Here is a 144179-nt window from a genome sequence, read left to right as displayed (position 1 = left end):
ACGTATAACTATACATATTCAAAGGTTATCACATAACCTCACCTGGTTATCACATAACCTCACCTGCACAAGGACTATCATATAATCACACCTGCCAAAGGCTATCACATAACCACACCTGCACAAGGACTATCATATAATCACACCTACCAAGGGCTATCACATAACCACACCTGTCAAGGGCTATCACATAACCACACCTGCCTAATGGCTATCACATAACCACACCTGTCCAAGGGCTATCTTTCTCACCTGTAGGTTGTAATACTTGTTCAAAGTTACTGTATGATAATAACGATGATAAAATTTATTAATAACAATAAGAATATATGATAAAATCAATAGTAAGAAATCAGATCACAAATAGACAAGGTAGCATAAGATAAAATATTATCTTAAAATCCATAACACATAATAAAATATGCACAATCGTAACGGAGATATATACCATACCATCTAATACACTGTGCGATCCATGATTCTAGCTGTCGCCGATACTCTGCTACTCATACAGTCTGGGGTGGTTGCCTAAATTGGCCGTCCAATCCCCTAGATTTGTAGGCAACATATATACGAGGCTAGCTCTACATGGACCACATTGGATACTCGCCCCGTACGGTATGGTATATAAAACATAATATAATCTGACATAAATATGTGTGTGTATATATATATATATATATATATATATACTTAAAAAATACTTGATGCACATACTGTATACCAGTAGTGCCCGAAGATGCCCAGCGTCCCAAGGCATTGACTGACGGGGAGGTTATAGAGAGAAAACCGACATCTAAGCCGCCCTGGCATCCTAGGAGCACTAATGCTATAAACTCAATCCCGGCCACGGAGGGGGGCGGCTATGGCCAATCTCAAACTTGCCTGCTCTCGGTCCGATGGCAACCACGGGAGAGTATAAACCTGTGTGCTCATCGTACTACACCCGCATACTAATCACATCCACAACTACAAAACACTGGTACGTGTATGGTGCATCGAAAATCGATAAAAAAATTTATAATATCATATTTTTATAGTAATATAATATAATATTATAAAATTTGAATTTATAACAATATACATTTAAATTTATGCATTTTTATCAAATATATAAAACTCCATGCATAAATAAATTATTAAACTCATGAATATAGTTTTGATCACAATAATTCAATATAATCAATTCCTCAAACCTTCAAGTTAATTCATACCAAAAATCAATAGAACCACATATAATTAAGTATATATATATATAAAAAAAAAAAAAAAAAAAAAAAAAAAAAAAAAACATACATTCTATTAGATACCATAACCTCACAGTAACTTCACAGTAAAACTAACAATAATTTAATAACACTTTCAAAATTAACAGCTTCCTAATTTCAAAAATATTAATTCAACCCATATTTATGAAATTCAACACAATTTAACATCTTCTATATAAATAACAATTATTTAAATATTAAACAGGACATCTTTCAGACTACCATATTAAAATAATAATATTTTATCCAAAAAAGGTATTTTTCAAAATACTCAATCATAATTCACAAATAAGGTATCAAATCGAAGCTTATGATGATGACGTCAAGAATATACCTTCAATTTGCCCCACCGCTGTCGAAGATGGCTGGAATCCCATCAGGGAGTCACGATATGACGATGACGTCAAGAATATACCTTCAATTTGCCCCACCGCTGCCGAAGATGGCTGGAATCCCATCGGGGAGTCACGACCGGTTTTGAACTCCACAATATCCCACAAACAAGCGAGATTTGAGCCAATTTGAGCTTGGAAATGGACTTAAGGGATTCAAATTGGTGGGAAGGGATTGGTTACACAGCCGATAGCAGCCGAAAAACCAGCCAACGGGGAGGAAGCCGACCGCCTACGTTATGCGCCGATCCTCGCACCTTAGCCACTCCACCGGCCAGAGATTGAGTGGCTAAGGTCGTGCCATTGTGGGTCGCCGGTCTGTCCAGTGCGTGTGGTCTGCTGCTGTCTGTACAATGGTCAATTGGCAGGAGATGAGGGAGGAGAAAGGTGGACCCCGTCGGGGGGGAAAGGAAGGAAGAGAAGGAAGAAGAAGAAAACAGGAAAAAAGGAGAGGTGTTTTTCCACGTGGGGAAAGAAAGAAAAGAAGGAAAATAAAGGAAAAAGGAAGAAAATTAATAAAATAATATAAAATAGAATAACAATAAAATAATGATGTATTAGAAAATTTTGCTGGTCCATAACTTTTTAACTAAATGTCCAAATTGGACGTACTGTCAATCTATGAACTCGTATTGATAAGTACTTCACAACCATACATGAGTCAAAGTTAAATTTTGAAAGAATAAAAGTCAACTCTGACACCCTTGGACAGTTCGGACCTCAATTTTTTTTTGCTCATAACTTTCAAATCATAGCTCTGTTTTCTATGTGCTACTAGTCTACGAACTCAAGTTGACATGTACTTTGAAATGATGCCCCGATCAATGCAAAATTCCATCCGATACAAAAAGTCAAAATTTACCCCTCCTCGGTCAATGACGGTCAATCTTAGTTAACATGCAAACATTCAGATGCGTTTCGGGATGGGGTGTTACATTTTACATGTCAGTGTTGTTTAGTTGAAGCATTCTCAACATTTAAACAACATTTTTTTATAGATTTTACTACTAGGTTTTGAACGTCAAATATGGAGGTATCACTAATTATTTATAATATAAAACTAAATATTTTGTAATTGACTAAGGGTATATTTTTGGAAATTTACATTAAAAGTTGTTGGAAACGAAAAGAACAAATTGTAATGCCAAATGAATCGCTCTATTTTTATTTTTGTTAATTCACTCTTTAAAATATTTGCGATTTGTCTCGGGGTTCAATTCCCCAATCATGGTGAAAAAGTTAAAAGAAATTAGTACTTTAAGCGACCTAGTACTTTAAGCAACTAATGTTTGTGCTTTTCAACTTTAAGCAAGTCAACAGCCTCCAGAAAGCTATCATTCAAGTTAGTGCTACAACATAATTGCTAGATTTCTTGATGTTATATACAAATATAAGTCACTTTTTTATGTGAGCATATGTATTTTTTTAAAATGAAATAAGGCTATAGATGATAGATTTTAAAAAAATTATCGTCCATAATAATATTTTATATATATATATATATAAACTTCGTTCACATCTTCACCCTTCTCTTTATCTCTTTATGTAATTTGCATCTTTTAGCTACATGAAATCTGTATACAATGCCATTGATCTTCCATTAAAAGAAGAGTATGACGATATAATAGTGGGAGGAGGCACAGCAAGCTATCCTTTGGCTGCAACATTATCAGTGAACTACTCGGTTCTTGTCCATGAAAGGGGTAGTGCTCCTCCTTCATACCCCCGGCTGGTCTTGACCACAGATGGGATAGTAGACATTCTCTTGCAGGAAGACGATGGTAAAACACCTGCTCAAAGGTTCACTTCAGAAGATGGTGTAGCGAATGTTAGAGGAAGAGTCCTTGGTGGGAGCAGCATGATCAATGGGGGATTCTACTCCAGACCTGATGACCAATTCTATAACGAATCTGGCATTCACTGGAACATGGATGCGGTCAATGAGGCATATTAATGGGTTGAAGACACTATTGTTTTCCAATCAAATCTTTTGGTTTGCCAATCCATTGTTAGAGAAGCTTTATTGGAAGCAGGAGTTGATCCTGACAATGGATTCAGTCTACAACACTTGGTGGGAACCAAAACTTCTAGTTCAACCTTCGATAATGAGGGAAAGAGACATGGAGTTGTGGAACTTCTTAACAGAGGTGAACTAAAGAACTTGAAAGTTGCAATTGAGGCCCATGCGGAAAGAATCATCTTCTCTTCCAAAGCATCAGGTGACCAGAGCAAGCATATGATCTGTTTAACGTTTCTATATATAATATTGTTCTACTATCCACCAGGTGTTAACATCTAGTAGAAAGAGACTATATATATTGATTTTTTTTTTTTTAATATTAATTCTCTATACTGCAGGTGTATCAGCAAATGGAGTTGTATATAGTGATTCGAAGGGGAGGACTCATGAGGCATTGATAAGAAACGAAGGAGGGGTGATATTAAGTGCAGGGGCTATTGGGAGCCCTCAGCTTCTTCTTCTCAGTGAAGTTGGTCCATTTCCTCATGTTTCGTTACATAAAGTTCCGGTAGTCAGCCAAAACCCCGATGTGGGAAATTTTATGGCAGATAATCCTCGTAATGTGATCAACATTGTTGTCCCATTTGCATTGGACCCTTCAGTTGGATAGGTTGTAGGAATTACTAGCGATTTCAATTACATAGAGGCTGTCTCTTCCATTACTTCGTTTTCTTTTCCTCAACCTTTTAGCTTTCAACCAAATGGAACCGCTCCCTTAGAATTGAGCGTGGCAACCATAATGAGAAGTTCTCCGGACCACTTTCAAGTGGTTCCCTCCGGCTGGTTTTGTTTACCGATGTCAAAGTTAGCCCAACCGTCCGATTCAACTACTTCGAAGATCTGAAGGACCTTGCTCGTTGTGTAAGAGAAATGAGGTTGGATGGTTATATGCTCAAGACTGACGCCAGGGAAAGGTTCAAGCTTGAGGATTTAAAGGGTGCTGAAGGTTTTAAGTTTTTAGGACCTTCTTTGCCAAGAAACCTCTCCGATGATGCATCAATGGAGGTGTTTTGTCGAAGCACAGTGACAACCTTCTGGCATTACCATGGTGGATGCTTGGTGGGAAAGGTTGTCGATGGCGATTTGCGAGTGGTGGGTACAAATTCACTTCGAGTGGTAGATGGATCCATATTCAACACATCACTCGGAACTAACTCTCAGGCCACCCTCATGATGATAGGCCAGTATGTATATTAATCTTACTCACCAATATGCTTTTTTTCTTTTTTTATTTTTAAACTTCCCTTTTTTGTTTTTTTTTTTGGATGAAATATTTTATTTTTAACTTGGTTTTGTCATTTTGTGAACTTCGGGCAGGTCAATTGGGCTTAGGATGTTGCAGGAGAGAGCAATGAAATAGATTGAGCATCGTTTATCATATATATAATATAAAATAAAGAAAATAGTAAAATAGGGAAATAAATTGTCTAAAAGACCATTTTGTAGGACGAGAATGCTCAACATCATTGTGGTCCGTATGCAATCATATGTAATATTCTGTACGTGTAGCAACCTGATTTTTGTTTTTATTTCATATCTGAGAAGGGGATTCATACTTTTATTTATTCTATGGAAATATCAGACAATCTCTATAATACAATAAATTTTTAAAGCATTTTTTTTTTAGCTGCACTTACTCGAAGACCAGACTTTTGACCAGTTAGTTATGTCATAAATAGATTAATCGAATAGAATGTCTATCATAGCCTTTTTTTTCTTTTTTCTTTTTTTTCTTTTTTTTTGGGGCCCCTTTTGGGTTAGTGAACTTTTATCATAATCGCTTTTTTGGCCCCGGGGCTTTAAAGGTAAATCCATCATGGTTGACGTACAGTCAACGTCTAGCAGCACATGCTCCCGTAGAATATTTTTTATTTTTTTATTTGAATAAACAAATATTTTTAAATTTATATATATTTCAGTTATTAATATTTTTACTCTAGCAATTTAAGTGTGTACATTTCAAAATACAAATTTCTTTTTCCATTTGTTCAATTTTGATTTTTTTATTTTCTTTTCATGCTTGACTGTAGTGTTTATTCAATACAATAGCTTGCACTATATTTAGTGAAAGTTATGCGGTAAATATTTTAGAGTTAATTATAGCATTAATGTTAATATTGATAAAATCAACATAACTTCTTTATAGATTATTTATTTTATAAAATTTTATTATTGTAGTTTGTAACTATTATATACCTTATTTTTAAGTTTTAGTTTTTACTATATATATTTTTTATTGTAAAGATTTTTTAAAAAATTTAAGATATTTATAAAAAGATATGTAAAAATAAAATCGATATAAAAACTAATCCAGACATGAAAAAAAAGTCAACGACTTCGAATTTCGATGAACATCAACCCCGATAGAGGGAGGACGAAATGTCACTGATTACCGTCTCTCTTTCCGTCTTGCTTTTTAAAGAACACAATTAAGAGAGAAAGCAAAAACAAAAATAGAGAATTAATAAACCAAAAAATGTTTTCTTTGTTGGAGGAATACAGACGCTGAAATATGGCGCCAAAAGATGTATTGCTTGCCAGTTGCTGGTAGATCTATTTGAATACAAGAAGGCTCTGAAGGTGTTCTTGTCTCGTGTCTCTCTCTCTCTCTCTCTCTATATATATATATATATACACAAACAGGATAATACTAAATTCAATTGGCAAAAGGACGAATAGCTACCTAATTAAAAATAAATTTAAGCTTTAAAAAAATCTTTCACCGTCACAAGTCCACTCTCTCTTCAACACGACACACAGTATCTACGCTAGCACGTAACAACCAAAATATATATTTATTTGTAAAAAGGGCAACATCCACTTAAAATGAAACGTGTATGAGTTGTGGTATCTCCAAGTGGCAATCCATTTGAAACGTGTGTGTTTGTAATATAATTTTATTTTTATATTATTTGTTAAATTTTCTAAACTAATAAATAATTTTTTATTTATAATAATTTTTAATATTTTAAATTATTTTATTATTATTATATTTTAATTACAGTATATTTTTATATTATTTTATTATAATAATTATTTTATATATAAAAATTTATATTTTAAATTAAATGTTTTTATAATTTTATCGATATTTTTATTGATATTAGTATTTACATTGATATTATTATAAAATTATATTTATAATATTTCTATCATAAAATTATATTTATAATATTTCTATCAATATTAATATTTTTATCTTTTGATATAATTTTATATGGTTAATAAAAAAAATTAATTACTCTCTCATACATGATAAGGTTAAAGTTCTGTAGACAACTTGTCTAGTATCACATAATGTCTCGTATTAGTGTACAATATATAACGTATTGCCTTGAAGAATATTCCAGTGGAATATCCAAAGATGGGTCTGGAATAGTTGCTAGAGTGTCATGGTTTGCCCTTGAGTTCGCACTGTGGAAGTGGAACCCTTTTTAACGTTTTTTTGCTGATGTTTATACTTTATATGATATGAATTACATTCGGTGGCAGCTGACACTACTTAAAGAGCCTATTACTACTTTTTATCTGAGGGAAAAAAAAAAAAAAAAAAAAAAGCCTATTACTAATAAACATTATCTATCTAGAGAATTCTTAACAATTTACTTACGATTTTTCGCCATAAAAATATGGTTTAATAGTGCCCTTCCGAAGTATTTTTTGGGGTCCGCTATTGGTTGTTACACCTACTTTTTTATTTTTATTTTTTTTGGCTAAAATATTTTTCGTTTTCTATAGTTCATATATTACATACACTTACTATTTTTTTTTTTTTGAAAATTATAATGTACACTAACTAAAAGAACTCTGCCTTGTATGGGCTTGAGCTATGAAAGCTTTTAATGGGTTTTTTTAAAGTGTGGGGCCTTTGATTTATACCACCATTTTTTTTTCAATTTTTATCTGCCACATCTTTTTAGATAAATTTTCAAGAATATTCTTATTCATTAAATGTTAAACTCCTCTAAACAATATTAAGTTGTTTGTTAAACTTCGGCTAAATAATTTTAAGTTACTCGGTATATAACAACCAAACAATATGAGTATGTTTAAATAACTAAAATTAAATGTAAAAGGACGGGAAAAAAAACAAAAACTAGAACTAAACATAATTTTTATATTAAAAACTAAATTAATTTTTTATAGAGTAAATAAAAATTTTTAATCGATCCAAGAAGAGTAATTTATTCATAAATTTGGTTAAATTGTTTTAAATATAATTATATTTGATGGAAAACATTTAATTAACAAAATATTCAAACCTTAAAAGTATTTATTAAAATAAAACTTTATAGGAAAATACGAGTAACGTTGCTTTGAGGATATTTAAATATCCTTTGTCAAATAAAATTATATTTAAAATAATTAAATATGCATAACTATAAATTATATCACATAAATGACATAAAATTATATGTTTCTACTATATATACATATAAGTTTTATTCTTGTTAGTTAAACATATCTATATTGTTTGGTTGATAGGTAATGAATAACCTAATATTGTTTAACTGGAGTAGCAGACAGCTTAATATTGTTTGGCTGTAGTTTCACGAAAATCTAATGAAGCAAGGTAATTTTGAAAATTTGTTTGCAAGGCAATGATCAAAAGAGGGGAAAAAGAACAAGTCGGGTAAAAAGAACGACCTCTGCAAATAGTTTTAGGACACATAAATGGAACGATTTAGTTGGCCTAAAAATCAAACTCCATACACAACACCCCTTAAAGCTGAACTTTCAAAAAATCATTAGCAAAATTCCTCTGCTTTGAATTTGAAATTTCTTTAATGCAAAAAGAACTTAAATGTAATCGTATCTGATCCATTACTTGGTTAAAAAACAAGATTCTAATGGATGATTTTATACAATCGGAGTAAAAGAAAATTATTATAGAGGGGAATTTGAAACCAAAAAAAAAAAAGAAACAAATTTCAAACAGAGATATAGGATTTGGAACAAAACAAAGATAAAAATTCAAAGGGAGTAAACAATAGAATAAAATATGAATTTCAAAATTCTCAACTCAAAAACAAATTTGACATTTATATGGCGATAAAATAATGTCCTAGAATAAATAAGATCTAAATCTCCAAATTTAGATATTTTTAGAACTTTTTCTAGAAGTAAACAATTGTTTTTCTTCATCGGAAGATATCTTTTCCTCATAAGGTAGCCGAATTCATATTTCATTTTTAAAACTGATCAACATGAAAGAGGAGGAACATTTTGGAGAATAGATATAGAAGAATGAAAAAGGTCAACGTCTTTGTTTTAGCCAGGAACATTTTTTTGAAAGTCCTTGGAACTTGATCAATTGATCCTACAAACAAGATAATACAGATAAGATCGAAACATAGCGGCCAACTTCTTCCTCATCTTTTTTTAAATAATTTGTTGTTAGCGTTGTTAGCATTGTTAGCCTTTAAATTATACATATATTTACAGTTCGATCCTCGAACTTTTTTGGCACTTTGATTTTTAAATTTTAGTTTTTGTTATATTTTGGTTCTTAAAACTATTTTTTAGTATAATTTTTATCAATTCAAAAATATGCAATTCATTGGAAGTAATATACAATGACTTTATAGCGATGTGAAATTATACAATTTTGTCGTATTCATGCTGCAATAAGTGCACTATATATTTTCAAATCGCTAAAAATTATATTAAAAATAATTTCAAAGACAAGAATGTAACAAAAACTGAAATCAAAACCAAAATGCCAAATAGAAAGTTTAAGAATTGAAGTAGAAATGTAAACATAGTTCAGGAATTAATCATGCTAATTATTATTATTATTTTTTTTGGGGGGATAATTGCAATATGCTCAGCAGATTTATTTCTAAATGATCTCCAGCTTACGTAGATCAATTTTTGTTCAGCATATTTTACACTGTAATAATGGCAAAATGGTTTAAAGACTTGAGATATTTGATAGCAACATCAATGCAAATGATGTGAAATTTTGCTGGTTAGCAAAAGAAGTTGTGAAATTTCATTCTTAAAAATTGCACTACAAATGTTAGGCCAAGCTCAAAATGCATTATCAGTGCCAACATTACTGCCATTTTAATCCCATAAATAAAAATCTAAGTTACCACGTGATCCTTAAACATGCACACATAACTATAATTTATATATAGGATGTAAATGTGCCTAGTCAAGCCAAATATTAGCATTTTGAAATTCGGCTTACAATATTTAAAAGTGTTTAAGTTCGACTCAAGTTGATAAAACGTTGAAATTATTTGTTCAATCTGAATTTGATTCATTTATGAAAAATTCGAATTTAGTTAGGCTCGGCTCATTATGTTATAAAAGTTTTATAACTCGAATATTTATGTTGTTAAAATAAAAACTTTAAAATTAATAGTTAACAAATTTCAGTTATTTTATTAATTTTATGAAAAAAAAAATTAACTTTAAAAAGTTTATAAATTTAAGATATAAGGTATTGCTCAATATGTTTAAATTATAATATAATTTTATATAAACACATATGAATGATAAAATTCAAGCTATTTATTAACTACTCATGAGTTTAATTTATTTTTTAAAATTGGTTTGTGATTAATTTTTTTGTTCAAATTCTGTTCGTTTTCTTTATAAGTAGAGTTTAAAAGAACTAAAATCGAACCAAATTCGAACTGATCACAAGCTCATTTAGTTTTAGTTTTGTTTAGTTTTGTGATTACAACCCTACTTGTTAACAGTTTTAGTTTTTTTTTTTAAATGATTTTTTTAAAAATAAATTAGGAGGGATATATGGCTGACCAATTAGCATCTGGGTATCATCAAAATTCAAACGTCATTGGCAACTAGAATATCTGCTCTCATAAATACTTAGAGAGATTTTCTTATGCCCCTTTCCTTTTTTCTTTTTTTGGGGTTTAATTTTATCATATTCCCATGGTGGGATGTTATATGGTAACTATTTTAGTAAAAAAATATAAATTTTGATAAAGTTTATTATTACTATGATAGAAAAAAATTATGTAAGTCTCTTAAAGAAATTTAATGGTAAATGTCACTGTTTTGTCATATAATAATCTAAATTGGAATTCGAAGGTAGAATCCATTTTTCCTTTCAGTTTTTCACATTATGAGATTTATTTTTCATTGGGATCCATCAATTTTTTCTTTTAAAAATTATCCAAATAAGAGAAAAATTTTATTTTCCTGGAAAATTTTAGATTTCCACTAACTTTACCACTATCCAAATACCCCATGAATCCTAAATCCTAAACCCTATTTAAAAGAAAAATAAAAAAATAACGAATTTATAAAGCCTTCAAATGGATATTTTTATTTAAAACAAAGGGATATTTTATTGGCTTTTTGAGATGAACTTTTCATACTGGGGGAAAATTATTCAGCCCACACTTTTTTTAGAAAATTAAAATAAAAACATAAAGGGATTGTAATTCTCAATCTTGACCATAAGAAATGGGTTGATATAAATTTCCACCATGCAAAAAATTTTACATTTTAAATCCCTCCCTTTGGTTGATGGTTAATGATGGCGATCAAATATTAGGGGATGATAATTTAACAGAATAAAATCATTCAGTCTTCACATATATGGGTTTGAAGTTCAAACTCAAGCTTTAACAAGCTTCTCGTTATTATCTCCAATGGTCATACAATAGTGCTGTATGAGACACGGCTTGATACCTATTCAACGACCCTAGACATCTTTTTTATTCCAGCAAAAAAAAAAAAAAAAAAAAAAAAAGAAAAAGAATGGGAGTGTCTCAATTCGATGTCAAATATGTTTTCTTTATAATTTTACTTTCGCATTCCAGAAAAAAATTTAAAAAAATTGTTTATAACACATCAGAACCAGGTAAAGGTTTTACGGAGAGGTTTAATTTAAAATAAAATAAAAATACGAGGTCCTGAATAGTTTCCTTTCCTTCCTCCTAAGCCTCCGAGGCTTCACTCCCTAAGTCCCAGGCGGCCAAGCCTAGTTTGCAATCACCGGCGGTCGATCTCCGACAATGTTAAATCACCGGCAGGTAATATACTATCTCTTTCTCGAATTTATATTCGTTTTGGCTCTGCATTCGCTTTCGCATGAGAATCGATTTTGATGAGACATCTCACATCCTCCCCTGTTTTTTACCGGAAAAATTGATTACTCACCCATAGTTTTTTCATGGGGCATTTGCTATAGTTGTTTGCTTTGGATACGCCATATTAGCTTTTTTTTTTCTTTTTTTTAATGATAATTCTTCCTCTTGAGAGTTTATGTGTTTGATATTTGTAGATTTATAGGATTCTAGCTATAGTTTTACAGGCTAAAGTTCTTAATCCAAACTGCCAAAATGCAAATATGGTGCTTGTTGTTGACCGAGATAAGTTTTTATTTATTTATATTTTTTTTGAGAGTTTTTTAATAGGTCATTTTTCTTATTCATCGAGAATTTGCCTCTAAATGCTCCATGAGTTATGCAAGAGAATTGCGACTCCAATTTGTGTAAACGGGTACTAACACTTTCCATACGCAGATTGTTATTGTCGCAATACGTGAATGGTTGGACAATTAATGTTTTTTAAAAAAAAAAAAAAAGAAAAAGAAAAAAGTGAACCGTAAACAAGTCAATAAAATAGAATAATAGCTTGCAATTTTGGTTCCCAAGTCTTTCTCAAATAACATGGCAAGTCTGGTTTCGACCTCATGTCAGAGATGACAGACCATGATTCATTTGGGAAAAGATTCGGGAGGCCCAAAATTTGGGATCCCTAGCATCTTGCATATATATTTATTGTATATTAATTATACTTCGCCGCTTGATTAGATCTTGTTTAACTTTCGTAATATATTTTGTTGCTAAGCACTACCGTGTTTGTGTGTTTGTGAATCATAGATGTATTGCTTTGGGTTGTATTAGGCTAAGTTGGTGCAACATATGGCTACTGGCTGCTTAATTTTACTTTTCTATTCTAACTTTAAATGATAGATGAAGTTGAGGCATCCTGTAAAGCGTCAGTAAACAGATGGATCTTGAATCCAAAATGTTTGAAAACGGATAAGATGCTTAGATATCTGAGGCCTTGGTATTTTCTGATTGACTCTTTTACTTTTTAGTTTAACAGCTTTTACATATTCAAATAATCAATGGCTGGTATCTATCTTTTGTTCAAAGAAGGATTTGTTAACTTTCTTGCAAATCTGAGTTGGTTTCCATTGCGTGGTTATTTTTTATTTACTGTCATGTGGTATTGTTTTCGTGGAAAGAGCAAGTATAGTTGCCTTTGGCATTTTGTTATATAGATTGTTTTCATTTTTCACATCGTTTTGGCATTGTTAAATCTATTTCTTCATAATCATACCTGAACTGTGGTTAAACTGTAGTTTTTTTGGTAGTTGATTCTACAAATGCAAATATCAGTTTGCTCTGTAAGATCTTTACGTCTTGGACTTGCTTTGAGATTTTGAGTGTCAAGGGAGTCCAGTAAAGAGAAACTTCAGTGTTGTGGTGTATAATCAATAATTTGAAAAATTTATTACACATGGTGGAAATATAATGATAGTAGTATCAATCAAGATCTGTCACCTTCTCTACATGCTATTTTTGTAATTTGTTTTCTGTATTTTGAGTCCATGACTTAAATAATTTGTCTTTTTGCATCTTGGTTCACTGTTCATTAGAGCCTCATATTGGGAGAGTATCTTGTGAGGTTTAAACACAGTGATATAGCAATCAGAGCTTCATTAAATCCTTCTGATCATGATATGGTCACCTTGAAGATTCCTAGAAGGAATTGACTCAAACATGTACAATTGTATGTTTACGAAGTGTCATTTATAGGACATGCTTACAAAATGTGATTTGTAGGATATTTCTATGTCAAGAGTGGTCCTTTGGATATTTAAGAAGACGAGTTTTCGGCTGCATACAATTTGAACTATTATGTATTATCGTAATGAACATTAACGTAGAATTTCGAGATCTGGTTGGATTTGGATTTCAAATCTGAGGAGCTTTCTTAGATCCATTTTTTGGATAAGGAGATTGCAAAGTAAGAACTAAGAATTAGAATTAAAGATTAAAAATTCGGAATTATTCTTTTGACATTTTTGAAAAAACAAGTAACTATGGTTATGTTCTACTCAGTCATATTAACTGTTATCAAGTGTGCTCTGATTCTCAATCCATGTACACTTTTTTTTTTTTTTTTCCCTTTTTTATCATATCATATTTGACTTTGCATCACAAGCAAAACTGTGAAGAATGCCACATATTTGTTACTTGTAACATGACCTTGTTTGCATGCTTAAAAAGTTGATAGATATGGATTTGATCTTTGGCATTAGTCCTAGTGCTGAATCTAATTGGATTGTTCCTTAGCAAATGAAATGTCTAAATATCTTGAAAATATGTGACATTTGGAATGACATTTAACTGTAGAAGAAAGAGCGAAGCTAGAATTATATTTTCCCCCCGTAGTCAAATTGTTGTTGCTTTTTGTTATTTTATTTGATTTAAATTTATTTATTTTTATTTTTTATTATTATCATTATTTATTAATTTTTTATAAATATGAAAATGACTTGAGCTCAATGAAACTTTTCTTAGACTGTCAATCAAGTTTTTTTTTTTTGGTTTAAATTTTTAATGAGTATCAGGGCCAAGAGAACCTGGTGGTGCTGTTGATCTCATAACTTATTACAAGCTTTGGTCTCATTTTCCCTTTTTTTTGCAAGAGGTCACTCCCTCTCACTGTATCTGACAGTGACATCCAAAAGGGAAGGCATGGAGTTGGATCAGCTTCTTCAAAATGCCTCCCATTTGAGAGAAAGAAATGCATGTATATACCATTTTGATTTGGATCTACCAAGGGATGCTTTTCATATGAGGGAGACAACTCCTGTTAACCAGCCTTTTGTAAGACCTTTTGGTTTTATGGCTATCTATTTTTTGTTCCTCCTCTCTCTCTCTCTCTCTCTCTCTTTGTTTTTGTGTTTTTGTGTTTTTTTTTTTTTTTTTTTCCTCTTCTTCTTCTGGGTGCCTTTGGGGATGAGGGCTTGCTTAATGTGAAATTTAAGGAACGCCTATATGGAAGTTTTCCTTTTCCTTTGCAACTGATATGTTCTGATATTGCCAAGTTTCCTAATTAGGTAGTTTTATGTGCAATTTACAGAGGATCTTGCTGATACTGTGTATTTGTCTTACCAGAAACGATATTGTAATTTCTGTATGCATTGACAGACAGAGAAGGGCATCTCCACTGCAACAGCAAAGTTAAAAAGTGACTTTAAAGACAGAGAGAAGGGGCATAGAAAACACAAAGACCAGCACAGTTAGAAGGATCGTAAGAAGAAGACACTGTTACAAGGGCAAGAGCAGTGTTAAGGGTAAGAATATAAATGATGCTCATGGATTTAGCCTCGAGGACTTGGAGAAACAGCAGGAGATGGTTTGCACACCATCTTTTCTTGTTGCCCTCTGTTGATTGTACGTCCTAAATTTTGTTGCCATATGTTGGTTGCATGATTACGGTTTTTCTTTTTTCTTTTTTCCTTTTTTTATGAAAGCATTGTTAATATGCTAAGAACTTGCCGGATGACTATTAACTTGGATGTCCATTTGAGTGTTGTATTCTTTCTTCCATGAGTTATTTTTGTCTTTCTGAGGGAGGTGAGGGGCGGGATACCCACTACAGAATTAGGTCAAAGTAAATTCTGCTCGTTTTCTGTGGCATTTGTGTTGATATCAAGTCCTGTGGCCATTTGTCCAAGTTTTTCACCACCTGACGTCCTGAACTCTGTGAGGGCGCCCGCATTCTTAATGTAAATTCATGTTCGCTAAGACCGCTCAAGTCTTGGTATTACATTTTGAGGTACAAGATCTGCTGGTTGATTTACATGTGAGTCAGGGAATAGTGCAAAATTGACTCTGTTTGACTCTCTTCTCTTAGTGCAAAGTAGCTGGCAAAAGAGGGGGAGGGTGGGGGTGTGCAGGTGTAGGTGAAATCCTGGTCAGTTTATAAATATTGAGATATTCGTAAATCCTGTATGTAACAGGATTTCTTTGTTGCACACTAATCTTTCTGCCAGAAGGGTTCTGTTTACAGTTGATATGGATCTGTAAGATTTATGTTTCAATTTTTGTTTTCTATAGAGTACTCAGATTTTTTTGGATCATGGGTGACTGCTCAAATTTCGAGTGCTACTTTATGAATTCTCTCTTGTTACCAGAACTATTTTTTAAAGGGAAGTGAGTTTCTCATATTTTTGTGGTTTTATAATTTAACTTGAGTATATATGCTTTTGTTAAATAAAAGATTTTTTTTTCTTCTTAATTTTGAATTTTATCATTCCAAGTTTCTCTGCATTGCTAATTCATCGAGTAGCCCAAATGCAGACAGCAACTTTCTTTCTCTGCAAAAATGAACTTATTTATCTATTTTTTTTTCTTTTTTTTTTTCTCTTCTGGGAAGCCAATTCAACCAACCCCTTTTCTACCAATCCAAACGAAGCCATATATGGCCACATCATCTAGCATCGCAGCCATACAAAGGGCAACAAGCAAGCTCATTCGAAGTTGCAAAATGTGGAATGACCTCCTATGCAGAAAGAATCGAACCAAATAAATCACCTTTTCGGCACAGGAAATGGATCCAGCATAATCCTGCAACTTGCCATGTTCAGATATATATACCCTCATTAGGAAATTTTTCCATGCAATAACGACTTCCAATTCCCAAAACATTAATTCTCCTTCCCAAAAAAAAGAAAATAAAAAACAAAAAAAAATATTAAATTAATAACTAAAATAATTTTGATTAAATTATTAAATATTCAAAACTCAAAGTTATCTTTAATATACTTGTCATTAAGCAATACTTTGAATAGCTGGTGGTAATATTCTCATGTTTAAACATATTATCACGCTTCATATGTTAAGCATAAACATAAAAATGGTAATTTATTCATATGTTAAGCATAAACAATAAAAATGGTAATTTATTCTTATTAAAACCTGTTTGGCAATCTAATTGATATAACACTTAATTTGAAACGTGTTAGTTCACTCATTTCATTTTTGTTTAATTTTGTTAAACTCCTCAGTTTATTACTTTGAAAAAAAAAAAATCTCAAGCTAGGGATGATATTTTTTTGAGTTGTAAAATGATGTATAATTTTTATTTTTCATTATTTTGGAGACGTAAAATTGTTGTGAATATTAAGAAGGTTGGGCAATGTTTACTTGTGCATACAAGTCTATAAGCAAAGTAAGCTTCACTTGTGCATATCATAATCATATTAGCCTATAAAAAATGTAAACAAGTAGAAGTGTAAATAAGCTGGGTTGAACCAGGTATTGACAGTCCTAAATTCGGCTCATATGATTTTATAAGCATTTAAGATCGACTCAAGTTCATAAAATTTTGAAATAACTTGTTTAAGTTCGGCTCGACTTATTCATTAAATGTTTGATTTTAGCTTAGCTCGATATGTTACAATATAAAAACTTCAAAACTTAAAAAAAAAAAAATTAATATAAAAATTTTAACATTAGTTATTAGTAAAGTTGATATATTGTATTAATTTTATTCTACAATTAATTTATTTCAAGTGCATAAATATATATTTTGAGAGCACCATAACTTAAACCAATATTTTTCTTGAAATCTTTAAAATCAAATCATGCCAAAAATATTATTAAAACCACATGAAACTTATATATTCTTAAAATAATGTAAACGCATTTGTTATGCATTATAAAATCAACATCAAACTCAACAATAATTAATTAAAAATCTTAAACCATAATTTCTTTAAAATCCCAAATATATTTTTCGCAACAACACATATATTAAAATCATTATAAATCAGCATTGTAAAATTAAATGGAAATTCCTTCAAATATTAAACATATATTAAAATTCACATGAAAACTTTCTAATTACACAATAATCCAACAATAAAATTTAACAATTATTAATGAAATCCCGTATCTATAAAATTCTTGAAATCAAAATATTTTTTGATGCACAAATAATTATAATTCATTCAATTTTGGCATCAAGATTCCAAATATAAATTTACTAAATATTCAACAGATAATATTCTTCAAATAACCAATTAGCACAAAATATATATATTTTAACATTCCAAAATAATTTTAAAGGTGGGTCACTCACCTCCAGCAGCAAATTCAGCCAAGATCCTCCATAGGATCAATTCTATGACTCACACGTGCTCCTAGAATAACAATATTATATAGGATTAAATAAATTAATATTTTATTCTGATAAATAATACCCGGTATCTGGGGGAGCGAATACAAACGATAACCAAAATTCACAAATAATATATCAAAACGAAGCTTACAACACGAGGATTAAGGATTGACCCTTACCTTTCGGAGATTGGACCCGAGGTGGCTGGAATCTCGCCGGGAAGATTTCAGTCTTTCGATTCTCGGCACTCACAAACCGCTGTGAATTGGAGGAAACCGACCTCAGATCTGGGTTCAGGGGTCAGAATTAGTGGGAAAAGGTAGGCGGTGCAATTGGGAACTTGCCGGAAAATTGATTTCCTGACGAGCCGCCTTGGTCACCGGAACCCGTCACTGCCGACGGCACGTCCGGTGGCCACTGGTCGTAATTTTTGGTGGGAAGGTAGATCGAGGAATGGGTGACTCAACGGGATTGGTAGTGAGGCAAACGAAGGTCTGGGTTGGGAGAAATCGGTCGGAGAAGGAAATAGGCTGCTCGCCGCAAAACATCCCGATCCGGGCACATCGCAGGCGATCTGGCTGTGATTTTTGGCTGGCCGGCCGGTTTTGATGGGTGGGTCATGGTGGTTAGGTGCGTGTACTATTCTGGTGGACGGAAATGGGTGAATGGTGGTTGGCCGATCCTTCCCCTTTTTCTTTCTCTCTCTCTATCTTCTTTCTCTCTCCTCCTTCTCCTTCTCTCTCCTCCCTCCCCTTCTCAACCAGTCGAAACGCCCGTGGGTGCCACTGTGCACTCATTGGTGGGTCCACTTTTTGTGACACGTGGCATCATTGGTCACACACATACAGATCCATGAATAGTAAATGCTGTCTCGGAAAAATTTTACAATTCCGTAACTTTCAAACCACATGTCCAAATCGAGCATGCCCCTAGTCTATGAACTCATATCGATGAGTACTTCACAACCATGCATGAGTCAAAGCTCAAATTTGCACGAACAAAAAGTCAACTCGGGCACCCCTTGGACAATTTGCACCTCAACTTGTTTTGCTCATAACTTTCAAACGGTAGCTCCGATTTTAACGTGCTACTAGTCTACGAACTCGAGATGACACATACTTTGCAATGGTGCCTCGATCAATGCTAAATTCCATCCCGAACAAAAAGTTTAATTTTGACCCTTTCGGTCAACGGTCAACCTTAATCAACGTGCAAAAAATTTCGACGTACTTTGGGACGGGGTGTTATAATCTGTGCCCCTTACAAAAATTTTATCCTCGAAATTTCATACATCATTGGAACAGATAGGGGTACTGGTCGCGCATCTGCGCCTCCGGCTCCCATGTTGCTTCCTCGACCAAGTAATTTCTTCACAAGACTTTGCCTAAAGGAATGGTCTTGTTATGCAGCACTCGCTCCTCGCGATCCAAAATCTACACTGGCTGCTCCACGTATGATAGATCTTCCCTCAACTCGATGTTAGGAGTCTCGAGTACGTGTGATGGGTATGCGATATATTTCCGTAGAATCGAAACATGAAATACGTTGTGCACTCAGGCTAGCTCTTCCGGTAATGCTAATCTATATGCCACGGAGCCAATCCTCTCCGTAATCTCATAAGGCCCAATATAACGAGGACTCAACTTACCTCGTCGACCAAAGCGTACTACTTCCTTCCATGGAGATAACTTTAAGAATACCCAATCTCCTACTTCAAATTCCAAATCCTTCCTACGCACATTGGCGTAACTCTTCTGTCGATCTTGGGCAGCCTTCAACCGATCCCGGATGATCCTCACCTTATCCAAGGTCATCCGTAAATACTCAGATCCAACTGCATTATTCGCCGCAAGGAGTCTCTCTTCTCCTACTTCACTTCAGCACAATGGTGTCCAACATTGCCTCCCACATAAGGCCTCGTATGGGGACATCTCGATACTCGCTTGGTAGCTATTATTAAAAACAAATTCTATCAACGGCAGTCGTTCGTCCCAGCTTCCGTGAAATTGCATAACACAAGATCTTAGTATATCTTTTAATGTCTGAATTGTGCGCTCAGCTTATCCATCAGATTGCGGATGAAAGTCGGTAATGTAGTTGAGTTTTGCTCCTAACGCATCAGCTAACTTCCACCATAATCGTGAAGTAAAACGTGGATCTCGATCGGATACGATGACGATCGGTACTCGTTCTCACCATCGGTAAGAAGTGTGCTGACTTCATAAGACAATCAATGATCACCCAATTACCATCGTATCTCCTAGGTGTAGGGGGAAGCTTGAACATAAAATCCTTATTGAGTTCTTCCCACTTCCATACAAGAATAGATAAGGATTAGAGTAGCCCTGAAGGCTTTTGTCCTTCTGCCTTTACTTGTTAGCAAATTAGGCATTTTGAGACAAAATCTGCCACTTCCCTCTTCTTGCCAATCCACCAATAATACTTGACAAGCGTTTGGTACATTTTGGTACTTCCAGGGTGCATCGCATACATCGAGTTATGCACTTCCTCTAAGATCTCCTTCTTGAGTTCTAGAATATCAGGAACGCAAAGTCTTCCTTTATACACAAGGGCTCCATTTTTCCTTATGGAAAACTCCGAGTCAAGACCTTCTTGTACCTTGCTTTTAATTGTTCTCAATTTAGAATCTTCCATTTGAGTCTCCAATATACTATCCACTAACACCGGTCGCACCTGAAAACTAGCCATAAGGACTCCGGAAGGATGCATATATATTAACACTCCCATTTTCTTCAACTCCACCATAAGAGGTAGGTGGATGGCTTGACTATGGGCAAGAGATCCGGTAGCCTTCCTACTTAAAGCATCTGCTACTACATTCACCTTGCCCGGGTGATAATCTATCACACAGTCATAATCCTTCAACTTCTCCATCAATCTCCATTGCCTCATATTTAATTCCTTCTGAGTGAAAATGTATTTAAGGCTTTTGTGGTCGGTATAAATTTGGCATGTGGCCCCATACAACTAGTGTCTCCACTTCTTTAGAGCAAAGACTATCGCTGTCAATTCTAAGTCATGTGTAGGGTAGTTTTGCTCGTGCTGCTTCAATTGCCATGAGGCATATGCTACCACCCTTTGATTCTGCATTAGCACACAACCCAAACCTTGATGGGATGCATCACAATAGACTTCAAAACCCTTATTCCCATTAGGTAAAGTTAAGACAGGTGCAGATGTCAACCTTTGCTTCAATTTCTAAAAACTCTGCTCACACCTGTTCGTCCAGCTAAATTCAACATTCTTTCGGGTTAAGTTGTGAAGTGGTCCGGCAATTTCTTGAAAACCCTTCTATAAAATGATGGTAGTATCCTGCTAATCCAAGAAAACTTCGTACTTTCCTCATAGTAGTAGGGTGCTCCCAATTCAACATTGCCTTCACCTTATCAGGGTCCACATAGATACCTTCGGCCGACACAATGTGTCTGAGAAAACCCACTTGATTTAACCACAACTCGCACTTGCCGAATTTAGCAAAAATCTGATGCTGTCTTAGAGTTTGGAGCACTCTCCTCAAACTCTCGCCTTCTGCCCTCACGATAGGTAGGAGGGCAGTACTTTATGGTGAAGGCAATCTTAAACCGATCCCATGTGTGCCTCCTACGAGTCTTTTCCACCTTCCACCACTTCCTGGCGTCACCTCCTAACATAAAGCCAGAGATCGTAACCATATCTTCGTCAGGGCACTGCATCCCTTCCTCTAGGATCTTCTCCATATTAGATAACCAATTCATAGCTACAACTGGACCTTGGGTCCCATCAAAACTCATGGCTCCCAACCGTTGAGCCTGGTCCACGGAATGATTACTAGAGCTTGAACTCCCCAAGGCTCGAGTTAGTTGAGAGACAAGATTTCTAAGGCTCAATCTGCTTCCAGAACTCTCAGCTGAGTTTTCTTGAGTACTACGTGCGCCCCCGCCTACGCATCGTAGCAAATTCTGAAGAAACAAACAAGAATTTAGAGATAAAAACACTTAAGCACGATTACAAAAAGGAGAAATTTACGGATGGGATATACAGCAATGCACAGTCCCTTAGGAATACAGGAACCTATGCTCTGATACCAATCTGTCAGGACCCGTCCAAGATCCCTCACCGGAACCCTAGACAAGCCCTGATTCTAGGAAAATCCTACCGGATCTTCCAATAGAAAATCCGGCAGAACCTTCCCTAAGGGTTGGACTTACCACAAATTCCTTGTACTGAAAACACACCTCTATATATATACCTCCTTATTCCTCCACTTTACTACAATTTAATTCCATAATAATCAGCACTTCCATAAATTAAACAGGCAACTAATGCAGTATTTAATAAAATGTGTCCAATACAGTATACAGAGCATCATAGAGTACAATTAAGTATGAAAGTTATACAACAAAGGATGGAAAGAAATATTACTATAGAAATAAATGAAAAGAAAGAGAACTCCTCGAAATACGACAGCAACGAAGATCAAGCTCGCTCCAGACGAACGTCTACTAATCTTTGTACCTAGGGGAACAGATTTAAAAATATGAGATGCTAATCATCTCAGTAAGTGACCCTATCTAATATACAATTATAATAGTAATAATAATTATAGTACACTTGATTAATTAAGAATAAATAAATAATAATTAATTGGAAATAATATTTTCTCTCAAAACCCTCACCATTCACTCCGTTGGAAAGGTTCCCCTTTTAAAACATTTTTACAAAACCCAATCTTTTATGCCCCAAAAATCAAGAAATAATTAATTTAATAAATCATTAAATAATCCAAATACGAATAAAATATAATAAAATAAATTCAGAATACTTGCATTAGAGAAATATAACATAAAAGTGAAATTCAATATATAATTCATAAAATTTGATTTAATAAATCAAAATAAACAGTGTCAAAAATATAATTTAAATAATTAGAAACAATCATGTAAAATAAGTGCTAAACAAATACTATAATATTCATTTTGAAATATTCAACCAATCTATATAATATTTTTATGGCAAGATGCATTTTAAAAACATTAATTTTAAATAAGTGACATAAAATATGAATAATTATATTTTAGAAAATACTAATTGAAAATAGGTGATAAAACAAATTAAATACATTTAATTTAAAGGCTGCTTTAAAACTTTAGAATTTGAAATTTATATCAGAAAAATAATACTTGCTGCATCACACTATATACCAGTGATGCCCTACGATACTCAGCGTCCCGAGCACCGTCCAGGGGAAGGTTAAAAAGAGAAACTTGCATACGGTCCCTTCGGCTTCCCGACAGCGCTGCTGCTTGAACCGTCAATCCGATCATGGAGGGGGACAGCTTATGGCCAATATCAAACATGCCTGCCTTTGGTCCGACTCACGGGAGACATTATAACTTGCGCGCTCATCCACATACACAGTACAGAATACTAGTACTGTATGAGTGCGTCTAAAACAAATAACCATATTATTTTAAAAATAACAATTTTTCCAAAACTCACCTTGGGAATTATATTGCTTTTCAAATTCACATTCCCAGATTTTTCTTTAATATCACCAGCATAAATCCATCGATAATATATAATTTTTCCCATATCATAAAATCAACTAAATAATATTTCAAGTGCATAAATATATATTTTGAGGGCACTATAACTTAAACCAATATTTTTCTTGAAATCTTTAAAATCAAATCATGACAAAAATATTATTAAAACCACATGAAACTCATATATTCTTAAAATAATGTAAACGCATTTGTTATGCATTATAAAATCAATATCAAACTCAACAATAATTAATTAAAAATCTTAAACCATAATTCCTTTAAAATCCCAAATACATTTTTCACAACAACACATATATTAAAATCATTATAAATCGGCATTGTAAAATTAAATGGAAATTTCTTCAAATATTAAACATATATCAAAATTCACATGAAAACTTTCTAATTACACAATAATCCAACAATAAAATTTAACAATTATTAATAAAATCCCATATCCATAAAATTCTTGAAATCAAAATATTTGTTGATGCACAAATAATTATAATTCATTCAATTTTGGCATCAAGATTCCAAATATAAATTTACTAAATATTCAATACATAAAACATATTCTTCAAATAACCAATTAACACAAAATATATATATATTAACATCCCAAAATAATTTTGAAGGTGGGTCACTCACCTTGAGCATGCAATCCAGCCAAGATATTCCATAGGATCAATTCTACGACTCATATGTGCTCCTAGAATAACAATATTACACAGGATTAAATAAATTAATATTTTATTCGGATAAATAATACCCGGTATCTGGGAGAGCGAACACAAACGAAAACCAAAATTCGCAAATAATATGTCGAAATGAAGCTTACAACACGAGGATTAAGGATTGACCCTTATCTTTCAGAGATTGGACCCGAGGTGGCCAGAATCTTGCCGGGAAAGTTTCGATTTTTAGGTTCTCGGCTCTCATAGACCGTCGTGAATTGGAGGAAATCGACCTCAGATCTAGGTTCAGGGGGTTGGAATTAGTGGGAAATGGTGGGCGGTGCAACTGGAAACTCGTCGGAAAATCGATTTCCCGATGAGCTGCCATGGTCACCGGAACCCGTCACTGCCGGCGGCACGTCCGGTGTCCACTGGTCATGATGTTTAGTGGAAAGGGAGATCGGAGAATGGGTAACTCAACGGGACTGGCAATGAGGCAAACAGAGGTCTGGTTTGGGAGAAATCGGCCGGAGAAGGAAACAAGCCGCTCGCTAGAAAACACCCCTATCCGGGTGCGTCACAAGAGATCTGGCCGTGATTTTTGGCTGACCGGCCGGTTTTGATGGATGGGTCATGGTGGTTAGGTGCGTGTACTATTATGGTGGGCAGAAATGGGTGAATGGCAGTTGGCCGGTCCTTCCCCTTTTTCTTTCTCTCTCCTCCTTCTCCTTCTCTCTCCTCCCTCCCCTTCTCAACCAGTCAAAATGCTCGTGGGTGCCACTGTTCACTCACGGGTGGGTCCACTTTTTGTGACACATGGCATCACTGGTCACACACATACAGATCCATGAATAGTAAATGTTGTCTCGAAAAAACTTCACAATTTCGTAACTTTCAAACCACATGTCCAAATCAGATGTGCCGCTAGTCTATGAACTCTTATCGATGAGTACGTCACAACCATGTGTGAGTCAAAGCTCAACTTTATACGAACAAAAAGTCAACTTCGGCACCCCTTGAACAGTTTGCATCTCAACTTGTTTTGCTCATAACTTTCAAACGGTAGCTCCGATTTCGACATGCTACTAGTCTACGAACTCGGGATGACACATACTTTGCAATGGTGCCTCGATCAACATGCAAAAAATTCCGACGTACTTTGGGACGGGGTGTTACAGACGACCTTCTAGCATTACCATGGTGGATGCTTGGTGGGAAAGGTTCTTGATGGTGATTTGCGAGTAGTGGGTACAAATTCACTTCGAGTGGTAGATGGATCCATATCCAATACATCACCCAGAACCAACCCTCAGGCCACCCTTCTGATGATAGGCCTGTAAGTATATTACTCTTACTCACCAATATGCCTTTGTCTTTTTTTAATTGAAATATTTTACTTCTAACATGGTTTTGTTATTTTGTGAACTTTGGGCAGGTACATTGGGCTTAGAATGTTGCAGGAAAAAGAGGCAGCGAGATAGATTGAGCATCGTTGATCATATACATAATATAAAATAATGAAAATAGTAAATTACGGAAATAAATTTGCGAAACGACCATTTTGTAGAATGAGTATGCTCAATATCATTATGTTCTATGCAATTATATGTAATGTTTTGTGAGTCTAGCAATCTGATTTTGTTTTTATTTCATATCCGAGAAGGGGATTCATACTTTTGTTTATTTGGTGTAAATATCACTCGATTACAATAATGCAATAAATTTTTAAAGCATTTTTTGTTTGCTGATACTCGAAGATCAGACTTGTGATCAGTTAGTTATGTCATAAATAAATTAATCAAAAATAATGTCTCTCATAGCTTTTATTTCTATAGCATTAATGTTAATATTGGTAAAATCAACATAACTTCTCATAGATTTTTTGTTTTATAAAATTTCATTATTGTACTTGGTAACTAATATATACATTGTTTTTAAGTCTTCCTTTTCACGATATATTTTTTATTGTGGATACCTTTTAAATTTGATATACTTATAAAAAGATACTTTTAAGTAAAAGCTACATAAAAACTAATCGAGATACGATTTTATATGTTTAATAAAAAAAATTAATTACTCTCTGTATCGATGATAAGTGTAAAGCTCTATAGACATTTTGTCTGAGTATCACTCACGTGTCAAATATAATATCTGGTGCATGTGTCCAATATGTAAATATATTGCCTTGAGGAATTTTCCTGTGAAATATCCAATGGTGAGTCTATAACAGATGCTAGAGTTTCATACGGTGGAAGTGGAACCCTCTAACTTTTTTACTGATGTATATATTATCATGCTGTGAATAATATTGGGTGGCGGCTGATACTATTCAACAAGCCTACTACTAATGAAAATTATCTCTCTAGGGAATTTTTAACAAATTAATGACATCTTTTTGTTATAAAAATATGATTTAATGGTGCCCTTCTGAAATATTTTTTTGGGTCCGCTATTGGTTGTGACAGCTACTTTCTCTTTTTTTGGCTAAAATATTTTTGGTTATCTATGGTCCATATATTATATACACTCATATTTATACATATATATATATTTTGAAAATTATAATATACAAGTACTGAAAGAACTCTGCCTCGTATGAGCTTGAGCTATGAAAACTTTTAATGGGTTTTTTAAAATTTAGGTCCGTTCTTTTTATGCCACCAATTTTTTTTTTTTTTTTTTGTTTTTATACCCCCTGCTTGTTAGATAAATTTTCAAAAATATTCTTATTCATTAAATGTTAAACTCCTCCAAATAATATTAAGTTACTCAATATATAATAACCAAAAAATATATGTTCAAGTAACTAGAACTAAATGTAAAAGGGACCCAAAAAAAAAAAAAAAATAGAACTAAACATATTTTTTTATATTGAAAATTGAATTTTTTTTTATAGTAGAAATAAAAATATTTAATCTACCCAAGTAGAGTAATTTATTCTTAATATTTAATCTACCCAAATAGAGTAATTTATTCTTAAACTTCTTCAAATTGTTGTAAGTATAATTATATTTGATGGAAAATATATAATTAACAAAATATTCAAACCTTAAAAATATTTATTAAAATGAAAATTTATAGGAAAATATGATTAAGGTTGCTTTGAGGATATTTAATAGTGTAGGGAGAAACTGAGATTCTTGAGAGAAAATTATTAGAGAAAATTAGAAACCACCAGTTACGTCGAAGAAAACATGGGCTAAAATTAGAAAATAAAATACTCTCTTTGAACCTTTTGGTCGCAAAACAGGATTTGTTGCAATAGATCGTCTATAGCGTCAAAAGGGTGATAATATCATTGCTAACATCTTTAATGAAATTCAAGTAAAATTCTTGTACGTAATAATTTTGACTTTGAAATTTTAACTTCGTCCTGTGCCAAAACTTTCAAAGTCTCCAGTGATAATTAACTTTTCGTATACGAATCTTAAATGCCAACTAGTCCAACGGTTGAGATAATTGATAATAGAGTGTAGAAAATTTTGTTATATCAATTAGTCATATACATAACATATACACAGCCAATTTTTTATTTCAAAAAATAAATTATAATATCTTTCTTTCAAAACAAAATATATTTGTGATAGGTTCAGTTGATATGCTTCTCGACACTCATGTATAAGAGATAATAGGTTCAAAAGACATGTACAAAGAGAGGAATTGTTGTAAAAGATAAAAAAATATATATTTATATAAATATTTGTTAAATATATCTTCCCCTCATTTGGTGTTACTGATAGGGTAAGTTCTTGTATTATTTTTATTGGTCAATAATCTTGGGAAGCTGCAATATTATTTTCCTTTGTATAAGTCTGGAAGAGATAGTGAGCTTGACAGATTAAGACAAAACTTCTTCTTTGGCGGCAACCTAGATGATAATTATAATAATAATTAAAGATAAGGCAAATTTTCTGCGTGGAAAGACTATTGAGCCAATGTGCTAAGTGTTGATCTTTCCACATAGTTGCTTATATCTACATCTACATATATATACTTTTCACATAGTTGCTTATATCTATATCTATATCTATATCTATATCTATATATATATATAGATAAGCATAGTGTTGCTTATAGCCAAGACAAGGCAATTGTATTTTTATAACCTTTTAAGCATAGCGTTGCTAAAATCTTAAAGCTACACTCTAATAATTATTTACTTGTTATGGGTCCTTTGTTGTTGATTGTGCTTTCATATCTTTTTCATCATCAATTGGAGGTTCTTGCGTTGGCTACTTCATCTGATCATGGTACACTTTCATAACCTTCATTATTAATCTCCAATATTTCTATTTCTTATCTATATGCTGAATTATGGTAGTTATATAATCTCAATGTTGTATACTGACCAATCTACCTTGAACTTTCGGCACCATGGCCACTGCAAAAGAACTCTTTGATTGAGCCAAAATAATAGTAATAATAATAATAATAATAATAATAACTACAATGACAACAATAATAATAATAAAGAATTTTTTAAGTCAATCCATATATTTTATTTAATTTGTTTTAAATATATGTATTTGATAAACAAATATTTCAATTTCTATAATTTTTTAGTAAATATTTTTCCAATTTGAAATATTTTGTTGATTACACATTGTGATCAATCAAATATAATTATGTTTAAAGCAATTAAGTGAAATATATTGATGAATTGCATTATGTCCGAATTGATTAATTAAAACTCTATTTTCCTGCCACGTTCTTTTATTTTTTCCAACTTTTGATTTCGAAACTATGTTTTATTTTTCTTTGTTGAACATAGCTATGTTGTGGCGCTAATATGCTTTTACATGTCAGTATTGTTTAGTTTAAGCACTCTCAACATTTAAGAAACATTTTTTTACAAGATTTTACTACCAGGTTTTGAACTTCAAATATGGAGATATCACTAATGATTTAAAATATAAAACTAAATATTTTGTAATTGACTAAGGGTATATTTTTGAAAATTTACATTAAAAGTTGTTGGAAACCAAAAAAAAAAAAAAAAAAAAAAAAAAAAAAAACTATAGTGCCAAAAGAATTCCTCTATTTTTATTTTTGTTAATTCACTCTTTAAAATATTTGTGTTTTGTCTCGGGTTCAACTCCCCAATGATGAGGAAAAAGTCCAAAAAATTTAGTACTTTAAGCGACTTAGTACTTTAAGCAACTAATATTGCTGCTTTTCAACTTTAAGCAAGTCGACAGCCTCTAGAAAGCTATCATTTAAGTTAGTGCTACAACATAATTGCTAGATTTCTTGATGTTATATACAAACATAAGTCCCTTTTTTATGTGAGCATATGTATTTTTTAAAAATGAAATATGGCTATAGATGATAGATTTTAAAAAAAATATCGTCCATAATAATATTATATATATATATATATATACATAAACCCTGTTCACATATTCACCCTTCTCTTTATGTAATTTGCAGATTTTAGCTACATGAAATCTGTATACAATGCCACTAATCTTCCATTAAAAGAAGAGTATGACTATATAATAGTGGGAGGTGGCACAGCAGGCTGTCCTTTGGCTGCAACATTATCAGCGAACTACTCGGTTCTTGTCCTTGAAAGGGGTAGTGCTCCTCTTTCATACCCACAGCTGGTCTTGACCACAGATGGGACAGTAGACGTTCTCTTGCAGGAAGACGATGGTAAAACACCTGCTCAAAGGTTCATTTCAGAAGATGGTATAGCAAATGTTAGAGGAAGAGTCCTTGGTGGGAGCAGCATGATCAATGGAGGATTCTACTCCAGAGCTGATGACCAATTCTATAATCAATCTGGCATTCATTGGGACATGGATGCTGTCAAGGAGGCATATCAGTGGGTTGAAGACACTATTGTTTTCCAACCAAATCTTTTGGTTTGGCAATCCATTGTCAGAGAAGCTTTATTGGAAGCAGGAGTTGATCCTGACAATGGATTCAGTCTGCAACACTTGGTGGGAACCAAAACTTCTGGTTTAACCTTCGATAATGAGGGAAAGAGACATGGAGCTGTGGAACTTCTTAACAAAGGCGAACTGAAGAACTTGAAAGTTGCAATTGAGGCCTATGCAGAAAGAATCATATTCTCTTCCAAAGCATCAGGTGAGCAGCACAAGCATATCATCTATTCTACATTTCTATATATAATATTGTTCTACTATCCACTAGGTGTTAACATCCAGTAGAAAGAAAGTATATATATATTGTTTTTTTTTTTTTTTTTTAATATTAATGCTCTATACTGCAGGTATATCAGCAAGTGGAATTGTATATAGTGATTCAATGGGGAGGACTCATGAAGCATTGATAAGAGACGAAGGAGAGGTGATATTAAGTGCAGGGGCTATTGGGAGCCCTCAGCTTCTTCTTCTCAGTGGAGTTGGTCCACTTCCTCATCTTTCGTCACATAAAGTTCCGGTAGTCAGCCAAAACCCCAATGTGGGAAACTTTATGGCAGATAATCCTCGTAATATCATCAACATTGTTGCCCCATTTGCATTGGACGCTTCAGTTGGACAGGTTGTAGGAATTACTAGCGATTTCAATTACATAGAGGCTGTCTCTTCCGTTACCTCATTTTCTTTTCCTCAACCTTTTAGCTTTTATCCAAACAATACCGGTCCCTTAGAATTGAGCGTGGCAACCATTGTTGAGAAGTTCTCCGGACCACTTTCAAGTGGATCCCTCCAGCTGGTTTCATCAGCCGATGTCAAAGTCAGCCCAACTGTCCGATTCAACTACTTTGAAGATCCGAAGGATCTTGCTCGTTGTGTAAGAGGAATGAGGTTGGTTGGTGATATGCTCAAGACCGACGCCATGGAAAGGCTCAAGTTAGAGGATTTAGAGGGTGCTGATGGTTTTAAGTTTTTAGGACCTTCTTTGCCAAGAAACCTCTCCGATGATGCATCAATGGAGGCGTTTTGTCGAAGCACAGTGACGACCATCTGGCATTACCATGGTGGATGCTTGGTGGGAAAGGTTGTTGATGGCGATTTGCGAGTGCTGGGTACAAATTCACTTCGAGTGGTAGATGGATCCATATTCAACACATCACCCGGAACCAACCCTCAGGCCACCCTCATGATGATAGGCCGGTATGTATACTAATCTTACTCACCAATATGCCTTTTTCTTTTTTATTTTTAAACTTCCCTTTTTTTTGGATGAAATATTTTATTTTTCACTTGGTTTTGTCGTTTTGTGAACTTTGTGCAGGTACATTGCGCTTAGGATGTTGCAGGAGAGAGCAGCGAAATAGATTAAGCATTGTTTATCATATATATACAATATAAAATAAAGAAAATAGTAAATCAGGGAAAAAAATTTGCTAAACGACCATTTTGTAGGATGAGCATGCTCAACATCATTGTGGTCCGTATGCAGTCATATGTAATGTTCTATACGTGTAGCAACCTGATTTTTATTTTTATTTCATATTTGAGAATGGGATTCATACTTTTGTTTATTCTATGGAAATATCAATCAATCACTATAATACAATAAATTTTTAGAGATTTTTTTGTTTGTTGCATTTACTCGAAAACCAGACTTGTGACCAGTTAGTTATGTCATAAATAAATTAATCGAAAAGATTATCTATCATAGCCTTTTTTTCTTTTTTCTTTTTTTTTTTGGCCCCTTTTGGGTTAGTGAACTTTTGCCATAATCGCTTTTTTGGCCCCTGGGGTTTAAAGGTAAATCCGTCATGGTTGACGGACAATCAACGTCTAGCAGCAAGTGCTCCCTTAAAATATATATTTTTTTTGAGCAAACAAATATTTTTTAAATTTATATATATATTAGTTATTTATATTTTTTTCTGTAGCAATTTAAGTTGTGCACCTTTCAAAATACAAATTTCTTTTTCCGTTTGTTCAATTTTGATTTTTTTTTATTTTATTTTTATGCTTGACTGTAGTGTTTATTCAATACAATAGCTTGCACTATATTTATTGAAAGTTGTGCGGTAAATATTTTAGAGTTAATTATAGCATTAATGTTAATATTGGTAAAATCAACATACCTTCTTTATAGATTATTTATTTTATAAAATTTTATTATTGTAGTTTATAACTGCTATATGCTTTGTTTTTAAGTTTTAATTTTTATTATATATTCTTGATTGTAGATATTTTTTAAATTTGAGATATCTATGAAAAAATACGTCAAAGTAAAATCGAAACAAAAACTATTTGAGATATGAAAAAATAGTCAATGACTTCAGTGAAATGTTAACGATAATATCGAATTTTGATGAACATCAACCCTGATAGAGGGGGAAAAAATGTCGCCGATTACTGCCTCTCTTTCCGTCTTCCTTTTTAAAGAACACAATTAAGAGAGAAAACAAAAACAAAAACAAAGAAATAATAAACCCAAAAATGCTCTTCTTCTTTGTTGGAGGAATACAAATGCCGAAATACGGCGCCAAAAGATATATTGCTTGCCAGTCGCCGGTAGATCTATTCGAATACAAGAAGGTTCTGAAGGTGTTCTTGTCTCGTGTCTGTTTGTCTGTCTGTCTCTCTCTGTACATATATATATATATATATACACACAAACAGAATAATAATAAATTCAATTGGCAAAAGGACGAATCGCTACCTAATTAAAAATAAATTTAAGCTTTAAAAAAATCTTTCACCGTCATAAGTCCACTCTCTCTTCAACACGACACACGGTATCTACACTAGCACTTAACAACCAAAATATATATATATTTGTAGAAAGGGCAACATCCACTTAAAATGAAACGTGTACGATTTGTGGTATCTCCAAGTGGCAATCCATCTGAAACGTGTGTGATTGTAATATAATTTCATTCTTACATTATTTGTTAAGTTTTCTAAACTAATAAATAATTTTTTATTTATAATATTTTTTAATATTTTAAATTATTTTATTATTATTGTATTTTAATTATTGTATTTTTTATATTATTTTATTATATTAATTATTTTATGTGTAAAAATTTATATTTTAAATTAAATATTTATATAATTTTATCATATCTCTATCCATGTCAATATCAGTATTTCCATTGATATTTTTATCACTATCCATAGTATTATCATTGGATATAATTTTATATGGTTACTAAAACAAAAGTAATTATGGTTTGTATCCATGATAAGGTTAAAGCTCTGTAGACATTTTGTCTAGTATGTCTCGTATTGGTGTCCAATATATTAACGTATTGCCTTGAAGAATATTCTAGTGGAATATCCATAGATGGATCTAGAATAGTTGCTAGAGGGTAATGGTTTGCCCTTGAGTTCAGACAGAGATGGAGGATTTGGAACAAAACAGAGATAAAAATTTGAAGTGAGTAAACAATAGAATAAAATTTGAATTTCAAAATTCTCAACTCAAAAATAAATTTGACTTTCATATGGTGATAAAATGATATCCTAGAATAAACAAGATCTAGATCTCCAACCTTAAATATTGTTAGAACTTTTTCTAGAAGTGAACAATTGTTTTTCTTCATCGGAAGATATATTTTCCTCATAAGACAGCCGAATTCATATTTCATTTTTAAAACTGATCAACATGAAAGAGGAGGAACATTTTGGAGAATAGATATAGAAGAATGAAAAAGGTTAATGTCTTTGTTTTAGCTAGGAACATTTTTTTGAGAGTCCTTGGAACTTGATCAATCGATCCTACAAACAAGATAATACGGTTAGGATCTGAACATAGCGGCCAACTTCAATGAGTTTTTCTTCTTCTTCTTCTTTTTTTTTTTTTTTTTTTTAAATAATTTGTTGTTAGCATTGTTAGTCTTTAAACTATACTTATATATATAGTTCAATCCTTGAACTTTTTTAACACTTTGATTTTTAAATTTTAATTTTTGTTATATTTTGGTTCTTAAAACTGTTTTTAGTAAAAATTTTATCAATTCAAAAATATACAATTCATTGGATGTAATATACACTGATTTTATAGCGATGTGAAATTATGCAATTTTGTCATATTCATGCTGCAATAAGTGCACTATATACTTTCAAATTGCTAAAAATTATATTCAAAATAATTTCAAAGATAAAAATGTAACAAAAACGGAAATCAAAACCAAAATGCCAAATAGAAAGTTTAAGAATTGAAGTAGAAATGTAAACATAGTTCAAGAATTAATCGTTCTAATTTTGGTTTTTTTTTTTTTGTTTTTTGGATAATTCTAATATGCTCAGCAGATTTATTCCTCAATGATCTCCAGCTTACGTAGATCAATTTTTGTTCAACATATTTGACACTGTAATAATGGCAAAATGGTTTAAAGACTTGAGATATTTAATAGCAACATCAATGCAAATGATGTGACATTTCATTCTTACAAATTGCAATACAAATGTTAGGTCAAGCTCAAAATGCAATATCGATGCCATAAAAAGGACAATGGGCAACATTTCTGCCATTTTAATCCCATAAATACAAGTCTAAGTTGCCACGTGATCCTTAGACATGCACATTGTCTAAACCAATTAAGAATATAACTAAAAAATTTTGGACATCACGGAACATTTATTTGTAACTTCCCAATGATTTTCCTAGTAAATTTTAATGTAATGTGATAAAATTTAATACAAAATCAAGATTGAAGAATTAAAAAATAAAAATAGAATCTTATTTTGTTATCTTTAAACAATTATTTTTTCAAATCTGCGAACTTCTAAATTCCAATGATGTTAAAACAGCTTATCAAATCTGATGAATTTTGTTGAGTTTTTTATTATAAAATTGAGAGATGAGAGAATAATAATGTATTTAGGACAAAAGCAAAAGAGACAGCAAATATTTTATTATCTTAATTTTAAGATAAAATTATTATATCCTATAAAATTATAAAAATATTCCATATAAATAGGTTTAATGAGTTCCAATAGTTTTCACCTATTAACATCTATTTTTTTTTAACGTGTCTTATTGAATGGTACTATACAGACCTAATCCAATATCATGGATCCAAACCCATCAATTATTATACGGGTTCATATCGTATTAATGAATTAATGGATCGTGTGGCATTTTACCAGTCCCATATACACATAACTATAATTTATATATAGGGTGTAAATGTGTCTGATACCTTTTAAACTACCATAGACATCTTTTTTATTCCAGCTAAAAAAAAACAGAAAAGAATGAGTGTCTCAATTCGATGTCAAATATGTTTTCTTTATAATTTTACTTTCCCTTTCCGGAAAAAAATTTAAAAAAATTGTTTATAACACATCAGAACCAGGTAAAGGTTTTACGGAGAGGTTTAATTTAAAATAAAATAAAAATGCGAGGTCCTGAATAGTTTCCTTTCTTTCCTCCTAAGCGTCCGAGGCTTCACTCCCTAAGTCCCAGGCGGCCAAGCCTAGTTTGCAATCACCGGCGATCGATCTCCAACAATGTTAAATCACCGGCAGGTAATATACTATCTCTTTCTCAAATTTATATCGCTTTCGCATGAGAATCGATTTTGATGAGATATCTCACATCCTCCCCTGTTTTTTACCGGAAAAATTGATTACTCACCCATAGTTTTTTCATGGGGCATTTGCTATAGTTGTTTGCTTTGGCTTCGCCATATTAGTTTTTATTTTTTATTTTTTATTTATTTTTAATGATAATTCTTCCACTTGAGAGTTTATGTGTTTGATATTTGTAGATTTATAGGATTCTAGCTATAGTTTTACAGGCTAAAGTTCTTAATCCAAACTGCCAAAATGCAAATATGGTGCTTGTTGTTGACCGAGATAAGTTTTTATTTATTTATATATATATTTTTTAGAGTTGTTTTATAGTTCATTTTTCTTATTCATTGAGAATTTGCCTGTAAATGCTCCATGATTTAAGAAACAACGTTGCTATGGGTACCAACACTTTTCATACGCAGATTGTTATTGTCGCAATACGTGAATGGTTGGACAATTAATGTTTTAAAAAAAAAAAAAAAATAGTTGAACCGTAAACAAGCCAATATAATAGAATAATAGCTTGCAATTTTGGTTCCCAAATCTTTCTCAAATAACATGGCAAGTCTGGTTTCGACCTCATGTCAGAGATGACAGACCATGATTCATTTGGGAAAAGATTTGGGGGGCCTAAAATTTGGGATCCCTAGCATCTTGCATATATTTATTGTATATTAATTATACTTCGCCATTTGATTAGATCTTGTTTAGCTTTAGTAATATATTTTGTTGCTAAGCACTACCGTGATTGTGTGTTTGTGAATCATAGATGTATTGCTATGGGTTGTATTAAGCTAAGTTGGTGCAACATATGGCTACTGGCTGCTTAAATTTACTTTTCTATTCTAACTTTAAATGATAGATGAAGTTGAGGCATCCTGTAAAGCGTCAGTAAACAGATGGATCTTGAATCCAAAATGTTTGAAAACGGATAAGATGCTTAGATATCTGAGGCCTTGGTATTTTCTGATTGACTCTTTTACTTTTTAGTTTCACAGCTTTTACATATTCAAATAATCAATAACTGGTATCTATCTTTTGTTCAACGAAGGATTTGTTAACTTTCTTGCAAATCTGAGTTGGTTCCCATTGTGTGGTTATTTTTGATTTACTGTCATGTGGTATTGTTTTCGTGGAAAGAGCAAGCATAGTTGCCTTTGGCATTTTGTTATATAGATTGTTTTCATTTTTCACATGGTTTTGGCATTGTTAAATCTATTTCTTCATAATCATACCTGAACTATGGTTAAACTGTAGTTTTTTTGGTAGTTGATTCTACAAATGCAAATATCAGTTTGCTCTGTAAGATCTTTAAGTCTTGGACTTGCTTTGAGATTGAGTGTCAAGGGAGTCCAGTGAAGAGAAACTTCAGTGTTGGGGTGTATAATCAATAATTTGAAAATTTTATTACACATGGTGGAAATATAATGATAGTAGTATCAATCAAGATCTGTCACCTTCTCTACATGTTAGTTTTGTAATTTGTTTTCTGTGTTTTGAGTCCATGACTTAAATAATTTGTCTTTTTGCATCTTGGTTCACTGTTCATTAGAGCCTCATATTGGGAGAATCTTGTGAGGTTTAAACACAGTGATATAGCAATCAGAGCTTCATTAAATCCTTCTGATCATGAGATGGTCACCTTGAAGATTCCTTGAAGGAATTGACTCAAACATGTACAATTGTATGTTTACGAAGTGTCATTTATAGGACATGCTTACGAAATGTGATATGTAGGATACAATTTGAACTATTATGTATTATTGTAATGAACGTTAACATAGAGTTCGAGATCTGGTTGGATTTGGATTTCAAATCTGAGGATCAATTAACGTTAACATAGAGTTCGAGATCTGGTTGGATTTGGATTTCAAATCTGAGGATCTTTCTTAGATCCATTTTTTGGATAAGGAGATTTCAAACTAAGAACAAAGAATAAGAATTAAAAATTAAAAATTTGGAATTATTCTTTTGATTGATAGATATGGATTTGATCTTTGGCATTAGTCCTAGTGCTGAATCTAATTGGATTGTTACTTAGCAAATGAACTGTCTAAATATCTTGAAAGTATGTGACATTTGGAATGAAATTGAACAGTAGAAGAGAGAGAGAGAGAGAGAAGCTAGAATTATATTTTCCCCCCTTAGTCACGTTGTTGTTGTTTTTTGTTATTTTATTTTATTTGAATTTATTTATTTTTATTTTTTTATGGTTATCATTATTTATTTTTGTTTTTAATAAATATGAAAATGACTTGAGCTCAGTGAAACTTTTCTTAGACTCTCAATCAAGGTTTTCCTTTGTTTTTTTTTTTTTTTTTTTTTTGGGTTAAAATTTTTAATGAGTATCAGGGCCAAGAGAACCTGGTGGTGCTGTTGATCCCATAACTTATTACAAGCTTTGGTCTCATTTTCACTTTTTTTTGCAAGAGCTCACTCCCTCTCACTGTATCTGAGAGTCACCATCTCAGTGACGTCCAAAAAGGGGAAGGCATGGAGTTGGATCAGCTTCTTCAAAATGCCTCCCGTTTGAGACAAAGAAATGCATGTATATACCCTTTTGATTTGGATCTACTGAGGGATGCTTTTCATATGAGGGAGACAACTCCTGTTTACCAGCCTTTTGTAAGACCTTTTGGTTTTATGGCTATCTATTTTTTATTCCTCCTCTCTCTCTCTCTCTCGTTGTTTTTGTTTTTTCTTTCTTCTTCTTCTGGGTGCCTTTGGGGATGAGGGCTTGCTTAATATGAAATTTAAGGAACGCTTATATGGAAGTTTTCCTTTTCCTTTGTAACTTTGTAATTGATATGTTCTGATACTGAGAAGTTTCCTACTTTGGTGGTTTTATGTGCAATTTACGGAGGATCTTGCTGATATTATGTATTTGTCTTACCAGAAACGATTTTGTAATTTCTGTATGCATTGACAGGCTGAGAAGGGCATCCCCACTGCAACAATAGAGTTAAAAAGTGACTAAAGACAGAGAGAAGGGGCATAGAAAACACAAAGACCAGCACAATTAGAAGGATCGTAAGAAGAAGACATTGTCACACTGTCACAAGGGCAAGAGCAGTGTTAAGGGTAAGAATATAAATGATGCTTATGGGTTTAGCCTCGAGGACTTGGAGAAACAGCAGGAGATGGTTTGCACACCATCTTTTCTTATTGCCCTCTGTTGATTGCACGTCCTAAATTTTGTTGCCATATGTTGATTGCATGATTACGGTTTTTCTTTTTTCTTTTTTACTTTTTTATGAAAGCATTTTTAATATGCTAACAACTTGCCGGATGACTATTAACTGGGATGCCCATTTGAGTGTTGTATTCTTTCTTCCATGAGCTATTTTTGTCTTTTTGAGGGAGGTGAGGGGCGGGATACCCACTACAGAATTAGGCAAAAGTAAATTCTGCTCGTTTTCTCTGGCATTTGTATTGATATCAAGTCCTGTGGCCATTTTTCCAAGTTTTTCACCACCTGACATCTTGAATTCTGTTAGGGCTCCCGCATTCTTGTTAAGACCGCTCAAGTCTTGGTATTACATTTTGAGGTACAAGATCTGCTGGTTGATTTAAATGTGAGTCAGGGAATAGTGCAAAATTGACTCTGTTTGACTCTCTTCTCTTAGTGCAAAGTAGCTGGCAAAAAAGGGGGAGGGTGGGGGGTGTGCAAGTGTAGGTGAAATCCTGGTTAGTTTATGCATATTGAGATATTCGTAAATCCTGTGTGTAACAGGATTTCTTTGTTGCACACTAATCTTTCTACCATAAGGGCTCTGTTTACAGTTGATATGGATCTGTAAGATTTATGTTTCAATTTTTGTTTTCAATAGAGTACTCAGATCTTTTTGGATCATGGGTGACTGCTCAAATTTCGAGTGCTACTTTATGAATTCTCTCGTGTTACCAGAACCATTTTTTAAAGGGAAGTGAGTTTCACATATTTTTGTGGTTTTATAATTTAACTTGAGCATATATGCTTTTGTTAAATAAAAGATTTCTTTTTTCTTAATTTTGAGTTTTATCATTCCAGGTTTCTCTGCATTGCTTATTCATCAAGTAGCCCAAATGCAGACAGCAACTTTCGTTCTCTGCAAAAATGAATTTATTTATTTATTTCTAATTTTTTTTTTTTTTTTTCTTCTGGAAGCCAATTCAACCAACCCCTTTTCTGCCAATCCAAACGAAGCCATATATGGCCACATCATCTAGCATCGCTGCCATACAAAGGGCAACAAGCAAGCTCATTCGAAGTTGCAAAATGTGGAATGACATCCTATGCAGAAAGATCGAACCAAATAAATCACCTTTTCGACACAGGAAATGGATTCAGCATAGTCCTGCAACTTGCCATGTTCAGATATATTATATACCCTCATTAAGAAATTTTTCCATGCAATCACGACTTCCAATTCCCAAAACATTAATTCCTCTTCCCCCCAAAAAAAAAAAAAAAAAATTTAATAATAATAATAATAATAATAATAAATTTAAATTAATAACTAAAATAATTTTTATTAAACTATTAAATAATCAAAACTCAAAGTTATCTTTAATATGACAATACTTTGAATAGCTGGTGGTAATATCCTCATGTTTAATCATATTATTATGCTTCGTATGTTAAGCATGAACAATAAAAATGGTAATTGATTCTTATTAAAATTTGTTTTGCGGTCTAATCGATATATCATTTTATCTGGAATTTCTTATTTCGTTCATTTCATTCCTGTAAACTCCTCTGTTAATTATTTAAAAAAAATAAAATCTCGAGCTAGAGATGATATTTTTTTGAGTTCTAAAATCTTGTATAATTTTTTATTTTTTATTTTTTGAAGATGTAAAAATGTTGTGAATATTAGGAAGGTTGGGTAATGTTTACTTGTACATACAAGTCTACAAGCAAAGTAAGCTTTCACTTGTACATATCATAATCGTATTAGCCTACAAAAAATGCAAGCATGTAGAAGTGTAAATGAGTTGAGTTGAATCAAGTATTGACATTCCTAAATTCGGCTCATATGATTTTATAAGTATTTAAGATCAATTTAAGTTTATAAAATTTTGAAATAATTTGTTCAAGCTCAACTCGGCTTATTCGTTAAAAGCTCGATTTTTTAGCTCAGCTTGATATGTTATGTTACAGCATAAAAAATAAAAAACTATAATTTTTTTTTTAAAATAACAATTTTAACATTAGTTATTAATAAATTTCATATATTGTATTAATTTTATTATACAATTAGTTTATTTTAAAAAAAATTATAAATCCATGATATAATTATTATATGAATGCATATAAATAATAAATTCATGCTACTTATGAGTTTGATTTATTACTTAAAATTGGCTAACGAGCTAGTTTCTTGTTTAAATTCTTTTTTTTTTTTTTTTTGGGTTCAAATTCGAGTAAGCTAAAATAAAGTTGAACTCAAGCTGATAACGATATATTTTGAGCCTGTTTGCAACCCTATAAGTAAGTAAGCAAAGCGTTTATTTGACCAAACCATTTTCCACTTAATAATGAATATAAAATACTATGAATAATGAACGTAGAAGATGTACAATGTGTAAGGTCATTACTATGAATATAAAATACTATGAATAATGAAAGTATAAGATGTACAATGTGTAAGGTCATTACTATTATCAATTATTATTAATGCGTTTCATTTCTAAATTAGCAGGACAAAATAGTATTATATGAATTTTGACACAAATTATATGAAAGATATGAGTTGTGCATGCGGTGGATCTAGAGTGAATTATTGCTGATTTTTTTTTTCTTTTTGTTCTTTAAAAAAAAAAATTGTTTATATTATATGAATTTGTAATAAATTACTAATCTAGAGCATCTCCAATAAATTTTTTTATTGAAGTTTATGTGGCAAGAGTTTGAAAGGTGTTTATACTTATGTGGTATTCTTTTTATTTAATAGACAATATTACTTCATAATTTTTTTCCAGTGGATTTTATTCAAAGTATGATGAAGTGCTGATATGTAATTTTTTATTTTTAAATTATATCTAATTAAAACACAAAAAATTGAAAAATGAAAAGCTGATTGATGAACAAAACCATAGTGTTTTGGATTGCTTGTCAAACTTCTATAATATTCATATTTCAAGGTACGTGGCCGTTATTAGGTGGTTAATTGAGGAATGACCTTTTCTTCTTTCTATATGAAGGTCTTCTAGAAATAAAGATATGCTTACCCTAAAGGACGTGCCAGCTTGATGAACAGAAAGAAGGCAAAATCAAAGCAAATTCATAAAAGTAAAGAGAAATAGGAAAAGCTTTTTCTATCCTTTCTAAAGGTATGGATTTTGTCTATGTTTGCTATTATTCTATGATCATTTGTAAAAAAAAAATTTCCCTTTCCCTTTTATACAATTCAAATGGAGGTTTATTGAATCTTTAAGTTAATAAATATATAATTTTTTTTTTCTAGAAAATGCATATATAGTGTTGACTGGTAGCTTCACTACAACCATAATTTATGAATCTAAACCAATTAAAGCCTTATCTAATTAAAATTAAACCTAATTGAAATACAATAAATTGAAAAATGAAAAGACAATTGATGAACGAAACCATACCAACAAAACCTGCAACTTGATGAACAAAGAGAAGGCAAAACCAAGGCAAATTCATAAAAGCAAAAGAAATAATCCTTTCTAAAGGTATGAATTTTATCTATGTTTTCTATTATTCTGTAATCATTTGTAAATTTTTTTTTTCCCTTTCCTTTTTATGCAATTCAAACGGAGGTTTATTGAATCTTTTATTTAATAAATATATAATCACTTTTTTTTTTTAGGGAAAAAGCATATACGATGTTGAGTTTTAGCTTCACTACAATGATAATCTATGAAACCTATTAAAGTCATGATTTGCTACTTAGAAATTGCAAAAAGATAAATCAAAACTAGAGTTTAGATTTTAAATAATGTATATTTTCTTTTTTTCTTTTTTTTCCTTTTGGTCAATATATGATAAATACACAAAAATCAATAAAAATAAACAAAATACTGACTCAACCTATCTATCAGAACTTTCAAAAATAGATAGTGTTTTTACAGCTCATTACTACATTAACTTGATTAAATTAATGCAAAAAACATTAGAGATGATTTTTTTAAAATCCTGTTTATTTATCTAGCATAATATTTTTAAATAGATAGAACCAATAGACAGCATAATAGGAGAAACTCTTCATTATGCATGTAGCGGTGTATATATATATATGAACATGAATAACTGATTTTTTATTTTTATTTTTTAGAAAATGCAAATATAAAGTGATAAATGAAATATGATTAATATTGGAATATTTTAAAGATATCTTTTGCAATTTTTTTAATGGAATTCTAGATAATTTTAGTATAAATATGGAAAATAAGAGCAAACAAATGTCTGTTTTTTTATAATTTATTATTTTCGGATGAAATATGTTTTCTTATATATATTTATATGGAAAACTAACAATATACATAAATGTATGTTTTCGATAATTTATGTTTGCGATAATTTATTTTTTTATTTTTTAATAAAATAAATTATTAGTATTTGAAGATTTTAAAAACGATAATTTTTTTATTTTTTTATTTTTGGTGAAATCTTCCATAAAGTCGATAACTTTTAGTATACAAGGAAAACTTAAGAATCGATCAAACTAAAAAAAGAAAAACAAAAAAACGCAAATTTAAAAAAAATAAAAATAAAAATAAAAATAAAAATAAAAAAGAAAAAGGGAAAAGATTACCAAAAAACTGTATTGGGGGATGCTCTCTCTCTTCCCCCCCCCCCCCCTCAAAAACCACCGTCAAAATCAAAATCAAAGAAAATAAAAATAAAAATTTCAGTTTCGTTGAATATTGGTTATATGCGTTGTCAGATTGGGCCAGAATCTTTCAACAGTAGCCAATCCACTTCCACAACTCTGACTCTCACAACACCACCAACTTGTCATATTCTCATTAATCCTCACCCACGTTTATAAAATTGTATGCGTCTAGCCGCTTCTTCTTCTTCTTTTGCCGTCTAGAGAGTTAGGGTTAGGGTTTTATTTTGCTCCTCCTTCTACTCTTCTTCTATTCCTACTCATCATATCACTAACGCAAACAAAAAAGCCAAATTTTCACTTTTCGAATCTAGGCCACGGCTGCCGCAGGGTTTGTAATTCCCATTTTTTCTTTTAATTCCATGATTTTAATTTTCTTATAAATTCTCAATTGCACCATATGATATGATCTGATTTTGTTTTTATATTTTAGATTATGATTTTGAATTCGTCCGTCGAAATCATCATCATCATCATTATCATCGAATGGAATGAATTATTAATTAATAAAATAATTTGTTTGGCAGAGTTATAAGTTTGTTGAAAGAGCAATTAAGAGTAATTAGTTAATTAATTAATGCCAATGTCGTTGTCGTCTTCGTCGTCGAGCTCCCATTCTCCATGTGCGGCCTGCAAGTTCCAGAGGCGAAAGTGCACTCAAGAATGTATATTCGCACCGTATTTCCCACCAGACCAGCCTCAGAAGTTCACCAACGTTCACAGGGTATACGGGGCCAGCAACGTCGCCAAGCTCCTCAACGAACTCAACTCCGTCCACCGCGAAGACGCCGTCACATCCCTGGCTTATGAAGCCGAGGCTCGGCTTCGGGACCCCGTTTACGGTTGTGTGGGCTTCATTTCTATCCTACAGAACAGGCTCCGCCAAGTCCAGAACGATCTCTATGCTGCCAAGAAGGAGCTTGCTGCATATATAGGCCCTCAGGCCATGATGATTCAACCCCAACCCCAACAAGCAGCTGCTGCAGATTACAACATCAACATGAACATGTCAATGCCCATGCCAATGTTGGGAATTCCCACCGGCCCTTCTCAGGGCAGCGGCGGCGGCGGCGGCGGCCAGTTGCTGATTCGTGACTCACATCTACAGCAGCAACAGATGTATGAGGCTCAGCCTCAGCAGCAGCAGCAGCAGCAAGAGCTTGTAAGGTATAACAGCAGTAGTGGTGGGTTTGATCCAGTGAGTACTTTGGGTAGAGGGGGTGGTTTTAATAATCATCAGATGGGTGGAAATGGAAATACTAGTGCCATGAATAATATGTCTCCTTCATTGGGTTTGGACACTTTCGATCAGAATGTTTATCAGATTCATCAGCCTCCCACTCAGTATCATCATCCAATTGAGTATCATCAGATTCAAGCTCAGCTTTTGCCCCACCAACAACCACAACAGCTACACCACTCTCACCATAAATCTGTACCTGATGACAGTCAAAGATGATTGCTTCCTTCATCTTTCCTTTAGCAAAAACTTTCAAGCCTAGGTGAGGTATCTTCTCTTTCTTTTGTCTATTCTATTTATATTTAATATGTATTCTTTTAATTTATTAATAAGGTATTGATTGTTGAAATTCAATTACATATATACAAGAGTGGATTATATATATATATATATATATATTCTTATTAATGATATCTAGATATTTGATATCAATTTCTCATAAGAAATTCCGTACTTTCTATAGCTTTTGGCTGGTCATGGTTGATTGCATGGACAAATTTATTGCTCTTTTGCTTTCTTTCTATCCTCTTATCTTGAAGGATTTTGTTTTCTTCGTTTTAATATATAGTCTCAAGTTTTTCTCTGGATTACATAATGACTATCTATAAATGAAAGCGTGTTTCTGGATTTATGCTTTTAACTGTTTAATGCTAAAGTAGTCTTTTTTGTTTGCTGCATGAGTATTTTTTTTCTCTTCTTTTTCTTGTTGAATTAAGAAATCTATTGACATGTATGTTAAAGCGAAATTTGCATTATTCGGATGTGAATTGTGTATGTATGAGCAAATGCATTAATTAATTTCATCTTTGAAATATCAGGAAGAGTAAAGACAAAAAGTTTGATTGTGCAAAATAGACGCAGTTGATGTAACTAACTAGGAAAGCAAGTGTTATTGGATTTACCTGTAGTAACCAATCACTTTCTTCAATAACGTGTCAGATTTCCTCTTTCATCTCTTCTAAAACCACCAAAACTTAATTATTTATGTGAATTTGACTATGTGTTATCAAAACAATAAAATGATCTTCTCTTGAATAACGCAAATGTATTATTTCATTACCTCATTAGTTAGCTTGCATGCTAATCCACAATTGAGGTAACTTGCTTATCCCCATTTCAAAAGCAGTTGATAAATATATGAATGAGCTTCTGCAAAAGTACCTACCTCTTTTGGTCTTTATAATATTTGGAATATGGTTTTGAGAACATGGACTGCAACATGTTAATTAAATACAAATTATATGAAATTGGCCCATACTGTAGCATTAATGAGTAATATGATGATTTAATTACTTGATAGATATGCTGCTCCTGACTTCTCCTATTTGTATTTAAATTAATTAACGTAGCTATATACACTTATTAACTTTATGCTTTTCTAACCCACTAATCCATAGTAACTTATTGCATATGCTTTACGTTGCCTTGTTCTATTGATCATATATATATATATATATATATACACATAAGGTTTTGCTAAAATGAGTAAAAGTTTGTGAAATTTTTTGCCTTTAAATTGTATATGCAAATATTACTTATTATCTTTACAGCAAACTGCTGCCAATGTTGCCTTCTTTTCTTCATTTTTCTGCAGTGCATATATGCAGCATACGAGTGAGGATACTAAAAGAGAAATTCATGTATGAGATGTAATGAGATGTAAGAAGTTGGTATGGGAAAAAAAAATATATGGATTTGATTTTAAATAAGGCTTTGAATGTGATACAGTTTGAAATGTAAGATCTAGACTGATTTTCAAGTACAGTCTTCTTGTTAAATTAGACAATCCATCATTTCTTTAATACAAATATAATTCTAAACTTCTAAAAGTTCTTTTTACACTTTCCCAATGAAGTGTTGCTATCATGCTTATCTCAATTTTCAATGATTATTTCTATTAGTATCTAATTTTGTTGTCATAGTAACGTGTCAAACATTTGTTTTAGTTCACGTAGATTAATTATTAAAATATCATCATGTTAATTTATATTTGCGGAAAGAACTTTCCTACTTTATAATGAATTTATCTCTTTTGTTGTGTGAAATTTAGTGATCATTTCTGTATGTGTTGACAGACAAAGAAGGGCATCCCTCCTGCAACAACAAAGCGCTAAAGAATGAGTTCATAGACAGAGAATTCGTAGGTGTTAGAAATAAGAATAAAAATCACTACAACAAAGAGATTTTTAATTTGTCAGTAGAGATGGCTAATTCTGAAATTTAATTTGTTGCCAAAAAAAAAAGAAAAAAATGATGTGTGGCTATATTAAGATCTCTTCTGAACATTTGAGACAATGTACATATTTTGTTGCAACAAATATATAGCTACGACAAAATGGTCGCTTTATTTTAACTCAATCTCCACCTGAAAGTAATTCACAAAAAAAGTACCAATTTCGAATTCTCAAAGAAGCACAAATGAACAACAATCTGAATTACATAATTAACAATTCACTTAAAAATGTAAGTTATATGTATATATATATATATATGTATTTAATTAGTTCTTAAATCTTAAAGTTGGCTTAAATTCAATAACACCTTTTGTTTAAAAAATATAATTCACTTGTTTTAAAAGAAGGTTTCCATCTACATCTATATTGTACATTCACACCATTTTAAGATTAAAATAACTTGCTATTATTTACATTCCTACAAAATAATGTGTTGAAATGAGCATTCCAAAAACTTTGTGGATTGTTAAAACTTTTTGCCATATCAACTCTCATGAACGTCTGTTAGATAGTATGATTTAGTAAAACAATTATTATAAAAAATTAATATAGTTTTTAAGAAACAAATGGACAGATAATACATCATTATCAACTTACATATTTTACATATCATTAATTAATTAATTGAGATTTAAAGATAATCATTGGAAATTGATTTTTTGATTGTTTATAGAATAAATATTCACGCTATATAGACTACAAAGTTGAGTTATTTAAGACACTCCGAAAAGTTAAGATGAATTATCTTTAAAACAAATGCTGAAAAATTTCAAAAGAAATTAAAATAATAAAAGTCTTTTTTATATAATTTTTATTATAGATGGCAAAAGAAAATGGCGCATCTAAAAAAGGAAAACTAGAAGACCAATTAGAAAAAAATGGAAAAAAAAATTGCCAAAACTCTTATTAGGGAATGCTCTCTCTCTCTCTCTCCCCCCCCCCCCCCCCCCCCCAACAAATACACCAATACAGACCTAAACATTAACCAGCAATCCCAATTCAGAATTCATTTATGCCTCGATGATACATCCTCGCTTCTTCCTTTACTGTCTAGGGTTAGGGTTTTCTTGAAACTCGATTTTGCTTTTCTAACTCTTCTATTCCCACTCAACACTTACACAAACGAACAACTCCAATATAGCTAGGGTTTGTAATTTTCTCCTTCTCTGTCTCTCTCTCTCTCTCTCTTTAATGTATTATTTTTTAAAATTTTTTCATATATATATTTTTCACGCTAATTCCTCACTAAAGGCTGTGCCGTAAAACATGATTGTGTTTTTTATTATTATTATTTTGTATTGATTGGAAATCATGGAAGAATTATTGTGTTGAAACAGTCGCAAGTGATAATTGTCGATGTCGTCGTCGTCTTCGTCGAGTTCTCATTCACCATGTGCTGCCTGCAAATTCCTTAGGCAAAAATGCACTCAAGAATGTGTATTCGCACCGTATTTCCCACCCGATCAGCCTCAGAAGTTCGCCAACGTTCACAGGGTTTATGGAGCCAGCAACGTCGGAAAGCTCCTCAACAAACTCAACACCGTCCACCGCGAAGACGCTGTCACCTCCCTGGCTTATGAGGCCGAGGCTCGCCTTCGGGACCCCGTGTACGGCTGCGTAGGTTTCATCTCTATCCTCCAGAACAGGCTCCGCCAAGTCCAGAGCGATCTCTACGCTGCCAAGAAGGAGCTTGCTGCATATATAGGCCCTCAGGCCATGATGATTCAGCCCCAACACCAACCCCAATATGCAGCTGCTGCAGATTATAACATCAACATGCCAATACCAATGCCAATGCCGGCGCCCATGCCCATGTTGGGAATTCCCACCGGCCTTTCTCAGGGGGGCGGCGATTTGGTGATTCGTGAACCTCAGCAACACCAACATCAACAACAGATGTATGAGGTTCATCAGGAGCAAGAGGTTGTGAGATTTGATCATGATCAGATGATGATGAATATTAGTATGTCCCCTTCGTTGGGATTGGGCTCTACTTTTGATCAAAACGCTTACCACATTCAACAACATCCACAACAACCTCCTGCTGCTCATTATCATCATCTTCATCATCCCACTGATCAGTATCAGCAACTTCAGCCGCAGGTTTTGCTCCACCAACCACAACAGGCCCAGCACTCCCACCATAAATCATCTGAACAAGGCTGAGGAGGAAACTTGACATTCTGGCTTTCCAATTCTTTTCTTCAACCAAATATCCACGCCTAGGTATCTGCCTAAAATACTCTTTCCTTAGCTAATGATTCTGAATGTAGTGTTGACCGATTGTGGAAATCTCTATATGTATATATAATATTATCCATGCTATATATATATATATATATTTGCATGACATATTTTACACTGTTTGCTTGCCTTGGTATCTACTCTTTTATTGACTAATGATATCTCAAAATTTTATATTATCGCTTTATATAGAATACCAGCTTGTCATGCGCCCGTGGTTGATTTCACATGAAGAAATTAATTATTCTTTTGTTTTCTTTTTATGACCTTATCTATGGTATATTTTTGTTTTTCTTGGTTTAAACACATTAAGGTCCTATTTAGTTGTTTGGCATAGCTATTGAGAAACACTTTTAAAGCTCAAAATCTTCTTATGAGAGAAAAGCGTAGCTTTTTTAGGCAACATTGCTGAAAAAGCAGAAAATTACTATAAGTAAAAGTTATTCCAAATAGGGTCTTAAGTCTCTACACACATGGAAGTGCTTGCATATATACATGCTTTAAATTTTAATGCTACAGTAGCATGCTGTGTGTAAGCTTCATAAAGCTCTGTAGCCTTTTCTTGTTGAATGAAGATATTTATTGTCATGTATATATATCATAGTAAAAGGTGCATTATTCTACCGTGGATTATGTGTGCATGCACAAATGTATATTAATGAAATATTAGAAAAAAGAAAAGACTAAAAGTTTGACCCTTGAAGGTGCAAGCAGTTGATGTAACTAAATAGGAAAACATGTAATAACTAATCACTGCCTTCTGTAGTGTGTTAGATTTCCTTCTTCAAGTCTTCTAATTCCGTATCTTATCAACATAAGAAAGTGATTTTCGCTTGAGTGCTACGAATGTATAATCTCCTTATCTCATTTAGTTAGCTCGCATGTTATTCTAAAGTTGGAAACTAGAAAAAGAAAGAAAAAGAGGAGTTAACTAGATTTTGGTAATGACTGAAGAATTTACTTTGGTAGTTGATTGAGGTAACTTGTTTATCTCTACTTTAAAACACTCGATAAATATATGATTGAGTTTTTGGAAAAGTGTGGTCTCTTCTTATGTCTTTATAATATCTGGAATATATATATGCTTTAGAGAAGTAAGATGATGATTTAATTAACTTAGGAGATGCTGTTTCCTGAGTGCTTCGTTGCATGAATTAAAGTAATATATAATTTTTGATTTTATGCTTGTGTAATCCCCTAACCCTTTGTGACTTAATCCATACTTGTTGTTGCCTGGTTCTATGGACTATGTATGTATAATGTAAGGGTTACTTAGTTTGGCTTTTCATTGCATGCATATAGTGTGCTACGAATATTTACCATACATTTCCCTTGTTTTCTTCGTTTTGTGCAGTGCATATATGCAGCATACAATCTACTGAAGATATACAAAAAGAGAAAATTCATGTACGAGATGTCATGAGATTTAAGAAGTTGGTAAGAAAAAATATGAGTTTTGAGTTTAAATAAGGCTTTCAATATTACCGATACTATTTGAAATGTGGGATGTAGGCTGATTTTCAATTGCTAGTCTTCCTCTAAAAGTAGATTAGTACTCATGTTGTATCAGTACAGGCCGTATAGTTCAAATTTTGGAAACTTCTAAAGTTTCTTTTATACTTTCCCAATAAAGTGGGGCCATTGTTCTTGTTATTGTTTCATTAATCATTATTATTAATTAGTATCTAATTTGGTCCTTGGTAGTAATACATATGTCAAACATTTGATTAATTAGTTCTAGATAATTAGGTGTTCTTTAAGGAAGTGTCGAATTTTTTTGCGGGAAGGTGATGGAGCTGCTCCTTACTTAGTACTGTAATTAACCTTTAAGAGGGCTAAAATGTCCCTGATATCATGCATATATGTTTTTACATGGATTTATTGTGTGGTATATGTGTTTGCATTGTTACTTGTCGGGAACTTCAAAACTATACTAATTGAGTTAAAAAAGGATTAATTATTCCAACAAAATGACTGATAAATTTTTTGGGATTTCCTTTATACTTTCGTTAACAGTGCAATATCATATATATGTAGCGGGTCTCAGTGTCAAGTTAGGAGGATCGAAGAATTGTGGAAATATATATATGATAGTTTAAATGGATGGCCATTATTGCTGCCGCGGCGATGAGAAACGCTTGTTGCTTTGCTTTGCATGAGTGTTTAATTAGGGATTTTGAATTTGTTTGGTGTGATTTTTTTTAATTATAAATTTAAGTTATACATATATATATATATATAGATATATTCTTTTGATGATGTGGTTGTGCGCTTCACACAATATATACTAATGGAGTGCTTAACATATCAAAACTCATAGAGACATAATCAATACATTCTATATATATTTTTTTGAAAATGATGACTGCAATAGAACTAGTTTATTGTCTTCACCTGAAAAATATTAGGATATATGTGGAGAAGCAAAATTAGTATGGAGATTGACCTTATATCTATGTATATATATATATATGGATATCGGTAAATTCTTTTGAAAAAAAATCAGATAATATATTTAGATGCATATCAACAAATTAAAAGTTTGTAAATATCCACATTATAAAAAAATTATTTATGTATGTTATTTTAAAAATATCATACTGTGATATGTAAAATTAGACTAGTCTAAATATGAAAAAATTATTTGTTAATTAAGCAATTTAACATCCTATTATGACAAGCATCACCTAACAAGGAAAGGAAAATAAAGTTAAAAGTGCAAAATGAAAAATTTTATGATATCCGTGCACAAAATGTATATTTTGTTGATTATTACACAATTTCTAATTTAAAAAGGATGAGAAAAAGGTGTTTCGAACTCAAGAGTGGATGGAGAGATATAACAACTAAATAAGTCGAAAGTATCTTAAAGAATTTAAGAGAGGGAAAAAAAAAAAACAAAACAAAAAAAAAAAAAAAAGAATTTATCTTTGTTAAATGTAGAAAAATGAGGTCAAAGAGCTTCTGACACTGACCTCTAATAATTAACAAAATAGTTTGGTTTGGATATGCTGACGTCATATCTTCAATAATTTCTGCTACGTTTAAGGTGTGTGGCTGTAAATGGTTTGTGCAATATTTAAGAAGAAATAAAACTTAGAATTATTTAAGTGTAAATAATTTTTTACTTTTTTACGGTGTGATAAATTGTTAATTTATGAATGTCAACATCAGATAACAGAACATGTCATTTGAAAGAAATTATTACAGTATGATCATTGTTGCTCCATCTGTTGTGTCAGCGAATTAAAAATTTTGAATATTCTTATCATATAAAAACTCTCTGTATATATTATTTTAGAAATATTATATTGCAATAGATAAAATATTAAATTAGTCTGAAAAGGAAAAAAATTATTTGTTGGTTAAGTAATTTAATATTCTATTGATGATAAGTATCATCTAAGAAGGACAATAAAGATAAAAATGCAAAATGAAAAAAAAAAATTATGATTTTGGTACAAAAAATATAAATTTTATTGATGATTCCAATCATTTCTAATTAAAAGAATGAAAGAAATGTCTCAAACATAATTTTATAGGTACAAAAGTGTTAAAGTTGTTGTCTTAAAGTTAAGCTAAGCCTTTTTGTGTAATCTTACATTTAACGAATCTTTGTAGAGCTTAAGTTGTACTTAGATCCTAACTGTATTTTTTTTTTATTTACCAAAAAAAATGAAGCTCATAATAATAGAGACACCTTCTCTCTAAAACTTCTCTCTCTCTCTCTCTCTCTCTCTCTGTGAGGGTGAGGGGCAATACTAATTGAACAAGTTGTGGATATCTTAGAGATAGAGATAGAGAGAGAAAAATGGTGAAGTCATCTTTCTAAATCGTAGAAAAATGAGCTCAAGGAGCTTCTTACACGTGAGGTAATCTCTAACTAATAGATGGTTTGATTTTGATATGCCGATGTGACCATCTTCAATAGTTTCTATTAAGGTGTGTGGCTATATATGGTTTGTGCAAAACTTAAGAAGAAATAGAACTCTAATAATATTAAGTGTAGAGAACTAAATAGTCTTCTTGCTAAGTTTTTTAGGGTTACATTATATTAAATATGTTAAATTAATTATTTAGTTTTACGAATGAGATAATAACTTGATTACTTGTTTTATCATGAATTCAATCTAGAAATTAAGTTAATTAAAAGTAAGGGAAAGTAATTAAAATTTTTTTACTCTGTGCTCACTCAAATATTTATAACTCATGATCAGTTCAGTAATATAAATACACACTAGCTAATCATATTTTTATATATTGCGTCTACATACTTTGCTTTATTATAAATTTAAGTAAATGCATTACAAACTGAAGCGCAAATAAGTTGGATATATAAATCCTTCCTATTTGTCAAAATAGTACTAATAGAAATTATAACTAATAGGAGCTATTTAAAATAAAGAAAGTAATAGGCCCATCAAAAAGTTAAGATGGCATCTGCATGCTCTTTAACCACCTTTGAAGCCATGATGATGTGTTTTTCCTCAGTTAGGGTTGCACCAACAGCAAATCTCAACATAAACATGCCATCAACTACCGTATGTGTGATGTGCATACTCCCTGATGCATTAATAGACTCCAACAACTTCTTGTTAATCTCATTTATGTTGTTTTCATGTTTCAACAACTCTGTGCTAATTGCTGATGGGGAAACCCTAAAACAGACCAAGGAAAAGATTCTGGGAACCACAATCTCAAACCTCTTATCGGTGGCAAGAAGCTCTTCAAATCGCTCGGCCATTTGAACATGGCTTCGAAGTAAGTTCCTGAGTTTCTCCACGCCGTAGCTTCTGAGCACAAGCCATAGTTTCATGGCTCGAAACCTCCGGCTTAATGCTATTTGCCAGTCTTTGTAGTCCACCACTTGTTTTGAATCAGTGGCGTTGTTTCTCAAGAACTCAGGGTTTGTCGAAAGTGATTTGATCAGGGCGTTTGGGTCTTTTACCCAAAGGCAACAGCAATCAAGCATGGTGAAGAGCCATTTATGTGCGTTGAAACTGAACGAGCTAGCACCTTCAACTCCGTCCAAAAAATGGCGAAACTCTGGGCAAATGCATGCACTTCCAGCATATGCAGCATCAATATGAACCCATATTCCGTAGTCTTTTGTCACATTGCATAGAGGTTCAAGTGGATCAACAACAGCCGTTGAAGTTGTCCCCACGGTGGCACATAGATATAATGGAATTAGGCCATCTTGTAAATCTGAACAGATTGTTGAACGTAGCGATTCAGGGGAGAGAGCAAATGATGTTGATATTGAGGCCTTGATGGCACGAAAGTTCCTCGGATGAATTCCGGCAATCTGGGAAGCTTTCTGAAACGCACTGTGGGTTTGGTCTGAGCAATAAACCACTAGCTTTCCAATATTCTCTCTCCCGATTCTTCTCAGCATTTGGTCCCTCGCGGCAACTAGAGTGCACAAGATAGCATCGCAAGTAGTTCCTTGGATCACCCCGCCACCGCCGCCAGAGAAAAGAAAAGAGTTTGGAAGGCAAAGCAATTGTCCAAGCCAGTCCATGACTATGCTCTCCAGCTCACTTGCAGCTGGTGATGCAACCCAGTTAAAGCCCACCACATTGAATCCGGTGGCCAGCATTTCCCCAATAAACCCTGCAATGCTACCATTAGCAGGGAAGTACGCGAAGAAATTGGGACTTTGCCAATGTGTTAGACCAGGGACAATATGATCCTGGACATCTTGGAGGATGGTTTCAATGGGCTCAGGATAATCAGGGGCATTTTTTGGTAATCGCTTTCCAAGATAACCAGGTTCAACCTGGCTTAGGACAGGGTATTTCTCAATGTTTTCATAATAATCGGCAATGAAGTCCACTATAATGTGGCCTTGTCTCCTAAACTCGTTGGGATCTAGAGGACTTTCGTTTGGAAAGAATTCTGGCGGATGATCGAAATTAAGGCTACCCATTTGGATTGATATCACAAAGAAATGGAGCAGGAGAGGAGGGATATTGAGAAAAATTCGTTGGACAACAATATTGCTTGTTGCTGGTTGCTTGTTTGGTATAAATTTGGATGATATATAGAAGGATATTTATGGACACGATCCTTGCTAACAAGTATATTTGGCATGTGGATAGCCTGAGTCAATAAACGCAGAAATTAAGAAGTACTCAATTGTTCAGTGAGTTTGAATATGTGTTTGAATCGGATCATTTTGCTGAGGCGCCCAAAATATGGTGTGGCCAAGTGCATTTTTTAGCAAAATTTTGTACATATATTATAGCCAGCGTATTGTAATATAAAGATTTGTTATTCCTTTAATTACACGACAATCATAAATACGGCCACCGACGCTGATGCCACCAAGGCTGAGGGCCACTGCTGCTGCAGCCGCAGTGTGAAGGATCTTGATTTTGATTCTGTTTGGTGTTTCCTTTATTACAAATTTAACTTTATAACATAGAGACAAATCAATATATTCTGATTTATATACTTTTTTTCTTTTTTTTCAGAAAATGATAACTGCAGTAGAGTTAGTTATATAAATATAGTTGAGAGATATCATATCAAACTGTGATGAAGAAAAATATTAGATTAATCTGATTATGAAAAATTCATTCGTTAATTAAATAATTTAATATCCCACTGATGACAAATATCACTTAACATGCACGCACGGATATATATATATATATATATGTATTAAAAAAATAACAAAAAGTGCAAAATGAAAAAAATTTAGAATATTAGTGTACAATATCTTATATTTATTTTGCAAAAGTTTACGTTAATTTATTCTTTATATTTAATTAAATTTTGAAAATATCAAAAATAAAATTGAGTAAGTTAATAAACTATTGAAATATATATTTTAAAGAAATTATGAATTCAAAAATTTATTATGAATGATAAAAAAATATATTAATTTAGAAAATAAATTTGGCACAGGCCCAAAGGTAGTTACTTGGTCTTGGTCCTTATTAAAAATTGATGTGACAGCAAATGAAAACCTGCCAAGGGTAGCACGTGGTCTTTGGTCCTTATTAAAAGTTGATGCGACAGTAGATGAAATCCTGATCTCAAAAAATTTTGTTAGATGCTGCCATTTTCTCTCTAGGTTTTCTACTGTTTTAGCACTTTCTTTCGCCACCGGTATTTACTTAATGAGCATGTATGCATTTCTAGAGATTTCGACATTTAGGCTATTCTTCGCATTGAAGAAAGGTAAGACGATGTTTAAACAAGGGCGCTCTCTCTTGCAAGTGAACTAAAAGCTAAGGCTTCTTCATGGCTTTGCCTGAATGCCTTGTTCTATACTGTAGCATAAGAATAAAATGCTCTGTGTCAGTAAGGTAGGGATCATCAAAATACCAAATCATCAAATGTAAAGATGGTTTTTAGTGCTGGTTATTCAGTTACAGAAGCGATCCCATAGGTTTTCGCTTTCGCATCTCTCTATAAATAAGTCATGATAAAATCTTAATTTATTTAATCATTAATCAGGGACTCCTAAGCACATAAATTTTTTATAAATAAATAATTGAGGGCTTGTTATTCAACAATATAACATAATTTATATATTCATGTCAACTAATATTTAATATCCATAGATATATTGAGGTGAATTGATTTCTTATCTATGTTATTCTATTTTTTTTAATACCATCTATAATTATAATAATGACTTAATCAAAAATTTTGGATTGAACTTACCCATTCAATTGGTATTTTTGCTTATCCTCGTATATTTAAAAAATGAAAACTTAAAAAAGTGCTTTATAAACATATGTATAAAAAAATCTATTATATTTAAATTTATTCTCTTCATACTTACTACAACTAGTTATTTCAGTTTTCTACTAGCAGCTTTAATTATATACTAGTTATTTCAGTTTTTTATTAGCAGCTTTAATTATATGAAAATATTAAAAGTTTAAAATATAGAAATTTTCATATAAATATCGAAAAATATCGAATATCGATAAAATTTTATAAAAAATGATGAAAATTTATTTTAAAAAATAAAAAATTTTATTGAAACTTTAATATTAACTTATTTAAACAATCAATTATGAAATTAATTATAAAAATTATAAAATATTGAATAGATATTATATTTTTCTTGATCAATTTATAACATTAGTATCTTTTTTATTTTTATTTTGAGATGTAAAATGTAAAATATAATTATTAAAAAATATATCTTCTTAATAAATTTTTATATATTATTAATATGTCAACCATAAAAATATTTACAAGTTACCTTAAAAAAAAAACAAAGCCTCCAACAGTCTTCTAAAATCACTAATTAAATATTTTTAGCATTTAATGTGTGTGTGTGGCTATTTATAGTTTGTTAGTTAATTATTTTTCACATGCATGATGATGTGTGGTTCCTCAGTCAGGGTTGCACCAACAGCAAATCTCAACACTATAATTGTTAAGATGTATATTGTATGGTGTATAGTTTTTATAAAAAAAATATATCGGTGGTATTGAAAACATGACAGTTTTGTATTGTTTTGATATAGTGAAATTTCTAATAAAGCATATGGTATGTATTGATTTTACTTTTAAACGATAAATATAGTATGTATCGTACATAGATATGTATCGTGTATTATACGTACGATACTAATAACAGTGCTCAACACAAACATGCCATCAGCCACTTTGTCATGTGTATACTCCCTGATGCATTTTTAGCCTCCAGCAACTTCATGTTAATCTCATGATATGCGCCGACCCGGTTGCCATACTTTAGGTTCGGGGTCACCAAAAATGGAACAACAGAGGACCCCGTTCTCTTTTCAGGTACTGTTTGCTGGCTCATAACAAGGCATTATAAGTGAACGACCTTTTTTTTTTTTTTTTTTTTCATATAAAAGCATTATAAGTGAACGACTTGAAAGCAAGAATAACTGATCAGATAATATAAATATCATGAAACCCCAACGTTCTGTCACAATAATTTTTAAGTAACATATATTAATATGGAATTTCCTTCTACCTTTCAGGGCTGTCGATTAATTTATCATGCGCATGGTAATTGGATTATTAGTATAGGCTCTAGCTATTTAGTTTCTGGTTGAACGATTGTATGTAATTAGATATGTCCATTGCTTAATTAGATTTCCCCATTGGAATTAAAATAAAATAAAAAAATTTAAACAGCTGGTCTGCAACATGATTTCTCAATAGTTGGTTTTAATTAGTCCTTGTCGGTGGTTTGTCATTTAGTTTATTACATGACTGCCTCATAAAGATTCATACAGCCCAATGCTCGACTGGCTCAAAATGATTCATACGTCCCAATGCCCAGAGGATAAGATGACAGCTCTGTGGATAACTAAGAGTCTTCTAGAGGATGCCAGATGCTTCCCTTGCCAATACTGATTGTTGGGCACGTAGCATATTTCCTCTACCCACTGCGCTTTAGAGAACTATCAAATTCATTAGCTTAGCCCTTGGGCTTTCTTTTCCTGTGTTGACAGGTGGGAATTTGGTCCATTACTAATCCAAATAGAATGTAAACCGTAAATACCCACCTATCTCTTTTATTTTTTGTTCTATCCATCTTTATCTATTATATCCCTCAATTAAAATAAATTAAGAAATGAAACAATTTTCTGAGAAAGCTTATCTTTCCTCATTCGTGTCCTTTAGAATCCACTGTGTTTTTCCCAAACTCCATCGTAAACCACTAAAGCAGCAACAACAAAATCCAACCAAAATCCCAGCTGAAATCCCACCCCACTATACTAGCGATGAAGAAGAATAAGGGATTGAAGGGATTGAATGTTTCAAAGCCTAAGTAATCCGTATCCAAAAGAAAAATGATAAGGCTTAGAAGCTTAAACAAATTGCAAAATAGACGACAACATCTGGCTCAAAACGCGAATGAACTTTTGAATGCCATAGCAATGACCAACTCGCGATCGCATTCTCCCCACCTAAATCGGTAATTCGTTTCAAACCAAGTCATTTTTTCCTCTGTTTTGTTAAAATTGGTTTTATTGTATGGTATATAATTAATTTGTGACACATTTAAGAATGAATTGGGTCCATTTGAATGTCAAATCAGAGAAGTTTTCCATAAGATCATGAGTTGTTGTCAATTGGAGGGTTTTAACATACTGAGTAAGCCAAAGGACATCGAGTAACCGAGTTTTATAGAGTTTCTAGTGAGCATCAAAGTGTATTATTTTTTAATATATGTTGTTGTATTTTGCCAGCTTTGTAGTTTCCCAGCCTTCTTCAAGTAAAAAGCTTTATATGGTCAACAAACATATATATATATATATATATGCATATGCATATAACTAAGCAGGTAGAGAGCTTTGTTGTTATTGCTCTGAGATTTTTTCTTATTTCAAATACTTTATATTAGGTATTCTATTAGTGGCTCATTTTATTGTAATACTTTTAGGTTTTTTGGCAATTCATGTTATTGAAGAGTGATAAAGATAGAGATGGGCCCTTATGTGGATGATATAATAAGTTAAGCAATGGCAATAGTGCGTGTAATCGTTATTCTGTAATTTCGGCCTCATCTTTAGATAGCATCAAAATTTATGCTTGGGATTTATTGTTTAAAATTGGTTTCCTTTTAATGCCATAGCATTAAAGAGCATATTGAATGTTGTATTTTTTTTGTTAGAATGCAAAATATGTGACTTTGTTGAGGTGTGTTTTTTATTAGAATGAAAAACATGTGGCTTTAATACAACGGAAATTGTTGGGTTGAACTTTTCAGAAACATTGTTAGAACAATATTAGCAGTCAAATTAGGCTTTATTAACCCTTTTAGGCTTTATAAGGTACTCCCAATCTAACATGGACCAAAAGTAGGCTTTATTGACCCTTTTATATCTGGTTTTGTAAAGTCCATAATATATAAAATCGTATATTTAAGTTTGAAATTTGTTGGTAGTGAAACTGGTATTACAAGATAACAGGGTGTGATGTTATCATTGTTGGAATTAAGTCATTGTAAATGTAATGATTTTGGTGGCCTCTTTTCCCCCTTTCTTTTTTTTCTTTTTTTTTTTTATAGCTTAAATTTGAAGTAAGATCTAGAAATTTAAAATGTTAAAACTAAAAACAATTGTGTGAAGTTGATATTTCTGCTTAGAATGTTGAGGTTTTTTGTGAGCATGCCACTTATAGGATATCAATGCTTGACACAATTTATTGTGATAAGATATCCTCAATTTTTTATTTTTTATTCTTCTTTTTTTTGGCTAATTTTAATTTATATGTAAGCAGATTTTCTTAGTACTCTTATATATATGTATATATGTATATATATATATATATATATAACTATTTTTTGTTGTTTAGCTATTGTGGACAATGAGGTTTAGTTAATCATTTTGGTTGTACATCTCGATCAATAATTGAGGCTCTCATTGGATTGTTGCATGTGTTGATTTGAAAGTATGCCATAAATATTTGTATGATTTAAATATTAAAAATAAATATTCCCAAAAAAAAGAACTTGAAAATGCTGAAATGCATTCGATATATTACCTTACTTATTGGAGAATGAAAAATATTATGACAACAAACCAAAGATGCCTACAAATTTAGATCCATTCACTATAAAATCAACGCCACACACTACGAAGGCAATGAGTATAAATTATTTTACTATTTAATATCTAATTGAATCTGTTTCAGTTTGTTGATAATATGAATAGGAAAAAAAAATATTTTTCATAGAGTTTTGGTTACATCTATAGGTTTTTTCCCCCTTTATTAAAAGATTACAATATTGTACACTTTTTTTTTTCTCTCATTTATATCCTTGACATTATATATATATATATATATATATATTGGAAAAACTATGATTGTGATTGTGATTGTGAGATATTTACTTTAAAATATATCGAATACAGTAGCAATGATAAAGTTCTTTTATTCAATCATAATTACATGGTATACAATGGAAATACATGTATACAGAAGAAGGCTCCTTATACTGTAAATAACACCATATAAGTTGTAAACAATGGCTATACATGTATATATTTATATGGAGAGATCCTAAAGAGAAGTGGAAATGTCCACAAGTTTTGCGCGGTTGCAAGCATAAAAAATCCTCACATAATTTAAGAAAATAAACAAACTAAAAAAAAAAGGGGGGGGGGGGGGGGGGGAATACCAAAAAAAAAAAGGAATAAACAAAAAATTAAAGAAATAAAAAAAAAGTACAAATTGACCCATTTAAAAAAAAAAAATTTGTACAGTCAAAATTACCAATGAACTATCATTGATCATGTCATTGGTAATTTTTTTCAGAAAATAGTATACATGCTAAAAAAATTACCAATAATGCCTATCAATATTCCTAATATAGTTTTGGGTAATATCTTTTCTAATTCCTATTTGTAATTTTTTTTTTGTGTTATTACAATTATTTATATTGTATTCATCATATAAATTGTAGTCATATATTAAATAAAAATTTAAGAAATAAATAAAAACAAAAGGAAATTTAAAAAATAAATTAATCCATTAACAAAAAAAAATGTACAATCAAAATTACCAATGATCTATTGGTAATTATGATAGCAGCCATTGATAATCTTTTCAAAGATTATGTTACATTTTAACAAAATTATCGATGGCACCTATCGGTACTACCAATAGTTTTCGATAACTTTTTTACTAATTTATGAATTTTTTTTCTAATACTCCATGTGGTATAATAATTATGTTGTGTAGCCAACAAAAGGGAAAAAATTAGGAAAACAAAAAATTATTGATGCCCTATCAATAATTTCCATCATAAGAACTTTATATGAAGTTTAATATACATTTGTTTTACTTATATATCTTCTATTGGTTTAGTTTCCTATGTACAATTTTCTTTTTTAGACACAAATGTCATTTTTATTACAAGTATTTATCATACCGTAAATGTTAAACATTAAACATATCAGCTTTTAGCAAGATACACATTGTAATGAGTTCAACAAGTCAATTTCTTAGAAAACTACATGACACAAACCAGCTTTTTTTTTTTTTTTTTTTGTTTAGACATCAATGCGAGTTCCAAAAAACCTTGTAAAAACTTTTAATGATGATGTCTTCTTAAAAACACAACCATAAAAATGTAGATACTCATTTAATTTCTTTGGAATACTAAGCATTAAATTATTGCACCAAGAATTAAACTATAATATTTGGTTAGTCTTTTTGTAGTAGCACTCTAAGGCTCACTTGTTTTAATCTTTACTATGGCTGATCTCTCTTCTACAACCAGTGATGATAATAAATCCTCTACTAATAAAAGTCAATCTTCTCCACATAATTCTTTTCCTTTTTCCTTTTTTTTTTCGGTTGGGTTGAAGAACTAAGAGTAAGGTTTTTCTTTTTTTCTTTTTTTCATTAAATGGTCATTGTATTTAAACACAAAAGACCTCCAAAGTAGGAGAATTACAACCTAAAGCTAGATCTTAGCATATCAACAGCAATATTCATAATATTCCTACGAATAGCTTCTAAATTACAATAATTACAGTGAATAAACAATATTAAAATGAAAAACCTTCTTAGCAATAAGGTTTGCTATTGCAATCGAACTCCTTGAATTCCAAGTAATACTCCAATCAAAGCACTTGAACCAACTGCTAATAGCTAGATTAACATATCTAGAGCTCCATCTTGAAGGATTTATAGGGCTCCAATTTCCTCCACCACAAGTGCAGCATTAGAAAACCATTATAACTCATTTCACCCTCTTGCTTCTACAAATTTAGAGATCCATCCAATGGCTTCCATTTTAACATCAAAAGGCGATGAACAAAGATTGAATTTAGAGGCCATAAACAAAAGCTTCCTCATCCAGTCCCTCACAATAAAAGCTCAACAAACTCCGCCCTCTTAAAAAACATCATGTTCACTTTCCACCATCTAGACTCCTAGGTGTTCCAAATCTCTTTAAACCTTTGCTGCCTCTACTCCAAATTATAGCTTGCAATCATAAACTCTTCAAGTAAACTTTCAAAATTTGCCACAGTCTCATTAAAAGATCTCGCACCTTAAAACACCTTCTCATTTATGAAATTCCAACAGCAATAAAGAAGGGTGATGAGGAACATGGTAATTAAAACCTTATCCATATTTCTAAAACAAGCTTGTTGATATGGATTAATACAAAAATCCACCGGTACTTCAATATTTGAAATTCTCCATTGCTCCAACTTATATCCCCGCTTACTGGCAAAGGCCAGCGATTGGATCATGTGACATTCTGTGAAAATATAATAGGCAGTATCAATCTCAGCTCCACACATCACACAATTCATATCCTCTTTTCCTAGTCTACTACACAAAATCTCTCTTGTTGGAATAACATCTGCTAAAACTCTCCATAAGAAATTTTTTTTTCATGGATCTGCAATTTCAACAAACACTCAGGGAAAAGGAAAGAATGGGAAAGGGTGAGAGAACTTGAATATGGTAGGTGAATTGTTTATTGTTATTGAATAATAATATAGTTGAAATGGTAAGATTGAATGTGTATAGATATTTTAAAAAAAATAAAAAATAAAAAAAATAAAAAGAAGAAGAAGATACTTTAAAAGGAATGTGCATCTACCGTTTAACCCTATTTGGGTGGGCAATGGGCCAAATTCCCCCTACTAATTTTCTGATTGCAACAAGTCCATACCTTAACTAGTTATCCATAAAATTTCTTCCCAAAAAAACTTATGTATAAAATAATAATAAATTAAGGTCTTCCTTAACTAGTTGAAAAAAAAGGAAAGAAAAAGAAAAGTAATTGGGCTTTCTCTTTAGCCCAAGCCCATATTGGATTCTTAGCCTCGAATGTCTCCATATAATAGGCCTAAATCTGACTATTTATGTTGCTATAAAGTTCAAGAAATTTAGATTAAATAACTTTGATAACTCTTTGATTTTTATTTTTATATTTTTATACCTGATGGCATTTAAATTGCTTACTTCAGATGCTTGTTAGGGTTAGTATTGGTAATTATAGTTTATTAAGCAATTTCAATAATTAACTATAAATTTAAAGGAAAAAAACAACAACCAAATTGGAATCCATTATTTCAAATTGTTTTTGCTTTAATATTTGTGTGTGCGTGTCTTTTTTTTTTTAATTTATAATTAGGTAGAGAAAAACTAAGTAGAAGAAAACTAACTCATTACTAAATTGCACCTTAAGAGAAGTTGATAAATGTCAGCTGGTTTAAATGTTGGGAAAAAAAAAAATAGAACTTGAGGATGATGAGGATTTTGGTCCTTGAATCATGAACAATTGCACCGTATTAAATTATTACTCAATTTAAAAGCTTAAAATAATTAAATTGGTTCAAATTAGGCCTTACATCATAATTAACATGGAATTTCTCAAATAATAATAATATATGTCGGTAGTCTGAAATTAAAATTGAATCAGTTGGAATTTGATCTAACTAATTTTAAAACTAATAGCAGCACTGACTTGGTTAAGAGTCAACAGAATTGATCCAGCTGACGTGGCCATTGCCAAAGCCTCAACAGGTATTACGTACCATATTCTTCTTTATCCTTCAATCATTTTGTCATATACGATTTTTTCGGATTTATAAACATGGATATGTCTTGGAAACTTGGTCAAGGAATAAATATTAAAAAGTTATCATCCCTGATTCTAAGCAACAACTATATAGAATATTCTTAAAACTTCATGCGATTTATGATATATTTGATTGCATAAACAATATTATAGTTATACCCATCTATAACTTGAAAACCTTAAATCTACTTGTCTGAAACCTAGTCAAAACTCAAAAAGAAATAACAGTGACATATATATAATAAAATATTTTGGTCCAAATATTTTCGCTTGTAAAGTAGGTGAATTGGACCAATAATCCTTTATGGACCTGCATCACATAAAATATATCCTTGTTTTTCAAAGATATTGAGATCTCTACATGTTTAAGATGGAATCTGCATGCTCTTGCACCACCATGGAAGCCATGATGATGTGTGATTTCTCTGTCAAAGTTGCACCAATTGCACAACGCAACACATACATACCATCAATCACCGTATGTGTCATGTATAACCTCCCTGATGCATTGATGGACTCCAGCAACTTCTTGTTAATCTCATTTGTGCAGTACTTTTCTTCATCTTCCTTTGAATCTTTTTCCCCCAAATAATAATTCTCCGAAATACCACCACTCTTAATAATTCCTTTGCTAATTGCTGAAGGTGAAACCCTAAAACAGACCAAGGCAAAGTTTCTAGGAGCGACAATCTCAAACCTCTCATCTCTACCAATGAGTTGTTCAAAAAACTTGGCCATGTTAACATGGCTTCTGAGCAAGCTCCTAATTTTTTCCACACCGTAGCTTCTCAGCACAAGCCATAGTTTCAAGGCTCGGAATCTCCTGCTTAGTGCTATTTGCCAGTCTTTGTAGTCCACCACCTGCTTTGAATCAGTGGCTCTGTTCCTCAGAAACTCAGGGTTTGTCGAGAGTGATTTTATTAAGGCGTTTGGGTCTTTCACCCAAAGACAACAGCAATCGAGGGTGGTGAAGAACCATTTATGCGCATTGAAGCTGAACGAGTTCGCACCTTCAACACCATCGATGAAATGCCGAAACTCTGGGCAGATGCAGGCACTTCCAGCATATGCAGCATCAACATGGACCCATATTCCATAAACGTTTGCCACATCACATAGAGGTCCTAATGGATCAACGGCTGTTGTTGAAGTGGTCCCCACCGTGGCACATAAATATATTGGAACCAGACCGTCTTCTATATCCGAACAAATTGTTGAGCGAAGCAAATCAGGAGAGAGAGCGAATGATGTTGATGTTGTGGTCTCGATGACACGAAAATTGCTGGGGTGGATTCCGGCGATTTGGGAAGCTTTTTGAAATGCACTGTGTGTTTGGTCGGAACCGTACACAACTAGCTTTCCGATATTTTGTTTCCCAATTTTACTCAGCACTTGGTCCCTTGCAGCCACTAGAGTGCACAAAATAGCCTCACAAGTGGTTCCTTGTAAAACACCACCACCTTTACCAGAGAAAAGGAAAGAGTCTGGTAGGCAAAGCATTTGTCCAAGCCAATCCATGACTATGCTTTCCAACTCACTTGCAGCCGGCGATGACACCCAGTTGAACCCGACAACGTTGAATCCGGTGGCTAGCATTTCGCCCAGAAACCCTGCAATGCTACCACTTGAAGGGAAATATGCAAAGTAGTTGGGACTTTGCCAATGTGTTAGACCAGGAACAATATGATCCTGCACATCTTGGATGATGGTTTCAATGGGCTCAGGATAATCAGGGGCAGATTTTGGTAACAGTTTTCGAAGATAATCGGGTTCAACTTGACTTAGAACAGGGTATTTCTCAATGTTTTTATAATACTCAGCTATGAAGTCGACTATCATGTGGCCTTGCCTCCTAAACTCGTTAGGATCTAAAAGATTTTCTACCGGGCGATTAATGTTGCATTTTTGTGAATCTTCCAAATCGAGGCTACCCATTTGGCCGATTAAGATCACAAGGAAAATTAAAGGATGATTTATCTGCTCACCTAATTGGATGTTTTGGAGTTCTTAAGTTTGGAGCATATATAATAGGGTATATATAGTGTTTGTGTTAATATCCCATAAAATAATAAGTAAATAAATAAATAAAGGACAAAAACTAACAAGCAATAAACTTCACTTTGAAAGAAATTTTAAAAGAAAATATCAAAGAATTTTTTGGTACGAGATTTTCCAGCTGGTTTTTTGGGTACGTGCGTGCAATGAAATTTCATCTCTTTCGTGTTACACCAGTTGGAGCAATAAATGATATGTATAGAGAGAGAGAGAGGGAGAGAGATAGATACTAGTCATCCTTTCTTATAAGTTTTGTTTGCTTGTTAATTTAATTTGTTGCGCAAGAATTTTTTTTTTTTTTTAATTTTTTTTTTGGCTTATCATCTCAAACTGTTAGGCTCTGTCATCACGTCACATGCTGGAACGACTCTAACTGGGTAACAACCACTCTTGAATTGGTCATGTATATATATATATATATTTTGTCAGATATTGAAGTGACGAATTTTATCATAACATATTATACATTGTGCTATGCCAATATTATGGAAAATCAATTGCCGTTTTTCTTGGTGCATATATAGAACATTAGAGCTCTAATAGCTGAATTTATAGTAATTGTATAAATAACTTGTTCATTTTCCATGCATGTGTATATAAAATTCTATTTTTTGGGTACCGTATCCCAAGTTATAAGGTGTCCTGGTAAAGTATGATATATAAATATATTACACCTCAATAAAAGACAAGTTTATTAGGAGATAAAAAATTGTTTATACGTATATAAAATTTCCACCAAATGTGCCCTTTCTATGGGTTCCTTTCCTACTATCTTTTTCATTTAATTTTTCATTAAACAATATTTTTTTTGAAAGGTAATAACTATGTATATATATATATATATTGTTCATAAATATAAAATATAAATGGACTAATGGTCCTATATAAAGAAAATGATTGATGCAAATTAGCTAGTGATGCAAAGTAGATAAATGCACCGTCAATGTATATAGCAGCTTAATTTGATTATAGTTCCTTTTCACATTAATTTTTGCTTCTGGTATATATATATATATATATATTTGGAATATTTTATTTTGAATTAGTATATCCTTATAAAAACTAGAAAATTTTCCTAGAACAAGTCGAATTAAAACTATATCGAATATGAAAGTTAAATTGAAGCAAAATAATGTGGAATTATATGATCAACATATAATACTGTTTGTGAAGATATAAAAACCGTATTACAAAAGAAAATTCCAATTAATAATATAGGAATTTATGGGTGCAAAAAGATATACATACATATATATATATATATAATAAATAAAATAAAGAAATAAAAAAAATTGAAGCTTTTAGTTGAAATTTTAAAACAAATTATGGGGGAGCAGTTGCTCTCACTAACTCTGCCCTTGCAGGTTACCAGCTTTAGTTGAAATTTCAACACAAATAAATTAGATTATGACGTACGTATTCCTAACCAGATGGATAGAAACACGAAAAATAGACATTTTTTGTTTTATAAGCTTGAAGAATATATATATATATATATATATATGTATGTATGTATATAATTTTTCTCTTATCTGAAAAGTCTCAATAGCCAAGCACTGATTACGTGTAAAAAGACATTTGATTACATGCAACACAAACTCTTTCATAAAAACAAATTCATTCAGAATTTTTTGGACGAGAGAAAAACTATATTTATTTATAAAAATATATTTTCGATATGAGCAATAAGTGAGGAGAGATTATAATAAATATCCATCAATCGTACCAACTACCTTATGCCCTCCCTTACTTTGCTCTTTGCTGCTTCTTGCCAGCTTGCCGAGTGGACCTTTTACGACATTTTCGATGAGTTAGTGCTCTTCAACCCTCTGAGCGTGACTTGGTCTGGAATCAGCTATTGATATGTTGGACAAATTACATAAATCTTTTTTTTAACTTTTAAATAACCCTCTTAAACTATAAAAATAACAAATAAATCCCTAATTATGTATTGCACGTTGTCCTTTTCAAACTCATTAAACACTAAAAGTTATTTTAATTAGACAAACACTACCAATTATTTACTATATTTTGTTGTAGTTATATTATAAAATGCAATAATGTTTTTATTTTTACTTTTTTTATTTTATGAAAATAATTTTTTTCCAATCTATCTTTACTTACACTTGCCCCTAGTGCTTAGAAATAATTATATTTGATGAAGAACATTCAATCAACAAAGTATTTAAACCTTAAAAATGCTTATTAAAATTAAAATTTATATGAAAATGTGATTAAGGTTGGATCCTTGGACCCGTCAAATAAAATTATATTAAAATAATTAAATAATACATAGGTATAAATTATATTACATATAATATGTGAATAAATTAAAGTTTTATGCTTTTACTATAAAAAATTATTTTTTAAAGATCAAAACCACATTTAATTCTTATTACCTAAATATATCTATATTGTTCGTTTGATATATATATATATATATATCTATATAGTAACAAATTAACATATTTCAAGCAGTGTTTAACAAACATTTAATGGAGAATGATAGTCTTGAAAATTTGTATAAAATTCAGTGGGGTAAAAAAATAAGATTACATAAAAAGAACGGCCCAATCATAAATTATGGGACCTAAATATTCTATATTACTGTTTTTTTTTTTTTTTTGGGGCAATATATATTTACTGAAAATTCAATCATGCATATATATTTGAAGAGAAGCAATTATCGCATTATAATATTAGCATAGTGTATGTCTCCTAATTAATCACAAAATCTCAAGTCGGTAATTAAATGTTGCATTCTCATCACTAGCTCATTCTGTTCTTTTGTTAATAATATGGTATGTGCATATCAGGAACCACTTTCACTACATAAATTTTGCAGCATGTTAATATTAAGTGTTGCTTTCTGCTCACAAAATTTGTGATTCCAAATATCTTATTTAAAATTAAATTAATTTATCATATCTTTATGAATTGAGAACCTTAAATTGAACTCTATTTACAGTAATTATGATCATGAATAATATTACTTTTTCTCCATTAATCATATATACATATATGAATTCTATAGTGGACCAATGGAGGCACTACATGATGGATAATAGTCATTTATAATTATCCAATCTGCATAATCATCATGGGCAACTTCCCCATAACAGTTTTTTCACATACATACATACATACACACACACACACACACACATGTATATTAAGCTTATTTTATTTTATTACTATTTTTTTCAGAGTCAATGTTGTAACTCTCATTGTTCAATTACATAGGCCTGATAGTTTGTTGAAGCCACAATGCCCCTTCTTCCTCAGCTAGCTATAGTAAGAGCATGGGGCTGTCACGCAGCTCGGTTTAATAACAGTCTTACCGTGTATATAAATATTTGCATGTAAAAGTTCCTAAAGAAACCAGCGAATTCTGAATATACCTTCGACTAGATGACAGCTGTCCTAATGAATCCCCACCCTCCTTTAGCGAATTCAAAGCCTCTTGTGAACGTAATACAGAACAAACCTGTTTGAACATAATACAGAACAAACTTCTTTAACTCTCTCTCTCTCTCTCTCTCTCTCTCTATTATTATTATTATTATTATTATTATTATTTATGGCAAAGTCGTGAGCTTTTAAGACATTTTAGTCCCAGCAAGATGGCCTTTGCCATCAATTTATTAAGAGTAATATAGACTCTTATAGAGTAAGTACAAGATATAATTCTTTAATTACTTTTTCATTTCCCCCAAAAAAATAAATAAATAAATAAATAATTCTTATCAGCACATGCAATGTTTTTGACAACCTAAATATTAAAATTATTGCTTTAGCTGCCCAGATCCTTAATTCTCAATTTCTAATCGACTCTCAAATAAACCTACTCAGACTTGCCAAAATAAAGGTTTACGACGCGTTGACATGCATTTAATTAAAGGGACGTTAATTAACAAGTAAGTATAATAAGACTTAAAATTAATATTCCAAGTCATTTTTAAACCAAGTAAAGTATTAAACAGTTCGCTAATTGCTACAAATAAACAGTTCCGTGCATTCAATTAACATCTACATCAATAATAGCACAAAATAAAAAGAAAATTTTCTATATATATACATTAAAATTTTTATCAAATTTATTTATTAAATAACACACATTAAATTATTATAGTTTATATATTTATATAATCTAAATATGAAAAATAAATGATAAATCAATTAAAAAATAAATCAATTAAATATTAATACATTATCAACCACATTATTTAATAAATATTATATTATGTCTAATATTATTGAATTTTTAGATACAACTTTTACATAATTCTATTAAAATTTTATTCTATTAATATCTGTCGTATCTAATTTCACATTAAAATATAATTTTATTTTTTAATTACAACTTGGAGAAGAAGATTATTATACAAATCAAGATTTGAACCCAGACTTAGAGGTATATTATCAATGGTTTCACTGTTGATTTTTTTTTTATTATTATAGGAATAGAGTACAACGTAATTTTTTATTTTTTATTTTTTAATTATTACAACATACAATTATGTATGGGTATGTTAGGTACCAACTTTATAATTTGTATAAATGAAATTGGATATGATTGGATGAATGGAAATTGTGTACAGGATCTAAAGCAACAATAAATGATAATATATGTATCCGTTCTATATCATATCAAAATTACTACAATGTAGCCAAAACATAATTTATGTTGTCCACTTGTTCCTTTTTCTGTTAGATAATATGTTGTCCCCTTGTATTGGTTGAATAACAGCCGATTCTGTCGTTTTTTAATCTTTTTTTCTTTTTTTCTTTTTTCTTTTTTTTTTTTTTTGTGTGGGAGGACAACTATTTTTTCGTCAATTCGAATGCCAGATGCGAAACAATTTAGCGTCCTAATTACTCTATTAAAAAAATGGAAATATAAATCATATTTAAAAAAAAAAAAAAGTTGAAAAGTCGACGAAAATAAATAAATAATTGAATTAAGAAGCAACGGAACAGAGAATTGACGTTCATCCAACTAAAGACAAAGAATTAATAAACATCTTGTTTTTCTTTTTCTCTCTATTGTTCTATTATTATTGATGAGACGTAACACCAACTAAATCTGTAGCAATAACTTGAAGCAAATCTGATACCCAAAAGAAAAAATAAATAAATAAAAGAGAAAAATAAAAAAACAGTAAGCCAAATATGAAATATCAGATCCCAAGTATGTGGCCACATACTTCTTCTATATAAACGGATTAATTTCCTCTACAAAAACCAATCAATTCAATGAATTTTTGCCAGTTTAACTTATCATCTCTCTCCAAGTGCTAGATCAAATTCTTGTTCGGCTGATATGTTTTGAGTCTCAAAAATATTTCCCAAATTTATTGGCACAAACACACACACACATACATATATATAGTTGTTTTTTTCGTGTGAGAAAAGAAAAAAAATTAAGCAGATGGGCAGCCTCAATTTTGACTATCCATGCATGGAAAACCCATTAGACCCTGAGGAGTTCAGGAGGCAAGGCCATATGATCATTGATTTCATTGCAAAATACTACCAACAAGTGGAGAAATTCCCAGTTCTAAGCCAAGTCCAACCAGGCTATCTCCGAAAACTACTACCAAAATCTGCCCCCTACTCTCCCGAGCGCATCGAAACTATCCTCCAAGATGTGCAAGCTCACATTATCCCTGGTATAACGCATTGGCAAAGCCCTAACTTCTTTGCATATTTTCCTTCAAGTGGAAGCATTGCAGGCTTTCTCGGCGAAGTACTTGCCACCGGATTCAACGTCGTCGGCTTCAACTGGATGTCGTCGCCAGCGGCAAGTGAGCTGGAGAGCATAGTCATGGACTGGCTCGGAGAAATGCTTAAGCTTCCGAGTTCATTCCTTTTCGCCGGCAACGGTGGTGGTGTTTTGCAAGGGACTACCTGCGAGGCCATTCTGTGCACTCTTGTAGCCGCAAGGGATCAAAAGTTGAACAAAATTGGGAAAGACAACATCGGAAAGCTAGTCGTGTATGGGTCGGACCAAACCCACAGTGCTTTCCGAAAAGCTTCTCAAGTTGCTGGAATCCATCCAAGCAACTGTCGCGTCATCAAGACTTCAAGATCAACCTCGTTTTCTCTCCCTCCAAACGCACTACAAACAATGATTTGTTCCGACGTGGAAGCCGGGTTAATCCCCGTTTATATATGTGCTACCATGGGGACGACTTCAACCACCGCCGTTGATCCCCTGGGACCCATATGCCACGTTGCAAAGGAACATAACATATGGGTTCATGTGGATGCCGCATATGCGGGAAGCATATGCATATGTCCGGAGTTTCGACATTTCATCGATGGCGTGGAAGGTGCGAACTCGTTCAGTTTCAACGCGCATAAATGGTTCTTCACCACTCTCGATTGTTGTTGCCTTTGGGTGAAAGACCCCAGTTCGCTGATCAAATCGCTCTCCACCAACCCCGAGTATTTGAGAAACAAAGCCACGGATTCCAAACGAGTTGTGGACTACAAAGACTGGCAGATTGCACTCAGCCGGAGGTTTCGAGCTATGAAACTATGGGTCGTGCTCAGAAGCTACGGGGTGGACAAACTTAGGAACTTGCTTAGACGCCATGTTAGGATGGCCAAGCTCTTTGAAGGATTTTTAGCCAACGATGAGAGGTTTGAACTTGTGGCTCCAAGGAATTTCGCCATGGTGTGTTTCAGAGTTTCGCCATTGGCGATCAGTAAGGAAAAAAATACTAGTGCTGTTAAGTGTGAAAAGAACGGAATATTAATTAGTTGCTCCGGTGCTAAAGAAAAGTCGTTGGATACTAAAGAACATGAAAAGTTGATAAATAAGATAAACTCGGAGCTGTTGGAGTCCATCAATGGGTCGGGGCGTGTATACATGACTCATACGGTGGTTGATGGAATGTTTGTGCTGCGGTTCGCAGTCGGTGCAACCCTAACACAGGACTTGCACGTTGTCATGGCTTGGAAAGTGGTGACAGAGCAGACAACCAACATATTAAATAATTATGGAAAGTTACCATAATTAAGCTAGCAAACTAGCTTGCTAGATGCTTATTATGTTCTACTCAAAAGTTATTAATGTATTGATTTTGCTTTTGTCTAGTGCACTTTTTTCCACCATCACAACAATTCCTAATTTACGGAAAAAAAAAAAAAAAAAAAAAAAAAAAAAAACCTAAATTTAATTAAAAGGGAAGGAATAGGTCAGTAATATACTTATTTATAATCAGTAATCATGGAAAATTTCGACGATATATATATATACATATATATGGGCTGAAAACAGAAATTGTATGGGAGAGTTTGTTGAACTGATCAGGTCCGCACTCCACAACATCTTTTAGATAGAAACTTCATTGTAGGCGTAGGCATCCAAAAGTGGGAGTACTGCATGATTTTTCTCTTTCTTTTTTGAATTATAAAAACTAGTAATTTATTTTTCCTTTCCTTTACCACATATCAATGTTAAACTACTTTTAATAATATATGTATATAAAATTTTGTCATAAAACGCATATATAGACACCTCTGTTATTGAAGGGGTATCACTGGATTATACATAATTTTATAATTCTCACTACGCGAAAAATAAGCTCTAGCGACACATTATTAGCGACGCTACGAGAAAAATGCGTCTAAAAAAATAATACCGCGACTCTGAGGTTAATACGTCAGTAAAAATTCGACCAATCGACGACGCATAAAAAAAAAGGTGTCGTCGAGAAGTCGCGAGAAACAAACACACACGACGCATAATATTTAGAGTCGCTGAATAAACACAGTTATGCGTCGCCTATTAGTGTAACATTGTTTTTTTCTTTTTTTTTTTGTTTTGCGTTTTTTTAAGTATGTAACAGTTGATGTTCTTTCAAATTTAAATAACAAGTGAAAATGTTTAAATATTTGGGAAAATATTTTATTGATATAAGGCGACGTATACACTATTATGCGTCGCCCATTAGGGAAAAAATTTACATTTTTTGTTGTTTTTTCTAAGTATTAAACAGTTGATATTCTTTCAACTTTAAATAACAAGTGAAAATGTTTAAGCAGCATGAAATTTTTTTTTTTTTTGAAAAAAATATTTTAACAGATTTATTAATGATATCAGGCGACAAGAAGAATTGCGGGTCGCCTATTAGTCTATTATCATATATTTTTTTTGAAATTTTTAGTAAGTATTAAACAGTTGATTTCTTTCAACTTTAAATAACAAGTGAAAATGTTATAGCTGCTTCACAGTGATTTTTTTTTTTTTGTTTTCTCAAATAAATTTTTAGCAAATATGTTATTGATATATGGCGACGCATAAATACCATTATGCGTCGCCTATTATGGTGAAATTTTTTTTTGTTTTGGTGTTTTTCTGATTTCTTTCAACTTTAAATAACAAGTGAAAATGTTATAGCTGCTTCACAGTGCTGTTTTTTTGTTTTTTCAAATAAATTTATAGAAAATATGTTATTGATTTATGGCGACGCATAAATACCATTATGCGTCGCCTATTATTGTGAAATTTTTTTTTTTGTGTCTTTCTGATTTGTTTCAACTTTAAATAAAAAGTGAAAATGTTATAGCTGCTTCACAGTGATTTTTTTTTTTTTGTCAAATAAAGTTTTAGCAAATATTTTATTTATATATGGCGACGCATAAATACCATTATGCGTCGCCTATTATTGTGAAAAAAATTTTTTTTGGTGTTTTTCTGATTTGTTTCCACTTTAAATAAAAAGTGAAAATGTTATAGCTGCTTCACAGTGATTTTATTTTTTTGATTTTTTTAATAAATTTTTACCAAAACTTTTCTTGATATATGGCGACGCATAAATAACATTATGCGTCGCCTAGTATTGTGAAACAGGAAGATTTTAAAAAAAACACCTTCTCTAACTAGTTTAAATCTTTTAACTGGTTATTTGATGCAGGGATAAAATCAGATTGATTAAAAAAATAAAAAAACAAAACTCATTTATGTTGTTTAAATATTTTCACTGCTTATTTGATGATGGAAGAAAATCAAATTGTTAAAAACCATGGTTTTTTTGAAAGAAGAAAAAAAAAAAGGGTATTAGGCGACGCATAATACTGCTTATGCGTCGCCTAAACCCTAAATTTAAAAAAAAAAAAAAATAAAACCTCTCTTTATATTGTTTCAATATCTTCACTGGTTATTTCATGCTCAGCTAAAATCCAATTGTTAAAAATGAAGGTTTAAAAAATGTATATATATATAGGGTATTAGGCGACGCATAAGCATGGTTATGCGTCGCCTATTACTAAAATTCAAAAAAAAAAAAACAAACTCTGTTTATCATCTTTAAATATTTTCACTGGTCATTTGATGCTGGAAGAAAATCAAATTGTTAAACAGGAAGATTTTAAAAAAAAACACCTTCTCTAACTAGTTTAAATCTTTTAACTGGTTATTTGATGCAGGGATAAAATCAGATTGATTAAAAAAATAAAAAAACAAAACTCATTTATGTTGTTTAAATATTTTCACTGCTTATTTGATGATGGAAGAAAATCAAATTGTTAAAAACCATGGTTTTTTTGAAAGAAGAAAAAAAAAAAAAAGGGTATTAGGCGACGCATAATACTGCTTATGCGTCGCCTAAACCATAAATTAAAAAAAAAAAAAAAAAAAAAAAAAAAAAAAAACCTCTCTTTATATTGTTTCAATATCTTCACTGGGTATTTCATGCTCAGCTAAAATCCAATTGTTAAAAATGAAGGTTTAAAAAAAAAATATATATATATATAGGGTATTAGGCGACTCATAACCATGCTTATGCGTCGCCTATTACAAAAAAAAAAAAAAAAAAAAAAAAAAAAAACAAACTCTGTTTATCATCTTTAAATATTTTCACTGGTCATTTGATGCTGGAAGAAAATCAAATTGTTAAACAGGAAAATTTTAAAAAAAACACCTTTTCTAACTAGTTTAAATCTTTTAACTGGTTATTTGATGCAGGGATAAAATCAGATTGATTAAAAAAATAAAAAAAACAAAACTCATTTATGTTGTTTAAATATTTTCACTGCTTATTTGATGATGGAAGAAAATCAAATTGTTAAAAACCATGGTTTTTTTGAAAGAAGAAAAAAAAAAAAAAAGGGTATTAGGCGACGCATAATACTGCTTATGCGTCGCCAAAACCATAAATTTAAAAAAAAAAAAAAAAAAAACCTCTCTTTATATTGTTTCAATATCTTCACTGGTTATTTCATGCTCAACTAAAATCCAATTGTTAAAAATGAAGGTTTAAAAAAAATATATATAGAGAGGGTATTAGGCGACGCATAATCATGATTATGCGTCGCCTATTACTAAAATTCAAAAAAAAAAAAACTCTCTTTATCTTGTTTAAATATCTTCACTGGTTATTTGATGCTCCAACAAAATCAAATTGTTAAAAATGAAGGTTTAAAAAAAATATATATAGGGTATTAGGCGACGCATAAGCATGGTTATGCGTCGCCTATTACTAAAATTCAAACAAAAAAAAAAAACTCTCTTGATCTTGTTTAAATATCTTCACTGGTTATTTGATGCTCAACTAAAATCCAATTGTTAAAAATGAATGTTTAAAAAAAAATAGGGTATTAGGCGACGCATAATCATGATTATGCGTCGCCTATTACTAAAATTCAAAAAAAAAAAAACTCTCTTTATCTTGTTTAAATATCTTCACTGGTTATTTGATGCTCCAACAAAATCAAATTGTTAAAAATGAAGGTTTAAAAAATATATATATAGGGTATTAGGCGACGCATAAGCATGGTTATGCGTCGCCTATTACTAAAATTCAAACAAAAAAAAAAACTCTCTTGATCTTGTTTAAATATCTTCACTGGTTATTTGATGCTCAACTAAAATCCAATTGTTAAAAATGAAGGTTTAAAAAAAAATAGGGTATTAGGCGACGCATAATCATGATTATGCGTCGCCTATTACTAAAATAACAAGTGAAAATGTTATAGTTGCTTCACAGTGCTGTTTTTTTGTTTTTTCAAATAAAGTTTTAGAAAATATGTTATAGATTTATCCTATTATTGTGAAAATTTTGTTTTTGTGTTTTTTCTGATTTGTTTCAACTTTAAATAAAAAGTGAAAATGTTATAGCTGCTTCACAGTGATTTTATTTTTTTGTTTTTTTAAATAAATTTTTAGCAAAATTTTTTTGATTTATGGCGACGCATAAATACCATTATGCGTCGCCTATTATTGTGAATATTTTTTTTTTGTGTCTTTCTGATTTGTTTCAACTTTAAATAAAAAGTGAAAATGTTATAGCTGCTTCACAGTGATTTTTTTTTTTTTTTTCAAATAAATTTTTAGCAACTATTTTATTTATATATGGCGACGCATAAATACCATTATGCGTCGCCTAGTATTGTGAAAAATTGTTTTTTTTTTGTGCTTTTCTGATTTGTTTCAACTTTAAATAAAAAGTGAAAATGTTATAGCTGCTTCACAGTGATTTTTTTTTTGTTTTTTCAAATAAATTTTTAGGAAATATGTTATTGATATATGGCGACGCATAAATACTATTATGAGTCGCCTATTATTGTGAAATTTTTGTTTTTGTGTTTTTTTAAAGTATTAAACAGTTGATTTCTTTCAACTTTAAATAACAAGTGAAAATGTTTAAGCAGCATCACAGAGCTTTTTTTTTTTTTTTTCTTATTTCCCTCAGGTGACCCTCAAGCTTTTTGTGCATCGCCTATTGACTTTTTATTGAAATATTTTTTTTCCTTTGGTTTTGTGAAAATATTTATCAATCTGTTTTACTTTTGGCATCATATAATCTGTTAAAATATTGAAGCACATAACTGTGATGTTTTTTTTTTTTTTTTTCTGCATTATTTGTATCAGGCGACTCTGAAGCATATTGTGCGTCGCCTGTTCATCGTTTATTTTAATTATTTTTAATATTGTTTGAAATTTTGTAAAATTGGTATGTTTGAAACCAAAGTTCATGCAAAACAAATACTACCTTATGAGCGATTTTCACAAATTTGTCTACGATATTTTATATGTACAAACAAAAGCTATTAACAAAATCTAGCTATTTCACTACCATGCATATATATATATTCATTGGTTTGAGATACTTGTGATCATCGCTGTTGCCCATTCATCTCTAAATTCGTTGACATTTTCAGCTTGTAACCAAGTGACACCTTCGTACTGAACATGAGAAACTTATGTTAATACATATAAAAATAATCATAAATATTAATTATTACATAATAGAAATATGATGAAATCATTAAATTAATAATAATTTACCATTCCTCTTAAGTCCCGGGGAGGAACTTTGCGCCTAATGATATCTCGCATTATCATCATCATATAGTAACCGCATTCCGTATTCCCGGGCTGCATCGGTGTCTAAATTTGCAAACAGTAAATTATGTGTAATATTAGATACGAATATATACAAGTATTTAAATTAACTAACAACTAATAATGATAAGTTTTTATATATAATAATTACCTTAGTATTTTGCCACCGAAGTTTCTTTTCAAATGTCTTTCCTTGGTTCCATGCAACGAAGGAACTATATAGAAATATAAATATTGTATACGATTATACAATAGCTTCAAAAGTACAAATCCAATATATATAAGAACAATTAAGTAAAAATATTAGAGTTATTAATTAACTTACTCATCGATCAAAGATTTTAGATCCTTATCAATTATATTCTTATGAGTCTTCAAAGAATCAAAAAACCATGCTACTGCTTTGTATAAATCAACAACACATAGCATCCAATGATTCCTAAAAACACCAATAAATATTTTAGTTAATATGATGTTTCTCGAAATGAATATTTTCATAACATAATTCAATAAAACTAACACAATATTACCTTGCACAGTAGGGAAATAACCATAGTTGATTATTTCTTGCATCTTGCCATCTACTCAATATATTTGATATCCGTTCATGAGGGTTTTGATGACCAACCGAAGCAATAATATCCGGATGAACAAAGCAATATTTCCCTTCGAAGGAGCCCGTCAATCCCTCACATAAATGCCTACATAATCCGATTACCAATAATTAAAGTGTTTAATTAATTAAATTAAAGAATTAGTTATAAAGACATCCAAATTTAGTTTACCTTATGTAGAATGAGATGCATTCGGACGATAATTCTTGCATGTAACAAAAATCATTTATATCGCTACTCGCTATGGCCAACTGTTGTTCTTCCCCAAAGATCTCTTTTTTCATATTAAAAAACCATAAATGATCGCTATCGACGTCCTTGATCCGACGTAGCAACTCTCAGATCGTTGGGGTAACGATTAAGGGATCAACATTATCATCTTCATCATTCTCAACATTTGACCTGTTCGAGCTTCCCTACAAAATATCAACAAACAACATTTAAAATAGAACAAAAATGAAATTATTTTAAACTTCATTAATATATATAGCTGCATCGAACAATACCTCCTCAGATGGCAAGATAACAAGATCTCTTGGCCATGCAACAAATGCACCTTCAGCATCACCGACACGTATGATGTCAAATGATGGAATAGGCAAAGGTGCAAATCCATCAATAACGTCATCAACAGTTACCTTATAATTTGCTGCACCTAGCTTCACACCATGGCACATATCCGTTGGCAGCGAAGGTACCAAAGTGCCACGTGCTACTATATGGCCAACATTGCCTTGTGCAAGATTGCGTTTTACACCCTGCAAAGTTTAAAAAAAAAAAAAAGATTAATATATATATGTTCACATGACAATATTCCTTCAACTTAAAGACTCGATCCCATGACCTCATGGCGGTAGGTAAGACCCTTCAACCATGGGAGCTATATAGATAGTAATAACCTACTTAAACATACATACATAAATATATATAAATAAATAAATAAATAAATAAATAAATCAATAAATCAATAATCACCTCAGGATAGATCCGAGGAGCATCAATCCAAGATGTAGGTTGGGTCCCATGAGCAGCAACATCATCGAATTGGGTTCCCGGAGCATCAACATCATCGGCTGGGGGGGTCCCATGAGCAGCAACATCATCGACTTGGGTCCCACAAGCATTAACATCATCGGCTGGAGGGGTCCCTAGACCAGCAACATCATCGACTTGGGTCCCAGGAGCAGTAACAGTATCGGCTAGATGAGCGAGTGACGGAATCTGAATACCACATGCCGATATAAGCGCATCAACTTGGGCAGCGCTGCTGCTGCTTGAATTTCTGACGATCGCCATTAGACCTTTGAGCAGCGTCTCATAGATTGAATTGTTTCCACTTCCTTCAGACTTGGTCTTTTTTTGTGAACTCGGCTTAGGAGTATGGAAAAAGTTATTCACCGTGTATCCTTTGCCTCGACCCCTAAGCCTACCTCCATACTCCTCTTTTCCCAAAGCTTGTGTTAGGATATCCACAGGAGGTGAAGGCCGAATTTCTCCTTCTGTTGCCTTCTTCTTTAAGTCATTCTACAATATATTATTTAAATGATTGAATATATCAGTTTATATAATAATGAACTAAATAATAATATATGCAACAAATATTCATATAAAATACAATACTCACAATTTTTTCCGCTACATGTTCAGTTTCTTCATTTGCATATTTTCCATCCTTCCCCATACGTGCCCGTATCCACAGGTCATCTCGGTCTACATAATCTTCAGTGCCTCTTTCAAGTTGCTTCAAAATTACAAATAAATTAATTTTAATAATGCATGCAACTGATCAAGTAACAATGACAAAATTATTATGGTTAAATGTAAATAAAAATAAATTGCATACAATGGCTCTTTCTAATCTCGCGTAGCCCATTGCACCCATCCTATGCGGATACTTGTTTAATTGCCGTTTTTCTGAATATTTTTTACTTAATGCCTACAAAAGTTATAAACAAACATATTAGAAAACCCAAATAACATAAGTCACCATAACAAATTTTAATTTTTATATAAATAATGCCAGCGCAATTTAATACAACAGTACCGTGCGTTAAATAAACTATACCTGGAATTTATCCGACAACCTTTGTTGTACAAAATCATCCCACACCTCTTGGCTTATGAATTCATAAATTGAGGGTCGATGCTTCAACTTTTCGGGTGTGTCAATATATGGTCGAACAAAAGATCTATACAAGTAATTCTTGAATTTTCTCCATTTGTCACAACAATCTTTTAAAGTTGCCTTCCTAAAACTATCATCCTTACCCGTATATTGCTGCAAAATTAAAATATATATATATATATATATATATATATATATATATTTAGTAACATTGATTGACAAGTAAATGCGGTAAGTTAGAAATGCAAGTAAAATGCATATATACAAGCTACAAATGCAAAAAAAGAATTATAAAATCTCCATCAATTAAATATTATTTATAATAAACAATATCTAACAATAATGCACTCCGTACCTTTATTGATGCCCATAGGTTATCTTTTAACCTATCGGACACATCTCTCCAATTAGGTATATTAATTGGTATTGTGCTCCTAGCCAACGAGCCCTCCAAATTGTTTAGTCGAACGGCCTCAGAGTTAATAGCAACTCCAACCTCATTATATTGAGGTTCCAAGCTTTTGTTTCCCGCCAAATGCTTCCTAAGGCCTTTCATTGTTGTGGCCCCTCGTTTTCTACGCCTTGGGGATGATGTATTCGGCCTTTCCATATCACTGGATGGTGATCCAGCGCCATCCCCATCCGAGAGGACATGTTCATTAAAAGAATCCATAATTCTACATACAAAAAACATAAACACAAATTAATATTACTAACAATATAGGGTGTAGTATAATGAATAAACCAATAATAACAATAATAAACGATAAATTCATGTAATTTATTTACCAAGTGATGCAGTAATAGTATCTTCTCTTAACATCTATCCTCTTTAACAGTCATTAACATTTTCAAACTTTGCAACCGGCGACTAAATCACTATGGATTTTGAGTCGCACAAATGACGTCATTTTAAGACCCAAAACAGAGCACCTCTGACATTTCCCACGCAAATTTAACCATATAAACACATAATACAAATAATAGCATATAATTTTGCTTTACATACAATCGAACCCCACTTAATAAATATAGCTATTTTTCCAAACAAAATTTAGCTAACCCATTGTCGACAACAAGCCATGATTTTGACAACATAAAACCCCACCAAAATTACAGTAACGAACAAATATTTAAAAAAAAAAAACAAAAACACCAGCAAACATAATTTTCTTTCCAGCAAACACATACACAACCGAACCCCAAAAGGGATGAAAAACAGCACACAAAAACAGCACACATACACCACCGAACCCCAAAAGGGATGAAAAACAGCACACAAAAACAGCACACCTTTACAAATCCAGCAATCAAGAGGAAGTTCAAGCCACCACAGCAGCGACGGCGACGGCACGGCAGCAACCCAGCAACCAAATCCCGGCGACGAGACGGCAAAAACCCCAGCCACCCAGTGCCACGGCGACGGCGACGGCGACGGAGAGAAGGTGAAGTTCTTGCAACCCAACCACCGGCAAGAAGGAAGAAGAAGGAACTTTGGGTATTTAGGAAAGAAACCCACAAAATCCTTCAAACCCTTGAAAGAAACAAGAATGCATAATGAGAGTGATCCTTCAAAATCTTCTCATACCCTCTAGATTGCTTCCAACTCTCTAGTTCCCGTACTAATGGTTAATGGTTGAAAAGAAAGCCCATAGATTAACGTGCCATTTTATTTATAATATTTCATTAATATTGGGGAATAAAAAAAATGTTACTAAAAACATTTTAGGGGCAAAAAAAATATTTAAAGACACTTACAAAGGAAAAAATGGAAATACAAAAAAAATAAATAAATAAAAATAAATCAGAAAAAGCGACGTATAAAGAATAAAATACGTCGCCTATAATAATTAAAAATAATATAAATTTTAAGAGTTTTGAAAATCAAATTAAAAATAATATAAATATTTTCACTGCTTATTTGATGATGGAAAAAAATCAAATTGTTAAAAACCACGGTTTTTTTGAGAGAAAAAAAAAATGGGGTATTAGGCGACGCATAATACTGCTTATGCGTCACCTAAACCCTAAATTTAAAAAAAAAAAAAAAAAAAACACTCTTTATATTGTTTCAATATCTTCACTGGTTATTTCATACTCAACTAAAATCCAATTGTTAAAAATGAAGGTTTAAAAAAAATATATATAGATAGGGTATTAGGCGACGCATAATCATTATTATGCGTCGCCTATTACTAAAATTCAAAAAAAAAAAAAAAAACTCTCTTTATCTTGTTTAAATATCTTCACTGGTTATTTGATGCTCCAACAAAATCAAATTGTTAAAAATGAAGGTTTTAAAAAAATATATATAGGGTATTAAGCGACGCATAAGCATGGTTATGCGTCGCCTATTACTAAAAATCAAAAAAAAAAAAAAACAAAACTCATTTATGTTGTTTAAATATTTTCACTGCTTATTTGATGCTGGAAGAAAATTAAATTGTTAAAAACCATGGTTTTTTTGAAAGAAGAAAAAAAAAAAAGGGTATTAGGCGACGCATAATACTGCTTATGCGTCGCCTAAACCCTAAATTAAAAAAAAATAAAAATAAAACCTCTCTTTATATTGTTTCAATATCTTCACTGGTTATTTCATGCTTAGCTAAAATCCAATTGTTAAAAATGAAGGTTTAAACAATATATATATATATAGGGTATTAGGCGACGCATAAGCATGGTTATGCGTCGCCTATTACTAAAATTCAAAAAAAAAAAACAAACTCTGTTTATCATCTTTAAATATTTTCACTGGTCATTTGATGCTGGAAGAAAATCAAATTGTTAAACAGGAAGATTTTAAAAAAAACACCTTCTCTAACTAGTTTAAATCTTTTAACTGGTTATTTGATGCAGGGATAAAATCAGATTGATTAAAAAAATAAAAAAACAAAACTCATTTATGTTGTTTAAATATTTTCACTGCTTATTTGATGATGGAAGAAAATCAAATTGTTAAAAACCATGGTTTTTTTGAAAGAAGAAAAAAAAAAAAAAAGGGTATTCGGCGACGCATAATACTGCTTATGCGTCGCCTAAACCCTAAATTTAAAAAAAAAAAAAAATAAAACCTCTCTTTATATTGTTTCAATATCTTCACTGGTTATTTCATGCTCAGCTAAAATCCAATTGTTAAAAATGAAGGTTTAAAAAAAATATATATATATAGGGTATTAGGCGACGCATAAGCATGGTTATGCGTCGCCTATTACTAAAATTCAAAAAAAAAAAAAAAAAACTCTGTTTATCATCTTTAAATATTTTCACTGGTCATTTGATGCTGGAAGAAAATCAAATTGTTAAACAGGAAGATTTTAAAAAAAACACCTTCTCTAACTAGTTTAAATCTTTTAACTGGTTATTTGATGCAGGGATAAAATCAGATTGATTAAAAAAATAAAAAAACAAAACTCATTTATGTTGTTTAAATATTTTCACTGCTTATTTGATGATGGAAGAAAATCAAATTGTTAAAAACCATGGTTTTTTTGAAAGAAGAAAAAAAAAAAAAAAAGGGTATTCGGCGACGCATAATACTGCTTATGCGTCGCCTAAACCCTAAATTAAAAAAAAAATAAAAAAAAATAAAACCTCTCTTTATATTGTTTCAATATCTTCACTGGTTATTTCATGCTCAGCTAAAATCCAATTGTTAAAAATGAAGGTTTAAAAAAATATATATATATAGGGTATTAGGCGACGCATAAGCATGGTTATGCGTCGCCTATTACTAAAATTCAAAAAAAAAAAAACAAACTCTGTTTATCATCTTTAAATATTTTCACTGGTCATTTGATGCTGGAAGAAAATCAAATTGTTAAACAGGAAGATTTTAAAAAAAACACCTTCTCTAACTAGTTTAAATCTTTTAACTGGTTATTTGATGCAGGGATAAAATCAGATTGATTAAAAAAATAAAAAAACAAAACTCATTTATGTTGTTTAAATATTTTCACTGCTTATTTGATGATGGAAGAAAATCAAATTGTTAAAAACCATGGTTTTTTTGAAAGAAGAAAAAAAAAAAAAAAGGGTATTAGGCGACGCATAATACTGCTTATGCGTCGCCTAAACCCTAAATTTAAAAAAAAAAAAAAAAAAAAAAAAAAAAAAAAAAAAACCTCTCTTTATATTGTTTCAATATCTTCACTGGTTATTTCATGCTCAGCTAAAATCCAATTGTTAAAAATGAAGGTTTAAAAAATATATATATAGGGTATTAGGCGACGCATAAACATAGTTATGCGTCGCCTATTACTAAAATTCAAAAAAAAAAAAACAAACTCTGTTTATCATCTTTAAATATTTTCACTGGTCATTTGATGCTGGAAGAAAATCAAATTGTTAAATAGGAAGATTTTAAAAAAAGCACCTTCTCTAACTAGTTTAAATCTTTTAACTGGTTATTTGATGCAGGGATAAAATCAGATTGATTAAAAAAATAAAAAAACAAAACTCATTTATGTTGTTTAAATATTTTCACTGCTTATTTGATGATGGAAGAAAATCAAATTGTTAAAAACCATGGTTTTTTTGAAAGAAGAAAAAAAAAAGGGTATTAGGCGACGCATAATACTGCTTATGCGTCGCCTAAACCCTAAATTAAAAAATAAAACAAAATAAAATAAAACCTCTATTTATATTGTTTCAATATCTTCACTGGTTATTTCATGCTCAGCTAAAATCCAATTGTTAAAAATGAAGGTTTAAAAAAAATATATATATAGGGTATTAGGCGACGCATAAACATGGTTATGCGTCGCCTATTACTAAAATTCAAAAAAAAAAAAAACAAACTCTGTTTATCATCTTTAAATATTTTCACTGGTCATTTGATGCTGGAAGAAAATCAAATTGTTAAACAGAAAGATTTTAAAAAAAACACCTTCTCTAACTAGTTTAAATCTTTTAACTGGTTATTTGATGCAGGGATAAAATCAGATTGATTAAAAAAATAAAAAAACAAAACTCATTTATGTTGTTTAAATATTTTCACTGCTTATTTGATGATGGAAGAAAATCAAATTGTGAAAAACCATGGTTTTTTTGAAAGAAAAAAAAAAAAGGGTATTAGGCGACACATAATACTGCTTATGCGTCGCCTAAACCCTAAATTTAAAAAAAAAAAAAAAACTCTCTTTATATTGTTTCAATATCTTCACTGGTTATTTGATGCTCAACTAAAATCCAATTGTTAAAAATGAAGGTGTAAAAAAAAAATAGGGTATTAGGCGACGCATAAGCATGATTATGCGTCGCCTATTACTAAAATTCAAAAAAAAAAAAAACTCTCTTTATCTTGTTTAAATATCTTCACTGGTTATTTGATGCTCCAACAAAATCAAATTGTTAAAAATGAAGGTTTGAAAAAAATATATATAGGGTATTAGGCGACGCATAAGCATGGTTATGCGTCGCCTATTACTAAAATTCAAACCAAAAAAAAAAACTCTCTTGATCTTGTTTAAATATCTTCACTGGTTATTTGATGCTCAACTAAAATCCAATTGTTAAAAATGAAGGTTTAAAAAAAAAATAGGGTATTAGGCGACGCATAATCATGATTATGCGTCGCCTATTACTAAAATTAGAAAAAAAACTCTTTTTATCTTGTTTAAATATCTTCACTGGTTATTTGATGCTCCAACAAAATCAAATTGTTAAAAATGAAGGTTTGAAAAAAATATATGAAAAAAAAAAAGGGTATAAGGCGACGCATAATACTGCTTATGTGTCGCCTATTACTAAAATTAAAAGTTAGATCAATGAGTCGCTAGATCATATGCCTTTTTAAATGTAAAATTACCATTTTAGAATTATTGCCAAAAGTTTAAGAAGGAAATAAACAGTACTTGGAGAAACTTATTTGTTTTAAACGAATTAAAAAAAGAGCATCTATGAAACTGTTTATCCTTTAGCGACACAGTTTATCTGAATACGTCGCCTGTTTATCCAATTTCTTAAAATTTTTGGCGCGTTTTCAAAATTTACGCGGGATTTTGAATACCATTTATTTTCACAAAATATGGGTTAGTACACTTCATAATAGGTGTTAGAATTGGAAGCAATCTAAAAAAGACTTGAAGAGTGGGATATTTCGTGTTTAATTTTCCATTTGCTTGCATTGCTATCTGGAAGTTGGATTTCTTTCTTCGTGGATTCTTCTTTCTTCGTCAACCTCGTGGTTAGCTTGGATTCTTCTTTCTTCGTCTCCCTCGTGGTTAGCTTGGATTATTCTTTCTTCGTCTCCATGGTTTCGGTGAGTTTCTTTTCGCTTTATGATTGGCGGTGACATGTGGTGGATTGGGTTATTTTTTATTTATTTATTCATTATACCCGAAGGTTCGGTTCGTTGGGTTTTCTTAATCTTGTTTTTGTGGATAATTTGTTTTCGATGGGTTTTCTTAATTTTGCTTTTGTCAATAATTTGTTTGCGATGAGTTTTCTTAATCTCGCTTTTGTGGATAATTTGTTTGCGATGGGTTTTTTTAATCTTGCTTCAATGGGTTTCTTAATCTTGCTTTTGTCGATAATTTGTTTGAGATGGGTTTTCTTAATCTTGCTTTTGTCGATAATTTGTTTGCAATGGGTTTTCTTAATCTTGCTTCGATGGGTTTCTTAATCTTGCTTTTGTCGATAATTTGTTTGCGATGGGTTTTCTTAATCTTGTTTTGTCTCAATTTTTTTTTATGATATTGTTTGATATTGTTCTGTTTAATTAGATTGGTAGGGAAATGGATAAATCGTGGATAACGAAGGATAGAACCTCAAGCGATTTTGCTAAAGGGTTGAGTGAATTTTTGAAATTTAGCATGGAGAATGCCAATGATTGTAATGCCATACGGTGTCCTTGCATGCAATGAGGGAATATGAAAATCCATACTATTAGGGATATTAAAGGCCATATATATTGGAATGGGTTTGATGTCAACTATCGGCGATGGATTTGGCATGGTGAGTCATGTGCTGATGGTATTAGACCATCTTCTCATTTTGGGAATATTAATGTAGAATATAATGAAAATGATAGTAGTAGTAAGGAAGACGTGGCTTTCAATAGCTTAGACATGACCCGTGCTGCATTAGAAACTTTTGATAATGATCCTAATGAATTTGCTACCTTATTGGAGGATGCGGAGAAACCTTTGTACCTAGGTTGTACCAAATTTACCAAGTTGTCGGCTTTGGTTAAATTATACAACTTAAAGGTAAGATATGGATATTCTGATAAGAGCTTTGATGTACTGTTGCAATTGTTATCCCAGATGTTGCCAAATGACAATGTGTTGCCAACCTCCATGTACAATGTTCAGAAGACTTTGAGTGCTTTGGGAATGGAGTACATCAAGATTCATGCATGTCCTAAAAGTTGTATTCTGTTTAGGAAGGAATATGTGGACCTTAATGAATGTCCTAAATGTGGATCTGCTAGATGGAAAATTGATAAGAATGGAGTTGCTAGCAATATTCCAAATAAAGTTTTATGGTACTTTCCTATTATTCCGCGTTTTAAACGAATGTTTCGTAGTGTTGAAACAGCTAAGAATTTGACATGGCATGCCAATGGGAGAAAGGTTAAAACAGGGGAAATGCAACACCCTGCGGATTCTCCATCTTGGAAGTTGGTTGATCGTTTATGGCCAAACTTTGCATCCGAAGATAGGAATTTGAGACTTGGGATCGCGGCCGATGGAGTTAATCCACATAATATGTTGAGTAGTAGGTATAGTTGTTGGCCTGTGATGACGGTTGTGTATAATCTTCCTCCTTGGTTGTGTATGAAGCGGAAATTTATGATGTTAAGTCTTCTAATTTCTGGACCGAAGCAACCAGGAAATCAAATTGATGTATACATGGAGCCGTTAGTTGAAGACCTGCAGCGGTTGTGGAATGAGGGTGTTACTGTCTTCGATGCTTACCGTCAGGAGAAATTCACGTTGAAGGCAGTGTTGCTATGGACAATAAATGATTTCCCAGCTTATGGTAACTTGTCCGGTCATGCGGTGAAGGGATATTATGCTTGTCCAATTTGCAGTGAAAATACTTTTGCTACAAGGCTAAAGCATGGAAAAAAAATGAGTTTTACCGGGCATAGAAGATTTCTTCCTCCAAATCATCAATATAGAAGGCAAAAGAAGGCTTTCAATGGATTTCAAGAATTTGGAGTGCCTCCAAAACCGTTGACTGGAGAAGAAATATTAGATAAGCTTAATGCAATGAGATTTGATAACTCACACAAGAGGAAAAGGACTGTTGATTCTGAAGAATGTTGGAAGAGGAAGTCCATTTTTTTTGAATTGGAATATTGGAAATTTCTCCATGTGCGACATAATTTAGATGTCATGCATATTGAGAAAAATGTTTGTGAGAGCATATATGGTACATTGCTCAATATTCCTGGTAAGACGAAGGACGGAGTTAATGCTCGGTTAGATTTACAAGAAATGGGTTTGCGGAAAGACTTGGCCCCTAAGCCTCAAGGTAATCGAACTTTCCTACCACCGGCCTGCTATACATTATCAAAGCATGAGAAGAAATTGTTTTGTAAGTGTTTAGCGGACTTAAAGGTTCCAGATGGTTATTCTTCAAACTTTAGGAATCTTGTTTCAATGGAGGACTTAAAGATGGTAGGATTGAAATCTCATGATTGTCATACATTGATGCAACAACTCTTGCCTCTTGCAATTCGTGCAATCCTTCCTAAACATGTGAGACATGCAATTGCAAGACTTTGTTTTTTCTTCAATGCAATTTGCAAGAAGTCTATCATTGTTACTGAATTGGAAAATATTCAAAATGATCTTGTCACAACTTTGTGCCTTTTAGAGAAATTCTTTCCACCATCATTTTTTGATGTAATGGTTCATCTAACTGTACATTTGGTTCGAGAGGTAAGATTGTGTGGACCAGTACATTTCAGGTGGATGTACCCGTTTGAGAGGTACATGAAAGTATTGAAAAGTTATGTTCGAAACAAAAATCGACCAGAAGGTTGTATTGCCGAGGGTTACATATGTGAAGAAGTGATTGAGTTTTGTAGTGAATTTCAGAGAGGATTAGATGCAGTTGGAAACCCAATTGGTAGATATCAAAAGTTAAATGATAAGGATGATGTTGGTGCCCCATTTAAAGGTGGAAAAAATCAATCAATTGATCAACAACTTTGGGAGCAAGTTCATAGATATATACTTTTGAATACACCAGAAGTGGAACCGTATGTCAGGTGCGTATATACATGTTAATGTATAAAATAGTTGATATATATTTTTAATATATATATATATATATATCAACATGTATAATTTAGTTGATATTTTGAATATATTAATAGGCATCGATAAGTTCATATGTTGGATATATTTTTATTAATTACAACAACTTTTATTTGTTTTAGTATTCATTTTGAAGTCTTGAGGTCAAGCAAAAAAAATCGAGGAAAAAAAGCAAAATGGTTTCAAGACGAACACAAACGTACATTTCCGTACTGGTTACGTGATAAGGTATGGGAAAGTTAAATATTCAATATATAATATCATTGTTTTAGCTTTAAATTTTCATATTTTTCTATTGACTAGATTGCACAAGAGCAAAGTCAACCTAACCACACAGTGTCTGAAACATTACGATGGTTAGCCCATGGTCCGTAATGGGTGGTAACGAAACATGAAGGATATGTCATTAGAGGGGTTAGATTCAACACTCTAAATATGGATAATAAGAGGGTCACCCAGAATAGTGGTGTCAAAGTTATTGCCAAAAGTGAGCATTTTGCTAGTGCTAAGGATAATAACCCAATTTTAGCCGAGATGACATACTATGGGATCATAAGAGAGATTTGGGACGTCGATTACACTATGTTTCGAATTCCAGTGTTCAAGTGTGATTGGGTTGACAGCAGTGGTGTGAAAGTTGATGAGATGGGGTTTACATGTGTTAACTTTAGTAAAATTGGATATAAATCTGACCCATTCATCATGGCTTCACAAGTTCAACAAATATTTTATGTTGAAGATCAACTTGACTCGAGATGGTCTGTTGTTTTAACTCCACCACGACATTGTACTTTGGTTGAAGAAGAATTGGTTGAAGAAGATGTTCTTGGCGATACTACAATGGCTCACAATCCATTTGCCATACAATTGCCAAGTGTTGATGAAAATGATAATGAGGATAAATGTGAGAGTGGCTATGTTCGTAATGACTGTGAGGGGATATGGATAAACAATATCTTCTAAATAAATTGGTACGTATATTTATTAACTTATAATTATATTTTAAGTAATATTTATTTATTCATTGTGTGTTTTTTTCTTATGTGTTATCCACTTTAATTAGGAGAATATGTGCCACGCCAAACCTTAAGAAGGTAAATATTCATTAAATTTTCGTTTGCCAAATTACAATTTAATTTATTAATTATGATTAAGTTTTTATTAATTTATTTTGCGTCAGTGCTAACAAAATTTTTTATTTTTCCATATGCAGTATGAGGGCATAATATCGTCAACTAGAGTACATCAACTTCCATCTCAATAAGTATGCATATGTATGTCAATGAGATGATATTTAATTATATTGATTATTGTTTTGTTATGAACAAGTATTTATTTTAAATTTTATATTTTAATTATTTTGGACGAAGTTAGTTTGGGTTTTTTGCTATTATAATTAATTTTATATTTTAATAAATTTTTATGAAGATAAATCTAAAAAATAAAAGAAATGGCAGTTTATGAATATAACTAAAAGTCGCCTAAAATATATAACGACATATAATAAGATCAATTTGGCGACTCATATAATTTTTAGCGACATAAATATATAGTTGTATACGTCGCTAAATAGGTCAAAGAGTCGCTAAAAATTAATAAATATGCGACTCTTATAATATGTCGCTAAAATATAAACGGTCGCTAATATGGCGACACTAAAAACTCCTCGCTAATTGTTACGGGTCGTTAAAAAACCGATCCACAAAATTTGTCGCTAAACCTAATACGTCGCTACATAGATGCAAAACGGAGTCGCTAAAAATTCATGAGATGCTATTTTAGAGACACTAAAAAATAGTCGCTAAAAATATAACGTCGTTAAAAGAGAGACTCAAATAATGCATCGCAAAAATTAAAGTGTCGCTAAATAGGCGACAAACAAAATGTGTCGCAAAAAATAAAGTGTCGCTAAATAGGCGACAAACAAAATGTGTCGCCAAAACTAAAGAGTCGCTAAATAGGCGACAAACAAAATGTGTCGCCAAAACTAAAGCGTCGCTAAATAGGCGACAAACAAAATGTGTCGCTAAAAATGAATGAGTCGCTATTCAGGAAGAATTTTTAGTGACATAATTATTTGGCGACTAATCACACAACTGTCGCTAAAAATTTATTAGCGACTTTATTATAAAGAGTCGCTATTTTATTAGTCGCTATACGTACATCACTGTATGAGTCGCTAAAAATATAATGTGCGTCGCTAAAATGTATTATTAGGCGACTGTTATTATACGTCGCCTGTTATCATACGTCGCCTGTTATCTTATATATTTCGCGACAAGACATTTGGCGACTCAGTTAAATGCGTCGCTGTTTATTTAGTGTGACGCAGTACTTGCGTCGTGTATCAGCTCGATTCTAGTAATGTCTACAGCAAAATTACATATATTATTTATATAAAAAAAAATATGAAGAGTAAATTCAAGCTCAAACATAAACATTTAACAAAGTAGTGCTAGGAACATTCTCAATGGAATTCCATGAAATAGAACTCTTCCTAATATATGATGAATGAATTATATGTAATGGATCAATTAATACTCATTATAATATGGATGTCTATGTTCCATATGGCATATATATAGTGCTGAATAACAAATATGTTTTAGTACAACTTTAATATATGTATTTTTTTTTTTAGGTAACTTTATTTATTGTTGGATTGGACAAAAAAAAAAAATTCATTGTTGGTTATGGTTTTAAGATAGGACAAAATTATGGAGGAAAAGAAATGGAAGGTCTGCAGCGATGACTAAGTCTAAAATGGTGTGGTGATCAATTGCACTATATTAATAATTAAGTTGCATATAAACGGGATGGTATGCCCATCGTTTTCTGTGCAATCCCATCAACAATAACTATGTTCTTCAATCAGTTGAAACTGCTCTGGCCCATACCCGTATATAACAATCCGACTCGACCACTGGATACATCTTGTCGGTGAGGAATGAAAGTGAAATTACTTAATTAAACAAATAAAATTTAAAATTATGAAAGATCAAAAATCAGAAAAGGACGGAAACTTTTATTTGGGCGTTTCGGTAATTTAATTCTTAAAAAGGTGTGTATAGAGTATTTCTTTGGCTTGCAAAAAGAGTACCCTCAAGTTTCTTTGGCTTGAAAAAGAATACCCTGAATTTAATTTCAACACCCTGGGCCCTTAATAAAGCCCATCCATGCTAATCGTCTTTGACTCTTTGTTGTGCAACAGGCTCATTAAGATTCTATTATCATTGATATCCATTAATTTAATCAACGCTAAATCTAATTCTGTGGATGACGATTAGTCTTCTTTTTTTTTTTTTTTTCTTTTTTTTGGGTTGAAAATAATGACGATTAGTTCTTGATCTGCAGGAAATACTTAGAAAGAATATATACAGAATTCGACAACCTCTTTGGTCATATACTCAAAAGTATATAGATTTCTTTTCGTTTGAAAACACTAAAATAAAACCCTAAAAATAATTTTAAAAAGTCTAAAAATGAAAGCTGTGCTGCAAGTTTTGATTGTCAACACGGTTATAGTACTGATTATTCCAATATCTACATGTGTGTCTCGTGTACTATTCATTATTCATATATTTGTATATACATATATATACACACACATATAGTATGATGAATCTAAATCTTGCCCTGTATAAAATAGTATAAATGGAAGCTAAAGACAAGCAATATTAGATCGAAGATGCTTCTAGTTTCTATTATTTTAATCAAAGATGTATGGACCACCATCAATGTCTTCATCGATCTTTTAGAACCATTGGAGCTCCTTTGCTTAATTTTCTTTTCTTTTTGGTTGTCTCAATCTGTTGGAAAGTTGACTCCATGTTCTTGATTAAATATTATAGTCTTGTTGATAGGAACTAAGAGTCTAAGAGTTTGTATCATAACGATTAATATTACTTTATCTGCTTTTCTTTCTCTTTATGCGAGTATAACAGGATTTTTTATTGTTTATCCTCCCAAATAAATTTTCGAGTTTCTTTTCAGTCTTCATCAAGCAATGTTATATCTTTATCTCAAAATCATTTCTTCATAAAGAAATATATATATATATATATATATATAGTGTGTGTTTGTGTGGTATTTGTGATAAACACGCGTAGAAGAATGATATTAAATATATACGTCATGCTACCGATATATAGATGATGCAATCACATTTTTAAAGAACTTATTACACGGTACTGCAGACACTTGTGGCGTCAAACTATTGCTAAGTTTTGCAGAGAAGAAGTGACCGATAAGTATCATGCTTCCTTTTTGTGGAACTAAATTTAATTTAAGGATTTTTCTTATTATTTAAGGTGATTTTTATTTTAATTTTTAAATTAATTTTTTGTTTATTTTAGTTCTTAAATTACATGTAATGTCCCATGGATAATCCCTTTGTCAATTTGATTAACAGAAATGGCATATGCATGTTAAATGCTCCGCTAGTTAAAAATGGGATCGGAATTTCTTAAAAATCAAAGTGAGAAAAAAAGAAAAAGTTCACGGACCAAAATGAATATTGCTCTATAGTTTAAGAACCAATCATAATAAAAATCTAATCAGTTTTTTATATGTACATACCTTTTTATTAACCGACTTGATAAAGGAACTATTGATGGACATTCAATATAGTTTTATATAGTTCAGAGACCAAAGTAAATAAAAAATAATAATTTATTTGCCAAAGAATCACCCAATAATTTAAAACCAACAATGAAAAAAACCTTAAGTTAATTAAAAGGGAAAGAAAGGTCCATTTAACCTCTATTAATATTCTTATTTGTAATTAGTAATCATGGAAAATTTCAAGGATCTACATATATGGCCTGAAATAGAAATTGTATAGGAGAGTTTGTTGAACTGATCAGGTCTCCACTCCACAACAACTTTTTGCTAGAAACTTCATGGTAGGCGTAGGCCTCCAAAAGTAGGAGACCAATTCCACTAGGTACCACATGATTTTTCTTTCTTTTTTGAACCATAAAAACATAAAATTTAGTAATTTGTTTTTTCCTTTCTTTACCACGTATCAATATCAATGTTAAACTACTTTTAATAATATATGCATATAAACTTTTTTATAAAACGCATATAGACACCTCTGATATTGAAGGCGTAGCGCCGAATACTATGTAATTTTATAATTTTATAGCAAGATTATATATATCATTTGTATTTAAAAAAATGAAGAGTAAATTCAAGCTAAAACGTAAACATTTCAGAAAGTAGTGCAAGGAACATTTTCACTGGACTTCCATGAAATACAACTCTTCCTAAGATGCTCCCTAAATTAACAATGTCAAATAGTATAAATAATTAAGCGCACAGGTTAATCACGAACCCATAATAATTTCTTGTTGTATTTGTATATCAAATGGAGGATACAAGCATTAACGAAGATAGCTAGCTAGCTTTTCACCAAACAAAAAGGGAAGATAGCTAGCTAGCTGTCGAAAATTTCCATTTGAAGTAATTTTGTACAATGATCAGAAAGTTCACATTAAACAATATTTAAAAAACATACGAAGGTTGAAGTTGTGAATTATTGTCGTCCAATTGGTCAATAAGGTGAAGAGAATGATGAATATGATGGTCATGTGCAGTAGGTGAAGGAATATCCTCAGGGTCTCTCTTGGGTTTAACCCATCTTCCATGTTCATTACAAACCAAGCCTTTGTTGCTCAATTGGTACCAACAATGTGGAATCCTAAGCTCATCCACCAGCATATCACACGCTTTGTTCACCAAAGCAATATCTCTCCGAGCATTCGATCTAAAACCCGTGCTCGTACTCAAAAACCCATCTACCAAATGAAGATAGGTTTCGAGGCTATGAAAGCCAGTCAAATTCAACGACCCTTTCAAATAAGGAGAAGATCGAACATCAAGTTTGAGCTCAGCACCAACATGCGTATAGACCCATTCAAGAGTCCCTGTGATATCATCAAACTTCTGCAAACTCTCATTGAAAAACAGGCCGGGCATTCGATGGACAATGTCTTGCTTGACCGCCACTCTCAGTGTTCGAACCCCCATCTGGTGGAGCTCATCACGGAAGGCAATGTTGCCGACTCTGGGGGCTCCGAAGGAGATGACGCTGATAGGGAGACCGGGAAGCGTAGCGGCGGCTTCGTAAGCGTTGAGCAGAGCCAGCGCACCACCCAAGCTGTGACCGGTTATGGTGAGGCTCACTTCTTCGCCTTTGTCTTTGTAGAACTGAACCAGCCTGGTGACTTCCTTCATGACTTGTTCGGAAGCACTTGATTTGTTATAGCGAGTGGATGGGCTCTTGGAAGTGTAGATGCTCTGGAAGCCGTGTTCGACTTTGGCTTCGGCACTGCTTCCGATTGGCTCCAGCTTCCTCTGCATGTCTTCGTACCACTCGGAAGGAGACACAGTCCCTCTCCAAGAAACCACGATGTCTCGCCTGCCGATCCTGCGAGTCTCATGGTCGTCGCTGACGCAGACGAAGCCCATCCAGTTGGAGTGTTTGCTCCATGAATCATGGACTAGGTGGGACCTCTCGAGCCAACTAGGGATTTCAATATGAGACATGGCGTAGATGTACTTGGTGACTTGGTAACCGTTGTTGGAGAGGCCGAGCTTTTCGAAAAGCTTGGACTTGTTGAATCTGCAGCTGCCGCAGTACTCGGAGAAAGAATCGTAATCGAAAGCGTCGTAAGTGGCCTGCGCGAATTCACCGTACTTGACGATTTCTCTGCGGAGACAAGGGTGGAGTGGATCCAGGAGATTCTCCCACCCTTTGGAGCCGTGGAGTTCATGCCACTTGTGAGAGATGATCTCCTTTGGAGACTTGGTGGGTGTGGAATGCTTTTCTTCGGTCAATGAGTTCCAGTTTATGATTTGGGCATGCTCATTATTATGATTTCTGGGAGGAGTGTCTATGTGAAGGTGGAGAAGGTGTGACAGTGATTCTGCCAACCTACTTGCTCCCTTCGACGATTTCTTCGTCTGCGGGCAATCGACGGGCACCGCAGTTTTTTGATGACCTTGAATTGTTTGAAGAGGAAGACAGTTGACTCCGGCGCTATGAATCGCCGGAGCATGATTAATATTGTACATCATATTCATGGCCGTTGATAGTGCCATATATTTGTATTATATATATAAGTCAAACTAGTTGCTGCAGAAGAAGATTGATCAAAATTGCGTATTAGCAGCAGCAGATCGATCGACTGGGAAATGCTTCAGAGCTTGAGAGAAAGGGAAAGAGAGAGAGAGAGAGAGAGAGCTTGAAGATGAAGAGTGAGAAAAAGAAGAAATTCATATATATAGAGAGTTGGGGAGAGTGACAGTATAAAGAATCATAAAACGCGGAGTTTTGACTAGATTTTTTGAAACTACGAGGCTCTATCTTACTTGGTCATGTTTCTTTACGAGGTGAGCAGGCGAATTCTTCGAAAAAAGGTTTTGACCCTTTTAATCATTTGGACTATACATTTCAAACTCCCACCTTCTTCTTTGCAACATTTTCCAATTTGCCACTTCAATTTTTCATTTTTGTGTATCATTACTTTTTATTTTCATATTATTTCCACGCTAGGGATCCAATTATGCAGCAAAATAATTATTTAAAATTTTATTTATTCATTCCAAAGCCATCTTTATCAAATATGGCCGGCCAATTGATGATATATGGAATTTTTTCTTCTTATGGTTTTTCTTCAAAGAAATCAATGTGAACATATATATAGTGGTACGTATATGTACGATTATGGGTCAAAATTGGTATGTACGTTAGTATGCTTCTAATCAAGTCAAAAAGATGGAATAAGCAACAAAATGAATTTCACATTTTAAGCAGAATCCGGTAGCATAAGCCAACCTATGCTTACCAACTAAAATTGGGCATTTGATTATAGTTTTGCTTGGAAATTAAGGGTTTCAAGGTAATTTAATCATCGATATTCCTTGTACATACTTTTTGAGTTATAAAGTGGTGGAAAAAAGGTAAAATCTTAAAATAATTAGAATTAATTAAGACTTTGAAAGGCCTTTCATTTCCCATTGTAAACGTGTCTAATGCCAACTTAGGTAGCAATTTTAAAATAATAAATTCAATCAAGTCACTTTTTGCATGTTAATATATATATATATATATATATTAATCTGATCCTAATTGCTCGTCCTTATTCAATCACTACAGTTTTTATATCAAAAAGATGACGTACTGGATATACATCACTCTTTCTTAAGTGCAAATTATTCTATAGATTTCGATTCTTCTAGTGTGACGTCCATTTTGTACTACTTTTTTTTTATTTAAGAATACAAATATTTTTGTAACTAATTGTTTTATTATTATTGTTTTTAAAATTAAAATGTTTTCTAAAATTTTATATCTATGTTTAAATTTTTTGGAACTATTCTCTTACCTTCTCTCACCAATATCTCCCCCACTCTGTCTTTTGTCTCCTTTCCTTTGTTTCTCTCATCTATTTTATTTAATTATTCAGTTATGAAATAAGTACACTGAGTTTGAAATTTATCAACTAACACATACATCCATAATATATATATATATATATATATAGCACATGTGATTTTGTTAAATTCAATTAAGTGATTATTACCAAAAAAGAAAAAAATCAATCAACTTATTATTATTTTGGGTTTTCAATAAGTCGCTCATTTTTGTTTTCCCTAACATGGGATTTCCATGTTATACCACTTTATAAAGCAATTTTTTTACACTCATTTTATTTAATTTTGCTCTCATCATCTGATGGCTTCGAGGGGCAAGAAATTAAACCTAACAAATGAAATTTCAAACACAAAGTAAAACCTTCCAACTGCGGTTTCAACTTTCAAAGCTCCATGAAATTACATGGAAAATGAGACCAAGACTGCATAAAAAGTCCAAACCTACCTAATTGACATATGAACCATTCAGAAACTGACTTGTGTTCTTTTAGAGGTTTGCCAGCAAGATCTATGCTTTCGTAGAAACCAGCAATTGGCCCCCACAAACACATTCATGTCACATACTTCACTCAAATTTGCACTAGAAATTTAATAGCAAATTTATGGAATCATGTTTTCCTATTCAGTAAATTGTCTATTTTTCATGCTCATCATGACATTTAATACCCTTCACTTTCATCCAACTGAAAGATATGAATGCGTGTGAAAAGACAAAAAAGTGTGCAGTTGATTAGTACAGTCAACAACCTGTGCTCTATTAATCGGTGAAAATTAGAGGATTTCTTTTACATTTTTTTCTTAAAAGCAAAATTGAAATAATACCCCATATTTCCACCTATATGACTCTGGATTTGGAAACAAGATAGCCTCCTCTTCATGTATTGGTTCTTCCCTTGCAAATAAATTAATGAGGCGAGGGAAAAAAAACAGTGCAGGAGTGTGTTTTGAAACCTAGCAATTAGCCAGCTCGGAAATCCAGGAAAAGTCGTAGTTTATGCAGAACCACTTCACGGCTTCCAAAAAGAGGCTTGCCACTAATGGTCCAGTCCTTCTCAAGAAGACCTGCTTTAGCACTAGCCTGCATCTCATCGTAGAACGCAGAAACAATACGGTAGATTGAAGTCCTCAGAACATCAGCAATGGCATATGCTTTTGAATGTAGAGGGCCACCTCTCTTTTTACGCATCCGAATGTCTGTTCTTCCCATGCTTGATGTTGCCCATTTTATACCAGCAGATCCTGTCAAGTGAGGGGATTGCACGTTGGTGGTCTTTCCCATAAAAGTTTCAACTGCAAGAAGGCAAGAAATCAGTGTTGAGATCACAGCTGCATTACTTCCAGAGAGCTGAGCAACCCCAAACCTGTCCTCCTGGTGTGAGTGTGCAGTCAGAGCAGAAACCATCCTTGCACACCATGTATAAAGCTGCACAAACAAGAGCCCATCAATAGACTATTCGGTACATATGTAAATTCATCAATTATAGCTGTTTTCCCTGATGTGCGAGTAAGTATTACTTGCTCATGGTCTCACACACAATAAAAGCACATACAAGGGAGAAAAAAGAAAAAATATATATATATATATACATATATAGTTTTATTAAACTATAATACATTTTAGAGTAGAAATTCTGTCAAAACTGTAGCTGATGTGCCAGGTTCAGTGCTCACACAGGTCAGGTACTTCATCATTTACAAAATCAAAATAAAGGGCGGCACCTTTGTTTACTTCAAGTCATATAAGAATTCAGAATAAAAATTTTAAGCCAATAGTTTTTATTTCAAATGTAATGTCAATCTCCATGGTTCAATTATACATATTACACAACCTAGCACAATGTTCGGTGTGTGCTTGCATGGCTGTGCTCGCTAGCCTGAGTATGCCCACGAGTATAATAAACAAAATTCACTGTACCTATGCCCAAAAGTACAATAAACAAAATTCACTGTACCTGGAGGTTGTTTAGTGGTTCAAAGCAATTTGGATCTTCAAGGTCAGTAGGTGATAATAACTGATTGGATAGTTGGGAGTTTTTGTCTACAGAATTGTCCAAAGCTTCACCTAATTTTGATGCAAGCTGCTCCAGAGGCCTCAAGCATACTGCTATTACCCTTTTATAAGTTTCACCGCTTTCTTCAAAAAAGGCAGCTCGTCGCCACATATCAACATTATTCTCACAAACCATGCAGAGATCAAGATACGCAAGATATTGAAGGAGAGAACTAGGGTTGCTTTCCTCCAGGGCTGCAAGGAGAGGCTCACTGGGATTTGTTTCTGCAGCTGCTGATCCTTTGGGTGGTGCAAATATGAATCTCTTTGTATGTAAGACCTAATATTGCCACAATGTTCATATTATATAAAGAAAATATCAGGAGACGGTACATTATAAAGTTCTGGTGTCAATATTTGGAGAAAGAAATATGACAAGAGTTTATGACCAAGATGCAGGGGTTCTCATGTTTTTAGTTACAACCAAATTCTCCTCAATTTGATCAGCAGCTATGGGCTACCAACTTGAATATATTCTGATTAGACATGAACTTTTTACTACTCTTTCTGGCATGTAGAAAGAACAAGCATTATGTTAAACATAATAACTACTACTATTTCCTCAATTACTACTACTTTTTACTCCTTAATTTAGGACCTTTTTTATTTTTTAATTGATATTATGTTATTACAAGCATATAGAGAATAAACATAATAATAATAATATAATAATAACAAAACTGAATATTAACAGGTAACCAAAGCATTTCCTTTTAACAGAAAACAAAAGTGGTCACAATAATGAATATAGATACATGCATACATGCCCACATACATAAATATATGCAATCAAACACATGCAAGCACTTACTTTCAAACAAAAAATTAATCTATCTCAGCTAATATGTTATGCAAAATCATGTAAGCCAAAAACACTAATAAGTTTGCCTCATCTTCTTCCATCTCTTATGGAAATCGTCAGTCTTATTTTATCTGGTTCTTTTATGAACCAGTTTTACACTGTATAGTACATTGACAAAGTCTTTTCACCATTTAAAAGAAAGAAACAAATACGCTAAACTGTGGCTGCATGTGCAGAAAAAGTGTTATAGAATTTTGGAATGGAATCAGGTATTAAATAGAAAAATAAATCTATATGACGTCACGAATACATGTCTTAGGAATGTCTAAGGAAAATGAAATGCATAGATGTTAGATACCAACATGACACTCCTGCAATTTCGTATATACAATTGCAAGAAATATTTTTTCAGTTACCAAAGTTGAAAATTCAGAAAATATAACCAAAAAAATTTCACAGAATCGGAGAGTATATTGAATCGCTGTATTATCAGCCATTTTGTGTCTTATTCCTGCTACTCCAAAACTATTCAAACACCATTCAAAAGGGAAAAAATCGATGGATATAATCACTATTTGTGTTTTATCAAAATCCAAAACTTCAAACTTGTAAGCAGGCAAAGATTCAACAGATTTTTATCACTGTTTATTTTCTGTTCTTTTTCTTGTCTTATTTAATTCGTTTTATATATTCTCTGAATTTTTTTTTTGTTAAAAAAAACAAAAAGTGGTCATGATAATACAGCATTCAAGACATTGATACTTTATGTAGTACTGATACTTCTAATTTAACAAAATCTTATATCTGAAGTGACATACGATGATTGCCATGCCATACAGGAACTGAGAAGAGTGATTATTGGCAACTGAGTATCAACATCAACAAATATTTCCCTTTTTTTTTCTTTTTTATTTTTTTGGCCATGTTTCAGTTAACCACGTGTAATGGATAATCAAGAATTTAATTAACGGAAATTCGTGACATGGTTATTATGTTGAAGAACCAACCTGATGTAAATGGTGACTTAATTCCCAACAGAGAAAAACCGCAAAACTCCCGAGATAAAATATTATTTGCTCAGCAATAAATTTCCCCAGTGCACCCTGGCTCTTAAGTTGATCTGGCAGAAAAAGTGCCACGGTGGTAGAAAATAGGTAAGCAACACCTGAAAGCTTTAAAGCTCGTGTAATGGCCGATGGGAGACCCATCTTGAAGCTGAAGAAAGGAGGACGCTGTTGATACAAGAAAGATACACATAAGAATTAATAGCCATAAGCCTTGTGATTAACAAGCAAAGAGCACAGAAGATTGTCATAACCAATCATGTATTATCACAAGCAAAGAGCACAGAAGAATGTCATAACCAATCATGTATTTTCACAAAGATTCCTCCAAATAACTACAAACAACAAAAATTAACAAGTGGATTTTAGTCTGTTCGTCCATTGCCACAGTATACATGCCCATTGAAACGAATCAATATCACAATGTGTTTATGTGAATAATTATCAAAAAAGCATCCAGATCCTAACAGAAACAAGTAGATGCAATCTGTGGGAATTTATAATCCAACACATGATTCTAATGTAAAAGTCGGCCCGTTTCACCTCCTCTAATATTAACTAAATATTTCAGGGATCAAACAACCATGCATATGCATATACACATCCATTCCTTGGCAATTTGTCAAACATTTCATCAATTTTTAGATTAATTCCAACCCTAGAAGGAATATGGTCTATAAATTTCCAAATACAATTTAATAGAATAAATACTAGCAAATCAACTCAGTATTGATCAATCCAATTATACAATACAGGCAATACATTTTTCTACAAGTTCATTACCTCCTATGCTTCCAGCTTCCCCAGGTATCAAACAGAAGACAATACAAAAAAACTTTCAAAGAGAAAAATTAAAGAGAAGACTGACCTGGATAATGGGGAACTCCAACACCCATCGGCGCTTATAAACATAATGCGACCCATAAACTAAACCCATTACAAGGCCCCTAATACCAACTCTCCCAGCCAACCGAACCCCATCATCATACTCGCCAATGGAGCTCGCAAAGCAGATGGAAACGGCCGCCACAAGCCCCGACAGCCCTGCCGCCACCACGAACAGCACAAAGCGAAGAGAAACCTTGGCTCGGCGACGAAAATCCGCCGACACCGAACCATCGGAGCCACCCGAAACAAGCAAAATCCGAATTAGCCCAAGCAGGAGCTGAAAGGGATAGGCTGGGCGGTGGGGTTGGGGGGAGGAGACAAGTGAGAGTGAAGCAGAGAAGAGAAGGTGCGAGAGGTGGAAGGTGAAGAATGCAAGAAAGGAAAAGAGTGATGGCAAAAAAAGGAAAGAGAAGAAGTGGGTTTGAGAGGTGGAAGAAGAATACAGGGTGGAGATGAAGATTTTGAAGAAGATGAAGATGGCAGTGGAGGGAATGGATTGCCATATTAAGAACCCTAAAAAGCGGTTCTTGACCACCATGTCCGGTGGTGGTGGTGAAGCTGAGGGCATTGTTTTTGTTGAAGAATTGGGTGTTTTTTTTATTAGGTTTTGAGATCTTTGAGAAGACGAGCTCAATGAGCTTGGGTTTTCTCTGTGGGGTTTTATGGGGGTGCCGGGTGCGAGGGTTCTACGTTTTAACTTAGAAAATGTTTTTCTATTTTATTTTTATTTTTTCGGCTTGAAACTAATATTTGGAAAAATAAAAATGGAGTGCCTCCTAAAATTTTTAAAAAAATAAATAAATTTAATAAATAAATTGGAATCGTTTTCTTCGCTTTTTTTCAGTATTTTACTAATGAGAGAAGTTTAAGGATAAATCTGAGATAAAATGTATTAAAAAAAATGTGGGAAATCTTTTAATTGAAGATTTTTAACACTTCGATATTATATATTTCAGGAAGTTAATTAATATCATGTATTTGGAAAAGTTTTTTAAAAAAATAAATATGGCATTACGGAATAGTTGATAAATTGATTTAAAAATAAATAATCCCAAAAATTAAAAAACATTTTAGTTGCTTTTTTTTTTTTTTATATTTATATGAACATTAGTTGCTAGCATTGTTGTTTCAAATTAGTCAAAATTTATTATCTAGGGATGATCTAAAATCAAAAGACAAACCTTTTCATTCCTTCTGAAATATTGACTCAACTCATGTTAAAATAATAAATTTGCATTTTTTAATACGATTCATATTTAAAATCTATATATATATATATATATCGAGCATAATCATAAACTTCAACAAAGCCAGGCGAGAGGCAACAGTGGGTAGACAATAATTCCATAATTTCTTCGTGACAATAATCAGCATTTATCATTTTTCTTTTAGGAACTAAAATAGTTGAAGAAGAAGAAAGTTCCAATTCTAATCATTAAGCTTTACATGCTGAAAATTACACCAACAAGAGAGGCAAGGCCATTAATGTAACGACAAAACGAAAAACATCTCTAATGGTAACATCACTTTTGCTGCTACAAACCCAGTTTTGACGAGAAATTGAGCCAACACAACCAGAAACCAGGCCATCCACATATTACAAGCGATCTACTGCATTGGTTCCTAATTACACATTATCAACCAATTGTCTTCTAAGTTTTAAAAGAAACAAGTGTTTTTACAAACACTACAAACACCACAGCAACAACTACTCCAGCAAAAATCAAAGTGGGATGAAGAACTCTACATTAAACAAATGATCCTTGTCTTGAAACTTGTGATAAAGCATCCTCAAAATTATCATCATCATTTAACTTCTCGCTTATCAAGCTTGGTGGGATGAATGATCTGAAAATTTGTTCCATATTTGGAGTTTCCTTTAGTTCGCGAGAAACAACTTCAAGAGCAGTAACGTGGAATGCACGATAGAATTTCTTATGACAAATGAATCCGTAAATCAAGGTGATGATGGGAAGTGGAATTAGGATTGGTGCATAGTAGAATTTCTTCACTCCAAAGTAACCAAACATGGTAACTTGGTATAGTATCATAGCAGCAAGGACACGGATAAACAAGTGCGGCCACATTTTTCCATAGCTTTCGAATGATGGAACATATACTTTGAGAGCCTGTTCAATGATATCAAAATAAAATAAAAAACGAATAAAAGACTAAAAGAAATCTTTGTGTTTTCTCTCCCATTCTTACTTAAGAATGATGGTATTGGTAGTAGTAGGGGGGAAATGTCATAATATTCAGAAAAGAAGAAACTATTACCAGGGGCACCAAAATTCAACTAAAAACACCAACAAGCTCAATGCAAGATTAATGGGCATTACCTGATTCCGCAGGATAAGCCATCCAAGGCAAAAATACAATGCACCAAATGGAAGAATTAGAGGAGCAATGACAGAGTAGCAGAGGACAATTGTGAAGATCAGCATGTCACCAGGAACTCTGGTTGCAAACCCAAGGTCCCCCGGAGCCCATGCTGCTTTTATCTCGTCTTCAGTCTTACAGAGATATTTCCTCTTCAGATGGAAAATCACTAGAGGAACTATTCGGGACAGTTCGAGTCCATAGCCAACAAAAAACCTAGGACCCATAAAATTTTAAATATCAGTTTACTTAAATGTATCAATAGAATTCAATGACCTTTTCGTTTTTCCTGTGTTGGATATAATTAAGATGATCAAAGATTAGGATAATTGAGAAATAAAATGGAAAAATAAAAAGATGATCTTTGGATAACAGTTATCTTACTTCAGAGCCACAAAGGTGAGGAAGAAAGTTGCATTGCCTGGCAGGCTTGTTGCTAGTAAGTCAACAACTTTTTTTGGGTCATTCTCAATGGTCTTCAATGAAGCGAACAAGGTTCCACCCACTGTAACTCCAATAAAAACATTCAACACTGTGAAGTAAAAATATTTTCCAGAAGCAGCCCTTACTATATGGCTCTGTGAAGGTATTCCCTCAACCTTAGAGAGAAACAGAAGTAATTTCGGCAACAAAGCCAGAAAGATAATGAGTGCAAGCTGAGGGAGGTAAGCTTCCAGAACCGTAGTTAATGCCTTAATGCTCAATACTGACTTCAAAAATGGAAGAAGTTTCTTCAAATTCTTTAGTGTTGTGAATGCAGAGATTGCTGCAATTGGAATCATGTAAAATAATATGGTCAGACCCACAATAACATACACAATATACTGCCTTGTTTCCCTTGCAAAATACTTGATTTTAAGATTGGACCAAATTAATTGACGAGGCTCTGGAGCTTCAATAACTGTCCATTTGTCAACCATTTGTGCATGTAAACTCTGAGATGCATAAGCTGCAGACACCCTGCTTGTGAAAAATATCAAAGCAGCACTTTGTTGCTTCTCCCTGAGTGTAACTTTTTGTTCAGACTCCAGTTTCTTCGTAAGTTCAGAAATTTTCTCATTGTAGTACTCTATACTATCTACCTTTTTCCCAATTAAACCAAGCCAACCAGTTCTGTTAGTGGGTCTATCTCCAGTTTTCTCTTTGGATAAGGCATATACTACTTCAGCACGTGCCAGCTTCTTCTTGTAGTTCTCCAACTCTCCCCAAATTTTGTTCACCTAGAAAATTAAAAGTCAATGTAAGTTGAAGAGAAACAACTAGGAAAGCACACGGTTTAATGTTCCCTACTGTATAAACTACAATTTACTTAATGACATTCTTAAACCAAAAGTAAATTGAATTTCTAAAGGCTTAAGAAGCAGAAACATAATTACCTCTTTGTTGTCTGTGACCAGCATTGATCTGTAAAAAGTATCGGGATAGATAGTTTTAAAGTACGTATCAACCTGTTCCTTTCTGGTTTGACCTTCAGGAACAGGAGGTATGTCTCTAACAAGAACTGCAAATTGTTCAGGCTTCACTTCAGGAGACATTAATGCATTAGCTCTCAGATCAGAAGCATGGTTATATGCCTTCCATAAGAGGTAATAAGTCACAAAAGAAACAAAGTAGACACCTATCAGAAATGCCCACAACCTTGAACTTTTATCCTGCACAGAAAGAAAGTCTTGGACTCAAAACTCTGTGACTAGGTGGCTGATTAACAGAAGAAAGGTATTGCTGACTCAGACTGGGTTGCTTTACAATATCTGAGGCTGCGGAAATGAATTGCTTTCCTCACAATAATATAAAACTGAGTATCCTAATTGATTAAATAATTTAAATAATTTACTCACTCCTGGTCCTGAAGGTAAAAAAGAAATCAGTAAATGAAGTTCCCAAAAAGGTTGCTTAAATTACCATGATATTTCCTATGGACAACTTGTCGAGGTCACTGAAAGTCCCATTGCTTGTGGTGGAATTCGAATGAAACTTTAGACCGTGGTCAGTGGCAGAAATAGGCAGAAGAAGTGGTAGCAGAATTAAGCCACATAAAACCAATATCCCCAAAGCTGGAACATCAATTAGTACATTAGAATATTGAAGAGCTTAGGACAAACAGTGGGCACAATCAAACCAAATGAACAAAGCTCAAACGTAGAGTCACCAGCCTATCAAATAACTTGAACAAAAGTTTCTCCTATAAAATGCTCTGATGCTTAAAATGGTAGTATTGTAATAGCCATGAATACATATTAACAATTTATTATGATAACCAACAAGTTTTTGGCCGTTTTCTTTTCTTGCGAAGAGATGAATTGTCATTGCAAAACAAATATATTCCCTGAAAAAATTAAGATTGTGTCCTTTAGCCTGCACTAGTGAAAAGCAACACTAACTTCACTAGTACAATGTTAAGATCAGGAAACAGGTAATCACATAATACATTTTAAAAAAGAACATTTTGTATTTTTCAGATACACATTAAATTACATGAATTTCAGTGAACATGTTTCCTTGTTTTCAACAATTTTGAGGAAAACAGAGAGAGGAGGAAGGAAGGATTCACGAATGATTAGTTTGCAACTGAAAATTAATAAAATACACAATATGTAACTTCTTCAGCCAAAGTTTCATCTTAGTCGCATATTTAGGTAAGTACTAGATTTAGTACAACCCTCTATACAGGGCATGGACAGGTAAGATGAAATCTGGATTAGGTACGAAAAGAAGCCAGCCTAGTATATCAGTTATGAACAACCTTAAAATTCTTGTGACTGCCAAAGAGGAGATAAGAAAAAGAAGTGAACAGAGCTCCACAGATGACACTCTTACCTACTTAAGGACATTAAAAAAAGACTTCCATTTACATCAATAAAATTATAATCTTTTCTTTTTTTTATTTTTTTTAATAAACAATTATATATTGCAAAAGAGAAAAGGGTTCCTTTTCCTAATTCAGCCAAAACTTCAAATTTTAAAAAGAAAAAAGACGAAATTCTTACAACATATATAGCTTTAAATCAGGCCATTTAACATAAACAACACGCAATAGTTCCAATTAGTTCCTATCCATCCCACCATAAGAAATCCCAAGAAAAACCCAGAAACACTTTCTGCAAACAACCAATTAACCAAACAAAACACACACACTAACCATACATATGTATATATATATAGATATACTTCTCATGCAAAAAACGACAGAGATAGCTACAGAAACAAACAAACCAGTGCTCAAGAACACAAAGTACACAGCCGTATCAACCCCTGACATGGTTATAACATCCCGTTCCGTTGAAGACGCAGCCTCCCGGATCCACGCAAAGGGATTGCGGGTCGTGGAGCCTCCCTCCCATGGATCCAACCCTCTCAGGATCCGATTCGGGTAATACACAACGGCGTTCCCAGGCCTCGCCGAGACCCATGCAAAAAGGATCATCAAAACCAAGAATATCACAAACGACGTCCCTAACGAAGTCACGAACGATGAGAAATCCATATGTGCCGGCCTCCCTCTAAAACTACCTCAAGATTATTAAAAAATAAAAAATAAAAAAAATAAAAAGAGAAACACCTCTCTCTTTTGCACTCACTCTCTGAACCAACCAACGAAAGCACCTAGAAGAATACCATGTGTAAATTATGAAATCACATAATAAATGTTCTTCAACAAAATTAGAAACTAAGAAGGAAAAAACGAAAAAGGAAGCAAAAGCAAGTGAGCCGTTTAAAGGGTCATTGAAGGAATAGAAAAGTAACCGTTTTGAGGTGTAGAGAGAGAGAGAGAGATAGAATTAAAGGGTGTTCATGGAAGAAGACGTAAAGACTTTGGGCTGGAGAGGCAGATTGATTGGTAGGGACGGTGTGGTTGGGCTGTTGCTATTATCATCTCAAAAGCAGCTTACAAGGATTAAAAAGCAAATGCCCATTTCTTCCTTTGAAGCTACATATATAAAAATTAAAATATATACGTATATATTTATAGATCTGTATAGATATGCATTTAATTAGCTGGTTGTGGGGTTTGCTTCAATTTTCTTCCATGTTTTCAAATTCGGTTTTGTGTCACTCATTGATTGTGGAGAGAGAGCAGAGAGAGAGAGAGAGAGAAACAGAGGAAGTGAGAGCAGCGTAATTGTTGGAGGAAAAAGATTTTTGAGGCAGGGCGGGGACAGAGAGTTGGAGTTTTTTTTAGTTGAAAATACGAAAATGGGCTTCAGATATAACGGTAATGTTATGCTCAATTCTGACCAGATTATCCCATCTTTTTTATTGTATTGACTATTTGATCCTTCATCTTTGAAATTGGCAAGAAATAATGAAATTATATTTTTATGAGAGCAAGAGAATTAAGAATAGAGCCAATATTGGCTTTTTTTTTGGGGTGAGAAATTTGACTGGTGGGAGTTGAAGCCTGTAGGATAGCATTTGGACACGGTTTGAACCCGCAAGAAAAGCTGGGATAGAGGAATATATTGCAAGGTGGTGGAGTAAGATTCAATTCAATTTTTTGTTCTTTTATCGGGAAAAAACAAATAATCAGCTTTTTTTTTTTTTGCACAAAAATTCTGACATCCCCATATTTTATTCAATTAAGTAATATTGTTTTTCGATTTATGGTTCATTATCATGATTCATGGTAACTTAAAAAAAAAAAAAATTGACTCATGATAATATATAAAAGGTTTAATAAACTTTATATATATATATATATATATATATTATTTGAAATGGAATTTTTCAAATTCAACATCTCATTATTTTTAATTTAGAACAAATTACACTTGATTCTTAAGTTAGTTTTAAGTTTTTCTTGTAATATAACTTAGTTTTAAGTTGGTACCATGTTCCAAAAAGTTACCCATGCATGTTACCGTTAATTAGGATTTTAATTCAATTAAGAAGCCATAAGATATTGGTTTAAAAAAATTAGATGGTCTCTGCTGCAACGATGGGAAAAATGATAATAAAATGTGTTAAACCCATGATATTTTTATCTCCCAATTAATGTAAAAATTGTCGCTACTTAATTCAAAAAAAAAAAAAAAAAAGGATGTTATCTCACTTTGCAAAAAAAGACTTCTGGGGTAAAGATGGCCCATATTGAGTAGAAGTGTTGGAAGATGATTGGTTATGTACCTTTTGTTTCTTTATTCTTATAAATCTTTTTATACTTTTTTTTTTTTTTTTTTGCTTGAATAAATCTTATGGTGATCGACAAGCAAGCACAATATCTTTACCATCTCTTTCTTCATGTGCCAAATTCTTCTTTTTATCACATACAAATCTGATAATAGAATATGAGTTACTTACTTTGAATTAATATTACAAACATTCAAATCTACATATATATATATATATCCAACAATATGTTTACCCAAAAAAATATATATACAATTATATATAGTTGGATATTATATTTAAAAACCCACACATGGCACATGATATTTGGAAGGCTCCCTTGCATCACGAGATCTACTTCTATTTTTTTATTTAAAAAAACCCACACATCAAAGTGGAAATTTTTTTTTTCTAAAACAAAAACAAAAAAAAAAAGAAAAAAAAAATTGGCTAGGAGTGATAAATACTTTTAATACGATTCTTTATACAGCGGCATAAACTTCATACTTTTTCCATGTGAATGAAATGTTAACTTCCTTTCAAAAAGAAAAAAAAAATGAAATTTCACTTTTTTTACTTTAAATATGTTGATAGTAAGCGTTTTGCCTTTATTATCAAAATGATTAAATACTAATTATCACAACATTTAATCCGAAAGATTTTGAATTCTTTTGTTTCGTTAGTGAAGTATAATTCATATTCTCAATAGAGCATATATATATATATATATATTGTGAATTGTGAGTTGGAATATTATTAATCTTCTTTACTGTTAGAGATAATTTATATCGATGGTTAACGATAGTTGTTTATGAGAGAATTCGATCAATATTTGTTTCTAAAATGATTTTGCTGTTGCTTTTGCTTTAATAAATTGTCTCTTTCTAAGTAGTTGTGCTTTTTCATTTGGAATCGGTTTTATGTTGGGGTTGACATCATCCTATAAGCATTTATTAGTTCGATACTCCAAGCTTAAATGCCCTTTACCCAAATATAATATATATATATATATAGAGAGAGAGAGAGAGAGTTCAATTGATGAGAAAAACAAACTGGAAGGGTCAAATTTGTCGTTTCTCATAAAATTAGCAATACTATCTCATATTTTAAAAATAAAAAGAAAAAAAAATTATATGTGATTCCGAAAAAGCCAGGCAAGCTCTATCGATCTATATTTCCAATAAAATACTTCACTTTTAATTGGCCGTACGAAAGCAGTGCAAAAATCAGCGACCACTCTCCACTCTCCACTCTCCACTCTCCGCTCACCACTGTGGAATGAAACGACATGTGGAAAGGAAGGAGGGCACCAGACAGACGACATGACTCCGCGAGGATCAGGAATTATGTAGTCGCGCGAGTGAGCAACAATTGCCAGCTCTCAAGGAAACAGTGGCACAAGAAGCCGACCGTTATCCACTACGTGGCAACACCACTAAATGCGGCTAATCAGGGACACCTGGCGCTTAAACAACGATGCCGACAGAGTCCCAGGGGAAGGTGGGACCCGCGGGTTTATGAGTCTTTTTATCTTGACTCTTAATTAGAGAAAGCTGCTTGTCGGCCTCTTTGCGTGGCACGTTGCAATCCCTTAGGCCCCTCGTCACGTGTAGAGTGTATAGAGGTTGAGAATGGCAGTTACAAAGTAGTGAAATTGATAGGGCTCTGTCAGTGGGAACCCCCTACTTTTATTACGGCTATCTTAATTGAAAAACGTTAAAAATATACATGATTTTTTGTTTTTTTTTTATGAAAAATAATAATTATATATTATTACAAAATTTTAAAAATAAAAATACAAAAGGAGGGAAAAATAAAAAATAAAAAATTATGGTATGTATTCTCAGCAGAGAAGAGTATAAAAAGCTCTATCCTTTTGAAGCGGAAAAAACAGAAAAAGAAAAAGAAAATTATATCCATTGGTCTCACTTGTTAAGAAGCAACAGAAGCAAATACAAAGAAAAGGTTAATAAAAAAATATATATATATATATATTTATTTATTTATTTATATAGAAAGAGAGAGAGAGAGAGAGGAATTAGCGGAAATATTTTCATGGAAAAAACAACACGTGCTTTCATTTGGAAAGGAATGGTTGAATTGGAGGGTTTAAATGGATAATAAAGCTGTTTTATGGTAGGATTAATGATACTACAATAAGTGAAGCAATAAAAAAGTTTTTAAAATTTTTGGAAATTCTGAATGTGGATTATATATGTAGATATACGTATGTATATGTATGTATATTCATCTGAAAAGGGGACTGGAGTTTAAAAGAGCTGCTTATTCGATAAATGAGAATGGGACTTGAATCACATGAACGAACATAGTTTGATCAAACACAACATATATAAAAGCAATATTCTCTGAAAATTGTCGTGATACTAATAATTGGGAATGGATTTGGGGTACGCATAATGCATATATATGGAATCTCAAGGTTTATTGCCAAATGGTTATTATCAGTTCTGTAGCTTTCAAGTTGGAAGATTTTGCTGATGCTCTCTTAGATGTTGCAACCATGCCACGTCCATATATATACATATATGTATATATATATATATATATATATCATATGGATCTAGATGTAGGTTTGTGGGATGGGTTCAAATTTTTTTCAATTTTGATTGTTAAATGACTAGTTTTTTTCATAATCTTTTTGCTGCTGCTAAGCTTACTCATAGCCATGCAAGTCATAAGGAGCATGATTAGGGAAAGGACCCGGAGTTATGTTGGTTTGCTTGGAGAGCTCCAAATGAGCCTTGATCTTGAGTCAGAGTGAATACTCATACTAATGGAAGCTTCAAACAAGGCTCTAAGCAAGCTGGTTGAGGTGTAAAATCACAAGCAACTTTTCTATTTTAACATCAATGCTTAACATGTAACTCTTTTATGGGTGATTTATGCACTTTGCAAAATCGTTAGGTGGGATAATTGCATTCAAGTATTTATTGTTTGAGAATGTTGATTTGCGTCTGACTTTTCATGAAGATTAGGTGTACCTACCGCAACAAAGGTAGTACTTATTTGGAAAGAACTTGGTGATAGTGATTGTTATTTTTCGTGAACAGGCATCACCTATAAACAAAGTCATTTTACACCATTAGAAAATGATTTAAAATATGGACTTCAAATTATAGTTTTCCCCAAATAAATTATGAATACTTAATCAAAACGAAAACATAAATAGTATAGTGACATGACATGTATCACTTATTATGTCGTACCCCAAAAATTTGGAATCCTAATACTCCTTTTCCTTTAAAATTTTACTAGAACAGGGTAATAGCCTCATGATATGATCAATTTGATTGCAATTGTAGAACATAGATTTTCATGACAATTGCAGCGTTAAAACCAGTAAAACTTCTGGATGGTATTCACTATATAATCATTAACTGTGTGTTGCAACCACTTTTGCTCAACCTCAAGTTACAGTAAACATTTCAGATTCTTGTCAAATCTCCCGGAGGATCACCCAAAATGAGCATTAAGTGGAAGAGGTAAATCTAGAAGAACCATAACCAAAATTGAATATGAATCTTGTCTAGCCTATATCAAACTTCGTTTCACTTGGCTTTTGACAACTCATTTTGACAAATTTGTCATTGATCATAAATTCGTTCATAGGACTCACAATTTAATCAAACTAATTGACAAAGATCAGCAGATTGGTGAAGAATACAAGAGGTGGGGAACAAGGGTTGCATAAGTTTTGAGTGACAAACCAGTCTCTGTCATCTGGAACTACAGTATCGTTTCTATCACCGGTAAAGGTCATTCGGTAATGCTCTGTCATCTGAAGTTACAGCAATGAGCTCGACCTCTTCCCAACTTGTCCCAAAGACAGATCATTTGCCTTGGGGATTGGTAATGTGCAGTGAAGTAGTCCACCAAACAACCATACTGACAGAACTTCCAATTATGGGAATATTGGACGGTAGCCATGGAACTGTTGAATTGCTCAACCCACATTCCCATGCTCACATCCTCCATCTTGAAAAGCTGTGAGCAAAATAGTAATTATTTGATGAATATAATGAAAATATACTAGGGGTTTGGAAACTTGTTTTATAGATTAAAATTTTGGAACAGAAAAAATAGAGAAATCATGAGCATGTAACTGGTAGGCAAATCAGACAAGTAGATTAACTAACCCTTAGGCTTCTGTTTCCATGTTGAGAAACAATAAATTTAGCAATATCACTGGAAATTATATATCCAGGTCCATTCGCATATGGAGGATAAACTGCTTCTGGCCACTCCTGTCACATTAGACAATAATCTTTCAGATATACAAAGAACATAATTTAGAACTCAGTCTTCAACATAAAATTTCACTCTTCTAACTCATCAAAGAGAACAAACTAATTAATACTTCGCCCAAAAATTAAAATAATAATAATAATAATAATAATTTATATAATGAAGACAGCAACTTTTTATATGCAGGAAATCTATAAATCTAAAATATTGCTTTGCTTCATTGTATACGTCTCTGCTTGTTGGATTAAAACTAACCAAGTCTTTATCATCCTACTTCCCAGCAATCCATTAAACGAACTTTCAAGCATTAAAAGAAGCTCCAATTCCAAACGTTTCCATAATAAATTAATTAATTAATTAAATACATCAAACACTTTCATTATGAAGTTCCAGCAATGTACAAGAAGCCAAGAATTGGGTTCAGACATACAAAAACCAACAATGTGCCAACTTAGGTACCTCATAGGTTACTGCCCATTTCCCACTTCTGAGTGGACGATGTAAGAGGTTGAGATTACCCATATAAAGAGACTTTTTTGGAGAGGTGCCCTCGATTTCTTTCAAAACAGTGTCTACCCTAACAAATGTGTCATCATCACACTTCATGATATATGCAGCTGTCACATTCTGAATCTGTATTGAGATGTTGAAATATTAATCAGATGGAGTTACAATTCAAAATTGGACCCCCGCAAAATAAATTTTCATGTCATATAAAGCGTAATGGGAAAGATTTGAGCAGAAAATTTTACCCAAAAGATTCCTAATTGTAAACTTACCCCAAACTCACAAATAGCAATGGTTTTAAGAACAACAAGCTCATAGCGATCCATAAAAGGCAAAATCACAATATCACCAAAGTAGGCAGCCTCTTTCTTCAGCACAGCATTCACCTCCTTCCTTGGATTCTATATTTTCATTTTACAAATACGTACATGCACCAAATGTGAAAATAAAACATTATGATCGTACAATTTCTTTAATTTTAAATTTTTTAAAAAGGGACAGTAATATTGCATGAAATGTTATTAAAGCATGTCCATAAAGCCATAAATCGTGCTAATAACATAAATAGACTATCTCTGCAGGATGTAGCAACAGAAAAAAGCAACAAGTCTCATATATCCATGTATGGTTTTATAAATACCAAGTTCCTAGTCTCTGGAATCTCAGACAGTAGTCAGGAAAATCTTGAAAGAAGACACCAACACCAAGGTAGGAAGTAAAGAAACATTTATGTCCTGACCCATCAAACCAAAAAAAAAAAAAAAAAAAAAAAAAATACAGTGCTGCAATATCACATTAACACACACACACGCACTTACACATCTATCAACACACATGCATCTCCCAGCTGAGCCAGCTATTCCTTCGAACATAAGTATCTACATTGACTTCATACTTTTCTATTTATTTTGTCTTAGGCCTGGCAACAGATCTTTATTTCAATGTACATTCCATCACACATAGCTTCTCAATTCCCCTGCATGCTGTATCCTTTTTTTCAGCATAAATTAACATATGAACCACAGCAACATAAAACTTAATCCAAGTCAGCCTTGATCCCATAATTCTTGGATAGCAACTTATATCCATATGAAGCCACTAAAAGGCTATTCGACATGGATCTTTCTTTCCTACACAGTCCTATCCAACTCCATGCTCTCCATTACATATTTGATATCTATCCTTTATTGCCATTTAACCCTACTATTTCATTCTGTTTTCACCCTTCCCATTCAATTCAAGTATTCACTTATTCCTATTCCTAGGAGCTTCTACTCATATAGTTATCTAAGGATGGAAGTTCGGCCAAGCCAGGCTTGTTTAGCTAAATCTACATTCTATATATTTATAGTCTTAGTCCTGTTTATTCTAAAACCATTACATAAAAAAATAAAATAAAAACACCTCCATATATATTGCTGGTTTTGAGTCAATGTCCATTTGGCATCAGCCCCATCTAGCAAATTAGATGAACCATTATTTATTTACTTACTTATTTCATTATAATAAGCATATGACCTGACCCACATCTAAATCATGAGGAAGATTTTTAGACACTAGCACACAGTCAAATTTATGGTAACAAGTTATGGTAAGGATACTTAAGACATAGTAAGATTTATGGCAACAAGTTATGGTATGATAGCATTTATGATAATAAGTTACAGAAGGGCATGAATTCAACTCAGAAAATTTTCGCTAAAGATACTCTCACTACAAACAAAAGGCATGCTATAAAAATCCATCAGTTAATAATGTCAGGGAAAAAAAAAAAAATTCATAGCAGTAAGCAGATCATAAATTTTCAACATTCACGGTTTCATCTTTGGAAGAATAAGCTTCTAACCATCGACACAATTATTTTACTAAGTGCCAAAAAATGATGAAACACCAACGATGTGTTGAAAAGGAAAAGATGATTGTACTATTTGTTCTCCAAATGTGCTGAGATTTTAGGTGAAGTAGAACAAGAGGCAAACTAAACTAGAAAACTGATTAAAATTAAATGGGGTTAATAAAATAGCAGTAATGAATAATGACAAGCTTAAACATTTATGGATGTCTCAGTACATTTATTCAAGAATATTATTACTTTGCATTCTTTCTACTTTTCCTGTCATTTTTCTATAAATTTCAATATTAATGCTAATGTCAGCATGTTTACAGAGCTTCAAACCACTACTATGACACTATCGATATATTAGATCCTTAACCTAACAGACCAGTTCCTAAAATTAAATTATTTATAAAAATAAAAAATAAAAAATAAAAATAAGTGCAAAAGCCTTACCAATGCAACAAAGAAACGAACTACTACACTTGAAGACTTGATTGCTGATGATTGCATCCATGTTTTTCTCACGGCCATCCGCTCTGCAAAGTGATTAGTAGCTGATAGAACTCCAATAAAGAGTTGAATAGGACTGTTAGGTAATGGATGAGCTTTCCACTTTTGTGACATCTCCAATACTTTTTGAGGTGAGAAGCTTGGATGAGAAGCAGGAAGAGAGGTAGCATAAACTGAATGAATATCAATGTCTCCTTTAACTGCCAATCCTGTAGCATCTTCAAGTGTAAATCCCTAAAGGTAAAGCAAAAGAAAAAACAAAATCACTTACATAATTGACACCAAAAATAGATAAAAGTAAATACTTGAACAGTCATTGATAGGGAAGTTTCATAAAAAATCTTAATCCATGCAACTTGCCGTCCGATATGGGAATGAAGTCACATGCCGACCCCCAGCACTAATGTGGTATCCATCTACACCAGCACGTATGGTCAGGATAAACAGTCTACCCTCCACAAATGGAAATGGCCAGGTCACTTCTGGCTTTTGCTCACGCCCTATGAATCGCTTAAACCATGAAGTTGTCTTGGACTCCTTTGAGTCTACTATATCATTCCGCATCCACTTTTCACATCTCACAAATCCATCAACTGCAACACTCAAGGATTAGAAAAATATTACAAGCAAAATGGTGTACAGCTAAGTGAATGGGCAGATAGAAAAAGAACAAAAATAAATAAGTTAAATTGAAGCAATAACAATTGCATTGTAGGGAAAATGGTAAACTAGTTTTTAGAAGAATCTATAGAGTTCATTTGTAACTAGTCCACATAGTAATTCAGTAACACTTATTTTGACTATTATCGTATGCTGAGGCAACATTAACAATTTTAAGTCACATGTATAGGTTTTCTTTTGATGAAGATTTATTTAACTAAATATTACTTTTCAAACTGGTAATTTCAGTAAAAGTGGTATGATAAACAAAATACTTCCAGGATAGTCCATTATTTTAGCTATTCTACTTTGTCCTTAGTGCAATTAAAGCCAATATGAAATAAAATTACTTCATCCAAATCCATAATTAGCCGCATTTAAAAAAATTCTTTCAGCATTTGGTTTAATCAGGGCATCAATAGGCAACAAATGTTAACAGTTCAAGCCAAGTGACTTGTTAATGTAGATACAAAATAAAGTTATGATATAAAGAATATGGAAGGAATAGAAACAGAAGAACTATAATTTTGCTGGTTCAGGACAATAGACCACTAGGAAAACTTGTTGCAATATCAATTCCTAAAATCATAACGTAAAATTTTTAAAACTTTTACTTCTTTGGATCACTAACTCACTACTTGCTAATGCATATCCTAGTAGCAGTCCTTCTATTTCCTCCTGACGTCAAATTTCTCTTGCTGTCAAAGGGCTAGAAAATCATTTCCGTATTTTCATGTCAAAGGTAAATTCAATTAGTCTTTTTTTTTTTTTTTTTTCAATTATGCATTTGCTCATGAACTCTTATTCCTTTCCACCATTTTCATAAATGCAAAAATAGACAGAAAATAACATATTCAAAAAAATAAATGATACCTAGCATGTCTTCATCATTTTTTGATGCTAAACCATCACACCTTTGAGCTGTTCCCCATTGCATCCTATAACAGGTATTGTGCTCAATGACTGGCCGCCTGCTCCAATCTCCTTTTAATCTTGGATTCAAGTGTAGAATCTTAGGCGGGGCTTCTCCATCCACCGACTTCAATCCTTGCAATTCGACCATGAACTGTGAAACCATAACCATTGCATCACCACGCCTGAACTTTGCAAGCTGGGGGACATACTCCTGATGAGCATAATGGGGTGTTCCTACCACCGTAATTGAAGAACCCGCAGCAAGCCCACAAGGAAGGAACATTACTTTATCTCCCATTGCCAACTCTTCCCCAGTCATTGATACCCATGACGGGCATGATTCAGGTTTTCCCTCCAATATAGACCCCTCTCCTGTCTCCTTCTCGTCAAGTTTATCCAAGTCTTCCCAAGCCTTTAAACCCAATGTCCATGCCTCGTCTGCCATTCTCTCAAGCACTGTTAGATCATTTGTTCTATTCCTTCTCCTCAGAATCTCACCAGTTATTCGACCATATTTATACTGAAGCGGTTTTATAGATAGGGACCCATTTTTTCCCTCTTCCAGTGGTTCCTTATTAGGTCTTATTGGCGCATCTTGGTTTTGGTTATCTTCCAATTTCCGGTGAAATGTATCCTTATAAACAGAATTGAAAAACGTTTTGCTCAAATCAGAATCTTCAGAGTCCCCTACCTTTTCCCCATCCGATTCAATATAACTATCATCGCCACTCAAAAGCGATGCAATCTCCAAAAACTGAGGAAACTTACAAGATATAAAAATCAAGTATAATATCCCAATACCCAACAGAAAATGAGACAATCTGAACCTCCTTCCAACAGGAGGTTCGTTTTTTGGCCTTTTCATCTTTATATCACCAACAAGAAAGCTGCAATAAACTCTACCATAACAAAATGTTTCTCAAACCCAAAACCACCACCAGCCTAGATGACACGTTAAAAAAAAAAAAAAAAAAAAAAAAAAAAAAAAAAAAAACGAAATCCTCAATACAGATCAAAAATGAGAAAATACCATCAATGCGGAAATGGGCAAGCAGAGATAAACCCAAAAACCGTAATGGACGGATTCAAAGAGATCAAGTTCAGACATCAACCAATGTCAGAATTCAGCGAAACATACCGAGAAACCCCATAAAGATAGAAAGCACCAAACAATAAGTCCGTCAACATTTCAAGGTCATTCTTGGGGCAGCTTGATCTCGACGAAGAAAAGAACCAACAATGGGTATGCAAAAAGGGTTTGATGTTGAAAGACAAAGGGGTCCAAAAGACCCCAAAACACAGAGACAAAAGAAGCAAAGAGAAAGAGGAAAAGACAAGAGAGAGAGAGGGAAGAGTGGGAATGTGAGGTTTGTAGAGGAAGGAAGGGAATGAAATGTAAGAAGAAAGTAAATTGTGAGTGAAAGAAGAGAAATTTATTTGACTTGGCAACAGAAAAGCAGATAACATGTAGGTTTCATTCTCACTTCTCATCAGTTTCTTTTATTTCCTCTATACATTCAGGCAGAAAAAGCAGTTTTTTTTTTTTTTTTTTTTTTTTTTTTTTCAAATCCATAAGTTACTATTATCATTTTTCCGTTATATTATTTCTTTTTTTGCTGAATTTCCTATTACGTTATTTCATTTATTTCTGTTTCGGTTTTTGTATTTATGACTTATTTCTGTTTGTATTTCTCTATTTTGTTTTTTTTCCTAAAGGTTTTTTTTTATGCATATATATATATATATATTTTTTTTTTTTTTAAACCAAAGGTTGGGAACAAGAAATGGTAATAGAATAGAGGGACCAAAGTGGATAAGTTGGGATATATTTGAGTTTGTGGTGAATCCAGTCTTCAACTCATTATGTGATTTTTTTTATTACCAAAAAGAACTGGTTAAGTGGTATTTTCGTCCAATTCATCTAATTTTTGTTTTTATTATTAAACAAATTCAAACTTTTTTTTTTCCTGCAAAAAAAATTGAAAATTTACAATTTCAACTTTTGCATTGAGTTTTGGACTTTAAATCAGAGTTAGGTTGAACCATATTATTTTCATGTCCAAATAAGACATTTTAATGTATAATTGGTGAAATTTATAGTTACTTTTTAGTATAACATTTTAATTTTATAATAAGATCAAAAATATGACAACTTATATATGTATGTTACTTCAAAGAAAAGAAAAAAAGAAAAAAACAAAAGAAAAAAAGAGACAAAGGCTACTGCAAAGATGAAGGTCCTAGTGATTGAGATTCTGAGACAATTTCTGGCAGCTGAAATTGAGTCTGAAGTAGCAAAGCAAACCAGAGGCCGTCTGCTACTTGTTCAAGCCACCTTCTTCGAATATGGTGGAATGGCAATTGGAATAAGCATTTCGAATCAATGATCAAATATCCTCAACTGCTGGGCAGCCATGGCTCGTGGATCCAATCAGTTCAGGTGGTTCATCCTAAATTTCATTGCCTCTGCATCGCTTATACCACCAACAAAGTTTCCCAATAACAACAAAAATTCAGACGGAAGAATAAATAAATTGATCAGAAAATCTTAGTGGCTAAGTTGAGGAAAGTGATTGTAACAAGTTAAAGAAAAATGTGGTATAGAGGACTTTGTCATGTGGAAGAGGAACAAAGAGGAGATGAAATGCATGAAAAGCTGAGAAAGGAGGATGGAATCGTAGACATATATGTATGCAGCAGCAGTTGCAGTTGGTGTAGGTTTCCATATATACAAAGTGGATTTTGGATGAGGAAAGGCCAAAGTGGGCGAGTAGTATTACAGGTAGTACACTTTACAATTCAATTATTTTGATGGATAAAAGAGATGGACATGGAATAGAAGCATGGCTGATATTCAAAGAAGAATAAATGGCCTGACTTGAATGCAACAATGAGCTGCTTGTGTTTTGCTTCTTTGGATCCTAGTGTAACATAATAATTATAGAAACGAAATTATTGTGCTGTACTAGACAAACTAAGAATGTATATGCATGACCTAATCTAAATTTTTCATTTTTTTATTTATTTATTTTTTTTTTTTTGGGGGGATAAATGAGCTATCTAAATCCTAGAAAGAATAGTTGGGGGTGGAAAATTTCTCTCACATTTTTCCACTAGACCTCATTTCTAACAAACTTGATAGATATTTCCCATTAAAAAACAAACGTGATGGATTAACCAAAAATAAATAAATAAATAATGTCTTACCCACTGCTAAATGGACTGTAGCATTTATATATATAAATGACTGTTTAACATTAGGGACACTTAAGAAAAATAAAGTCATTCCAACAAAATTCTGATAACTTAAAAGGGTTAGTAGCATTATTTATTTTTTATTTTTTTTGCGAGTTTCAACCTTGGTTATAAGTAAACCGATTTAAAACAATATCTAAACCATTTTATTGATTGTAAAATTCAATTAGATTAGAATATTTACCTTTTTATTGCTCAAAACTTTGAAAGAACTTATTGAGAAATTTTGAGCAGCTATAGGGCTTAAGTAAAATATATAATTCACTCTCTAATATCTTCAATATGTGTAATAGTAATTTTAATTATATTTTTAAGGGAAAATTATTCCAAAGTTGTGATTTTCGAAGTTAATTTGCAGTTTTAAAGAGACAAGGCCAACAAAGCGCCCCTGTTTTGTTCATACACCCTAAGCACCAGTTGCCGCTTTCTTTGCTTTTCGTCTTCGGCAGTCTTTTTTTAAAATTAAAAAAAAAAAAAAAAAAGAAAAAAGAAAAAAAAAGCAATGAATTTACAGCAACCCTGTTCTTCTTCTTCTTCTTCTTCTTCCTGGATTCGCCAACGCTTTGACAATGATTCCGACTGATGCTACTTTCTTCTCCTTCTTCCTCCTCTTCATTGCAAAGATGCTGCTTTCTCTGCGCAACTTCTTGCACATGGGTCGCAGAGCTTCTATCAGTGTAAGCCCCTTCTATCCAATCCCACATTCCGTTCCTTCTTCTTATTTGTATTATACCTTAGTTTTTACTGTTTCCTCTTCATCCTCATCATCTCTTGGTTCTTCTATAGCTTGCCCTTTGGTTTGGTTCACGGGTTTTCTCTGTATCATTCGTCGTCCCTTTGTCACAAAATCGAATCCCAATTCTTTTCTTGAAGATGTAGATAAACATTACTTACGTAGAATCATTCAGCATGACCGTTGGGACGATCCCAAGATTGTTAATTTGTTGGATTCTGCTATTGCGCCGACTTGGGTTTCCAAGTTTTTGGTAGAATTAAAAGGGGATCCTTTATTGGCTCTGAAATTGTTCAGATGGGCTGGAACTCGAATGGGGTTCCGCCACACTACTGAGTCATATTGTGTATTGGTTCACATACTCTTTTATGCTGGAATGTACCATAATGCACATGAAATCCTTAAAGAATTGGTTTTGTTGAGGCCTGTGTTTCCGGGTTGTGATATATTTGATTTGTTGTGGTCGACTAGGAATGTATGTGTTCCTGGTTTTGGAGTTTTTGATGCTTTATTTAGTGTATTGATTGAGCTGGGGATGTTTGAGGAAGCTAGTCAGGTTTTTATGAAGATGAAAAGGTTTAGGGTTTTTCCGAAAGTGCACTCATGTAATGCACTTCTGCATAGTCTTTCTATGTCAGGAAAGAGTGACTTCTCAAGGAAGTTTTTCAAGGACATGGTTGGGGCTGGTATCAAACTTAATGTTTTCTCGTATAACATAATGATTGATTATATGTGCAAAGAAGGGGATGTGGAAACAGCTAGGAACTTGTTTACACAAATGAAGCGGGCAGGCCTTATGCCTGATGTTGTGACCTATAATTCTCTTATTGATGGATATGGAAAGGTTGGGAAATTAGATGAATCTGTTTACACATTTGAAGAAATGAAAGAAGCAGGTTGTGAGCCTGATATAATAACCTTCAATTCTTTGATCAATTGTTTTTGTAAATTTCAAAAATTGCCTCAAGCTTTGGAGTTTCTCCATGAGATGAAGAATAATGGATTGAAAGCCAATGTTGTGACGTACAGCTCATTAATTGATGCCTTTTGTAAAGAAGGGATGAAGCAAGTGGCACTTAAATTTTTTGTGGACATGAGACGACTAGGGCATTTACCTAATGAATACACTTATACTTCTTTGATTGATGCAAATTGTAAAGCAGGTAATCTAACTGATGCGTTAAAGCTGATAAAGGAGATGTTACAGGAAGGAATTAACTTGAACATTGTAACATATACGGTTTTATTGGATGGCCTTTGTGAAGATGGGAAAATAAAGGAAGCAGAAGAAGTCTTTATGGCAATGCAGAAAGCTGGAGTGACTTCAAACCAGAAGATTTACACTGCTTTTGTTCATGGGTATATTAAGGCCAAGAAGATGGATAATGCTTTTGAACTTTTGGAAGAAATGAAGGAGAAAAACATTGAAGCAGATTTGTTGCTCTATGGAACCATCATTTGGGGTTTGTGCGGCCAAAATAAGCTTGAAGAATCTGAGCTTGTAATCAGCGAACTGAAGTCTTGTGGTATACCTCCTAATCAAGTCATATATACTACTCTTATTGATGCCTACTTCAAGGCAGGAAAAACTAAGGAGGCACTTGCTCTTTGGCAAGAAATGCATGAATGTGGTATTGAAGTCAATGTTGTAACTTATTGTGCATTAATTAATGGTTTATGCAAACAGGGATTGGTCCAGGAAGCGACTAATTATTTTGATAGGATGGCTGACTTTGGCTTGCAACCTAATGTTGCAGTCTATACAGCCCTAATGGATGGCTTTTGTAAGAATAATTGCATTGGCACAGCTAAAAAGCTGTTTGACGAAATGCTAGATAAGGGTATTAGTCCAGATAAAGCCGCATACACCACCCTAATTGATGGGAACTTAAAGCAAGGTAATCTGCAAGAAGCTCTGGACTTCCTTGACAGAATGAATGAAATGGGTATGGAGCTTGATCTTCATGTGTATACTTCCTTGATCTGGGGATTTTCTCAGTTTGGTAAGGTGCAACAAGCAAAAATTTGGCTTGATGAAATGATTGGGAAAGGTATCGTTCCTGACGAGATCCTATGTGTTTGTCTATTAAGAAACTACTATGAGTATGGGAATGCGGTTGAAGCCACTTCGTTACAAAATGAGTTGATAAAAAGGGGTCTAATAGATGGGTCATCTAATTATGTAGTCTCTGATGTAAGAACTCAAGGATGAGTAAATCTTGTTCCATCTGTCCTTTTTGGAGCAGAATGCTTTACCTTTTCCTCAATATGCAAGAACTCCAACGACTAGAAAATTTCATCTGGTTTTCTGGCTGGACATGCTAGCTGCAGATGTTTTATATGATGCAACTTGGTAAATTGAGCCGTTAGTGATACTTGTTGCATACCCAAAAGTGTTTTGGTCTCATATTGCAAATTATGCTTCTGCATGCAATTTTAATATTGAGTTCGTATGTAGCTATCAGCTAGAAAAGCACATTAGTTCTGTCTGGACTGGAACCTTTAATCGTTGTCCAAGGTGAGCAATGAGCTCCAGCTATTGTTCCTAGTACTAGTAGTCAATATTAGTTTTGTCTTGATGAGATGAAGTTGTAAATTTATTCTACTTTTCTAGTTCTTTAATATGTATGCTAAACTGACTCTTCCAAATCTGTGTGGCAGCTGGAAATTTCCTTCTTGTAAGGTGATGTACCTGAGATTACACAGCAATCGAAATTTCCTTCTTGTAAGGTGATGTACCTGAGATTACACAGCAATCTTGTTTATTGAAGGAAAGACAAACAAATTCTTTTAAATTGGATTGCGCTTTGACCACTTTTATTAGCAAGGTACTTTTTCCTCTTCATTTATCTGTATATATTTTAAATCCCTGGCTCTGTTGTTGGTTTCCATCATCAGAATTGTAACTTCACCATGTATAATTATGGTGATTTCCTCAACTAGCTTTTCCGTATTCACTGCAATTTCCTATATCATTTGTCTAAATCTGTATAATAGATATTCTAGTTTGACAATTATGTTATATGCTTGATAGAGAATAGGAAAAGAATAATTAACTTTGAATCTTATGGGATTTGCTATTTACTTTGAATATATGACTCTATGTAACGTAGTTATGTTATGTTATGTTCTATCATTATATTTTACTGTCATTAAAAGTCCAAACATTTTCGAGTATATCCTCACATTAGCTGTCAAATTTTATTAAGAATTAGCTAGAAGAATGTTAGATGAGCTGCATAGAAACCTTGTATTCATATTAACATTTAAAAAAAAAAAAAGCCCACAATTAGCTGCTTATTTTGCAATTCTACCAACATTAAAAGAGTTAAGAGAATTGGAGAACTTACAAGTGTGCTGGTTTAGTTTTTCCTGTGATCATATAATCAAAATTGAATTTCAGCGTTTGCTAAAGGTGTATATCATATCATATGGGTTTTGAGATTGAATTTCACTTGTTTTTGTATATAATATGTATCTGTTCGACAGAAGGTGCTTGCCGACATTCTAATGCTGTAATATTGTCAAATTACAGGACATACGTGGATTTAACGCCTTATTCATGATAGATTGTGCTAGAGTAGAAGGCAACATCATCATAAGCACCTTTTGGCGAGTTGAACAATGGCTTCAAGTGTTGGCAAGAATCACTTCCAAATAAAGTGCTAAATCTTTTTCCATCCCAACAAACAGATGGAATTAGCGGTTGAATCAAACTGAATCGTTGGTCGCTCAAGGCCTCTGCCTCCGAAGCATCAAATGTATTCATTAATGTTTTCAGATTCGTGAAGGGAAACTCAGGCCTAATAAGCATCAGGGCAACCCTTATAAATAACACATAACATGAAATGTGTACTTCCTGATATGAAATCACCATAAATGTAGAAGTTATTACAGAAGGCTTTCAAGAGGGTGGTTGGCTGCATCCGGAGCAGTGCTGAGTTAAAAAAAATGGTGAACAGAACTGCAAGGTTTTAGGGTTTTATAGGTTTTTGTGGGTTATGTAGAGGAAGAGTGCAAGTGCTGTATTTGTTGCGAGTATAAGGTCATGGATTTGTAGTTTGCATGGATTATTCGTTATTCTTGTTTGTTTTGTTTTGTTTTGTTTTGTTTTGTTTTTTTTAAATAAAAATTAAAATAAAAACAAAAACTATTACCAACACATGTATGCTTTTACTTTCTCAATAAACAAAAATAAAATAAAATAATAATAATAATAATAAAGCAATTTCTTTTTTAATTTTACTTTTTTTTCAAGTAAAAATGAGAAAACAAAATTGCAAAACGTTATCATATACGCATGCAACAACTCTTTAAGAAAGTGGGATTTTTAATATTAACGGTTTTCAAAAACCTCACTTCTAAAATAAGCTAGAAAATAATTACAAAAAAAAAAAGTTTCCAAAATATAACACCTTATATTTTTAATTTCTTCAAATTCATAATTTAAAATGTATGGTAGGGTCAAAGTGGGAATCAAATGTTAGTATTCGTTAAATTTATCAAATTTTTAAAGTTGTCAGCTGTTGATATACAGTTAAGCAACGATTGAAAATCAATCAATGAAAGAGAATAAATTGTAATTGAAGATAAAAAGCCTTATTAAAAAAAAAGATAAAAAAAAAAAATCAACAAATTGAGGAAGGGGGTTTTAGAACAAAAAGACATCAAGAAAAATGAAAAATAGAGGGAGCATGTTGAAATGACCAATAGATATATACATATATATATATATATATATATATATATTACCTGGTGATATGTTAATAATTGTATAAATGTAAAAGATTTGTCGTTTTAGAGTAGGCTGTAAAGGCCCCTTATCCATTTTTTTATCTTTCCTTTCCGGCAGATAAACCAGAACCCGGCCACTCTCATTTCTCACAGTAATTGGCTTCTCAAAATCCTCGCTTTCACTTGGTTAACTCGGTGCTTTTGGTTCACTTTGAATCTTATAAATTCTTTGAGAGTTTCTGTTCCCTTTCATTTAACTATATCGTTTGCGAGGGATCCGGCATATTAGTAGAGCTTTAGTAAGATCAAAACGAAAGAGAAAAATTCAAACTTTTCACTTTTAGGAAATTATAAATATCCCTTTTCATTTTTTCATTTTTTCAAACATTTGGTCTCGGTGTTCAAATGGGATGCTATGTTTTATACTGACTGAATGTTTGATATCAGCTGAGTAGTTTCTTGAGGCTTGTATGACATATATGAACTGGGTTTGGTCGAAATGACATCCATTTCAACAGCTTGGCTGTACCAAGGTTTGTCTATTTTTTAAACCATTATAAGTCAAGAATTTTATTGAACTGTATATATGTGTGTGTGTGTTAATGTGTTCATATGTTTGTGTATGACAGATAGAGGATTGAGGGGTGCATTCTCAAGACATGGCTATTTTGTTCGGAACCCATGTTTCAATCAGTTGCAGGTTCTTTTTTAAATAAAATTAATTATATTTGTGTTTTTGCTGGAGTTTTTTAACAAGTGCTTATTTTTACCTGTCAAAGTGAACTTCTTTAAACTATCAGATGAGAGGAGTTTATCTTCTTTTGATGTCCTCTGGGCAACCAACTTGACCTCTCTCTTTCTGCTGAATTGTGCCTGTTGTTCCTCATCCTTCATTCACAATTGGTGACTATGGTCTTCGCTTTGTCATTTACTGTTGTTTCTAATTTTGTCATTTTTAATTTGAACCATGCAGACCTCGTTTTTGAGTTCATTCCCAGCTGGAACATTTCAAGTTAGGATTTGCTTGAGTAATTCATCAAGAGTTCCTTTATTGCCTTGTATAAAATGTGAGAATAAGGATGACACCTCCAAAGATGTGTCTGTTGAGCGTCCACCCTACCATATTTATATGGATTCCACATCTGGGCAGCTTGAACCTGCATCTGGTGCTCGTGCCAGTATTCCGGGACGGGACTATTGGCCAGAAGGAACTGCTAGTCGAGTTAGGGCTGCCAGAGCTCCAGAGCCCACCGGTAAATCAGTAGGATCTCCATCTTATGGAAAAAGTCCTGGAAGTAGGAGGAAGAAGCAAACAGCATCAGTTGCTGCTTCTGAATCTGAAGTCAGCGTAGAACTAAATGATCCAGTGGCATCTGAAACTCTGGAGGAAGACCCCAAGGACATGTCATCTGAATATGTTATTTATCAGACTGAACCTGATAAAGAAGAGGAAGATGGGTATGAACTAGACAAGAAACTAGGACGTCCGCACCCCTTTATTGATCCAAAAGTAAAGAAGCCAATAGAGGAGCCATGTACAAGTGAAGAACTGTGGTGGAACTGGAGAAAGCCAGAAAAGGAACAATGGTCCAGATGGCAGAGGAGGCGACCTGATGTGGAAACGGTTAGTACATAAATAAGAGGGGTGTTTTAGTTATTACTGAAATATAGAAATAAAGGAAGAAAATTTTGATAGCTCTAACAGTCTAAAAGATATACTGCAATTTAACAGTGATTCTGTAGAGATGTATCCGTTAGATATATGATAGAATCTTCTCCTGCTCATTTGAGCTAGCCTAAAAAGAGACCTTTTTCTTATCAACTTTTCTATCCAATGAGATAGAGTACATTCTCTTGTTGGTCATCTCAAATGTTTACCTTGCAAAATAAGGGATAATAACTGAGATCAGGATGGTGTGCTTTTAGATGATTAGAATGTTTAACATTTAGGAAATGGATCTACTTATGCATATCAAGCCAACACAATGTATGTAAAACAGTTAATGTCTATACTTGGTCCAATTTCGTATAGCCTATGTTATTGGGATTGATGGTAATGTAACATTATCACTTTTTCTCGTGTTGTCAAGTGTAAACATGAGGGGGAGTATTAAAGTGTGTATTTGTATTTACTTGATATACATTGTTAAGTTGGTTTCCAAACGGTTAAACTTTGGTAAAAACAATGTTATACATAATCTAGCATAATTTCAAGAGATGTTTAATATTTTGACTTTGAGTTTGCCTTTCAATTTCAGGTTTTTTTGAAAGCAATGGCAGAGACTGGGCAAGTAAAGCTTTATGGTGAACATCCAACATTGACTGAAACTTCTCTATATAGAGCTAGACGACATCTTTTCAAGGATGAAAGGTATCATTTTGACTAATTTGACTGGATTTCACTTCATACTTTGGCATTTAATACAGCTCCCTTGGGTCTTCTTGTTAGAAAGGAAAAGGTGAGGCGAATGTTGCTACTAAGATTTTTTTGTAGACTGAAAAAGGCGATTGGAAGGGCTGGTTCCATGAGCAAGCATATATGGAATTGGCTGATAATGGATGTTTTATTGGGACTTTTCATAATTAACTTAGACAGATTTTAGCAAATTTCTTATAATTTCCCAAACTTTTGGGTTGGGTGTGCTTTTAGCAGGACCCTGTATTTGTCTTACCTTGTTTGCAATTTGCAATGGAGGATGCATAAAAATATGATGGAAAAGATAGGAGGTTTTTCTGTTTCCTAGCCCCTGCTTCTCTCTCTCTCTCTCTCTCTCTGCATTTAAATTTCATATTGGTTTAAGCTTGAAAGAGCAATTTAAAGAACCTTCAATAGTATCGATCAGAGAGAATATTTAAAACTGTTGTTCTTTTGACAGGCTTCAAGCTGAACAAGAGAAATTGGAGAATATTGGTCCAATAGCATACTACTCGGAATGGGTAAAAGCATGGAAGAAGGATACTTCAAAAGAAGCTGTTCAGAAACATTTTGAAGAGACTGGTGAAGATGAAGTAGCCCAACTGATTGAAATGTTTTCTCATCAAACTGATCGAGAGTTTCGGATAATGATGGGAACTGATAATCGTATACAAAGGGATCCTTTAGCAATGCGAATGCGAGAGGATCAAATAAAGCAAAGTATTGACTGCAAACTTAAAAAGCTTGTGCACTTCTCTTTAATTGTTTAGTATATTGTTTCAAAATCTAATTTCTTTATAGAAGGTCCAAGTTCTATTTATGATTTTTTTTTTGGGGGGGGGGGAATTTATTTAAGACACTTTTTCTTTTCTTTTTTTTTTTTTTTTTTTTTTTGGGGGGGGGGGGGGGGGGGGAAGGAATTTTTGTTACTGGATGATTTATGCATTCTTATTTTTGTGAATAACCAGTTTGTCTTGACTCCGATAGGTGGTTATATATTCCATTAGTTAACCCATTCTACTTTTTTCTTTTCGTATTAATTTCATTTTTACCATCTCTGGGTTAAAAGGAAGAGACATCAGTCCCCTCCATCTGTATCCACTTTTTTGTTGATAGTGTGCATCTGCCCCTTTTCCTTATTATTATTATTTGTTTTCAGTTTTATTTTGCTAGTAAGCTGCTAGTCACTGTCAAAACCCTCACCTCCCTGGAATATTCAGGCTATATCAAAAATTGCAGAATGCAATTTTAGAGGTGCAACCAATCCAAAAGATTCCACTCTATTTTAATCATCATTTACTTGAGGTTGTAGCACCTTTTATTTTCCAGGCAGATAGTCACTCCTTTGTGTGGACTAATTGTTGTCTGTGATCTTGAATTAATTTAATTTATCGCTATGTTATATTTGAATACATGTTGATATTGTTATTGTAAGGGAACTAAGGTGAATATGCAATCTCTTTTTGTGTATTAGACCTATTTCGTTATGTTCTGATAATTGCTACATTTGGCTTTTGCAGTATGGGGTGGAGATCCAGTTTACCCTACTGTTAACTATATTCAAGATCCTAACGAGGTGATTGATCATAGGGGGCCCGATTTTCATGAACCAACACCTAACATGCTGGCTTACCTAAAGGAGGTCAGTATTTCTTAAAAGCCAGGTTTACTTTCAGATTGTAAGTTATTGTCCTTTATAATCGGTAAACCTGCTCATTAGTTGATGACACACATTATCATGGGTTTTGCTGAGAGTACTTCCAACTCTATTTTATAAAAACTAAATGATGGTGATTTATAGAGATCAAAGGTGTAACAATTCTATAGGTTGTATATCTCAATGCATGGCTGCTAATACATTGCCATGAAGGGCACTGAAATTCCTTCTCAGTTAATTTTATGGTTAAAGTCCTTTACTGTCTTAGAGTTATAATTTTGAAGTTTCCAAATGTTTTTATTATCATTTTTTCAAAGAAAATGTGGTGCATTTTAAAATTGCATGGCAATGAGTTGAACATGAAATTTTGACATTTGATTTTGGACTTAATGATTCAAGTTTCTGAATTTTTTTCCTTTCCAATCAGCATGGCAAAATAATATCAAGAGAGGAGCTTGAAAAGATTCTGGGAAAAGAGAAGACTGAAGAACTTGAGGTAATCATGTGATTTGATAGTCACAAATATTTTTCTCTTTAACTCTTTTTTTTTTTTTTTTTTTTTTGGGGTAATGGGAATACAAGAGGAGAAAGCTATGGCTGAGCTTTTGGGAGAATTGGTTGCACCAAAATTTTTGGATATTGCTTACTTTATATTTACTTTTGCTTTTCAAACCTCAAACACCTGATTACTGTGAATCACTTCGGTTTAACCTTTATAATTTTAAAAAGCAGTTTTACCATTACCTAAGGAGCAGTTCTAAGTAAAATATGTTTTATAGGATTGTATTCCAAGCACAAAACTTACTTTTTCCAATGACTTCTGCATGCTGTTTTTTAACACGAAATTTTGAAATTTTTAACTTTAGTTGGTCAATAGTATTGAAAGTAATGGTCTGATACAAGAAAAGCATCATAGTTCTCCGTACTTTACCCTCTCTGTGTTTTGATGAAAGCAGGTAACAGATATGGATGAAGCTATGGCACAGGCTGTTGATATAGGTGACAATGATGTAAGTATCATTGCCTAAACTATAATAGACCCTCACCTTATGATCCTTCAGCCTATACAGATAACACTATGAAATGGTCATGCAGTTTACTAGTTATCCGGTTGTGTTTATTGGATCGGCAATGGCATTCTTTTTAAACATTTATTGATTACAGGATGAAGGAGAGGATAGCGAAGCTGAGGTCGATGAAGCTGAGGTTGATGAAGGAGATGATGAGAAAATTTCGCGCAATTGGAGTGTTTTGAAAAGTACACCAGAGTTGCGCAAGTCAAAGGTATATTATATATTGACACATGCTTATAAATATTTATTATCATTTGAATTAAAAACTAATCAATGTATTCTTGTGTTGAGTAGACCGTGGAATTGAAATTTTTGGTTACTGGCTTGTCAAATGTGTAGTTAATTTGCATGGAATTGAAATTTCGAAGCTATTACATTTTATTTTATATTTATCTTACTAATCTTGCAGGGTAAACCTAAGAAGAAGGATTCAATGTCTCTGGACGAGGCTATAGATGATTCAGAGAACTTAACTGATTTTCTTATGGATTTTGAAGATGAGTAATATTTTTCATTTTTTTCTTTATCATTATCATATTATATTCTAACTTTTTTTTGACTCTGAGAAGAAGTTTTTGGAATGTCAGTGAAAGAAATAGCTTGTTATTGGTTTTACAGAGGTTGGGAAATGCAGTATATGAATTTTTTTTAGTTAGTAAAAGTTTATGTTGGAAATTGTTTTCGCTTGGAATATGAGATTGAGCATGGATTAAGAAGCTTCTTACCATACTGTGTTATTTTGAACCCAACTAATAGTTGGAGAAATATTTAACATTGTATCTTGAAGTGGCCAAAAAGTCATTGAAAAAGGATAGGTTGACGTTTGTTAAAAACAAAAATATAAGATAAAATAGAAATAACAAAATCAAATGGAGATTGGTTTTCTTTAGGATTCTTGAAGAAAAAAAAAGGTTATAATAATGAAAATTATTCTTAAAAATAACTAAACAGATTTAAAAAAATTAATTGAATTTGGTTTGGATGTATATTTACGAAGCAACATGTAAGTTTGTTACCAACGGTTCCATTTCTCATCTTATAGTCTTAGCAGTGGGCTCTGGGCTGAACTCGATAGCCGAATGAAAGTAAAGCCTACCGTTAATGCTGTCAAATGGGCCTCAACTTGGAGCATTATCAATTGAAGTTTACATGTAGTTAAATCATACTTGGCATAATTAAAATAAAAAAAATTTTAAAAAAAAAAAAAGAGTTGCAAATTGATGACAATTATATAATTTATGCTATTTCTTTAAAAAAAAATAATAATTTATAACGATTATAAATGCATCTAACAAATAATAGAAGTTGCATCTTCTTTTTTGAGATAACCAAAGTGTAGTAATTTGAAATGCCCAAGTAGTGTACAGAATATCCAAGTTATTGAAAACAATATTATAAATGAGATCCACCTACTGACATAAAGTGAGTAGGACAAAGACTGTGAGATTATTTTGCTGCATTTTCTCGGCAAAAAACTATGAGAAAATACTGTTGAACGTTTTTTTACCCTCAATTATGAGAGTGTCTTGTGGTGGAATAATTATTAATTAGAGTGTACTTGGGATGTAATCTTCTAGGGTTTAGCTCTTTTTTTTTTTTTTTTTTTTTGTTTAATGTGTTAGTTTATTGAACTCATAAATGAACTAGTTTTCACATAAGGTTACTTTTTTCCCCAAAAAAAAAAAAAAAAAAGAAACATTTATAACATATATGACTCTGCACGGTTTCACACGCAAGATATCTTATGTTATTATTATTATTATTTCATTTTTTTTTTATGGATGCTTGCCTTATTGTTTAAAAGAGATAATTAATGTTTCTTTGGGCACAGGCCAGTGGCTCTGTAATGTCTTGGAGTAGTTTTTAATTCAAATCTCTTCTATCTATCTGAATGATAAAAAAAGATAAAGAAGATGTAATTAAATAAAAGCATTTCCACTGGCTCGAAATAGATTATCACTCAAAAAAGTATATATAAATACATTTAAACTGATATGATTAAAAAATAATAATAAATAAATAAATAAATATTTCCTTAGTTTTTTAGAGTTTGTGAGACATTGTAAATTTTTTTTTTAAAAAGTTAATTTTTTCAAAATAATATATATATATAATTAATAATTAAAAATAAGTTTCTTCAAAAATAATTTTAAAATTAAATGTATATCACTAAAAATTAAAATGATATGAACTTATGTATCATATAAATGACAATTCATATTTATCGTTATAGATTGTCAAACTAATTAATTAGTATTTTTTTTTTTTGTTTTTTTTGAGAACGGAAAAGGATTTTCAAAATGCACCTAACATGTAATAAAATGGAATAGAAAGTCTCCCATAATTAATATGTTAGGTAACCTGTAATTTTGAAGAAAAAAATCAGTCTCTCTCTCTCTCTCTCTCTCTCTCTCTCTCAACAATAGTAAAGGGCTTGAAGAATCTGAAGCAAAAGGGTAAAAGGAGAGGGAAGAATAGAGGAAAGCAAGCAGATTTATAATGTTACATAAAGCAGATTTCCCCTTTTCAACATTCGAAGATCACCACAATTTTTTTTACTTTTTTTTTTCTAATTATTATTATTATTTTTTTTTTTTCTTTTCATTTCTTTTTGATCCATAGTGTCCTCTGGTCTTCAAGCCCACCATACCAATTTATTGATGTGCTTATAGTGTGCTACTATCTACACAACCGAAATTGCTAGTTGCAAGTACATCTCAGGTAAATTTACTAAAAACCCCTTAATTTTATTTTTTTTATTTTCATTTTCCGACAACACACCCGATTCTTTTCCGAACCGATAGGAAGAGTGCCAGCGTATCGGCTGGCCCACCTGCGGACTTCATTCCATCCGATTTCTCAGATTTCTCACATGCCAAACGCAAATTATCAAAACCCTAGTGTTCGAAGTTTTGGTATCCAGACTCCTGGCGTGAGCTCTGCGTCGGCGATGCCTCCTCCTGGTTCGGTGAGTGGCGTTCAGTAGTAGTGTTTGATTTATCAGATTGCAGTTTTAGAGTTTTCATTCTGTGATTTATATATATATGAATTCTACACCAGGAAATCATATAGCAAATGGAGGATTAGCAGCAAGGGAAGGAAAAGTTTTGAATGGCTTACGATTTTGAAGACAGCCATGGAATGGGGGCGAGTTTTACAACAGCAAGCGCAAGTACAAGCCCCTCCAGACCAAGGAGGATATACTCCCTATGGCGTCTTTTGCTGTTGCTAGACGACTATGCTCTTTCCTTTCGTTAGGATGAAGACAGGTTGTGTATTTTTATTTTTTTTAAACAGTTGAGGGGTTTTTTGTAAATTTACTTTAGATGTATGTGCGGTAGAAAATTTCGGTTGTGTAAATAGCAATACTCTAACGACGAATCAGGTACCTTTAATGGTAGAGCGCATGAATTCGAGTAATGAAAAGAAAAATTTTAGATAATTTATAAATTAGATAAATTATTCAAAAAAAAAAAATAGCAATACTCTAGCTTACAATAAATTCCCCTCTCTGCGCATCTAATCTTTAATTTATTTATGCCCTACACTATCAAACTCCTCCGTTTCCAATGCCTTATATGAAAGTGCTTTTGACGATTTTCCATCTTGTTTTCGTGATTTTGTAATCCAGGAGAGTAGCCTTGCTGCCAACTATAGCAATATATATATATATATATATATATATAAGTGCTTTTCTTTATATTGTCCTGCTAAATCCATGTACTATGATTTATACGATTGTTGTTTTTAATTAATTCTAACATTAAACAGGCTATAATGAATACATATGATTATTATTTTGAGGATCATTATAATCTCTTGAGGTACATTGAACATTATTATAAAAACAATCAATTAAGACCTTATAAAATTATCGAAAACAATTTGTTTATTTATATTTATGCGGCAGAATTTACCAAAGAAAACTTAAAAAAAAAAAAAATTGATGAGGACCTAATAGCAGTTCTTCTTATTCTTCTTTCTTTCCTTTTTTTTTTTTTTTTTTTTTTGGCTGAAAAAATTTTAAATTTATCGATCGATCATGGTTATATAAGCAACTATCTCATATTCATAAATGCTGAACATTTTAGTCCATTCGGAAATAGAAATTAAGTGAAGAAACCATTAATTAATTATAAGATATGTGCTCCTTTAAATTTCAATTAAAAATGCATAAATTAAATTGACTTATAAAGTAGTCTGTGTTATTATTTATAGGTTTGACATATATATATATATATATATAAGATGGAGGATCCATTAACATGAAAACCAATTTGTCTTAGCTGATATGCAACAAAAAGCAAAATAGAAAGAAACATTGTCAAATGGATTTGCTTAATCATTTATGTCTGGAAGCTTTGTCCATATGCTCTGTCAAATTGGAACAAAAAAACTAAGAACAACAAAAGAGATTACACCGCAAAGATATGGCTTAGAGAGAGAGAGAGAGAGAGAGAGAGATTTGACTTGGGACAAATTAATTAAATTTGATTATTTTAATTAGCTGATAGAGATTTGACTAGGAAACGGAGAAATTGGTTTTATTAAGGAAACAGAGTGGGGGACTAAGCCATGAGGAAGATGATAATATGGAAATGATTAGAGAGAACTTAACTAAAACAAAAGGAAAAAAAAAAAGGGGGGGTATATAATGAAGAGAGTAATTTGGGTATTTTGTTTTGTTTTTGTGTTGTGTTAGGGAGGGAGACTTGGCTTTGTGTCACCCAAAACATGATCAAGAAAAGATGTTTAATTGCTGCTGCTTCACTTTCTTGCTTTGCTGCCCCCTTTTGGCAACATCATAGAGAAGAGAACTGGCAAACAAACACACAAACATCTGGTCAACTATGTTTCATTTCTTTGTTCTGGTGTCCCTCTTTTCCACCATTTCTATATATTCTCTTTAGATGGCTTTATTTTCAGTAATTAATTAATCTTAATTAATTTCATTAATCATCATCATTAGTCACACTGACCCCCTTTTCTTTGTCATTAAATTACACCAATGGGCTCCACCCTAGCTACTCATGTATTTCTTTAAGACCTTTTCTTTATTAATATCAACTTGTTTACTCTCTCTCTCTCTCTCTCTCTCTCTCTCTCTCTCTTTAATTCTCTTTTAATTTGCTTCAAATGCACTCTCAAAAGAATTCCTCCAATCAGAATATAAACTTATATCTTATCCATGCATGCATGATTGTGAGTTCAAGTGTGCTTTTCAATTTTGGATTAATTAGCCATAATCTTCAAATTAATTCCCGCCGCATATCTTGCCAGATTTCTCTCTCTTTTTATATATATTTATATAATATATACAATCAACTAGGTTAATATGAGATTTTATCTTTTGAAATTTTTTTTTATCAACCATTAAACAGGTAAAATTTTAAAATACATTTATAACTTATTAAATTCTTATATAATTTATTTTGTTCAAATAAAATTTTGACATATATTAAAATTATGTTATGTCATTAATTAATTTTTTAATTTTAATATTTAAAAGATTTGAAAATAAAAACTAATAAAATAGAATCTAATATTAAAACAATTTGATAGCTATGATGTGAATTTTATTCCATATATAACACCTATAGAGAGAGAGAGAGAGAGAGAGAGAGAGATAAGAGAGCTAGCTAATACTTATAAACAAATACATGTGAGTATTTTCGGAGACGTGCACGCATTTGCATGTTGATTTTGCATAGAGTCTAGGGAAGATTGACCAAATTTGGGGGAAAGGGTGATTACAAGTCTGAATTAGGTAGTGTGTATGTGCATTATCTACATTGAGAAAGCAGAGAAGTATAGTTTCAGGTGGGTTTGATTGAAATTTGATTGAGATTCTGTACATTTTGTTATTACCAAATTGAATATAAGGTCATATCCCAAAAGCCCACCATAGGATTCACCGGAATATGTATTACATATACTCATGTATATATCTAAAATGAATGCAACCAATATTGCAGATCCTTTAGGATTGAGTTGGGTCATTTCATACTTTTTCAACATGGGCTCTCAACTCTCCTCACTACCCTGTATTCCACACAGCTACTTTTTTTTTTTTTTTTCATTTTTTTTCTTTTTTTCCCCAAAAAAAAAAAAAGTCAGATGATTTTTTAATTCTTAAATCAAATGATTTATTTTTTTCTTAAAGACATAACTGTGATAGGAACCGTACGCACATATGTATGATTAATTATTCCAATAAAATAAGTACAATCAAATCATTTATATTCTAATATTCAAAACAATTAGATTTTCATATAGAAGTTATGACAATAACTCCATAGTTATTATGATATATTAAAAAATAAAAAAATAAAAAAATCTACTCAATACTTCTTATTTTACTTTTTGATTTGAAAACTAAGATGTATAGCTAAATTTTTAATTCATATACATATATATTGAAAGTTTAAAATTATTAATTATTCGATTATAAATGATTTGTATCATTTTCTATATACCCTTGAATAAAAAAATAAAAAAATTAGAACCGAAAAGGAAAGCAAGCAAGCCGAGCAGAGTGGAGGTGCATAGAGAAACGTGCAATGCGGGTGAAAAACATATAGGGCCGGGTGGTGGGGGAGTGGCGATGGCCGTCGCGTCAAAAAGTGGGACGACGAAATCTAGAGAGAGAAATTGCGTGGGACCCATAAATCTAACGGGTGAGCTGTTCCTCTTTTGACATCTATCGCTTTTCCCCCCCATTCTACCCCACACACACACACACTCTCTCTCTCTCTCTCTCTCTCTCTATCTCTCTCTACAACCCCCAGGGAGGGCCCAACCCAATCCATGAACCATGAATGATTGAGATTTTAGAAACAAAAGTGAGTGAGAAAATTCCAGAAAGCGACCCCAAATTATTTCTCCTTGGTGAGAAAAAAAAAAAAACAAAGGAAACTATGTACCATATATTTAAAATTAAACCCAAACCCCCTATTTTTAATATTTGATAGGGGTTTTTGTTCATGGCCTTATATTTCACCCACCCACCCACCCCTCCTATTTTCACACCTTTCTTTCTTTCTTTTTTCCTATAAAAAAAAAAAATTTAATTAACAAATTTCAGTCCTATTTAATTTGCCCTTTCTATGTTCTTATACTACATTATTGCCATAGTCGGTGTTATTAAATCACCAATAAAATCATGGAGCCGACTTGTGAGAATGATATTTATTTTTTATTTTTGTTTTGAAAATCTAATGAGGGTTTGGGAAATTCAAAAATTGGGGTGTGAAAACTGAAAAAGATACGTTATTAAGGCCAACTTTTTTTATATGCTTTTGCCTTTCTCCTCCTCTCTAAGACAGCCAACCCTTCTCTTTTTTGTGGCATGCCCTATCAATCATATACTTTCTCTTCTTTCTTTCTTTTTTTTTTTTTTAATAATTTATACATTAATTTCTTTTAATATAATTTTCATTTATTTTTTACAGCTTAAAATTTTTTTAATAAAAACTATTTTATGAGTTATAGATTTTGTTTGGAATTGATTTTTAAGTCAAATTCTGATTATTAAACAATTTAAAACTAGTTTTAGTGTGGTAAAAAAATAAAATTTTAATTTTACAAGAATCTATATTTTCTGACAATTGTTGTTGAGAAGTTGCAAGATAAAAAGTACTAATTTTGAAGATTCTGATTTTAACTTTTTTAATTAAAATACTAATTTTAACCCCATTGATAAAGTTAATAGCATTCTAGTCTTAGGTTATTATATAATACTAGAACAACGATTAATTATAAATCTTATCTATTAGAGTTGTTGAAGCAATTGACAGGTTTCACGTTAAAAATAATTTTCCATTTTCTTTCTCTCATTGGCCATTCTCTTTTTATTAAGGTTTTTCTTTTTCATATTATTTTTTTTCTACTTGGACAATTTTTTAAAATTATATTTTATAAATGTCAAGTAATACATTTAACATAGTTTCTCCTTTGATGTTGTTGTGATGGAAATACAACTTTTGTTAAATATATAGCAAAAAAGGTTATATGTATCAATAAAAAATAATAATATTACAAGTTAAAACATGATAATAAATAATTTATTTTTTAGTCATCATATGCATTAATAACAATTAAACATTATTATTTAAACACTACTATTTATCAACCTCAAATACTAATTTTGAGTCGTACAACAATTATGAAATGATAGTTTACCAACATTTGATTTATTATTTTTTGCAACAAAGCTAAAGTTGATTTAAAAACTACAGCAATACTAAACTTAGCCTTAATTAATTTTGAATATCTAAAATATAAAAAATATTATTTATCATCAATAATGAATAATCAACTATAGAATTTATTTTTAAATGGCAATTTAAATTATCAGCATTAAAAAATTTTACTTTCAAAATTTTTAAATTTAAAAAAGTTAAATTAAATATTACAACTAAAATTTACTATATAAGACCGTAATTGTCAACAAAGGTGATGTATAGTAAAATTTTTAAAATATGCAAAACTTATAAAATATAGATGATCAATTAATCTAGCAGGCACTTTGGGATAAAAGGAATTGTGTGTTTGGAGTGGTAAGAACCATGTTGCACTAGAAAATGGTAAGGTACGTGGACATGTTATTATTCCCTAGAAAAGAAAGGTCTTGTTTGAGGAATATTAATTAGTTTCCATTGAAAATTATAAAAAAAAAAAAAAAAGAAAAAAAAAAAAAAAGAGATACATTGATAATATGTATATTAGATACATTCCATGGACTCGCTGCATGCAAATCCCAATGGGGGTGGTACAGCCAAAAGAGGAGAAAAAAAAATTATTGGGACCCCACCACCAGCTATAGAATCTCATCAAGTAGATTTTATTAAATAAAATAATTTTATGAAAACCCATATCATTTCTCCCCAAAAAGAAAACCCATATCATTCCCCTCTTATTTTCTTTTTTCTTTTTTTTTTTTGTGAGGATTTAGATTTGATCTTAAACTTTTTTCGAACTCTTAGGACAATGTAAAAAACTTTTAAGTTTCAAAAACATTGTTTTAATATCAGAATATTTCTCTTTTCAAAAAAGAAATATGGGAATATTTCTCCAAGCTACAATTTTAATATTAACAACGAAAAGAAAAAGAAAAAAGAATGACAGAAAAATACAAAAATATGTAAAAGATTTTGATTTTGTGATTAAAGTATCAAACAAATTTATCAACCTTTGACATAATTCAGACCGATGCAAAACGATTAGTGTTTGCAAGTGAACTGAAAAGCAAATTGTCGAATCCATGAACATAAAAAGTATTCTTCTCTTTATTCTTTCCCTAAACCAATCAGTAACATAACGTACACGCACATAAGAAATCCAACAGGCCAAAGCCAACATTTTACAGATACATATGTACTATTGCTTTTGTTATTTATTTATTTATTTTTTTAATGAAAATACCGTTGCTTTTGTTATATATATATATGTATATAGTTCCGAATAAAATTGGATATGAATCCGCAAAAAATAGACGATTAGAAAAAAATATCGTTTTTTTTTTTTAAATAAAAACAGATACTATAAAAAAAAAATCAATATTTTTAAAAATCATTGATTTTATATTAGTTTTGTTCCTATTCCACATAAATTTTATTCGGACGGTTCTGATTATAAAATCGTCCTTTATATATATATATATATATGCACATGATAAGATGCATGATATTCATTGATTTAATTTTACCATATTAGGATTTATATATTTCTTTTCTGTTAGACATCTCACATTTTATCAATTTATACCATAGCAGAATTGTGTGTGTATGTGT

General features: G+C 32.4%; 14 protein-coding genes and 3 long non-coding RNA genes across 23 annotated transcripts; 11 read left to right on the top strand and 6 right to left on the bottom strand.

The window, feature by feature from the left end:
- The first annotated feature begins 3227 nt into the window (after positions 1-3227).
- On the top strand, positions 3228-4877 carry LOC132800343 ((R)-mandelonitrile lyase 3-like). Its single transcript, XM_060813804.1, has 4 exons — positions 3228-3573; positions 3694-3879; positions 4019-4281; positions 4371-4877. The coding sequence occupies exons 1-4, from the start codon at positions 3228-3230 to the stop codon at positions 4875-4877; spliced, it is 1302 nt and encodes a 433-aa protein (XP_060669787.1).
- A 6387-nt stretch (positions 4878-11264) lies between these two features.
- Positions 11265-15286, top strand: LOC107414372 (uncharacterized). Of its 2 annotated transcripts, none has more exons than XR_007243186.2 (3): positions 11265-11698; positions 14314-14572; positions 14864-15286. It is a non-coding gene; the product is annotated as an uncharacterized LOC107414372 (long non-coding RNA). The 2 variants fall into 2 exon arrangements; XR_007243187.2 differs by having other exon boundaries at positions 11295-11698; positions 14392-14572.
- Positions 15287-28149: 12863 nt separating this feature from the next.
- Positions 28150-31596, top strand: LOC107414388 ((R)-mandelonitrile lyase 3). Of its 2 annotated transcripts, none has more exons than XM_060816721.1 (4): positions 28150-28343; positions 29524-30186; positions 30341-31178; positions 31300-31596. In XM_060816721.1, the coding sequence occupies exons 1-4, from the start codon at positions 28259-28261 to the stop codon at positions 31340-31342; spliced, it is 1629 nt and encodes a 542-aa protein (XP_060672704.1). In that variant the 5' UTR covers positions 28150-28258; the 3' UTR covers positions 31343-31596. The 2 variants fall into 2 exon arrangements, with proteins under 2 accessions (XP_060672704.1, XP_060672700.1); XM_060816717.1 differs by having other exon boundaries at positions 30332-31178.
- A 3610-nt stretch (positions 31597-35206) lies between these two features.
- LOC107414417 (mediator of RNA polymerase II transcription subunit 19a) lies at positions 35207-38881 on the top strand. 4 transcript variants are annotated; one of them, XR_007243178.2, is made up of 4 exons: positions 35207-35504; positions 36415-36511; positions 37983-38177; positions 38482-38881. XR_007243178.2 is itself a non-coding variant. In XM_025068749.3 (3 exons), exons 1-3 carry the CDS (start codon positions 35487-35489, stop codon positions 38527-38529), a joined length of 261 nt encoding a protein of 86 aa, XP_024924517.3. In that variant the 5' UTR covers positions 35227-35486; the 3' UTR covers positions 38530-38881. The 4 variants fall into 4 exon arrangements, 1 of the variants encoding a protein (XP_024924517.3); XR_007243177.2 differs by having other exon boundaries at positions 37905-38177; XR_007243176.2 differs by lacking the exon at positions 36415-36511 and having other exon boundaries at positions 35220-35504; positions 37905-38177.
- A 4495-nt stretch (positions 38882-43376) lies between these two features.
- Positions 43377-46344, top strand: LOC107414165 (protein LATERAL ORGAN BOUNDARIES). The gene is made up of 2 exons (XM_048467305.1): positions 43377-44895; positions 46228-46344. The coding sequence occupies exon 1, from the start codon at positions 43971-43973 to the stop codon at positions 44850-44852; it is 882 nt and encodes a 293-aa protein (XP_048323262.1). The 5' UTR covers positions 43377-43970; the 3' UTR covers positions 44853-44895; positions 46228-46344.
- Positions 46345-48223: 1879 nt separating this feature from the next.
- On the top strand, positions 48224-50611 carry LOC107414156 (protein ASYMMETRIC LEAVES 2). Its single transcript, XM_016022255.3, has 2 exons — positions 48224-49093; positions 50466-50611. Exon 1 carries the CDS (start codon positions 48224-48226, stop codon positions 49031-49033), a length of 810 nt encoding a protein of 269 aa, XP_015877741.2. The 3' UTR covers positions 49034-49093; positions 50466-50611.
- Positions 50612-53299: 2688 nt separating this feature from the next.
- Positions 53300-55320, bottom strand: LOC107414307 (tyrosine decarboxylase). Its single transcript, XM_016022423.4, has one exon. The coding sequence runs from the start codon at positions 55041-55043 to the stop codon at positions 53532-53534; it is 1512 nt and encodes a 503-aa protein (XP_015877909.3). The 5' UTR covers positions 55044-55320; the 3' UTR covers positions 53300-53531.
- A 2835-nt stretch (positions 55321-58155) lies between these two features.
- On the top strand, positions 58156-60392 carry LOC112492984 (uncharacterized). The gene is made up of 2 exons (XR_009634797.1): positions 58156-59408; positions 59508-60392. It is a non-coding gene; the product is annotated as an uncharacterized LOC112492984 (long non-coding RNA).
- Positions 60393-64799: 4407 nt separating this feature from the next.
- On the bottom strand, positions 64800-66773 carry LOC107413947 (tyrosine decarboxylase). The gene has a single exon (XM_016022020.4). It carries the CDS (start codon positions 66606-66608, stop codon positions 65031-65033), a length of 1578 nt encoding a protein of 525 aa, XP_015877506.2. The 5' UTR covers positions 66609-66773; the 3' UTR covers positions 64800-65030.
- A 5130-nt stretch (positions 66774-71903) lies between these two features.
- LOC107413922 (tyrosine decarboxylase) lies at positions 71904-73832 on the top strand. Its single transcript, XM_016021983.4, has one exon. The coding sequence runs from the start codon at positions 72160-72162 to the stop codon at positions 73750-73752; it is 1593 nt and encodes a 530-aa protein (XP_015877469.2). The 5' UTR covers positions 71904-72159; the 3' UTR covers positions 73753-73832.
- A 22603-nt stretch (positions 73833-96435) lies between these two features.
- LOC107413864 (phospholipase A1-Igamma1, chloroplastic) lies at positions 96436-98341 on the bottom strand. The gene has a single exon (XM_016021917.4). It carries the CDS (start codon positions 98199-98201, stop codon positions 96603-96605), a length of 1599 nt encoding a protein of 532 aa, XP_015877403.2. The 5' UTR covers positions 98202-98341; the 3' UTR covers positions 96436-96602.
- Positions 98342-100270: 1929 nt separating this feature from the next.
- On the bottom strand, positions 100271-105045 carry LOC107414121 (uncharacterized). Its single transcript, XM_016022218.4, has 4 exons — positions 104321-105045; positions 103396-103620; positions 101489-101866; positions 100271-100959 (listed from the first exon to the last, which is right to left on the bottom strand). Exons 1-4 carry the CDS (start codon positions 104906-104908, stop codon positions 100495-100497), a joined length of 1656 nt encoding a protein of 551 aa, XP_015877704.2. The 5' UTR covers positions 104909-105045; the 3' UTR covers positions 100271-100494.
- A 699-nt stretch (positions 105046-105744) lies between these two features.
- Positions 105745-110874, bottom strand: LOC107414080 (CSC1-like protein ERD4). The gene is made up of 6 exons (XM_016022182.4): positions 109933-110874; positions 108622-108773; positions 108096-108371; positions 107104-107939; positions 106680-106935; positions 105745-106469 (listed from the first exon to the last, which is right to left on the bottom strand). Exons 1-6 carry the CDS (start codon positions 110201-110203, stop codon positions 106089-106091), a joined length of 2172 nt encoding a protein of 723 aa, XP_015877668.1. The 5' UTR covers positions 110204-110874; the 3' UTR covers positions 105745-106088.
- Positions 110875-115335: 4461 nt separating this feature from the next.
- LOC107414113 (hydroxyproline O-galactosyltransferase GALT2) lies at positions 115336-122056 on the bottom strand. Its single transcript, XM_016022213.4, has 8 exons — positions 121659-122056; positions 120479-121462; positions 119306-119538; positions 118889-119179; positions 116871-116999; positions 116551-116724; positions 115983-116090; positions 115336-115830 (listed from the first exon to the last, which is right to left on the bottom strand). The coding sequence occupies exons 2-8, from the start codon at positions 121383-121385 to the stop codon at positions 115621-115623; spliced, it is 2052 nt and encodes a 683-aa protein (XP_015877699.2). The 5' UTR covers positions 121386-121462; positions 121659-122056; the 3' UTR covers positions 115336-115620.
- Positions 122057-124163: 2107 nt separating this feature from the next.
- LOC107413916 (putative pentatricopeptide repeat-containing protein At2g02150) lies at positions 124164-128620 on the top strand. 2 transcript variants are annotated; one of them, XM_048476519.2, is made up of 4 exons: positions 124164-124452; positions 124562-127026; positions 127170-127336; positions 128044-128620. In XM_048476519.2, exon 2 carries the CDS (start codon positions 124822-124824, stop codon positions 126718-126720), a length of 1899 nt encoding a protein of 632 aa, XP_048332476.1. In that variant the 5' UTR covers positions 124164-124452; positions 124562-124821; the 3' UTR covers positions 126721-127026; positions 127170-127336; positions 128044-128620. The 2 variants fall into 2 exon arrangements, with proteins under 2 accessions (XP_048332476.1, XP_015877459.2); XM_016021973.4 differs by having other exon boundaries at positions 124164-127026.
- Positions 128621-129285: 665 nt separating this feature from the next.
- LOC107413854 (protein PLASTID TRANSCRIPTIONALLY ACTIVE 12, chloroplastic) lies at positions 129286-135067 on the top strand. The gene is made up of 10 exons (XM_048476524.2): positions 129286-129775; positions 129872-129942; positions 130216-130866; positions 131501-131613; positions 132119-132378; positions 133179-133300; positions 133743-133811; positions 134272-134325; positions 134480-134599; positions 134798-135067. The coding sequence occupies exons 1-10, from the start codon at positions 129742-129744 to the stop codon at positions 134891-134893; spliced, it is 1590 nt and encodes a 529-aa protein (XP_048332481.1). The 5' UTR covers positions 129286-129741; the 3' UTR covers positions 134894-135067.
- Positions 135068-137217: 2150 nt separating this feature from the next.
- LOC125419133 (uncharacterized) lies at positions 137218-137990 on the top strand. Its single transcript, XR_007238120.2, has 2 exons — positions 137218-137356; positions 137449-137990. It is a non-coding gene; the product is annotated as an uncharacterized LOC125419133 (long non-coding RNA).
- Positions 137991-144179: the final 6189 nt, after the last annotated feature.

The sequence above is a fragment of the Ziziphus jujuba genome, chromosome 1 (genome assembly GCF_031755915.1).
Source record: "Ziziphus jujuba cultivar Dongzao chromosome 1, ASM3175591v1".
Lineage (NCBI taxonomy): Eukaryota > Viridiplantae > Streptophyta > Magnoliopsida > Rosales > Rhamnaceae > Ziziphus > Ziziphus jujuba.
This window is presented reverse-complemented; position numbering and strand designations above follow the sequence as displayed.

Bases quoted from the DNA above. Each gene is read 5' to 3' on its own strand.
- LOC132800343 (XM_060813804.1), top strand. From the start codon at position 3,228: ATGAAATCTGTATACAATGCCATTGATCTTCCATTAAAAGAAGAGTAT. The intron at 3,880-4,018 runs GTGACCAGAGCA...TCTATACTGCAG, and splicing joins CTTCTCTTCCAAAGCATCAG to GTGTATCAGCAAATGGAGTT. The intron at 4,282-4,370 runs GTTGGATAGGTT...TCAACCTTTTAG, and splicing joins CATTTGCATTGGACCCTTCA to CTTTCAACCAAATGGAACCG.
- LOC107414388 (XM_060816717.1), top strand. From the start codon at position 28,259: ATGGGTCCTTTGTTGTTGATTGTGCTTTCATATCTTTTTCATCATCAA. The intron at 30,187-30,331 runs GTGAGCAGCACA...TCTATACTGCAG, and splicing joins ATTCTCTTCCAAAGCATCAG to GTATATCAGCAAGTGGAATT. The intron at 31,179-31,299 runs GTATGTATACTA...AACTTTGTGCAG, and splicing joins ACCCTCATGATGATAGGCCG to GTACATTGCGCTTAGGATGT.
- LOC107414417 (XM_025068749.3), top strand. The intron at 38,178-38,481 runs GTAAGACCTTTT...ATGCATTGACAG, and splicing joins CTCCTGTTTACCAGCCTTTT to GCTGAGAAGGGCATCCCCAC.
- LOC107414165 (XM_048467305.1), top strand. From the start codon at position 43,971: ATGCCAATGTCGTTGTCGTCTTCGTCGTCGAGCTCCCATTCTCCATGT.
- LOC107414156 (XM_016022255.3), top strand. From the start codon at position 48,224: ATGTCGTCGTCGTCTTCGTCGAGTTCTCATTCACCATGTGCTGCCTGC.
- LOC107414307 (XM_016022423.4), bottom strand. From the start codon at position 55,043: ATGGGTAGCCTTAATTTCGATCATCCGCCAGAATTCTTTCCAAACGAA.
- LOC107413947 (XM_016022020.4), bottom strand. From the start codon at position 66,608: ATGGGTAGCCTCGATTTGGAAGATTCACAAAAATGCAACATTAATCGC.
- LOC107413922 (XM_016021983.4), top strand. From the start codon at position 72,160: ATGGGCAGCCTCAATTTTGACTATCCATGCATGGAAAACCCATTAGAC.
- LOC107413864 (XM_016021917.4), bottom strand. From the start codon at position 98,201: ATGGCACTATCAACGGCCATGAATATGATGTACAATATTAATCATGCT.
- LOC107414121 (XM_016022218.4), bottom strand. From the start codon at position 104,908: ATGCCCTCAGCTTCACCACCACCACCGGACATGGTGGTCAAGAACCGC. The intron at 101,867-103,395 runs GTTGGTTCTTCA...TGGCAATATTAG, and splicing joins TAAGTCACCATTTACATCAG to GTCTTACATACAAAGAGATT. The intron at 100,960-101,488 runs GTACAGTGAATT...TTGTTTGTGCAG, and splicing joins AACCACTAAACAACCTCCAG to CTTTATACATGGTGTGCAAG.
- LOC107414080 (XM_016022182.4), bottom strand. From the start codon at position 110,203: ATGGATTTCTCATCGTTCGTGACTTCGTTAGGGACGTCGTTTGTGATA. The intron at 108,774-109,932 runs GTTTGTTTGTTT...TTGATGTTCCAG, and splicing joins CTTTGTGTTCTTGAGCACTG to CTTTGGGGATATTGGTTTTA. The intron at 107,940-108,095 runs GTAATTATGTTT...TTAATTTTCTAG, and splicing joins TGGTCACAGACAACAAAGAG to GTGAACAAAATTTGGGGAGA.
- LOC107414113 (XM_016022213.4), bottom strand. From the start codon at position 121,385: ATGAAAAGGCCAAAAAACGAACCTCCTGTTGGAAGGAGGTTCAGATTG. The intron at 119,539-120,478 runs GTATCATTTATT...TGAGTGTTGCAG, and splicing joins AAATGATGAAGACATGCTAG to TTGATGGATTTGTGAGATGT. The intron at 115,831-115,982 runs GTTAGTTAATCT...TTTTGCTCACAG, and splicing joins ATGGAAACAGAAGCCTAAGG to CTTTTCAAGATGGAGGATGT.
- LOC107413916 (XM_016021973.4), top strand. From the start codon at position 124,345: ATGATTCCGACTGATGCTACTTTCTTCTCCTTCTTCCTCCTCTTCATT.
- LOC107413854 (XM_048476524.2), top strand. From the start codon at position 129,742: ATGACATCCATTTCAACAGCTTGGCTGTACCAAG. The intron at 132,379-133,178 runs GTATTGACTGCA...TGGCTTTTGCAG, and splicing joins AGAGGATCAAATAAAGCAAA to TATGGGGTGGAGATCCAGTT. The intron at 133,301-133,742 runs GTCAGTATTTCT...CTTTCCAATCAG, and splicing joins TGCTGGCTTACCTAAAGGAG to CATGGCAAAATAATATCAAG.